Below are 120304 nucleotides of genomic sequence, written 5' to 3'. Positions count from 1 at the left end.
GATTTATGGATTTTGATTTTATTGTTTGAAAGTAATTTAATTAGTATCAAGTTGTATTTTGATGACTAAACTTTATAATTTCAGATTTTATAAGTATCATAATTTTCAGATTTTATAACCTAGGGTTTTTAATTATTGAAAATCATGATTTTAGGGTTTTTATGAACAATTGATTTAGGGCTTTTATAGTAATGATGTTTTGAAATTTTGGTGATTATAACTAATGATTAGATTAACTTAATTCCAGATTATTTTGAACATGTAAATTCGTGTTTTAGTTTTTAGATTTTCGTTCGTTAATATTAATCCCGTTTTAATCCCGATCAGATTCTGAACTCATCCGATTTTGATGAAAAAATAGTGTTTTCCATGTGGAAACAACGTTTTAAGAAAGACTCACTACCTTTGGTAATGAGCACCACCCTCTCGTGGCCAAATTCAGCCTCTAAATATGATTTTCGGGCAGTTTTTGATTTTAACGAAGTTTTTTTTTTACTTTAAATATTATCCTTGAGTTTGATTAATAAAATTAATTATGTTTAAAGTTAATTAAACATAAATATATGTTTTTATTGAAGTTTTAAGTTTTGGAAATAGTTTCTAAGTACTACTTTTAATGTTTTATAAAGAGGGTTTAATCACCCATTAAAAAGGAAGATTTTTATGGGTTTTTATATAATTTTCAGATTTTTATTAGACTTTGAACTTGCTGTAATTTCATGTATAAGAGTGTATTTTAAGGTTTTTATGAAGAAAATTTAAAGAACTACATATAAGCCTTTAATTTTAACTAAAGGGAAGGTTTTAAAGTGTTGTTTGATTTGGATTTTGAAGGTTTTAAAGTAAGTTAGTATTGCTGTAAATTTGATTGATTGGGTATTGATTGAGATGTTATTATTTGGCTTAGGAGAGGAGTTTATTGAAGGTGATTTCTAGTTAGTAAAGTGGCATACCAATTCATTTGCTCAAGGTACGTACAAGTTACGAAACCTTTCTTTTAGGTGCATGTTTAAGGACGACGGATCGAGAACTTAGTATCATGTATAGGGATGACTGAGTTAAATTGTTTGGTTATACATTGTGAATTTCGTATAACGTGCACTATTTTATATTGCAAGTATTATTTGTGCTCTAATTATGCAAGGTGCGCTTAATTAGAGGCAAAGGTATATTATTGGTGTAATGACTAATTTATTACTCATTCATGATTATGCAAGCAGGATGAGTAAAGGAAGAATTTAAGTCTTCTAAGACGAGGTTAAGGTTTTGGGGTGCCTTATGCACTCAAGGTGTTTATACACCGAGATAGTAAAGGAATAAATAATAAATGTTGCTTGCCACTAATAAATCAAGAATTGAAATTGAAAAGTTATTTTACTTGATTGAATTGATATTGGATTGATTGTATTGTTATGCATATGAGTCATCACCAAGTCTAAACCTGTAAATCCCGTAAAGTGCAAGATGGATGAGCAATAAAACTCTGGATTGGTGCACTTCTGGAGTAATGACAATCAGGGGTTGGGGTACATGGGGTATTAGCCGTGTACTTTTCTCGAGGCCGTCTGATCTACGAGTCTCTTATTTCAAATATTTTTCAAAACTAGGAGTTAGGTGAGATCTCATACTAACTACGGTCACGGAGTCGCGCCCGTGGTCGTTGGATGTTTATTGATGTTTCCGAAAGGAGACATGGGGTTTTTCTTTTATTGATGTTCCAAATGGAGCATGGGTTGGACAACCTTGTCTATTGCGTAATCCAATGAATAAAAATAATGATTTACCTATTATTAATTAATGGAGTCTTAGTAATATAAATAGTTGAGTCTATAATTTAATGATGCATGATGATTGATTATTAGTAGCATGTTATGGATTTCTTAATTTAATTTGCAGCTTGTATGTACTCAGCTTTGCTGATTGCGTACTTTGTGTGTCTTTCTTTGGTCATGGCCTTCACCTTTCAATGACCCTGTGACGATCCAATTTTTACACTTGTAATATTGGGGAGCAGAATTACCACAGGTTCTTACACATGCAGCATTCATCAGGGTTGTGGGATCTTGAGTAGAGAGTTGATTGTTTGCATTTTATTTCTTTTGCAAGTTTGAATTTATTTTAATTCGATTTTATTTGACACTAATTCTTTTGGGTTTGAATTTATTCGAACACTGGAATTAATCACTTACTACTTTTATTGGGTTTTGAATAAGGGCCTTAATGGTTCCAAGTTGTATGACTTAATTTGGTTTCATTCGTTGGTTTTGAAACTTATTTATAACTGATTTAGTTTTTCCGCTGCTATTTTCTGATAAAGCCTTAACGTTTGAACACGTGGCGGTAGCACGCCAGTAATTCTCTTGAATGTTGTTCAGGGTCCTCACAAGTTTAAAGAGAGAATTATTGGGGTGTTACACCGGTAAATTGGTCATTTAAAGACTAGTTGGATGGTTCCACCCACCCAATTGGACTCTTGGGTGGTATTAGGGACCATTGTAAAAATTTCGGAAATTTTTATTCCCGTGCGAAAAAAAGTCAAAAAATTCCAAAATTGAAGGCTAATATCCATGCTTTTTGAGAAATTTCGAAGGTATTTGTGCCCGGTGTCGAAAAGAAATAAGATTTTAGGGGATATATCTCGGGGTCCTATAATGATGTTTGGAACCATATATGATCATTATATGTTGTCATAATTGTTCATGGTAGACTTGAGTTAATGAAATCGGTGCAAGTTGTAAACCGATAAATTGGTTGTTTAAAGGCAAATTGGATGGTTCCACCCTCCCAATTGGACTCACGGAGAGTATTAGGGACCGTGGGAAACATTTCGTCTATTTTTATTTCTTGGTGAAAAAAGTCAAAAAAATTCCAAAATTGAAGGATAATATCCATGCTTTTTGTGAAATTTTGGAGGTTTCGGGGCCCGGTGTCGAAAAGGCTTGAGATTTTAGGGGATACATTGATATGTCCATTTTATATTGTGTTTTACCTCCGTCCCTTGGTCGTTATTAGTAGTATTTTTGGCTCTTTCGGGCCACTTTTATTACTAATTTGTGTTTTCTAGTGTTTTCGTAGTTTTAGTTGTATTTTACAGGAAATTGCACTCTTGGAGCATTTTCCCGGGCTTTATGGATCAACTATGGAAGCTAGAAAGACATGACCACTTTTGGAGCCCAGGATCGGTGAGAGCCGGTGGTTAAGGGCTCGGTAATCGGGATCCCGAGGCATTTGGACCGAGTGATCAAGACCCTAAGTGGACTCCGGATTGGGCCGAAGAAATAAGCCCAATCAAAGTTCCAAGCCTCGAGGTGAAGCAAGGGCCCGATCGGGCAAGCTTAGCTCGATCGGGCAAGGCGCGGCAAGGCCAGGTGCTGTGCGTGCATAAGCGCGCCCGATTGTGCGAGCATCTAGCACGATCGGGCGATGCTGCTGGCAAGGAACGCGAAGAAAAAGGCGCGCCCGATCGGGCAGCCCTTCGCCATTTTTTTCGAGTTCAGATGGGTCGGTTAATAAACGGGTTTGAGTCGGTATTTCGGGTCGGGTCAACTTTTGACAGCTCTAAGTTTACTACTCTCTCTATCTCCGTTTACTTGCAACATTTTGACTGGACACGCTTGCCGATGCACATGTTTGATCGTTTATATCTTTTATTATATATTTATATTAGTTATAAAAAGTTTATATTAAGAAACTATACATTAAAATAGACCCAACAACATCTTATATGATTAACATTGACTTTCATATACTAGTTAAAAAAGATGGTCAAAGGGAGATGTGTGAAGTGCAAAAAGTCAAACTGTTGCGAGTAATTTGGGACGGAGGGAGTAACAAATAATTCTCTGTTAGGTTTGGATATGCATACTTATAATTTTAATTATATAACATTGAGTTAGAAAGTTAGTAGGTCCGCATCACATGAAAAAGGGAAACACATTAGAAGAGGAAAGGGTAATATATAGTGTTACCCTTGCTATTTGTTTGGTATTACTAAAGAAACGTAAACGATTAAAACCAATCCATTTCCTTTTACTTGGCATAAAAAGGGAAATTTTTTTAAATTAAAATATTTGTGGGCGACATTATCACAATTCACGAGCTGCTTTATTGCTTTAACTTATGCAAAATTCTTTTCTCTTTTTTCTTACTCCAACTTAATTACTCTTATCCAACAGCCAAAATCATAAAAAAAAAAAAAAAAAAAAAAAAAAAACAGATTACTAGATCACTTTTTTCTTTCATTGATCATAAAACACAACTACACCAGATTGAAATCAATAGACCATCAAAAATCAAAATAATCAACATCAAATCAGATCATCATAAAGGTATATCAATCTTCATCATCGATCATCATGAAAATTCATTTTTTTTTTAACTTTTTGGTGGGTGAGATGTGAGAATGATGAGTTGTTGTTGAGTGATTTTATTTGACCCAAATTTGACGAGTCTTGAATAATGAAGCAAGATCTGTGTGTGTTATTTGAATCCGTTTCCCTGCTACCTTAAAAAATTCATATTAAACGCCCCCAAAGTGTGATCTTAATCCGTCCAAAGTAACAATCCAATTTAAGTAGCAAGAAAGATTTACTGTGAGAATTGTAAATAGGAATGCAAGAACAATTATTGTGAACATTGCTGGTCTCCATATCATCATTAGAAATATTCAATTATAGAGAAGTAATCAATCTAAATCGGTCCAGTCTTAGTTCAGTACAAGTTTGAACTTGAACCCGTGAATGACTCTGTTTGATCTTTGTGGTTTGATTGATTCAATAGACAAGTTACATTTCTTGTTTCCTAATATATCTTACCATGATCTTAATGTCCATGATTTGATTACTTAAGCACATAGTTTTCAAAATTTAGTTCTAGGTGGTTGAGAAAATTTGAGGGAGTTGCCAAAAGATTTATGCAAACTAGTTGACTAGGCACTTATTTTACATGTCTAGCTAGTTGCGTTAGTATATGAGCTAAACAAAGTCTTATAAGTGCATGAGTATTTGTTGTAAAAAAAAATAAAAAAAAAATGTGTATGTGTATTACGGAGTAGTGTATAGCAGTATATTCTGTTCTGGTTGGCTCAATGTGTATTAGTCTCTAAAATCAAGTTTGAACCCAATTTTCAAGGTTTTCCTTCTGCAAAATAATCTCTGTTGAACTTGGCCATTGGTCAAATTTTTTTTTTTTTTTTTAATTGGTATTATATTAAATTATTGGTCAAATATGTACATTTACGCTAGTATACGTCACAAATTTTACTACCTCTGGTTCAAATTACTCGCAACTTTGGGGTATTATTTGTGAGATATAAAATATTTCAAAGTTGCGAGTAATTTGGACCGGAAATAGTATTTAATTTTTGAAAACGCAAGGTAGCACAAAATTAAATTGGATGACCTAATTTATTTAAGAATCAATTTTAATTTTTAAAAAAGTTAAATAAAAATTGGATGACCTAATTCTCAGTTCTTGACCCAATAACTCAAGCCCAAACCCATTAACAAAATGAACTGTTGGGATTGAATGGTCCAAGTCCAACTACCGCCACCAATAGAATATGCGCAAGAATATTCTCTATTGGTAATGTCAATTTCTTCTTGGCAATTTATTTGGTTCTAATGAAATACATCCTTACATGTTCTTTCACATTTGTCACAATAATTTATTACTCCTTGTCTTCTTCCCTTCCTATATGTTTGTTCCATTTGACTAATTTTTATTGCATATTTTTTTACCACAAATATCTTTAGTTATACATAGATATAAATCATGAAAATTTAATATTTTAATTTTCAAAACTAATTTTAGATGATAATCAAAATCACATATGGTTAAATGTTCTCTTCAAATAATTTCAAGTGGGAAAAATATAAAAGAACACGTAAAGAGTAGTAATTTATTTAAAGTAGCGAAGATAAAATAAATTAATACCATTGTATATTTATAATATAAATCCATAATAAATAAAATTTATAGAAAATTTTGAAAAACAAAAAAAACCAAAAAGATTAATACACTTATTCACGTTTATGTCCGAACTCAAAACAAAAAAGAGGATCGAAAAACTTGTTAAACTTCCAAAATATCACCATACTTTGTGATTTAATTTATTGGTGAAAAAAAATGTATGCTCTAATCTCCAAGAGCATTGGTGCAATTAGATTGCAACAAACAACTTAGAAAGAGCAAAAAAAGAACATTATAATATGACTTCTCATACCTTAATATGTGCAAGAATATGGCCGCTTTACTCATTTATATTTTTAGAGCATTCGGATGGAAGTCGTTTGCACATCATGTGTATTCAACATGATCGAGTAATACTAATTATATTTGAAAAAAAAAAAAATAACTTGAAAAAAAAAATAAAATAAAAATCAAACAATAACAACTACTCTCTAGTCTATACCAGACTATTAAGTTGTTATCGACAACATCACTATCCCTTGTGACTTTCTATACACTACAAAAAAGCACGAAAACAACCCTGAATAAAAACCCATTAATAGTAAGCTTAACTATATAAGAAAGGGTTAAGCCTAGTTAAATGTAGAAGAGAGAAGTTTAAGAAGAAATGGTGTAAGAGATTGAGAAAAAGGTGAAGAGAATTTATAGAAGATTCAAAGTGAGGCCTAAATTCATCTAGCAAAGGGTTTTGGGCAGCGGGCAGCGGGCAGCGGGCAGCGGGCAGAGTAAATCTTGGGATAATGGTAACTTGATATTACGGGCAGCATTGCCAGCATAGCATTTGATGGGCAAAATAATTAAATGTAGGAAATGGCAAGTTGCATGTATTATTTATATTTACTTAAATGGCAAGTTGTATTGCCTAATTTGCGTTTTTTTTTTTTTTTTTGACAAAATAATTTGCGTTGATATTATCTATTGATAAACTTGTCATACATGCACAGCCGCTTAGGTCAACACTGGATCTATATTGGAGTCACTCTGGGCTTTAGAGCACGGGCAAGTTAATCATACGTGGATGCTTACTCACTCTTTCGCTAGTTCGCCATTGGATAAATGAAAGATGGTTGTAGCTTGTGTCTGGCCGTGTCTTGTGTCAAGCCCATAGATTTTAGAGCTAGTTGACATGGCTCATGAGCAATGTGTTTTGCCAAAAATTTTCAAAAGCTCAGTTCGTGCAAGGCCCAGGCTCATGTATGAATATGCGGGGTTTGATTGACCAAATCGTATTTCATTTATTTTAGTGTGCTTTTGTTGAATAATTTTGAGAACTTAAACAAATTACATGTTAATTAGTTAATTTACTTAGGCAATGGTGTTGTAATTAATTAAATAAGATTATTAAAGCAATAACCTTGGTTAAAAGGATATCAGTATGATAGTGAGGAAATAGCAGCACTCGGTATAGAGATTTAAGGCCGCCATTGTTTTGCCCGGTCTGCCGCCCGATCTGGGTGATTTTGGCCCGATCGGGCGCGAGAGCCTTCGAAAATTGTCAACCATGTTGGCCCGATCGGGCGTGAGAGCCTTCAAAAATTGTCAACCATGTTGGCCCGGTCGGGCGGTGGTCAACTCGATCCGACGTGTACCTTTTTTCGTCAGTTTTGATATGGTTTGGCGTTGATATTGCTTTACTATATATATGTTGATAAACATATGATGTGACATATCAAGAAGAAAAGTCAGGTTTTATCTTTTCTTTCTTGAAACCATTTAGCAAGTTTAATTATCATCATCACTAATCATATACACTTATCTACATTATATTGTAATCATCCTACTTGTGATTGCAATTGTTCTTCATTGTATCTCCTAAGTAAATTTCTGTGATACCCGGTTGTAGTATAGGGTCGGAATTATACTTTTGGGAAAGTGATCCCGTCCACGCTTCGAAGATTTTACCGGTTTTATTTTGTTTGCTTTCTTTGTGACCCTTGTTTAAAGGTAAAATCCCCAACAATCCAGAAGTATAATCTCTACAAAGATGACAAATGTGAAGGGTATGATGACGAATTTCCAGAATTGAACAAGTTCGAGGGTGTAGATCTTGATATGGAGATGAAAACGAAGATGGTGATGTTTCTTGTGGGACTACAAGAAAAAAGGTTTGATGGAAGGTTTTTTTTTCTAGTCAGTTATATGATCAAAGTCACTCCATTCAAGTAAAAGGTTTCTTATTTATGATTAATACATATTTATATGTCCGATTATTTATCTCTATGGTTAATTCTTGACATGTTTAATTAATCTAAGTTTATTGATTGTGTCTTGATTATTATTAGAGATATGTTGTCTTGTAATTATGCCCATTAAAGATGATTGGTAAGATCAAGATGGTTGGTTAAAACCATGTAATTTAACATTGAAATTCATGATGATGACAGATAATGATACTATCTTATGAGATGCAAGTGTAATACCTCTAACTGACTTCATCCAACGAGCTTACAGTCCAAGTAAGAACAGAAACGAATTTCCACCATTCTCCTTCCACTCTTAAGAAGATGAGACAAAGGCACTCATAGAAATATTTTGTATAAGTTTTATAGTTGCATTGAGAGAAGCAAAAAAGCATATGATGATCTTGTCAATAACTTCTGCTGCTAATATGCAGAATTGAGAAGAGAAAGATGAACATAAAAGATAGTAATGAAGTTGATGATTGTTCTTTATGATCCTCAAACGAAAGATGAACCTTCGTTTGGGTATATTCTCTTCTGAATCATATGGCTATACACCTCCCATATCAAATCATCGTTGTCAGGTGATTTTTGTATAACATGAAGTAAAGTATTGAATGTTACAAGACTCAAAGAGAACCCATTCTCGTCCAAGTAACAACAAACTCAAAAAACCATATTCAAAGAGCTAATCATCATAGCTTTTCTCAAAAATTGAAATAAAATCATCAAAATCATAGTTAAAGAGCAAATCATCATATCTTTTTAGAAAATTTGAAATAAAGTAAGCATCCTCTAGCACAGGCTTCAAATAATTCAATTCTTTTTCAAGAACTGACACTCTGTTCTTCAAAGTCTGAGTGCTAGATGATTCCCCTTCTCCCAACTCCTCCATTACTGATTTAACATTGTCAAGTCTTTTCAACAACATTCCCGCCCGATGATTGAGAGCCGGGCATTGGCTGACCCCTTCAATTCCTTTGAATTTTCTGTTAAACTTTTCACCAAATCGAATTCTTTCTGAAGCATGAATACTCTATTGTTGAGAGATTCAATTGCAGCTGATTGACTATACGACTTGTAAGTGTTGCGTCTGTAGGCCAGCGATTCGTCAAACGTATCAAATACCAAATGCTCGTCCTAAAATCGACCACTTGGCCATTCTGCACATCATATCAAAGTCAATAAGTTTTGTCACTTTTTTTTTTCAATGCAAAATGAAGATAGATACGGAGTATATTAAAGACTCAATGGCCTGACACAAACGTTATACTAAGGATATTAAGCAGCTAAGAAAAATAATGATGATGAAGACAATTATCGTGAGATCAAGGTTATGGTGAAAGTGATAATGATGTTTACATTATGGCATCTAAGTTGGTCGTAGCATGTCACTAAACATTAAATATCAAAGCTTTAACCCTAACATGGTACTAACCTGATATTTTATTCACCAAATACCCCTGAGTTTTTTTTATTCACCAAATACCCATCAAATGCCCCTGAGTTTTTTTTTTTATTCATCAAATACCCATCAAATGCCCCTGAGTTTTTTTTATTCACCAAACATTAAAAAACTTAAGGATTTTCATCAAATGCCCCTGAGTTTTTTTTTATTCACCAAAATACCCATCAAAACTTTCAAATTCACCAAATACACTTAAGTTTTACAAAAATGTCATGACATGCCCTTAATGACTAACGACAGTTAATTTCGTTTGTCATTAAGGTTAATTATGCCACGTGGCGGCATTGTATTGGTTATTTAAAATTATTTTTATTAATTATTTAACAAAAAACTTTTAAAAAAATTTATATAAAACAAAAAAACCACCTCCAGCCACCTTCCACCCAGCCCACCCTCTGCCGCCGGTGCCTGGGCTCTTCTCCCCACCGCGCCCAACGACAACCAATAAGATGATGCCACGTGGCATACTTAACTCTAATGACTAACGGAGTTAACGTCCGTTAGTCATTTGGGCATGTGGTGACATTTTTATTAAATTCAGAGTTATATGGTGAATTTGAAAGTTTTGATGGGTATTTGGTGAATAAAAAAAAAAAACTCAGGGGCATTTGGTGAAATTTCCGTAGAAAGAATAGGAATCAACCTAAACATGATACTAGAAAGCAATAAATAACATCATAACATGATACTAGATATTAAGATAATATAAACATGTTTTTTTTAGAATGATAAAGAAATGATTATATTACATATTGTGTTGCCTCGTATCTCTTTCTAATAACAAAATACAAGCGTTAATAACTTGATATGATATGCTACAAGAGGTGCCTCAAATCCTGGGTATACCTTGTGCTTAGCTCGGCGTTTTTTAGCAATGCAATGCGATGATCATATGCAAGAAAATAAATGCTCATTTTATTAAAAAAAGAGAAAGAAAAATCCTACAAAATAAAATCTAACGAAAATAAAAGGTGCCTATGCTAGACTTATTGGGGAAATGGTGAATAAAGGAAATAGAAAAAGAGGTCACATATAATAGTGTTCTTTTTTTTTTTTTTTGCTCTTTCTAAGTTCGAAAAAAAAAGGCAAGGCAATTTGCGGGGTGCTAAATTGCTAAAGAAATACATCCTTGTATGTTCTTTCACATTTGTCAAAAAAATTAATACTACTTTCCTTCTTTAATGTTTGTTCCATTTGACCAATTTTTAATACATATTTTTTTTTACCACAAATATCTTTAATTGTACTTCCTCCGTCCCTTATTTACATTTCTGCTTTTCTTTTTAGGTATTTCAAAATTACATTCCTACTTTCCTTTTTTAGTAAGTAAATTTTTACCAAATATCCCAAATTATCCCTATTTTTCTGTTTTGTAATTAACGCTTTCTCTATTTTTTCACTCTTATTAATGTCTTTAAAAAATTAAGAATTCATGTGCATCACTTTAGATGAATATGATCGGTCCTTTTATTTTTCACCAAAAAATGTTATTGGTTTTTTTTTTCAAAGGATTGATGACACGTGCATCATTAAATATTATTCAATCTTTGTTTTATTCAAATACATCAATTAATGTCTTGTAATTCCCATTGTACTTTATTTTATTGTTCTTTATTTTATTCCAACTTCCTTAATTCCCGTGTAATTTTAGAAATATGAATGTAAAAAAGGGGACGAAGGGGGTACATAGATAAAAATTATAAAAATATAATATTTTAATTTTCAAACTAACTTGATGATTATCAAATCACATATGGTCAAATGTTCTCTCTTCAAGTAATTTCAAGTGGGAAAAACGTGAAAGAACAGATCGTAAAGAGTAGTAATTTGTTTAAAAGAGTGAAGATAAAATAATTATATACCATTATATATTTATAATATAAATTCATAATACTACCTCCGTTTCTTATTATGTACAACAAAGAAATATTTGATATCTCACAAATAATACCCCCTTTGTTACACATTATAAGAAATGGAGGTAGTAAATAAAATTAATAGAAATTTTTTGAAAAAAAAAAAATTAATACACTTATTCATGTTTATGTCCGAACTAAAAACAAAAAAAAGGATCGAAAAACTTGTAAAAATTCCAAAATGTCACCACACTTGGTGATTTTTTGGTGAAAAAAATGTATGCTCTAATCTCTAAGAGCATTAACAACTTAGAAAGAGCAAAAAAAGAACACTATTATATGTACTTCTCATACCTTAATATGTGCATTGTGCAAGAATATGGCCGCTATACTCATCTATATTTTTAGAGCATTCGGATGGAAGTCATTCGCACATCTTGTGTATTCAACATGAATAATACTAATTATATTTTCAAATATTTGCAACACTTCATTATATCATCATAATCCTCTTCTATAAACTCTATTTGCACTTGCTTTTAATCGTTTCACTCTCATTAATTTCACTTGCACTATCTTTTATAGAATCACATAAACTATCAAAAGTAATCCCCAGTAACTTTTTTTGCTCATTAGTATATTCATTTAATTTCTATATACAATTCATAATCTTCCTAACACAAATACAAGTGTTGCAAGTATTTAAGAGCGAAAAATATTCTTCAACTCTATATACTTTCTTGTTATAAATCATATGAGTTCCAAGGCCTCATGGTTATCTATATATATTAATCAAAACACAATTTAGTCATTTCATATTATTAGTAAATTTGGCTTACAAGTTAAAAACAACATTTATTTTTACATGAGAGAGTATATACAATTTGTTGCATCCATCCAAATTTAGTTGTCACATCACTAATTCAACTTGTGCCGTAAAGGCGTAAACCAATCCATTCCAAACATATGGGTTGGAGTCTAATTTCTTTCCATGTTTTCCAAGTCAGACAAAGCTACATAATTGTTCCATTATCTCCTGCTAATACTGACCAATTGTTGCATTTTCCCTACCAGCTATACCACCAACCAAATTACAATAAATCTATATGTTTAAAGTTTTTTTTTTTTTCTAAATAACTCAATAAGCACAAAATATAGAGATTTTCCTAGTTCATATGAAAAGCCAAATTAACCAAAAGTGCAAAACCTTAAGCTCCTAACAGAGAAAAAAAAGGCCTTACACCAGTCACAAAAATGACTACCCAGTCAGAAAAATGGGAAACCAGACCACACTGTACGCTGTGAACAGCACATATAACTATATAAGTAATATAACTACTCTGAAAGTCTGAAGTGTACTTCAAAAAATGCCTAGCTCCAGCAACATGCATAAGCTAACCAGCATCGTTCGGATGTTACCTGCGAAGGGAATTTAAAACCTTTGTAAGCACAATGAACATGTTTAACTAGTGACAGTATTGAAGAAAAAAAAAGGGGGTATAAAATTTACTGGTTTTGCAATTACCTGTGATGGGAAACTCATCACACAAGTGTACTATTTTAGGGTGATATTCTCTGTATTCTTATGTATAGGATTAAGATAAAAGACAGATTAGTCTTAGCAATTCAAAAACAAAATAAAGCACCGAATGTGTACATACTTTCTGCTAGAGAGTAGTTCTAAGCTTTGGCAGTTCGCTCAACATCCTGCCATATCTGTTTTTTTCTTCTTCAAGCTCCTTTTTAAGCAGTGAAACCTGCATATATGATTTAAGTAAATATTGTAACAATAGTGGTTTTATCAAAAATAATTTGCAAGTACAGATAATGTTCATGTTCACTAAAGTTGTGGTAAACCCATGCACATGGGAGACGATACTTATACCTTCTGAATAAGCTCTTTCTCTCTATTCGCAAAATCTAAGCATCTGAAGTGTAAACCAACCAAATCAGAAGATAAATTAGGGAATGAAAACAGATTTAAGACTTCTAAAAGTGTGAAGAAGACAGGAAGAAACTCCTATTCCTCTGAGTTCTGTAAACTGCACCATCATGCATACCTCCATGGTTTTATGATTATTTTGATTTCTAAACAACTTACTTTAACCGAAGTTCCTTATGCTCCTGTATCATCAACACAGCTTCCTGTTTTCTCTGCTCATTTGCTCCAAAAGTGCAAAGCTGCAATTCCTGCAAGAAAGGTGAGTTGGTCAGAAACATGGATAACCATACTATCAAAGTTAGCTACCCTCCATTCCCTTGTATCCTTTTCTTCCCATTTGTTTAAAGGTGCCATATCAAACAGAGGATGACCACCCCTACTGACAAGATTAATCGCTGTAAACAATCAAACACGGAAAAACACAAGGAAACATGAGATGAGAGTGCTTAGTGAGATTTCCAAAGAAAAAGGGTATCCAGCATGCTATATAATACAATTATTTACAGGTTCAGTTAAGAAACTTAAGATGATCACATAACTGAAAGATAAAAGCACAAAGCCTTGAATTCTAGCCAGAGCAACTAATTAAATGAGTTTTGGCCATTATCTGACATAACCTGGACATTGGTGAAGTTCTCCATGTTAGTAGCCTCAGGTGTTAAGCTAATCTGTGTACTTGTAAGAGCAGACGAGATGGGATTTTTGGTCCCTGTAGAATCTGCTTGGCATGAACATGGGGAAAATGATATACGTAGTACTAAACATGTTGGCATTAAAAACAAATCTGATCCATCTGTCAAAAAGTATTTACCTTGGTGTTGGCCTTTTCTTTGAGATACAGATCCAACGAGTACACCAAGACCAGGATCATCATCATTGGCTGAATCTGACATTGTACTATTATCCAATACTACAGGTTCGAACCTAGCACTTCTAGGAAGATCATATGGCGTTTGCAGTGATGACACAGGGGGTTTCTTACTGTGATTGACATGATATCCTATAAGTCCACAGTGATTATCCCTACAAATTATTCAAGAACATGCATCAATTAGCAACAATTTGTCAACAGCTTATAACAAAAATTCAAGGGCAATTTCTGAAGCAAGATCAAAGAAACCCACACTAAAAGCCTGGAGACAAAAGTCTATGGGAAAATGCACAAGTGCAAATAGTAAAACGAAAAGGAAACATAAGATATTATGCAATGCCACCAATTTCATTAGCACATAAACCAGGGATAAACAACTAACTACCCACCAGTATTCCCATGCCATGTTCTTCAAGCGTGTTTCAAGCCTTTGGAAGATGGAAGTCCTCTCAAAATCTTGTTTGTTATGAATAGGCTCAGCAAAGTTTGCTTCCAAGACCCCTACAGATCATTTTAACAATCAAAATCCCATGCATTGAACATTACGTATTACCATTACACTAAGTATGTGCTCCAAAGAAAGTACCAACAACGCCTCTTCCTCTATTCTTGCTATAAGGGGCAACTTCCCAAAATGGCTGCAAAGAAGAAATACAAATTAGATATGCTATCATCAATTGACCAAAAAAAAAAAATGCTACAAGTAATTTTTAAGACACACACAGAAAAAATAAAAATAAAAAATAAAAGGAAACACTTCTCTTCAACCTCTGAAGTTGCTTTTTTCTTTTTTGGAGGATATAATGGTGCAGTTTTAGATACATGTGATTCTTCATATTAAAACTTCCTTGGCAGTAGGGAACACAATTCAATTTCGAGACAGGAAAACATTTCATTCACAGTAATTATAAAGGTAAGTTCTTCAGAACTAAAAGTTCAGGAAGGATATGAATGCTTCACAAGGAAAATGGAGTCCATTAACATGCCATTGGGATAATTGTCCAGCATGAGCCATTAATTTAAAGAGCTAAAGAGTTTCCGACCAATACTTTGTCAATTGTAATAATATAGTCTATTGACAGAGGAATGCTTAAGCTATATTCTAGGGATCAAGAGCATTCTACAGAAAGGGACCCCTGACCTTACTTGCCACATCTTGGAACAGGATTGCAAACGCTCTTGCACATGGTATTGGTGCATACAAAAAAAAAAAATAAAAAAAATAAAAAAAAAAAAACACCTCTTAAAGGCGGTTTACAACTTACCAGTATAAGGCGGTTCTTATGGTAGACATTGAAACCATGGATATTGACATCATGAACTTCCTTCAGAAAGCCTATTGTTGTTAAAATATCACCCTGTGAATTTCAGTCAGAATCATATTTAATTGTATTATAATCATGTGGACATAAGGTTTGCAACTGATAATGATGACAGTGTTGGAAACTCAGAAAACAAAAAACATTCCAACAGGAGGGACTTAAATACATATGTTTCTTTATACTACTTCAGGCATCAACCCATGATGTGATATGCTGCACATGCAGGGTCACTGACGATGTCAGGAAGAAAGACAAGAGCAATTTATTTCTACATGTTCATCAACGCCAACATTACCCCAATGTCTAAGATATTACAGAAAATCATCAACTAACACCAACCAAAAAAGCCACCAAATAATGCAGGAAGTTCAAATACAAGAAGTAACAAAAATCAATATGATAGAAGATGATTTACTCTAATATCAACTAGCAGTGAGAGAGCATGCTTACATACCAAGAATAATATAAACAGAAAAGCAAATGAGTTTACCTCCTTAGTATGAGGTCTGTACACAATGAATTCTGGGAATTTTAGATCGCGTGCTATACTATGATGCTCAACCACTTTTCCACGCAATATCATACTAAAATTTTGGGGGAGCTGCAAATACAATATGGACATGTATACCTGCAAAGAAGACTTTAAGTTGTAAGCATAATTTTTTCTGACTCATAAAATCCATATTATATTCAGACTGACCCGGAGAGAATAATGATATTGGTTGGCAATGTGCTCTTCTGTTGGCAACGTTTTTGCATTTTTCCGAGCATTGTTTGAACCTTTCAGGCGGATATCCTATGATGTTAACAGTCAATTCATAATCCACAAAAAAAAAATGCCCCCTCCACTTAAAATTGTTTGCTGGTACTGCTTTTCTTTCCTTAACTTTTGATGCAAATTACGTATAATTTAGCCTTAGGCCATACCAATGCAATATAAAACCAAATCTTTGATCTTAGGCATTAATCATAAATGACATGTGTTTGGAAATGGAGTGAGCAGAATTTAGTCCTAATCAAAAGAAGGGAATAAAGAGTCAACCTCAGGGTCACTATCGAAATCCAATTCCAGCTTCCCGTCATCAGCAAACCACAAATTATAGATGATAACTTTGGTACCATGAGATCCAATGTCATCAAACTGCCATCAATTCAATAACAAATGAAGCATATAAGAGAGGTAGAGAACTAGATTGTTTGAGCAAGTAATAACATTCAACAATAGAAACAGCGACCCTAAAAACAGAGAAAAGATAGAAAAAGCATGTCAATCTCTTCCATCCCCTGTAATGTGATTAACCAAAAATTGTGCATAAGCTTGCAGAAAAAAGCATTCTTGGTCCTCAAACATAAAATCCATTGTTATAGTGGCTATCACGTTGTGGGTAAATATTATGCTGCTGGTGAGACATGGTTTCCATTTGACGTGGAGAAGACATACACAGTTCATTCATGATTCATTTAGGCCCATATAGATGTCATCCATGAAAATTGATTTGTTAGCAAAGTTAGCCATTGAGTTTCATCCAACTATTAAGGGATTGAGTACAAGATTGAAGACCAATTATAAAATTACAAGGACAATAACAAACTCCATTTAACATAGATAAATTCCCCCAACCATATTATGAATTAACCATATTAGTATACCCCATCCAAAATGTTACCATCAGTAACTCCCCTTCGAAGTTCATGAGGTGTCTCCCACATAGAACACCATTATGGTGTATATCACTGTCACTTTTGTGTAGCTCATTTGAAGCACTGTTACATAATGGTGTTAGCTTATTGCATGTACTTTCTCATACCAATGACCAATCAACCCCTATATATAGGACTTACCTTCAAAATACTACAAAGTATATCAAATGGAATAGAAAATTAACATATTGCCTCAATCCTTCCAACTGAGATATCCTAGCACAAATACAAGTCTTTTACTTTCCTATCTTGTAATATTTTAATGAGCCAGCAAAGAGCTTAAACAAACATTACAAGTGGCACATCTGGCCAAAATATTAGATTTGCACCTAGCATTAAGTATAGATGAACAAACACTGCCTGATAAACACAGCCTGTAGGATATACATAATTTTAACTTAAAGAAGGCCAACAACATAAATTTATTTCAGTTTCTTTTAAAAAGCTCCCAGTGAAAGGGTTCATCTTGATTTCATCTAATTGAAATCACGCAATTAATGAAAAGTTAAGTTTTCATGGTTTGTTTCTCTTCCCTTAGATTATCTTCCCTCCTTTCCCTTGAACATCTTTTTAGGAAACCAAACAAGCTACAAAAACAAAGAAGGCATCACAGAATCTGTATGAGCATACTTGCTTCAGAAGCTCTGCTTCAGTTGAATATGGAGACCACTGCAAAATGATAGAGATATTTGATTGAAAATTCTCTGTACCATCACGATACAGAGGTTTCCAGGCTGCAGTTGACAAAGTGTACTCATAATCAATCTGCAGATATGACATGCCCAGTAGCACGATTAGAGTAGCTATTAAAAAGAGCATAGCAATGTACAACATAACATATACTCAATGTCAATAAATTAAGAACTATAATTACACCATAATTCAGATATCTAGACGAGCTAGAATAACATGTAGTGAAATAAGTTCAGATGGTGGTTTGGACAAAGGTATCTTCATCAAGAGGATTCAGTAAAATCACGACAGTCAGCAAGTATATCCAAGAAAACATATATTTACCATAGGTACTACTATTCTGCCCATCCTTGTGTGAGACAATAATGTGTAGGAAAGCAGACCAACACTTTGGGTTAATATCCTGAATGCAAAACAAATACCAAGGATAAGCAGTCTTTAAATAAACATTTGCACCCATAATGAATATCATAATTTAGTAAATCCAGGGATGGGGCAATAGATTCAGAGTTCAGAGTATTGGACACAAGTCACACAACGCAGAAAACAGAAGACAGAATCCAAAAGTAAAGCACATATATAACCAATAGAGAAGGATCGAAAACAAAAGTTATTAGGAATGATAAACAATATGCATGCTTATTTTCAAACAGCACTATGTAAAACCAAAGTTTAAACAACACATTTGATAAAAATTTAGAGTACGTGGCCTTTTTCTTCAAACTCAAAGGTTCATCAATGGTAATTTTGTGGTGCTACATCAAAGCGGCTGAAGCAGATGTCTCTCTCTATTCTTACTTAAAGTGAAGTAGCAAGCCAGGTCAAAGCATGCATCTGATCCCCCTAAATCCAACCTTAAGTGGGAACCCTCATTTACTAAGTTATACTTGGATTAAAAAAGACAATTGCATTAGTAAGGTACAAACAAGTATTAATTGAAATAAAACTTACGTAGTATATAGAACATATAAGAGTAGCTGAGAGGCACAGAATATCCACGTCAGACATAAGAAAGACCTATCAGCTATTAGTCTTTGTTAACACATGTTGACATATATACTTGCTCAATGAATCACATCAAGATTGTTACACAATAGTAAAAACAGTGTATAGTTTAAAGATGATTTGCAAAGCAATCCTTAGCTATAAAGATTTAATATTCAATGATAACAGACCCACTGCCCACTTTTCGACTGAAGACTATAGCATCTGCTCCAAGTCTCATGGTGCTGGTCTTGAACCCATTTCCATCTGAAGGCCATATAACTAATTCAGTAAGCAGGAAGAGATTGAAATATTATAGAGCTTGATAATTAAAATTGAGTTTAGCATACATTGCCCAATGGTATTCTTGGACATCTTTTCTGAGAATCCAAAACTCATACATCGCCGAATTGCTTTTGGGTCCATACCACTTCCATCGTCTACAAGTATCAACCTCAGAGGCATGAAATTTCTCTTTTAGTAAACACTATTTAGTATGAAGCTTGAGAGGGTGAGGGGGGGGGGGGGGGGGGAGGAAGGTGGGACTAACCAACTTACCTTGGATGAGCAACGCTGGACTCCCATCTTTTGGATCAGAGATTTTATCTACCATTACAAAAGTGGCTCCATTTTGGATCTATTTGATTGAGCATAAACCATGATATATCTCATGTCAAATATTTGAGCAAACAAACAATATGAGAATATAAAATTAGAGTTCCATAGCTGAGTTATATTCACACTATAAATGATTTCACAGAAAGGACAAACAAATGTCAAAAGCAGCTAAGATCTACCACCATATATACAGGCAAAGTGAGACTTCATATAAATGTTTGCCCAAATAGCTACAGTGTTCCTTTAATAATAGTGCTTCACATAAATTCCTAAGCACTTCAGTGTTCAAAAACTTCCAAATAGCTCACAAATGGGAACAAAATGCTAATATATCAGCAGTAAAATGGTCAGTTGCATCACCTCATCAATTGCATTGTCCAGAAGCTCCGCCACAGCTGCATGAAAAAGTCCATAGCAGTAAGAGATAACAAAACAAATACTAACACTGTTTATGGACAATATACAACCTTTAAGACAAGGGGAAAAAAAAAAAAAAAAAAAGCATTTGACAAAGTAGGTAAAATTTTAAGCAGACATCACCTCCAAAAGCCCACTTGTGAGATGTGGCATTAGAGTGAAGGAACTTGGGGTGAACATGCATATGTGTCTTAGTGTCTGCCAAAAAAATTGAAGAAAAGAAAAGTTATACAATGCAAAGCAAAACTCATTAGACCTGAATGTAGATACTGGTGAAAGCATAAAACAAGTGACAAGTATATAAATGATATTGCCGATATCTACTGCTGTGGCATACACCCAACATCTCCAATCAGAGATATCTTAAGATATACAGTTCAATTAACAAAATTCTTAAAGCCTTCAACTGTTCAAGTATATAACTACAGATGACTAACTTGGAACCAAAGATGCTGAGGACTGTGAGGAGACTTTGTCATAGCTTCCAGCTTTCCAGAATTGTCGACAGAGTGGTGCAGGACGCTGGACTGCTTCTAATACATGTGTTTCCTGAGCCGGAGACTGCATTTGCTCCGGTAAGCAGGTGTTCCTTTGATCAGTAGTTATAGCATTACAGCTATTGTATTCAGATTTAAGAGCTGCTGTGTGCTGGAATTCCATCCCTGGAGGGGCTAAACTGGATATGAGGGCATATGCTTCCTGATGAACTAAAGAACCAAATAACTCCTGACTAGATTCGACACGGTTGTTCTCATAATCTACCCACATTGTTGTTTCTGCACATGATAACAGGTTTTCTGAAGTTAAATTCATTTCTAGGATAGAAGCCACACAACAATTGTAACAATCACTTATAATAAGATTAGAGAGATACTAATCATCAAAACTAGAAACCATCAAAAACCTGCTATAAGCATAAAAATAAGCTTTAGAAGCATTGTTCCACTTTCAGCATGAATACCTCCTCGAAAAAAATCTTGTATGAGCCGATCTCATATTCTCATGATATGAGGGTGACTTGTTACTTTTTTGGGGTTAGTTTTATTTTTATAAAACTAACTTCTCACAATAAATTAGTGTGACACGATCTCACTTAAGAATTGCTCGATTTTTCTAAATTTATTGCATCATAAGGAGTATTCTAGAACATAACCCAGAAGAAGCTGAAAGCTTAATCAACATATTTGTATGTGGCTTCTTGCATAGATTACTTACAACAATTTTCTAAGGCAAACTCAAAATTTATTTAAGTAAATTTCGTTAAATTCTTGATAATAGAATCAATTTGTGGGAAAACATTTGGGATAGTTCACTATCCATTTTTCCACTCATCCAAGTATAAACATACACCAAGCACACGAACTTGAGAATGTTTGAGGGTGTAATTTTATTTTTTAGTGTTTTAGAGCCATAATGGCGGGTGGTGAGAATCGATCCCAAAATCTCTTGGAAACGGGGGGAGCTCTAACCACTTGAGCAATCCCTCACTCTCCGAGGGTGTAATTTTATACTCGAGTGTAAAATGGACAACATGCCATCTTTCCTAAACTTAAAAGTACAATACATACAAATATACAATTAACTTCAGATCAACTGAGCATTTTACTGAGGATTAAAAGTGAGAAACACTAATTTTTTTTATCTTAACAAACAAATATCTACGATTCTTCGAAATAAAAATCTGTAGCAAAAATTAAACTCATGGGTTTCTAGTATTTACAATACACCACAAAAATGAAAAATTATAATCGGATGTCTCAATATATTTCTATAGCGTTTTTCTGGGTAAAATAGAATCAAAATTACAAAACCCAGAAATAATAATAGGGGAAATTGTATGACTGATTTTCCACCAAAATCACCCAATATTGTAGAAAAGTGTGAATAACAAAAAAAAAATGTGGGTTGGTATTAAAGTTGCAAAATCGTTACTTGTTACAAAAATAATGTGCTGCTTTATTTTGGTTATAAACACAGCTAGTTTTGACAACCACTTGGGTACGTAATGAAACCCGATTGCATTTAAATTATTTGTAATCGGGTTTCTTAAAACCCCGATTCTGGGGTTTAAATTATTTGGTGTAACCTGGGAATATGTGCATATATCAGCCAAGTTAATTTAATCATTACACCATGTTTGTCACATATTTTCCTTCCATTTTTAAGATTATCATTTAAGTATCAGTTTATCACATATTTTCCTTCCATTTTTAAGATTATCATTTAAGTATCAGTTTATTACAGTATTACAGTATCAATTTAAGTAGTCCAAATTCTAAAATCAAAATCATAGAAAAATGCTAAAATAAATGTGAAAAGAAATAGATGATTATTTTTAATAAAAAAAAAAATGATTATTTGGGATAGTGAAAAGGGTGGAAGAATACCTGAAAAATGTAAGCTTTTTGGTTGCAAAAGTGCATGTACAGGAGATTTGTGGTGGATCCAACGAACCTCAAAGTTTCAACTTTTAGGGATGACCAATATATGGGAGCAATATAAAAATGGACTACTTTTAACTTAAGGGTATACGTATCACACATATATTTGAAGTTTTTAACATCTTTATCTCCAAGTAAAAAAAAAAAAAATATTGAAATAAAGCATACCAAGCTGAAGTGCGTATAATAACTTAACGTTCTATAGAAATTTTAGGTCGGGTGATACTAAAGTATCGACTAACATCTTAATGATTTTGAAATAAATTTTTATTTTTGGTATTACGCTCCTTACAAATTATCACCTTCGTAGTATATGTGTGTTGTGTACACTAATGAGGCACAAAAAATTGCACTTGAAACTAATTACGTAGTACTATGTATCAATTAAAAAGTATTTAATAAGCGAAATTATTATATGTAAAATAAACTGAAATTGTAAATAGAGAGGACTCAATAATTATTACGAAAAAAATAAAACACGTTGGAATTTATCAGCAAGTTACGAAAAATTGATAAGTTAACGTGTATATAACCAAAAAAAAAATCACGTTGGAATTTATCAGCAAGTTACGTTGGAATAAATCACCCTTGCCCTTGTGGCTCTAAAAAAAAAAAATAATAAAAAAAATATTATTACAAAGTACTTTAAAATTTAAAGTGTTAAATAGTATAAATACGGAGAATGGTAACTTGGCAAGGATATTGTTGGATTATATCAATTTAATAACATTCCAAGATAGTTTCATTAAATCATTAATTGAAACAGGGCCATTTATATACATATTCAAAGTAGCACTTTAAATATGTAGTTTCAAAAAATCAAAAGACATTTGCCAAAAGCTGGCCACTTGAGCATTTAAGCTCAAAGCAGCTATTCCAAATTATGTGCCTTGTTTGATACTATAATGCTATATCCTAATATACTTCACACTAGCTTAATGCTCTACTATTGCATTACAATTTACTATTCCTCTAGCTCCCATTTATCCTGAGAGAAAGCTACCACAAAAACAGTCCTAGGGCCAGGTTTCACAGCTTGTAGCTCCAGCATCACCCATGCACTAATTCAGCTTTCTATTGATAGTGATATCAGTTTCACAGCTCGTAGCAGCACCTGCCGAAAATTTTGGTCAGAGCGTAGTGCCCTTCCTTCAATGCGCATGCTCTTGAAAGAGCAAGGCCTCCCAGCAGCATCTCTTCACACATTACTTAGCACACAAAACAGTAAAAAAATGACCCATCCTGTTATTGCATCAGACTTGATCATGCTTTACACCTGTAGATTATGATCACCTTGGTAGTTCAGAAAAGGTCTTAAGGCTTGAAGTGCCACACAGTGCCAGAATAAAATACGAGTAATTGAAGATGGCAAATAGGGTAATACTATAGTAGCCTAACCGAATATAGATGGCTTAAGGCTATAGCAGATAGGCCAACAAAGTAAAATGCAAATTTTGCCACTTCTAAACGAATTGGTGGAGAGAGTTCATTGTTCATCTTAAACTCGCTAACTCTAACAATCAAATTTCTTCCCCTCTCTATTTACTGCTGATTAAAATGTTGTGCAAAGCATATGATGTCAAGTATTAAATCACCATCCAAGTCATATGATATCTAGTTTAGGCCTTTACCATTTTACCTGCCAAGCCACACTCTGAGTCATAATTTAATTCACTGAAAATGGAGTAAACAAATTTTCCAAGAACCTTCAAAGATGGTTGAGAGTTGAGACTATTTATGACAATAGACACAAACCATTAGGGGAAATGACAATGGTTACTTACATCCAATTCAGGTTTGACAGCCTCGAGCGATTGAAGTACAATTAGCATCCTCTCATATTCATGCTGTGCCAGTTTAAGCTCCTTACTGAGCAGCAATACCTGCATGAATCATGTAATGCACTCTAAGAGCTAGAAAATGAACTTGAAAACACCAATACACTTGTGAGAACAGAATCAAAATTTAATTCTTTTCATCTTCTAGAATTTAATAGTTATGAAGTACAAATGATAAAATTTTAAGCCTTTCCATCTTCTACTTGAATTAATATTTTCATAGTACTAGTGACAATGCATAAATAGGCAACTTAGAAAAGAAAGAAGATTCACAAATAGAGCCAGCTTTCTTGCAATGTTTTCCGCATTTCTAGGGAAAGAAAGACTGATTTTAGTCTAGTTTACTCCGTACCTTGTTATTGAGCTCTTCCTCAGCCTTCTCGTATTCTAAGCATCTGAAAAATACAACTAAATTATAAAACCAATGCGAAAAGAACCTCAAACAAGAAATGGTGAAATGATTATTTTTGAAAATCTTACTTTGCAAGAAGGCTCTTATTTTCCTGCATCATTGCCAACGCCCCTTTTTCATTCCTCAGGTTGGCAGCCAGAGGCTGTAAGAGAGGCATGACTTAGTATTGTAACTATGTGGTTACCCATATTTGAATTTATAATCTCTCAGCTACAGAGCCAAAAATCGGCTTTGCTATGTGCCAGACCACCAGTGTTTCTATTTACACCTATGTTTGAATTCTTAATGAAGAAAATAAAATATTAAAAAATAAAAAAACAGAAACAAACAACCTGAACTTCCATAGAGCAATTAGCGTTGTTTATGTCAGATTGAGTTCTGACATGCACTCTCCCTTTTTCTGGAGCAAACAAAACATCTTCTTGTGTCCTCTTAATACCTGCAAAGACAACGGCAATAGGCATACACAGAATTGGCTGCAGAAGGGAAAATCTGAAAGAACTGCTATATATTACCACGCTGTTGGATGCTTTGATCACTTTGAAATAAAGATGCAGCAAGCAAATTAACCACAGGATCAGCCTGATGAATTGGTGCTTGACCAAAATTCAAACCTCTATTTGTTTCAAGAGGTTCATGTCTAGCATTACTTGGGCATGGATCAGATAAGTTTAGTGAACATACAGGTGCTCGAATTGGTTTTTTAATTTGATAGCCAATAAGTCCACAGTGAAAATCCCTACAATTCATTCCAAAATGTCCATTAAATAAAAGTAGTTCATTAGAACAATGAAATCTGATACCACAAGTACTACTCTGGTCTCTATTTTACATCATGAAAAATTACAAACTAGACAATTTTTCTTCATTTGGTTTGAGATGAGATAGACCTCAAAAGTCATAAATAAGAAGATTGTCTAACAACTGGACCATCATCAACACAAAGAAACCCCCCACCCCAGAAAACCCAGACCCACTTAACAACATATGAGACTATGAGAGTAAGATACAAATAGGATTAGACTTCAGATATGGTACTACAATACATACCAAAGAAAGCATAATAAAATAAATCTACACATGTATACCTACCAATATTCCCACGCCATGTCCTTCAATCGAGCTTCGAGCTTTAGAAAGAGGGAAGTCCTCTCAAAATCTTGCTTGTTATGAGTAGGCTCTATAAAATTTGCTTCCAAGACCCCTGAAACATTTAATAATATATATACCTTCATGCATACACTTCAAAACTCACATATTTCTGCAGAAGAATAATGTGAAGCAAATAACTCACCTACAACACCTCTTCCTCTACTCCTATCGTAGCTTACAACTTGCCAATATGGCTGCAAAGGAAAACTTTAAATTCAAAGTTTTTTCAGCCATATATTTTGCATTTTTCAGAAAAAAAAAATATAACATATATTGTATTCTCCCAGTTTAATTTTTACTGGCTGACTGCACTATGAAACCTGACTCCTGTGTGCGTGTGAGTATTGTGTACGTGCACTAGTACAATCACTCATGCCTACACTTGTGTGATCCCACAGTGAATGAGTGAAACTCGCTCCCTTAATGGAGATTAATGGTGTTTACCAATATAAGACGGTTTTTATGGTAAATACAGAAGCCATGGATGTTGACATGAGGAGCTTCCTTGATAAACCCTATTGTTGCTAATACTTCAGCCTGCAAAGTTGGTTCAGAAATACATATATAGCAATAGAATAAGAATATGTAGATGTATAACAGAACCATGTGCCACTGATATCAACACAAATTATTCCATAGTAGAAAATGTAGCTATTTGACTAATATTAATTAACAAAAGAGTGATATGTGCAAAACTAAGAGAATGTCCATGAGAGAAGCCAAAGAATCTTCATGCATGCTAAATCAGCTACAACGCTAACTCCCAAAATTAGATACCGAAAATTATGCCCTTTATTCATAGATCTTAAGTCGAATGAATTAAACAGACAGTCACACCGCATGGGAAATTTCTGAATTCAGAAATTAAGAAAATGAGCATCACTAGACTCATTTTCGAGTAAAATAAGAACCAATCAGAGTAAAAAATCACGGCAGAGGAAGTTCAAAATATAGAGAACAAGGCTTTCTATAGGAATTTTTTTTTTGTTCTTATGTCTAATGTGCACTTAGATGAGCGTGGTTTCATCCATTTCATATTTTGGAATCTCTATGTTTTCCACAATTCCATCTTTAGGCATGTCGAAAGTAATCCCTTAAACATTTTGGTGAAAATTGAATTTGTGCTTAGTTTGAAGGTTTCGTCAGTGGAATCACAAGGCATTGAATAATATTTCAAACAACCTTGTTCTTCGTGAGGATGACTTGTTCTTCATGCACAATTACATTCTTTACTCTATTGCTTAACATTTTTAATACAAACTTCAAACCAGGCAGCCCATATCCTCCAATTAAAACTAAATATAAAAAAAAATCTGTGGATCGGAGTGCAACCATGTGCACAAAATTGGAATAAAGAACCAGAATAAGTTAATACACATGAAGATACCTCCTTAGAGCCCCCAGTGTGAGGCCTGTACAAGATGAACTCTGGATATTTGAGATCACTTGCTACACTGTGATGCTCCACAGCTTTTCCACGCAATAGAATAGTGAAACTCTGTGGAATCCTCAAGTATAAGATGGACAAGTATACCTGACAAGGGTAAGAATTGTAAGTCTGATATCTTGCATGATTCGAGGAGGAAAGGACCATGTCAGACAAAGACTTACTCGGAGGGAATAATGGTATCGGATGCCAATATGCTCTTCAATTGTTGAATTTTTCATTTTTATATTCTTACAATCATCAGAACCTTGCAGGCAAATATCCTGCAACCAATGGTTACAAGTAACGAGGAAAACAAATGAAATCCATTATACCTCAGAAAATTGAGGGGAGAGGTTGAGAAGGTAAGTATTAACCTGAGGATCACTGTCAAATTCAAACTCCAGAGTCTCGTCATCAGTAAACCATAAATTGAAAACAACAACTTTAGTTCCATGAGATCCAATGTCATCAAACTGCCGTAAAATCCAATTACAAATGAAGCTTATTTATTAGTACTCAAAAAGCACATATTACTCAAAAAATACTATCACAGTGGAAACCCAAACTTATGTAAGATGTTCTAATATCGTGTAGTTAACCAATAAGTGTCTATAAGCTTGCAGAGGCCAGTAGCCTTTGCAAGTCCATTAGATACTGGTAGCTAATATAAGAATGCTTCACTGTGTGCAGTCACACTGGTCAAAGCCAAAATCAAGAAGTAGGTGGATCAAAATGGCTTGAGATTGACTTTCATCAAGATAAGATGCACAGGACAAGCGAGGTCAAGCACAACAACCTTATAAAGAGGTGAGAAAATAACCTGCTTCATAAGGTCCGCCTCATTGCAATATGGTGACCACTGCAAGATGATGGACTTACTTGACTGAAATTGCTCTCCGTGGTAGTGAGGTAGAGGTATGAAGGTGTCAGTTGACTCATCGTACTCGTAATCAACCTAGAACAGCAACTCATAGTCAAGGCCAGGACAGTAACTGACTAATAGTATATAGAAGACGATTATGGGGAAAAGAATGTGCGCTGAACTTGGAGCTTTAGACCAGAGATCATCAAGTAAGGCTAAATGATGGCCTTTTCCAGCTCACAAACTGACTCTCATTGATCACTTCTGTTTCAAAAGGATTACAGTAACTGATAATAATCACCAAACCCAATTTGACATCTGTCTCAAATGCATACAAAAAATAGGTATGTAGAATTCCATTCCTAATGTAATTCCTCAGGGTTAACAAATAAAATTGCAGCACCAGGCCACATACTAATTCTAGAGCTATAACATGATATAAAGTTATACTTAGACTAAGACAAGACTTTGTTTTGATAATCTTGTATATTTTGATAAAAAGAACTTGGCTTCAAGAGAATTACTATAAATTGTAATATAAATTACTTTCTTATGTAGAGCAGAATTATTAAAAATGTACTTTAAGGTATTTCAACGAAGAAATAAATGTTATTTGCCCCAAGAATGTTTACATCTTTAATCCATTTAGTGAAAGAAATGACTGAAAAAAGTCAAGTTTTGCAAGTAAGTGAATTAACTATTTGTTGAAATGTACATACAAAATTAAGTAAAAAAAAAAATCAACTGAGCATAATAGGGCAATAAGTACAATCAAGAACAGGGTGCCAGTACTCACCATAGGTACTACTATCCTATCTAGGCTGTTCTGAGACAAGTATGTATAGGAAAGGAGACCAATGCTTTGAGTCATTGTCCTGATTATGAAAGAAACACCCATCTCAATCAGCATAAGTCAAAATACCGTTAGTACTTAGAAATTCAAGCAGCCCAACATAAAACCACAGTAAGTCATTGGAAGTTTCAAGTAAGGAGTTAAGGCCAAACAGAAAATTAATTATCTGCATGGTTCTGGTGTACCACTGAAATATATTATGAGCCAATGCAATGACACAGGTCACTATTTTGAGTTATCCAAGCATATAATATGAATTGGGAAGATATAAACAAATCAATTTTAGACATAATTGACTACAACTCAATGTAACACTCTAAGGCAAACACACCCGTTATTTACATGGCGACTGAAGACAATAACATCAGCTCCAAGTCTCATCGTGCTAGTCTTGAATCCATTTCCATCTAAAAAGCTATGAGTTAAATAAACCATTTTAAGAGAAAAAAGTGAGATTCTAATAAATATTGAATTGAACATACATCTTCCAATTGCAGATTTAGATTTCTTGTCTGAAAATCCAAAACTCATACAGCGCCGAATTGCCTCTGGACTCATTCCACCTCCATTGTCTGCCAAATGATATCAAAGTTAGCAACACATAGTTCCCCTTGAGAATGATTAAAATTATCCGAAAAAGAAACATATCTACAATACTAATTGAATCAATATACCTTGAAAGAGCAAAGATGGACTCCCATCTCTTGGATTTGAAGTTTTATCAATAATGACATAAGAGGCTCCATTTTGTATCTTTAAAATGAGCAAACACGAAATGAAAATACTCAAGTAAAAAATATGATATTTCCCCAACAGCAATTCAAAGACAGAGAGAATAAAAAATTATTCGTAACCTCCAATAGCTTATAAGATGATTAACTACACAGAATGTACTATTGAACATTCTTCAGCCTTAAAAAGGTGTGCATAAAGGAAAATTCATCTTTTCAACCAGGACAAAGGGTACAGTTTAAGCATCTGAAGAGATTACCTCATCAATTGCATTGTCGAGAAGTTCGGCAATAGCTGCATAAACAGTTAGCTAATGAGTAAGATATACTTAGATTATACAAAGATGGCAAGCACTCCAACAGCCAAAAAATCCCACAATATAGTACAAATTGCAAGTCCACAAGCTGAAGATACCTCCAAAAGCCCACTTATGAGAAGTGGCATTTGAATGAAGGAACTTGGGATGAACATGCAAATAGTTATTGCTGTCTGCAAAATAAAGCATGGACATGTTAGAGACCTTTAAAGATAAGACATCAAACCTCATTGAGTGGAGAATTTGGTATGTCGTTAATAGCTTCTCCAATGAGTGACATTACTAATAAACACAATTTTATTCTAACATTATAAGCTAATAATGACTAACTTTGGACCCGAGACTTGGAAACAAACTCATCGTCATAGTTTCCAGCTTTCCAGAACTGTCGGCAGAGGGATGCTGGACATAAAGGTGGTTCAGAGAAACTGGTATTATCAACTAGAGGTTGGGCATCCAACTCTGGATGGACCAGATAAGGCATGTGAGATTCTTCAAGTTGAATTAAAGGTTTATTGCCTTCTGATTCGGATTTCACATAAATCATACCACCTTCTCCCATTTTTTCACCGGTATATGTCAATGGACAATCTAAAGCTCACTGAACATCAAAAACACAGGCTACAAAATTAGCATGTTTACTCAGTATCTAAAAAATACAGACGATAAAAAAAAAAGCAACTAACATAGAACAGTCCCCCCTCCTCCCCCATAACATCTCAAAATTCAACTTTGGCTCCATCAACTTTATTAGAAAGTTAGAATTGCCCGCTCCACTTAGTACAAAGACCTTTCATTGTTCATGCGGTGGCATCTAAAGGCACTTAACAATATTCCAATAAAGTTCCAATAAATATAGATGATCTTTATAATATTGAGCTCCTACACATTGTTACTATTATTCAATGTTGAATATTGTTTAGGAGCTCCTAAACATTGTTAATAATATTCAATGTTCCACTTATTATTATAGATTATCAAAACAATACTTAGGAGCTCAATGTTGAATATTGTTTAGGAGCTCCTAAACATTGTTAATAATATTGACCTTTCATTGTTGAATATTGTTTAGGAGCTCCTAATCATCTATAATAATATTCCAATAAATCATCTATATATCTATGTTTAGGAGCTCAATATTACTAACAGAGATGATGCATGGTAATAAATCATCTATAATAATATTCCACAATGTACTCCACATCACATAGGTCTCATGTTTTCATAGATAGTATCACATCTTGGTTCAGTTTCCACAACATATTCACTCGGGACGAATGATAAATTAAGGGACACCACTATTACAAAGGATTATTAACATATATTCATAAAATTCTTTCAAATGCTAAATTATCACAAGTTGGGTCAGCAAGATGCAACTATTCTCTTATTAGAGTAACAATAATACTAATAGCTTACTCTTTCTGTCCCTTAAAAATTGCCTCATGTGAAATGTTACTTTTTAAATTAATGGGACGTCCTATGACAACAAAGGCAATCTTAGAGGGTAGGGAATACTATACAAAAAACCCCAAAAAAAAAAAAAAAAAAAAAAAAAAAAAAAAAAAAAAACCAACAAAAACAAAAAGCAACAACCATGCAAACTATAGATTGTAATCTTGTACAATTTAGATTTAAGATTTTCAGAGTTTCACCTGCAAACAAATTTGAGCCAATGTCTAAAAACCTGCACATTACAAAACCCAACAAATTGATCAAAAAATTAGCAAACCAATCAAAAAACCAAACCCCAACTAATGGTAAAATTAACAGCCAAACCATCAACAACTTAATCATCAACAATGCAACCAAACCATCAACAAACCAATATCATCATCAACTTAATCATCAACAATGAAACTAACTACAGTGAGTTGCACTACCTGAATTTGTATGTTTGATGAAAGAAAAGTAGAGAGAGAAATGAATCCTCTTTATAAATTACAACACAAAAAAAAAAAAAAAAACCCTTTTGATCCAAATTGCAAAATTAAGGCTTTAGAAAATTGTGGGGCCCTTAGCTCCATAACAATGGAGGAGCAACAGTAAATTACCCAATTACCCTTCTCCTTTGTCACGTGATACATGTCTATATATGGAAAAAGGGTCACGTGATACCCAAGATAATCCGGTTTTTCTGTTTTCATGAAAAGGAAAATTGAAGAAGCTCGATCTTGTGGAGTTTTTGGGTTTTATTAATGAATATTAGGTGTAGCCGAGTAGGACATGAATGAAGAATATATAACAAAGTGGTTTGGTCGTGTTTGATTATATCATACGAAGTATGGTTTATTACACCAACTTTATTACAGTATTAATGGTTAACAATTAATATTGGTGGTTGTTTAATAAGTAGAGGTGATCAATGGGCAGGTCGGGTTGGATTTGGGCTAGGGTAAAAAAAAACTGGTTCATTTCTCGAGCCAGGTCATGCCAAGCTTCGGGCCAGAAAACATGTGCTCAAACCCGCCCAAACTAGTCGGGTTATACGAGCTTTTCGGGCAAATTTCGAGTCAACTAGTCGGGTTATACGAGCTTTTCGGGCAAATTTCGAGTCAGGCCAAAAAATCATCTAAAAATGCAAAAAATCCATTTCCCAAACCCATCCAAACTTTTTTTAAAATCAGGCCGGACCATTTCGGGCTGGAAAATTCTACCCATAATCAGGCCGGGCTCAGTGTGATCAGCTCTACTACAAAGTATTAAACCGCAATTTCTAAATATAAGTTTGAGAAAAGTGAAGAGAGGAAAGAATTTGAAATTCTGAAATTTTTCAGCATACTTTTCAGCTATACGCCTATACATGACTTTAACAATTTCACTAAATGATACTCGTATTATGCAAGAGGAAATCCTAGCAAAAATGGTAAATTTTTATTAACATAATGATACAATAATGATACATTGTAATGTACAACGCTACACTCCTACACTTTTCTAAATTTCACTTGCAAAAACAATACAATGAGAATCAAAGGCCTCAACTCTGCAAGCTTGCTATCTCCTGCATTATCCCTAAGCTAACTAGCCTCACTGGCCATGATACTCATTTAGCAGCTAATACCAGTGCAGGGCAGTGCCTGCCTGCTTGACATCTCCAACAGCAACTCTGATGAAACATTTCACAGGGACACTTAACTCTACTCAATTAGCCGTATTATTTCCTTTATCTTGGTTTCATTGTAGAATAAAATTGTCAACCAGCCACAGAATGGTCTGTCATCGATTGCATCAGACAGGTACCTGCTTTTTCAGCCATGACTATGAGCATCAAACAGTTCACAAAAGTTTTCTAAGTTCTAAAATGCAAGAATTAAACGAAAGGCAATGGAAAATTGACATAAAATAAGAAACGTTGACTGCTTTAACAATCCATAAATTAACAAAGACAATTGGGTCGGCAGATTACTAGTGTGCACAGTAAAAAGCCGTGATTGCCTTTTAGAAGCTCAGTTAACATACCTCTGATACTAAATTCTTTTTAATGATAAGCAAAATAACCAAAAACATTGATTCTATTTTGTTCTGAAAAAATAAAATTCTAATCTATTTTCCTTTTGCAGTTAAAAATGGTCTGCAGTATTTCTAGATCCTACAAGATACTGTAGTAACTACATCTCTTCTTTTTCTTATTTGACATTAGCAAAAGCACAAACTAGTTATAACACTGACTTGCAAGGGAAGAATAACATATTTGCAACAATAAGTGCCTATCCACTTCCACAAATGTCACCTTGATAGCCAATACCAATTAAATTGTTGGCCAGCTGTTGAATTTCATGTTCAAGGGCTACAGATATAGTAACTACATCTACAACAAGATGATCTGACAGCAATTGCTTACATTGTTTTCAGGCTTGACAACCTCGAGTGACCGAAGCTCAGTTAACATTCTCTGATACTCTTGCTGTGCCTCCTCGAGCTCCATTCTAAGCCGTGATGCCTGCATGGGTCATTTAAAGCAGTGTAAGCAAGTACTACACAGTTCATGAAATACATAATAAACTGGTGAGCTACATAGTTGGATTCCAATTGCATGAGATGTATTGAAATTTGTGAGCTCCTCAGCTTTAAGAGAAACCCAAAAGAAAAGTACATGGTACATTGGTACATAGGAAAAATTGAGCTACTTAATGTACCTTGCACTTAAGTTCTTCCTCAGACTTCTCATATTCTAAGCATCTGAAACATACATAAAGACCATAAGAATAAAATAAGCAAATAATAACAAAATTAAGATAAAGTCGAGTATCAGCTTAGCCAGCTTTGATAATATTACAAAACTACAGCTGTCGATTTTTCAAATCTGTCAATGAGAAATCAATGTCTACTTTTATTTAGTTTATTTGGTAAGGTCAATTCTATTGGACCAGGACCACTTGCAAGTTAACTAGCTAGCTACACTATTATACTTGTGTCATGCTTTATAATTCCATAGGTAAATTACCTCTCTCGAAGTTTCCTGTGCTCCTGCCTCAACACCTCAGCCTCCTGTTGACCCAACGGCGCTGCAGCATGAATGACAGGCTGCCAAAGAAGAGTAACCATATTACATTTACCAAAACACTGTTCACAGAAATTAGGTACAACTAAATTGAGATATCAAATCCGCATAGGGTTATTACACATTGGCAGAGCTAAGGGATAGTTTAACCCGTATAGGGTAATGTCATGTTGACATATACTGGATCTAGAATCAACTCGTGTATCTAGTGTATGATATTACTTACATATCATCCTTTTGACTTCTCTTGCAATGTATATCACTGTCTCTTCTTCAAATTGAATTTTCCAAACATATTTATCTCCATTCTTTTTTAACTCCTTTGAAGCAAGGATTATCAACTACATTTGTACTCTTTTATTTCTAACTTCAATGTTCAATTGCATTACATGGTTATATTTCATTTTTCACATTAGTATCAGAGTATAAAATATGGATAAGTGGACACACAAAGTCCTCTCCCTAATCCACCAGAATCACTCAATGTTTATTATTAAAAAGACAGAATTAGTCGCAAAGCTAACTGCAAATCACCAAGTCTTGCAAATGCCAAAATATCATTCACAGTACATACGTTAGAAAGTTAACATCCGCATTAAATCATAATTCATAAACTCCAACCTGAATTTCCATAGAACGCCCAGCACTATGAGCAGGTTCCACTCTGCTTTGCCGTCTGCCCCTTCCAAGAGAAGACAAAAGATCATCTTGTGTCCTCTTAGTTCCTGCAAATAAGATCGCAGTAGGCATCAGCATAACTCCCGACAAAAATATCTGAAACCATTGAAAAAAATGAAAAACTTACCACACTGCTGGATGCCGCTTCGAGCAGCTAACAAATCTCCAGCAGGTAAACTGAACACAGGATGAGCCTGACCAACAGGTGAACGACTCACTTTTGAGCTTTTATCCACACTAATAGGCTTAAGTCTAGCATCACTTGGACTAACATAGAGGGAATTAGCTGAGGGTACAGGTGCTGGGGCTTTCTTTTTAACCTGATACCCAATAAGTCCACAGTGATGATCCCTACAATATATTCAAGGATGTGCATTGATTAGTAAGTAGTTTATTGAACTTGTATATGGTGAAAATTGGAGTGCATGTGTATTTTAAAGTTTCAGTGTGTCACATAACCAAGGCACGTTTTCTCTCAATCAGCTTAGGATGGAAAAAATCGATAAAAACAAAGCTAAACATACAAATGATCAATTAAGAATAAGAAATGCAAAGTATGTAATCTAACGACATCATGGACTTGTAATTACGAGATAGTAAACAGATGAAAGGAAAGTACAAAATAGAATCAGAGTTTGGCCATTTGTTCTACACTGAACAGAAAACATCGCAAACCTACCAATACTCCCAAGTCATTTCCTTCAAACGAGTTTCAAGCTTTTGGAAGAGCGAAGTCCTTTCAAAATCCTGTTTATTATGAGTGGGCTCGACAAAGTTTGCTTCCAATACCCCTGAAACAATTCGATAATTATAGTATGAAGTATGCACATAATCCAAACGCACGATTTTCAGAGACGTATTGATATGTGATGAAGAGAAATTACCTACAACCCCTCTTCCTCTACTGTCTAAATAGCTAACAACATGCCAGAATGGCTGCCAAAAAAAAAAAAAAAAAAGATAAGGGATAATCAACATGAAAAGACTTGCATTATAATCTAAAACAACACAAACATACTTCGCTTTTAGTAAAGCTCAACCTGAATATGAAGTATTTGATTAGCTTATACATCCAGAATAAAATTATTGACAGGGATGGAAAATATACAAGTATATATTTATGTGACACACTAATTATTCTGTCTAAGTGATAGAAGCATTAATCTCACTCATGGCACCAAAAATTTTCAAAAAGTTTACCCATGGACAGATGGACCCATGGTCTTCCAAAAGACCAGAACAACTATATTTTTACCAATCTTCTTTTTCCTCTATCACAGTATAAAAATTTGAAATGAGCTAAACGTACATTATTGTTAAAATGTAAATATTGTTGTGTAGCTGCTCATTACTAAGATTCTAAGAATCACAAGTACACTCAGAAATAAAATACTCAAACACACAAGTTACTAGCTTGATCACTTGACACTTCGTTTTTCATAAAGATAGAAAGGTTTGACACGCTTATATGCATGTGCATGCACGTGCTCACGTGCACAATTGGTCACATACAGAGCTTGGTATCATAAGGACAGGTTTATGCAATTTACCAGTATAAGACGGTTCTTATGGTACACATTGAAGCCATGGATATTTACATCAGGAGCTTCCTTCAGAAAGCCTATTGTTGTCAATACTTCCTGAAAGAGTCAAGCAGAAAATTTTAATCATAAAAGAAGCAATATTAAAGTACATATCAAATAAGAATAATAGGATACTGATACTACTCACTAACTTTATAGGGTGACCATATTCTAGGGTTTAATCGCATCAGGTCATGGTCAGTTTTGGGTGGGTTACCACTTAACAGGGCCTGATCAGTTTTTGACAGCTCTAGTTGGGAGTTAGAAGCTCTGCTATTGAGCTCCAATTCCTCCAAGTCTGACAGAGTGAATGACAAGGTACCAGATAGGATTTGTAAACAAAACATATACTCCCTCCGCCCATACCGAGGTGTTCCATATTTTACTTACTATTGTTAGTAAGTTTTGTCACTCCACTTAACAAAAAGTTGGCCTGGCCTTTCCTTAATAGGCTTAATCCACATGTCATTTCCTTATGCAAACTTAGATATGGGACAAAGGGTAAAAGAAGCAACACAGAATGTTTATACAAAACCTTCATACAATTTACTATGTCATCAGTTATGAAGAATAAGCATGGACTAAGACACAATATTCAATTGTCATCATCGCATAAAATTATACAACAAATCATGTGGGATGTGGCAAATTATAGAATCAAGTGTGTGGTTTACCACTGTTACCAACCTTACCGCGTTATCAAAGACTATCAATTCATATCTTTTACATCAGAGTAGGCTGAATGGCCAACATTAACATTTTAGTTAGCTAACACTCAATTAAATACTACCTCCGTTACAGGTCATGTGCAACGATTTGACATAAAGCAGAGAGGGAAAATGTCTAATCGTTGCACATAACCTGTAATGGAGGTAGTAGTTGATACATTAATGTTTTTTTCTTTCTTTGGCCATTCATCATCCTTTACTTTGTTAAATAATTGAAAAAGAAACTTTAAATTGTGACGAATATTACCAAATTCATGAGTTAGTTAACAGATACATTAGGTCTTTTATAGCATAACAGCACATGATGTTCAGAGATTAATGGGTATCCTTCCTCAATAGTCAAATCTCCTAACATTTTCAAAGGTGTTAGTTTCTCATAAATTTACAGACTATTGTTAGTAACCAACTAATAAGGTTTGTTTAAGGATGGAATAGAAGCTCCATAAAAGCATTTCAGATTTCAGCAGAACTGGAGGACACTATGGCAAAATATGATCAATATGATTATTGCATCTATGAGGAGTAGAGATGACTTCCACTTCACGTACATTTCATTCTCTTCAGTAAAATCATTTGCAAGGAAATTTTTTATAGAAAAATAGGTGGGCAATCCATGCCATCCAAAAACTACCAAATGAACATGATAACAAAAAATAATGGAAAATGAAAGCATGATAAGTAACCTCTTTGGTGCCCCCAGTTGAAGGTCTGTACATAATGAATTCAGGATATTTGAGACCATGTGCTATACTGTGATGTTCCACAACTTTCCCACGCAATATGATACAGAAATTTTGAGGAATCCGCAAGTATAAAATGGACAAGTATACCTGCAGGTAATACCAAGGTTTGTTAGTCTGATACCTAAATATGGTTCGAAAATAATGAAACTATGTCAAAACCAAGACTTACGCGAAGGGAGAAGCGATATTGATTCCCAATGTGCTCTTCACTTATTAACATTTTTGAATTAATTTTCTTAGTATTCTCAGAATTTCTCAAGCGGATATCCTGTGACCAGTAAAGAATTGATTAGATGATACAGTTGAAATTAATTCTACACGTTAAAGTATGTGGAGTCAACCTCAGGATTGCTTTCAAAATCGAACTCCAATGTCCCATCATCAGTAAACCACAAGTTAAAGATGATAACTTTAGTTCCATGAGGTCCAATATCATCGAACTGCCATCGAAAATAAAGCAAAAATGTAACTCATAAGAACTTGCTACAAAAAAAGTGTATTTGAGAAACAGTATAGAAAGCCACACGTACACATGCATATATTTTATTCATATTCAATAATTAACTAGCTGTACATGAGATTGCAGATTGTGAACCGTTTAAGTAAGTCATGATGGTGAGATTTAACCAGCTCAGGTTGGACTTAACTTAATCAATTAAAATTGTCCATTGTGGGTCCTTATCAACGTAAAAAAGTAATTCTAAAAAGGAGAATACGGAGGAAGCGAATCCAATATGCAAGGCAGGATAAGATGGTCCAATAACAATGTCCATCAAGGAGACCAGATAATCAAAACTGTTAGTAATCCAAAGATAGGACAAGGCAACCAAAGAGATGGTAGATCCAACATGACTCGGCTCAACTTGTTCTCACTACAGACATGGGCCTCAATTTAATGTGTCACTTCAATGTTTTTGTATGTAGTAGTAAACTCTGTCTAGGATATGTCATACTTGCTTCATTGCAAAAACATGGTGATATTCTTTTTTGAGTTTTTTTCTTTTCATGCACAGCCTCTCTAGAGTCTCTAAGTTTAAGATTGCCTCATCGCTCCCATCTTAACCTCCTTAAACCCCCTCATCAAAGATGAATCACACCAGGTGATTAGCTTTTGTAAGATTGCACTAAAACGCTTTATTGACTCTCAGATAGAAATTTATTACTCAAGCATATTAAACTTTACATGCAATTGGATACATACTGATGGTGAACTATATGCTTTTCAAAATTACAGTAGTATATCTTTTAATTTGTAAAGGATTGCTGGTCAGGAAAGTCCTTATTTTAACCAAAAGAGGTCATGGTCTATAATCAATAAAATATAAAGGACAGATGGCCCACATTTTATTCCAATTTTAATAAAGCCATTAAGTCGTCCAGAGAAAAAGCATCAAGAGGCTGATAGCTAATATCAGTGGCTCTCGCAACAAAAATGGAAAACCAGTATAGGAAGAATAAGAATCAATGATATTAGCAGGTAATAACATGGAGAGCTCATTGAGCTCGGAAAAGACAGTTATAAATACTACCTCTGTTAAGTATTAATTGCAACTTTGGAAAATTTTATATCTCACAAATAATACCCCAAATTTGCAACTAATACTTAACGGAGGTAGTATTATTTTTTTTCCTGAGAACTACACAGGACTGAGGACATGGTATGAAAGCAATGATAGATATGGCACCAAGTAGAATCCTATCAATAACTGAACCCTTAATATAGATATACAGCACAATTTACTACAAGGTCATGACACAAAATACATAAGCAAAAAAAACATGATCAATTTAGCTCCAGGAGACCAATATTATCTATGAATAAGTTCACTGGCACGTCTACTAAAGAAAGCTATCAAGAAGCAATTAATTAAAAAAGAAAATAACTTGATTTAAAAATAAATAATTAAAATAAAAATAAAACAGACAACTGCAAATCTGTAATGACCAGTTTAAGTTGCGATCTATTGCACGTATTTGTGAGATACACCTATCAAGCCTTTAACACGCAGTGGTCTCAGCTACAGTGATGACTGCTAAAAGTAGAGTGTATTGATTCTGGAATCTAAGTCAGTATTCTCAAACTCAAGAACTATATAGAGATTATTAACATCATCAATAGAGTGTCTCGAGTCTTTTAATTCTAACCCTTGATTTGACAAGACTTATAAATAGTCATCTGAGACTGTATAAGACTATAAACTAACCTGCTTCATAAGCTTGGCTTCAGTTTGATATGGCGACCACTGTAAAATGATGGATAAATTAGACTTAAAATACTCTTCACCATGGCGACACAGAGGGTTGAAGGTGTCAGTTGACATGTTGTACTCATAATCAACCTATCAAAGCAAACAGTTCAATTATTTAGTACCCATAACTGACAGTCAAAGAAAGTTTATTTTATGAAAAAGGATCAGATTATCAGAATGCCCAGCTAAGATAATAACCTAACCTTGCACAAATACTGAACAAAACACTATCCATAATTTATATTTGTACAGTAGCTACTAAATAAAAGCGCAGAAATTTTAACTTAAAACAGAAACAGTTGACATAGAAAGGGCTTGTGATATTGATGCAACCCACAGTACTATATAGTATTTTGACAAAAATTAAAAATGATATGAATAGAAACTTGTAGGATGATTGACAGCCAATGACATAATTTCATTACTTACCATAGGTACAACTATCCTGTCTAGGCCCGTTCGTGACAAATACGTGTAGGACAAGAGACCAATGCTTTGAGTCAATGTCCTGGTCATGAGAAAAAAACACAAAGAATAAGCATAAGCCCCAAAAGAGGATTGTGACACCTGAGGTGAGAATTCCTACAATTAACAATAGCAGTAACCTATAAGCCCACCATCCGAAAGTTTTTTTTTTTTTGCTAGACCCACGATCTTTACACATGTGCCCTTATAAGCATGTTGTACTACAAATATTCAATTACTGAATAAACAAATTACATAAAAAACATACTTCCTCCGTTATTTTTTTTATCACAATTGTTAAAGATCTCGCACTTGCCAATGCATAAATCTTAACACTAATATCTTTAATTATACTTGGGTAAAAATTTTAAAAAGTTGATATTTTAAAAATTTATTTCAAGACGAATCTAACAAAATCCCATATGACTACGCTTTCTTCAACTATTAATCACAAAAGACGATCAAAGGGGTGTGTGTGAATAGTGTAAAATTCCAAAAATTGTTTTTAAATTAGAACGGAGGAAGTACAATTTTACTAGTTTGAAGAAGAGATTAAATTTTTAAAATTTTTCTTATTCAAAAAAAAAAACTAATTTTTACAGTTTATCAGAAGTCCACACTCTCCACCCCACCCACACACTCAACAAAAACAACAAAAAAGGCAGCCTTAGTCCCAAAATGATTTGAGGTCTGCCAATGACATGAATCATCATAAGGAACTGTCTGTCCAGGAGAAAGAGCAAAGCAAGATAGCCGATTGCAGAAAAGTAGGAAAAATAAATAAATAGATAAATAAATAAAGAGGTTATCAGAAGTTTAGAAACCCCAAAGAGAAACAAACAGACAAACAATTAATTACCAACATATAAAAACTGACTTCCAAAATTGTGCACAACCACCACCAACACCCCCCCCCCCCTCTTCTTCCCCAGAAGCCCCCTTCACCACCCTGTGTACAGACGTAATCCCCTCTATCAGCCCACCATGGGTTTTATCCTCGTACAAGTTCACCAATCCCAATATTTAGTTAAATAATACCACACAAACTCCCCAAAGCAGGAAATCAGTTACTACCTCCATTATTTTTTAGTTACAACAAAGGGGTATTATTTGTGAGAAATAAAAAATCCTTTGTTGCAACTCAAAATTAACGGAGGAAGTAGAAAGTTTTTTGTTAAAAAACGAAAATATTTGCACTCATATGGAAAAACTGAATTGTTTGACATGTCTAATCACGAGCTAGTGAACCAGGCAAGGACTGAGATACCAATTCATCAAATATTTTGAGAGAAATACACAATATAAATAAGTGACTACATTTCATTGGTAACCCTACCGATTGTTAAAATGTCGACTGAAGACTATAACGTCGGCTCCAAGTCTCATGGTGCTGGTCTTAAATCCATTCCCATCTGAAAGGTGAAGAGTCAGCTATATTATCAATGAAAAACAAAGAAATGAAAAAACTTGGAATTGTAGGTTTGAACTTACATCGTCCAATGGCTGATTTAGATTTCTTGTCTGAAAATCCAAAACTCATACAGCGCCTCATTGCCTCAGGGTCCATTCCACCTCCATCATCTGCCAGAAAGTATCAAGGATATAAAATAAACTAATAAAGAAAGTAAAGCTCCCATGAGAAGCACAAAACAACTAACAAACAAGAGGATTCCTAACAGAGCATGAAGAAGGGGGAAGCCTCTTGATTATATATGAAGATCAACATACCTTGAGTAAGCAAGGCTGGAGTTCCATCCCTTGGATTTGCAATTTTATCTACAATTACATAAGAGGCTCCATTTTGTATCTATTAAATTGAACAAACACAGAAAGGAAAAAAAAAAACATATGTATAAGTGGAAATGCAAAATCCTTTATATGAAATGTTTCTACCATGAGTATGAGAGTTGCATGTTATATATAGACAAATGGCACAAAAAATTTAAAAAGTTTCAGCATATTTTCATATGTAAATTCCGGGACAGTATTAAAATATGCAAAACAACTTAATACAATTAACAAACAGACAATTTTGTAAGTGTTGCTATCCTCTGTAGTGATATACTAGTCATCAAGTACAGGGAAGGCAAGGTTCTAAAGAATTTGATGTTTTTTCTGCTACTATGAATAGTGAACTAACATTTATACTTTGGACTTCTGAACATAAACAAGTCTACAAGAACTGCCGCAAAGCGAAAACCAGATATGTTACTACTTAACAATCGAAAGAGTATAAAGTTGTAGTTCATTTTATAATTCTTTGAAGGTTCAAACTATATGAAGGTTCAATATGCCTTGAAAAGAATTTTTTAGAATAGGACAATGTTCAAAGTCTCAATCAGCAGTTCAACCGAAAAACGATGCATAGTATTTGGCAAACATTACCTCATCAATTGCATTATCAAGAAGTTCTGCAATAGCTGCACAAATAGCCAACAAACGAAATATCTGATTAAGAAAAATAAAGCAACAAACAAGAGACTCCAATAGACAAATACAATGAAAACTTTATTAAATATAGCAATTTCATAAGCAGAAAACCTCCAAAAGCCCACTTATGAGAAGTCGCATTTGAGTGAAGAAACTTGGGATGAACATGCAAATAATTTTTGCTGTCTGCAAGCAAAAGACAGGTATATCAGAGACCATGACGGGAGATTCAGTCAATATGTTAATTAATTAATATTAATTTAGGTGATCAAAATAACACTATTATTTAATATAAAACAATCGATAGCTAACTTTGAGCTTTAGATCTCGAATCAGGCACATCTTCGTAGTTTCCAGCTTTCCAGAATTGTCGACAAAGTGGTGCCGGACATATAGATGGTACTGATGAAGTAGTATCTTCAACAGATGTTTGAATTATTTCACTGGTGCTACTTTGGACAGTGCTTAAAGCATTTATTATCTCATTGTCTTCAGGTTCACAAATTTCAGGTAGATCATCCCACCCTGGTGGGCCCAAATAAGATGAGTGAATGTCTCCATTTTGGATCAAAAATCCATTGAGTTCTGGTTCTGGTTTCACGTGATTAATTTCAAATTCTCCCATATATAATCAATGTATTAGCCAACAGGATGCCTTGTGCTAATTATGGATCAAGGAGACCGGACCTATATCAAGTACACAAGATATTATCGTCAATCACAATAAGTGTGGCAAGATAAAAGGTTCACAGTCCCACAAAGACTCCAGTACTGAGAAAAAGGAAAGTGCAGTTGATCCTTGCCACAGCTAGTCAGAAATAAGACTCGACTAAAAACTATCATTGTGGTTTATGCAAGAATTATAAGAAGATTACTCTGCATAGAGATTAGAGAGAAAGCCTAAAATTGGAAAGAAGAAAGCAAGGTCCCAAATTTCACATATCAGCAAACAGCATACAATGAATCGATTCATGCTTTAGCATACTGTCCCGAAAAAAGAACTTTCGTCTTAGCCGGATCAACCGGAACAGAGAGTACCATACTCTGAAGCATCATAAACCATGAGACCAAAAGTCAGAATACTTTCAAAAGATCAAGGTCAATGTCAAATTCAGGCTTCCCCAGAAAACTAATGCCAAACATAAATCATAATTATACAACATAGAATCAACAACATGAGACTTGAAGAAATACTGAAAACATGACAATGAGTTCATACCCATGAAACATAAATAACTCCCAACTTTGAATCCACCATCTTACGGTCTTACCTCTGCAACAAACCCTCTAAAATAACACTAAGGAATCAGGAATGAATTTACGAAAGGGAAACAAGGTGAATGGAAACCAAAACCCGCAAATTAACATTAACATAGTTATTTGTTTTAGAATAAGAAAGGAAATCCTCCCACTCCCTTCAACCACCAGCCTATCCTTCAATCTCCCTCTTGCTGCCGTCACCACCACCAGCACCCCTTCCTCTTATGCTCTCTCTTTTCAAAAACAAACAAACAAAAATACTCTTTAGATCCGGTTGCTAGGTGGTTTGTTGTGATGATTAAGGTTAATTTTAGGGTGCTTAGGGTAGTTTACGGGAATAAAAAGGTTTGGTTGTCGAGGTGGATTAAGTGAATTTTCAAGGTAGTGGGGTTAATATAGTGATGGTGGTGGTGGTAAATTTGGCTCTAAGACAATGGTGATTGGGTTTAGGGTGGTGGTGTTAGTAATAGAGTAGGTGGCTTGAGGAAACAGAACTAGAAAAACCTTTAGGGAGATGGGGAATAAAGGTAGATAGTGGAGCAATGAGGAAGGTAAAGTGAATGATTAGATTTATTTTTATAAAGAAAGAAATACAAAAGTTAGGAAAATCTTCTCTAAGAGCATCCCCATCAATGAGCATTTTTTTGCTCATGAGCAAAAATGGTAGAAGATGTTCCCTATCAATGAGCATATTGAAAAATGCTCATGAGCAAAATGAAAATTGCTCATAGGATGAGCATTTTTTAAGATGAATAGTAATCATGTGGGATCCACAATACAAGTAAAAAAAAAAAGAATTAAAAATAATATAGTAGAGAGAAATATAAGAGGGTATTAGTAAAAGCAAGAGAGAAGATGTACTAGAGAAAGAATGGGGAAGAAATTTTTTTTTATCATTGGTGGGATAAAAATATGATCACAAAAATGCTCATGGGTTGAAAGAGAGAGAAAGTGGGTACAGAGAGAATGAGGAAACCAATTTTTGCTCATTGTTGGGAATGCTCTAATAACCATGTACTTACCAAAATAGAGAGGAAAAAGAGTAATTAAATTTTGTTAATAAAAAACTAAGGAAAAGGACCATTGTAATTCCTTTACCCTTTTCTAAATAAACCAAACCAAACACCCCATAAGAAAAAAGAACATATAAGAATGTGACTACAAACATAATACACCTAAACAAAAATTATTTGAAAAAGGTTCATGAAGTGTTTGATGCATTTGTTTACACTCAGGCATAATTTCAAGTCTAACTCTATAAAGGATCAATCAACCAAGAATTAAACGAGAAAGAAAGTAAATTAATTCAAATAAAGACCACACCACCCCTTAAGTAATCTACTTAAACAAAGCTTAAAGAATTTAATCACCGGCTTTAAAAAAATGACCATTATTAAAAGAATTTTGATTAATTTGGTATGAAAATTACATGTTGTAACCGTGTGGTTTTCTTCCACTATGTATAAACATAATTCTCCTCGTAAGGTTAGGCCAAGTCCCCAATTCTTATCCTAAAATAGTTAGTATCCAAACAAACTTAGGAGACCAAGTCCACACAAGTTTCGAACAAACTAATTTAAATTGTTTCATTTACTAATCCAAATCAAATCCTAACTGATATCCTTAAATTTAGCCTTAAGCAAACTAACTAATCAACTATTAATCAAAGTACACACAGCCAACTTAATAGAAATGAACCCTAATGCTTGAACAAAGAAAATCTCCGTGTAAGAAAAATCTAAAAAAAGAACTAGAAAACTAAACAAGATCCATTCTTAAATCTTCTTAAAATTACGCAACATACTACTTTGATCGAGCTACCAACAAATTGCCAATCACAAATTTCAAGTGAATTAAATTAAAATATAAACTTAGATATCCTTGTATAAGCATAAAATACTCTCGAAGTTCTCACGTAATTCTAGATTAGTGTTAAAATAAGCTTTTGTATAAAAAAAATCAAGATAATGCATATCATCTCTTTGTGCCACCAGTCTCACCACAACTTGGTAAGTGACATGGAATTGTGTCACACCATGTCATGAGCACAACTATTTTACATTGTATAGTTTCTCATAGAAAGATGTAAGTATCAACACATAAACTCAAGGCGTAGCATGTACTAACAAAGAGTTTCGGACACCACTCCGTGAATCCGTGATAGAGCTTCCGACTCTGTTATAAAAGAGGAAAGCTTTCTTATGCATATTAAAAGTTTGATGACTTATTATCTATCAATCGATCAAACGCCTTAATCCCATATGTGGGTTCGCCTACATGAACCAAAAATATTATTTACAAAAACCTTCCTCATCCATCCCTTACAATCAAATACCTCATTCGCAAGTTAATCTACATGCTTCGTATCCTTCCTAACTCATTCAAACTAGGAATGGCAACGGATCGGATTCGGGTCAGATGTGGCTAAATCCGAATCCAATCCGTTTAGTAAACGGACCCTGTACTCGGATCCGAGTCTGAATCCGATCCGACTCGTAATTTTTGGATCCGAATCCGGTCCGTTTATACGGACCTCCGAAATGATCCGAATATATTTTTTATTTTTATTTTTTGTAATGTCATATACCTATAATTGCTTGTATTGTTATACCAATTAAAGTATAAACATAACATATTTAGATTATAAACTAAGTTACATAACAAAATTTTGCTACAAAACAAGCAAATAATTGTCCCAAATTATAAAGCATATGCTTATACTCTCGGATTCGGACTCGGTTCGGACTCCGTCGGACTTTGCGTAGGGTCCAAGTCCGATCCACCTCCTATTCGGGTTCGGATCTATTTTATCGGATTCGGACTAATTTTAAACTGATTCGAATTGGAATTTTTCCTTCGGATTCGAATCGAACTCGGATTAAATTGTCATCCCTAATTCGAACTAATTCATTTTTGGTCTTCCTCTACCTCGTTTAACATTTCCATGATCTCACTTTTCCACTCTTAGTACCGCTACGCCCTGGATCTCCGTCTTACATGCCCGAACCAACGCAAGCACTTTTCCAGTTTCCCCGTAGCTTGCATACAATGCATGAGGAATAACATCATTTCTTATTCTATCACTTGGAGAGTTCCCGCACATCAATCTTAACATGCATATTTTCATAACCTTCATCTCTTTAATGTGGTCACTCTTAGAAGCCTGACATTCAATACCATAGAGCAACATTGGTCATATGGCAGTCCTATAGAAATAGAATTTCCCCTTCAAATATACAGGAATGCTTTAATCACGTAACACTCCCATGATTGCTCTCTATTTGATTCACTCGACTAAATCCTGTGGGCCATGTCTTGTTCAATCTCTAAACATAATACATTATCGCTTGTCCCCCTCTATGTACCAAAGTGGCATACGATATATTTAATCTTACTCCAACTTAGCTTAAACCCTTTAAATTCAACTTTTGCCTCCATTGCTCTAATTTGGCATTAACCCCATCTTTAGTTTCATCCAGCAAAACGTTATCTGAGAACAACATACACCAAAAAGGTTTAACGTAGACCCTTAATGCAATCCTATTGAAATAGGAAAATCGTTTATCAACCCTCCACATATCCTCACATTTGTTGACACATCTCAAGACATATCCTTAACCAGGTCCACGTACCTTTGTGGAACACCTTTCTTCAACATTGCCCACCAAAGTACCACTCTTGGCACCTTGTCATATGCTTTCTCTAAATCAATAAAAACCATATAGAGATCCTTCTTCGTCACCCTATAAAACTCCACTATTTGTCCTATCAAATGGATTGTTTCCTTAATATATCTCCCTCACATAAAACCAAATTGGTTATCCGAAATGCTTGTGCACGCCCTTAACCTATGTCTAATCACCCTTTCCCACAAACGTCATAATGTAGCTCATAAGCTTGATCCTTGATAGTTAGAACTTAGAACAATCAAACTTAAGCGTCTCCTTTGTTTTTATACACAAGGACAAATGTGCTCTTCCTCCAATCTTACGGGATCCTTGTAGCCCTCCATATCTTGTTAAAGAGGTTTGCTAATCGATCATACCTAAACACCTCCACATCTCTACCGATATACCATGAGGGTCGTCAATTGCCTTTTTAGGGTTCATCTTCTTTAGTGCAATCTCCAACTTTACTCTCCTAATCCTCCGCACATACTCCACATTGATTTCTTCATCACTTATAAAGGCATCTCCTTAAGCCCAACCCTTACTAGCCTTACTAGTGTATCTACCAATCTCCACCTAGTATGCCCAAACAAATGCAATTAATTTTCTCTTACTACATTATTATCCTGAATGTCTACAACTCCAATTTTCCTCCTAACATATTCATTTCTAATTGAATTCTCTAAGGATTTAAGGCGTTCCCATACATGCATTTCTCCTTCTCTCATCTTATTATGATCCTTTTAAATGCCTATAACAATGTTGGCCTAAGTTTCCTTCCCCTTAGTTTCCTAAAAAACATGTCAACCTAATAACTAATGATACTCAACAACTTTATAAGTAAATAGTAGAAGAGATCAAAATTTGGGCTTATCGGGTCTTAGTATCAAATATCAAGCCCAAAACCACAACAAAAAAAGTGTAGGCCACATTCAAGTTTTTTTACTAAAAATGTGTTTCTAGGCTTGCTAAACCTGCACTTTTTTCGGGCTTTAATAGTTGATAAACTCTAGTAGAGATTATGTAGCTTAAAATATTGATGTATTAGGCTACAATAGCTACAATACATTACAATATACATTGTGACAAACTTCAATACATTGTAGCTTGTCTTTGGAGATAGAGATGCATTTATGCCTTTCAAAGAAGATTATTTAACTTTTTGGCTTCACCTCTAAACTTTCAATATTTATCAACTCAAAATCACAAGTTTTGTGTTTGATTCATGCTTATTCCTTTCCATTAAATAGTTTTAACATTAACCACTATCCTTGTGGATACCACTACAAAGAAACTCAAGGATCACAAGGTTTTTTCCTCCAAAAATATATGCTAACTTTTTAAATTAAACTTTTGTACGATAAACGCTTTTGATAATCTAATAAAAAAAATTAAACGAAATTAAGTATAAATATAAGATTAGTTTTTAATTATCTTAAGTACAAAGGTAATAAATAATTTAGAAAACCATAATATGTTTACACAATTACCCAAATTCAATAGATGTTATAGATCAAAAAGAGTTAAACTTCCTCCATATCATAACATTGCAATATTTTGACTTTTGAGCTAACTTTGACCAACTTTTAGTAATAAAATAAAATAAAATAAAATAAAATAAAAGGTTTAATTAGGTAAAATATTGTTATGTAACTTTTTATTAGGTAATAATTCTCCAATATGTTCTTTCTATTTAGATTTTTTTTTTTTTGAGCTAAAATAATTCAAAGTGGAGGAACAAAAAGGATTGGATGGAGCATTATTTTTTTTCTTATTTTAATAATTTTGAAATCTTAATAGTCAAAGTTTGCATCGACAAACGTGAAAATTAAATTATTGCAATTTTTATAATCATAATAAAATATACAAGAAATATGTTTCCCAATAGGCCAAAAAAAACTTAAATTAAAAACAAAGAACTCAAGAAAATAGATTCAAAAGTAAACTCACCTTCAAAATCAAACATACTTGAGCAAATTAACATAATAGTTCTAGTAATTTACCTGCAACTCCAAGCAAATTTGCCCAATAACACAAGAAGCTCCAAGATTCAACCAACTAATTCAAAACCTCAGCAATAAAATCAAATTCAGCACCTTCAAACCCAAAAAACCAGATCTGCTCCTTCAAATCAGCAACAAAAGCTCAACAATTTCTCCTGTTCTTGCCCAATTCAAAAAAAACAGCAATCAACCCACTTGCAAATTCAATATAGATGTAGGCTTAAAAAAAAAAAAAAAAAATATTTTTGATAAAACCAAAAAAACCCCAATAATTTTCCAAAACCCTAGGAGAGAGAAAAAGTTAAATTTATACCTAAAATCCCACAAGTCACGTGACATACGAATTTGAAGGAAACAACGCACGTGATACAAGATAATGACAGGCTGTAAACATATATCAAATCAATACAGCTGTCTTTCCTAAAATTACTCAAAATCAAAAACAAGAAGAAAGAAGATTGATTGATTACCTCATAATTGAGGTATTAATTACGTAACTGCCCAATTTTGTTAGCTTCCGATCTGCAACTCACCCTTCATCTGAATAATAATTCCCGCGCTTCTTTTTATTTTTTGAAATTTGTTTCGCGCTCAAGAACTCACTGCACCCCCAGAAACTCGAATGGACAGCGGCGGAGACGGAGACGGAGGCGAATATAGAACCGTCCCTGAGCTAGGGCAGGAGGGTCGGCCACCCCGGACCTAGAGGAGAGAGAAAATGTCGATCTTGGATTTTGGGGTTTTGATTAGTGTTTCAGGGAAGATAGGGCAGCAGAAATTTGGTGGTTTTTGGAATCTTGATATGTTAAGCAATTGATTTTGGGGGTATTGGGAAGGTTGGTTAGTCACTACTACTTACTCATGGGAGAATGACAATGACAATATGACATGGTTGTGGTAAGTAGTGTTGGGACTTGGGACTTGGGACTTGGGAAGGGTGTTGTGAAATATTTCACAAATTTAAGCTCCAAACTTGAATTTTGATTTTGATTCTCCCTCCATATTTCGCCTATGGTACTTGGTTTGATTTTGGTGAATGAAGATTGAATTAAAAAAAAAACAAAATAATCCCTCTTTTTTAAATATAATAAGAAAAATTAATTATATGTTGTAAAAGTTTTCGAAATGAAACAAGTATTTAAAAACACTCAAAACAAGAATAATAGCAAGTATTTAAAAAACGAAAAAAGTACAAGTTAATTTTGTTTTCATTTAATAAGGGTATTTAGGTAAATGTGCAATGATGACTTATTCAACTTACCAATTGTATATGTTCAGTGTGGGTAATGAAGTTTGACAACACTTTAGTTATTATAAACATCAATTAATCCCAAAATTCTTAAAAGTTAATGACGTTTGACGACACTTTAGTTACAAGTAGATATTAACAAACCCCTTCTCAAAAATCCTAAAAGTTAATGTCATGAAAGAAGCGAATAATTTGTGGTTATGCGAGGGATAAAAAGTTAAACAATGGAATAAAGAAAAAAAGGCAACGACGATGTTAACGGTGAATTGGGAATGAATCTGGGAAGAGAGAGAAAATGGTTCGAGTTGGAACTTGAAAGGTATTGCGGGCTCATATCACTAACGGTATAGGTGGAGATGAATCTTCAACATTTATTCAGTTTCAATAGAGAACATGGTCACCCCTACCCTTTAGATTTAACTATACCCTTAATTTCACCCTTTATATATAAGGTTTTTATTCAATTTGGCGATAGTGGTGGTGTCATTGGTGGAGTCGAAGAAGATAGTGGGTGGAAAATGGATGGAGGGAGAGAGATGGAGGTAAGGGACGTGAATACGTGAAGACGTCGAAAAGGGTGACCAAACAGTTGCATGAGTATATAGGGGTACGGTAAAGTTAAGGAGGTTTTCACAGAGGTTCATGTTCATAAGAGGTGCTTTTTTTTTCTTTTTTAACAATAGCAAAGGAAAAACCAAACTAACTATTCTACGAGTAATTAGTGAGGGTCATACAATATTCTCTAGTAATATCATGTACCCTTTGTACTTGTTCTCCTTGAACTTTAATGATTGCACAATTCTGAAAAGTCACCCCCACTATCTTAACCTCCTTTAGTGTGAGGTGGTGGTTTTATGGCCGTCGTTGATGAATAGAGGAAGAAAGCTTTGAGATGAGAGGATATGGAAGATAAAAGTGAGTTAACATAGTTTGGAAATAATACCATTAGGTTGTTCCATTTTATTTTGAATCAACATTTGATGTAGATAACAATTGAGTTGGCATTACCAGTAAATAGCCACTTGATTGACAAACTTGGTTGATCTAATAAATACCATACTTAAAGCTCAAGGGTTATTAAAAAAAAAAAATGGAAAGAGATTTTTAGGTTATGTTTATTGTTTAGTTCATTAGTCTTGTTTTTTTGCTTATTAAATCTGAACTTTTTTTCTAATCTAACCTGATTGTCTTATTTGACCAAACTTTGGCCTTATACATATGTTGATCTATAAGAAAAAAATACATCAAATGGGTCTTATTTGACATGTTTTTTTTTTTTTTAATATTGTATGTAATTTGCATAGTTTTTTCATTACGAAGTTAAAAAATGTATCTATTCAAAAAAAAAAAAGTTAAAAAATGTATGTAATAAAGTTTGTTTCAAACTTGTTTTTTCAATTCTGACTTAATAATTATCATGTGATCTATTTGTATTCATTCCAATTACATATGAAATAAGTGATAATATAAAAATCTCAAAATAAGATGAATTAAACACAACCTTACTTACTGATGAAAATAGAGATATACAATCTTCGTTTTTTTAATTAGATGCTAAGCATTGTGAATGGATGGGTAAGGCGAGGAAGTAAATAGAAATACAATATATAGAATTTGTGAATATTGTTATAGATGGGGTAATTGTTTGGTATATGGGAGTTTAGAGTAGGAATGAGACTTTTAATCTTAAAATGGGATTATTTACTCTAATATTACAAGGGGACAAGTATTAGGACTGCCTGTATTTTTTCCCCGAAATAAAGTGATTTGATCTAATCACTAGTAGAATAAACGTAATTGGAAGCCCCAAATGGCAAGCGGTTTGATAAATTCGCTTGCCATTTACCTGATTTTAAAATAAAAACCTGAAATAAACAAATGGCAAGCGGTTTTGGGTGAACCGCTTGGCAAAATGTAAATGACAAGCGGTTTAAACCGTGAACCGCTTGCCATTTGTTAAAGAAACCCTAAAAAAAAAAGCCCAGCTATATATTCTCTCTCCTCCCCTTACCCCTTAAGTTTCACGCTCTCTCTCCTCCACTTACCTCTAACGGCACTCTCTCTTTCCTCCCCTTACTCTCGGCACTCTCTCTCTCCTCCCCTCCTCCCTCACGGCTTTACCTCTCAATCTCCCTTACCTCAATTTTTCTCACGCTCACTCTCCTCCCCCCCACTCCATTCTTTCTCTTTGAAGTCGTCCGGTGGTGGTGCACGACGGACCACGACGACCCTTGAAGTCCGGTGGTGATGCGTGTGGGTTTTCGAGTTTTTTAGGTCAAATTCGACCATAAAAACTCTAGATGAGTTTTCATGGTCGAATTTGATCCTTAAAACCCAAATTTCAAGCCAATTTTCAAGGTTTTGGTGGAATTCATGGTATGTTCCCTTTTTTAGTTTTTTTTGTTTTTTTTAAAGTTTTTTTTTTTAATTTTATGGTGATTTGGTGGTTGAATTGGTTTTTTTTTTAGACCGCCGATTTGGTGTTGGTGGGGGTCGTGATGGGGGTCGTGGTGGGCGAAGTAGGCTGGGATTTGGTGGATGGTGGTCGTGCTGGTGCGTGGTGCGAGTGGATGGTGATGGTGGTGGTACGCGTGGATAGTGGTGTTGTTGCTTGTGGACGGTGGTGGTGCTGGTGGTGGAACAAGCTTTTTTTTTAAAAAAAAAAAATGTATGTAATAAAGTTTGTTTTAAACTTGTTTTTTCAATTCTGACTTAATAATTATCATGTGATCTATTTGTATTCATTCCAATTATATATGAAATAAGTGATAATATAAAAATCTCAAAATAAGATGAATTAAACACAACCTTACTTAGTGATGAAAATAGAGATATACAATCTTCGTTTTTTTAATTAGATGCTAAGCATTGTGAATGGATGGGTAAGGCGAGGAAGTAAATAGAAATACAATATATAGAATTTGTGAATATTGTTATAGGGGGGTAATTGTTTGGTATATGGGAGTTTAGAGTAGGAATGAGACTTTTAATCTTAAAATGGGATTATTTACTCTAATATTACAAAGGGGCAAGTATTAGGACTGCCTGTATTTTTTACCTGAAATAAAGTGATTTGATCTGATTAATACGATTTTCTCTCTACATGCTCGTAGCTTGGTTCCTTGTTCAACGAAACTTGTGGGCAAGCTTCTTCTAAGAAGGATTTGATGTGTATCCAAGGGGTGTCCCAAGAAGGGTTTGATGTCTACAGGTTTTTACCTTTTACTTAAAAAGGTTTTTCTTGTTTAGGGTCTTAGGTGCTTCTTTTTATTACTTTGGTGTTATTTTATTTTTGTTATTAGTCGCCAGTCTATTAGGATAGATTTGTTAGTTTAATTCGGTTAGTAGAAGTTTGATTAACTTAAAAGATTACTCCGTATGTTACAGGTTAGGATTAGTTTCCTAGTTAGATTATAACTTGCTCTACATATTTTTAAGCTAATTATTTAGCTTATAAATACATTGTTAAGAATTAATTAAAAAAAGCATTTTTGATAGTTTGTTAATTGATGAGCGTAAGAGCAACCTCGGTTTAGTTATTGAACAAAGCACAAAATCGAGCCTTTTGTGAACTCATATACGAGCCCTTTGAGAACTACTCACCAAATTTCATCCTCCATTAATCTTTTTGTGATTATTTAAATATTTTATAAATGAAATTTTATTTTATTTATAATATATTTGTATTTTTTCCGGAATTTAATTTCAAAGGTTTGAAATTATTAATTTGGGTTGAAAATTATTTTAGTACAAATTATTATATGTACCTTCATTATCTAATTTATATCTATACAAACAAAGCCTAGTCCATTTTAATCCCTAATTGGCCTATTATATTCATGAGGCCCACCCTTCCTACTTACCCTACAATATTCTCTCCTATAAATACCCCATACACCCCCAAAATTTTCCCCACACAAAAAGGTTAGTAACTTGCACTGAAAGTAAACTCGGTAGCAATGGATGAGGCGGAAATAACAAGTATATCTTTCGCAACTCTCGCCAACATAGAAAGTTGTCGCTCATGTTCATGTCACAATCTTATAATTTAGAACTTTTGTCGATCGCATGTTGGTGTGACAAATAATTATGTGCGGGTTGGGCTAGGCATGCTAAGTGGGTCATGTAATTTGGTGGTTTTTGGGCGTGCAAAGCGAGACATGCAATTTGGGCAGGTTGGGTGGGTTAGTGTGTTGTGTGGATTATATCACCGAGCTGAGTTTTGCGGGTTAAGCCATATTAAAAAGGTCGAAGTGGGTTAGGCCAGGAAAAATGGACCACCGACACACCCACGCCTAAACCCATGATGTGTTGCGTCAAAGACGAGTCAAAATGGGGATATATATAACTTAATTGACCCACTAGTCGTGCGGGACAGGGTGGGCTGTGTCCAACCCGACCCATTGACCATTTCTAAAAGGCCCTAAACCTGCCTGAACATGATGTCTTGGTTATTGGATAAATAATACGTGTTGCTCCAACAGATGTGCCATTAAAGGAACAACGAGATAATCTATTCTATTCTATTCTCGTTGTATGGATAAAGGTCGCAACTGCTCTCTTATATTGAGGGGTCGTTTGGTTCGCACGGTGGAATCGGAATGGAATGGAGAAAGGGTATCAAAGAGAATGGAATGAATCCCTTTCCATTTAGCATATTATTTGTTTTTATAAAAAACACAAGGGAATCACCTCCACCACAACACCACCACATCCACCATAACAAAACTATTTTTCTTCATTTCCCAGCCACCCTACACCCCAACCACCATCTCCCCGGAACTCCCCTCTCCCCATAGCGAGGTAGTTGGGTGGTGGTTGTGTCACTACGTGAAAAAACGAAATAGGCACCGGTTCAAAACCCCTCAATGCCACCGGTTTTGAACCGGTGCCAATGTGGGGGGTGCCAATTAGTGCATGAAAAAGGCACCGGTTCAAACCGGTGCCAAAAATAATATGATATCCTCCTTTTGGCACCGGTTAACCGGTGCCAATGTCCAAAAAAAATAAATATTTTTTTTTTGGTCTTTTTTCTCTTAAAAATTAGCAGAAAAATCATACAACACCAACTATAATCGAAATTCATAATCAATAATTAATTACACACCAAATGCTAAAGTATAATTGAAATTCATATATAATCACCAAAATGTTATATATAAACATTTCTGCCAACAATAATAATATCTCCAATAATAATACATTAATACATAATAAAATTAAATTAATAATCTGTAATTTTACATTTGCCAACAAAAAAAAAACAAAAAAAAAACAAATGGATTAACGAATATTGTTTAGCAGTTGCTGAATAGTATAAGCAATATCGGCCTTCAATTTTGCTCCTCCGACCCCGAATTCGACGAAGATACTCACGAACTGGAAAAAAAAAAGCCAGAAACTCAGAATTATAAAAAAAAATTGAAAAAAAAAACAAAATCCTCGAAAAAAAATTAAAAAAAAAAACCGACAAAACTCAAAATTAAAAAAAAATTGAAAAAAAAAACACATGCATGTACGAATTAAACCCAGAAAAACTGATTAATTAAACCCCAAAATTAAAACGCATAAAAAATGAAAAAAAATCGAATTAAATACAAAACCGATAAAATTCGGATAATTATACCCCGAAAAATCGAGAAAAACTCGAATTAAAATCCAATAATCGATTAAGTAAACCCAGAAAAATCGATTTAAATCCAAAATCAAACCCAAAATTAAATCCAACAAAATCGATTAAAATTGAATCAAACCCATAAATTAAACCCTAACCTTAAATAATTATACCCATAAATTGTTGTTGATGTCGGTGGGCTTCGCGGCGGTGGTCAAACTTTGTGGTGGTGGTGGCGGTTTTGCGGCAGTGATGATGTGGTAGTGGTGGGCTTTGAGGCGGTGGTCGAATTTCCTTTATAAAGAAAGAGAGAGGAGATCGAAGAAGAGATGAGAGGAGGGAGGAGATCGAAGAGGAGGGAGAGGAAATGAGAGGAGAGAGAAGAGAGGAGGGAGATCAGATTAGAGGAAATGAAATGGAGGCGGAGAGAGAGAAGCTAAGTTAGGGTTTTATGTACAAAAGTTAGGGTATTATTATGTTCTAGAAGCAGAGATGAAAGAAGACTGTTTTTTTTTTTTAACCTTTTGGCACCGGTTCGGTTTGAACCGGTGCCAATACTCTACTCTTAACACCCCGCCCATTTTCACCCTTTTTTTTACCACCGGTTCTTAAGAACCGGTGCCTATATCTCGGTGCCAATTACCATTTTTCTACTAGTGTGTTGTAGAAGGTTGCTAGCTGGGGTGGGTTTGGTGGCTAGGGAAAGGGAATGGAAAAGTCTTGGGGGGGGATGGGGAATCATTTTAGAGCAAAAATGGGTAAAGTCAATAATGAAAGAGGGTAAAGGGAGATTTATAGTGACAAACAAATAACAACAAAGGGAATGGAGCCTGTTCATTCCCTTTCCCTTTGATTATTACCCCAACCAAACAGCCCCTGATATTGGATCTTGTACGAGTATTGCATCCAAGAAGATGGTATATATGCCTAACTTGGATCAATGGGACATCTTAGACCATATAAAGTTGAATTAGGTTAGTAATGAATCAATGATGGTAGTTTGATAGTTAAAAATAAGTTATGGTTTCCCTTAATGATTTTATAGTTAAAAACATTAAACATTAATGAATCTTTAATGTTTTGTTTTATTCTATAATCTCCACCATCATATGTTTTTTTGATCTATATGATTAATTGCATTATAAGAGAAGCTGCACAAATTGTTTGTGGGATTAAAACCGTGAATTACAAAGTTATCCACCTATTTCGTCCCTTGCATTGTATATCAGGTGTGATTGTTCGAAAGGTAATCACACTATCTCAATATTTCAGAGTCGTTTGATAGTAATTTGGTTGTGTTGTTTATTATGTGAAATCACACAATTTTAATTTGTTTAAAGTTAATTAATTATATCATTTATTTTGTTTAATCATATCATCCCTTGTTGTTTAATTATACTACAATCATGTTTGTAATTTATGTATTTGATGGTTTGTGACTTTGTGGAGTTGAATGAATATTGATATATATGATTTTCATGTACAATTTAGTTTATATGGCTTTATTCAATGTAAACTTTTGCTCTCAGGTAGTCTACTAGCATAATTGTGTCAGAGACATTGTGTTTGAATATAGAGTATCATATTTGATGTGTTAGATTAGAGTTGTTAATATTATTTTTGGGTTGAGAATTAATTAATTTTGGAAACTAGTTTTATTGCCCTAAGAGTTGAGATATTTATGAATCGAATTGTTATGTTATTATGAACCTGTATGTGCCATTATTGAGATATTATAAATTAATTTGCGAATAATTTTTTGATTGATGTATGAGATCAAAAAGGTTGAACATTATATATGGTTCTTGGTTTGAGTCTCGATGTTAATTACCTTAGTCCTTAAGCATGTTGTTAAAGAGATAATGAGCATGAGTTAAGAATGAGGTACAGTCTTTATTTATATTTTTCTATGGTCCCCTATAGAGGGATTTGGCTCGTATGTGGTATGATTCAAGGTGTTTTCTGGTTATTGAGAGTATTCAGGTTTTTATACTTGTTGGTTTGTTATACGAATTACCCATGCATGTCCAAGGCTAGGTATTAAACAAGAGCATGACACACTTATTGGTTATGAGTTAATTGAGTAAAGGTTCGTATTATTTTTCGAGGTTTGCGATAAAGATTATTTTCAGAGTACAATGTGTAATGTAGTTTTGAACTACATTGTTTAATTGGGTTAGTAATGTTAATTATTATATTATTCTCTGTATCTTGATAAGTGGTGATTACTCAGTTTTTTTGCTGACATGTGTGTTGTTTTGTTGTGCTACTCGTGTTTGTAGCCATGTATTTTTCTTTTGGTGGCCCTGTGACGATCTATTTTGGAATTTGTCCTTAATGGTTAGCAGACAAGATTGTAACAGGTTGATCACGTGATGATCGTAGTTAAGGGAGTTCAAGTGTTTCAATTACTATGCTATAACGAGACTGTAAAGTTGTATAAATAGCTCACCTAGCTTATTGTGTTGTATTATTGAGATTTTTGTAAGCATTAGCACTTGAATTTAGGTGTATGCTTCCGTAATTTTATTTAGAAGTTGTTTGTTCTTCCTTTAATTCTTATTTATTATTTGTTAGTAAATCGGGGGTGTAACATTATATATTAGGGCTATATACTTGTATTTATTTATTTTTGTTTTACTCATCGTTATTTCATGTTGTATGGCAATGAACAATTCCTCTAGCCTCTACTATCACAATCCTCACCATATGCATCAAAGCCATCTACCACTTTTAACTACTTTTACTCACCTATATTTTACTCCATTTACACATTTTTCTCTCATGTACAAATCATTTTTGTGTACTACATGTCTGCATTTGTGAGTAAAGCAACGAAAACAAAACTAGTATTTAAATGATTCTTTGGGAAGCTTGTAAACCACCATATTTAGTTGACATCGCATATGGTAAAATCTTATGGCTATTTTAAAGTAGGAAATTTTGTCAAAAACCTCCTTTTAAAAGCATGTTTTTGTCAAAAACCTCCTTTTAAAAGCATGTTTTTGTCAAAAACCTCCTTATAATTTTTTTTTTTGTGAAATCATACCTTAATAATTTTTTTTTTTTACAAAATCATACCTTTAGACAGAAAACGGGGTTTGACCCCGTTTTCACACGTTGACCACCCACGTGTTCAACGGAAAACCACCCAAACCCACCAGTCCACCACCACAGTCCACCACCACCTCCTGCCAGCGTCTAGGGTTCCTTGTCCCCCCGCCGGCGACGCTATCCCAGCCCCAGAACCCCGTCGACGACCCTCACTCTCCTTCCTCTTCCCACCGCAACCAGAACCCTCATAACACGGTGGCTATCTCCGCGCAACCACATCACCGCCACCTGCTCCACCGCACCACCTATCTCCGCGCAAGCACAACAACATCAATCCCCAGAAGCCTCCATCTCCACCGCTGCAACACCGCACCAATTGCAACCCCAATTCGCACCAATTAAGCCCCAAAATCCCTAGCAGCCTTCATCTCCACCGTCTAGGGTATTGTCGCTGCGAAGGGAGTGGTTGGGCAGGTGGGGGTAGGCGAGTTGCGAGGGTCTGGTTGGCTTGAATTGGTGGCGATTGGAGGTGGTGCGTGCGGTAGTCGGTTCTGCGGCTGTTGTTGGTGTCGATTGGTGGGGTTGGTGTTTGCGTGGGTGTTGTGGGGGTGGGCGTGGTGGCTAGTCTTTGGTGGTGGGTTAATTTGGGGAAAATTTTGGTTGTGGCTGGTCTTTGGTGGTGGTTTTCCGTTAAACATGTTGGTGGTCAACGCTTGAAATAAGGTATGATTTTGTAAAAAAAAAGTTGATTAAGGTATGATTTGACAAAAAAAATTTATAAGGAGGTTTTTGACAAAATTTCCTTTAAAGTAATAAGATAATAAAGATGAAATTGAGTATGACAAACTATATTATTAATATTAACACTTGATACAAATTTAGTTAAAAAGATAGATACAAAACATATAATGGAATTATTATTATGATTGAATTGCAAAATTTGATTAGCATAAAACCATTGAAGGTTTTGAAACACAAGAACAAATTTTATAAAGTTTATAGGAGCTAAGTAGTAGGCAATGCTCAATTTGTTGTATGTCAGCACCCATTTCGTTAACTAAGGGTTTGGATAAAAAAGCATTTGTCAATTTAGAAGATGACAAAGGCTGGATTTCTATAAACCTATCCCACATCGAAACAGAGAAATCCAAGGCTTATCTAGTTTAGTATAAATAGTTACTGAATCACTCTGAGTCATTTACGCAGCCACGCAGTGAGCACAGAGCGAACTATTCTTTCGCCTTTTACTAAAGAATACCGTGTGCTCGCTGCATTGAGTGGCATACGTTTATTTTTGGAGGGTGTTCTCGTTAATGAGAGCCCCATCAATTCTAGATTAATTCTTCATAATAAGTCAAACATTCTCTTTGGAAATTTTACTTTAAGTTGTATCTTTGTATAAATTTTAATCTATTGTTGAGATCTGAATTGAGTTTCGTTTGTGTTGGTTGGTCAGTGTTTAACCTCTCTACTCTCAGTCTCTCTCTATTGGGAGGGCAAGATCATTATTTATGATTTTATGGCAAGTTATTTAAACGTGATGGTGCTTATTAGGTTGGTATTCATAATAGGGTTTGAATGTGGATTATGATTAGAAGGGGGGACGTAGGTAGTCACATCATGATTTGTAAACTAGGACTAAAAAATATGAAAAGGCAAGACTAGTTAGGTAGTTAAATACTTAAATCTAGGTTTTTCAATGTAGATTCTAATAACAAGTGGTGTTTCGATTAGCTTGGTAGTCATAACAAGATTTTTAAATGTGGATTATAAAGATAACAAGTGAGGCTAATTACGTTGAAACAAAGGTTATAAATTTTGATTATAAAGATGATATATGAGGCTAATTAGGTAGGTAATTAGGTGGTCACACCAAAAACTTTAAACACACGATTATAAAAATGATAAGTGGCACTAATTAGATAGGTAGGTAGATACAACAATGTGTTTAAAATCTGGAAAAGCTAAACTTGCCTTAATTATTGATGAGTAAATTCATAGCTGGGAAGGTCCTGAGTAGAAAAATATTGTATGCACTTAGCAGCAAAAGCGAAAAACAGTACATGTAGAAAGCACATAGTCAGTGAAGTACTTGTAGAAAGCACATAGTGTTTATCCCACATCGACCAGAAAACACAGACTCCCAAAGAACAAGTACTATAAGTTTGAAACGGATTTTCTTTTGAAAGTATCTTTGCGCTTGGGGCAATGACGCAGCTAGTGAGGTAATAACCGAGGCGCGTCAATTGCTGGTTGAAAACTATTTCCAAACCCCCTCTTCGGCCAGGGCTTGACCTTGGCCGTCGAGAATTTCTGGAAGGGCTCCCTCTCTGAGGGTAAAGTCCTACAATTCTTAGTTTTAAATATTAGTGAACTTATATTAAAGTGGACTTAAAATGACATGTTTATTTAATTAATTAATAAATTATTTTATGCTTAAATTATGCTAAGTCTTTATTTATAGCTGAAAAATGTAAAAATTAAAATTAATGAAATTTATTTTACTATCTATAACAGAGGAAATATCTGTTGTTACTTTTCTGATGTGGGTTTTGGGAATGCGTTGGCTATTAATTGTTACTCCATATTCAAAAAATTCTGTGCTCTATTTCTACATCACAATAATAGGTAACCTGTTTGATTATTTTTAAAATTTTATATGAATTGGGCACTTGTAACAAATCTGATTTCAGATTTCCATTTGTTATGTCTTATTTGTAAAGCCTAACTAAATTTCTGTGCAATATTGAAGGACAATATGTCAATATGTATTAATGCACACAACCTGTTTGATGAAATGCACAGGTGAAAGTTATTAGAGGAGTTTGAGTTGATTGAATTTTTTCAAAGTTTTTAGCTTTTGAGAATCATCATGGATTTTGGGCACTGCTGTTTAGATGGCAATGCTGATGCTGTTGAGTTCTGTCCCCATGAAGGGTTCCAGAACATTTTAGCTGCTTGTACTTACAACTTACAAGAGGGTGATCAGCCAACTCGATCAGGGAGCATTTCGTTGTTCGATGTTAATGGTAGCAGCCGTAGTCTTAACCGAATTGGCGGTGTTGAAACTGCTGGTATCTTTGATATTAAGTGGAATCCGGTAGGGGTTGGCGCGAGTCCTTTGCTTGCTCAAGCTGATTCTGATGGGTGCTTGAGGGTTCATGACCTTGAGTGCTCTTCAGAAGGACCAAGTTTTGAAGGTTTGATAATTTCTATTCCCTTACTGTTATTGTTAAATGCTGGTCTTTGAATGTTGAAGTTTAATGTAGCTTACCTATCTAGGAACTCATGATCTTTAGGTTGTAGTCAGATTGACTTAGTGAATTTATTGTTAGCTCAAACAGTAATAGTTTAAATTCCTGCTGTATGTTGAACTTCTGATGCGTCACATATATGCTATGTAGTGTAGTGTTGCTGGCTATGTGGTTGTTACTTTGCTGGGGCTGCTTTGAAAGTTTACTTTGAACATTGACATTTACAGACCTGAATTATCTTTTCATATCCATGTTGAGTTGACAGATTGACATAAATTATGCAAAACGTTCCATGATCTTTTGCAAAGTTTTCGAGCAAGATTGCTATTGTCGTTTGCCTAGGTGGTTGTTTTTCCACATTATTCTCGGCCAATTGTTCAGGTAGAGTTATTTCATAACATTGAAGGTTCTAAAGATCACATTTTGCTAATGCAGGGGCCTTACTTAAAGAGCGCTGTGGCATTCAGATCAGCTCCTCAATGTGCCTCTGCTTGGATTGGAATTCCTCGGCCACATCACTAGCAGTTGGGCTTTCTGATGGGTCTATCTCTGTTTCATCTCTTGCAGAATCACAACTCACTGAAGATCAACAATGGAAAGCTCATGACTTTGAGGTTTGGGCAGCTACCTTCGACACCCACCACCCAGATATCGTATATACTGGTTCAGATGACTGCAAATTCCTTGGATGGGATTTAAGAGGTGATCTTTCAATGCCAGCATTTCAGAACTCAAAGGTTCACAAAATGGGCATTTGTTGTATCGTTAAGAACCCTAATGATCCATATTCTTTGCTTACTGGTTGTTATGATGAACATTTGAGGGTATGGGATGTCAGGTCAACCTCAAAGCCTGTGAATGAAACTTCTATTTGTCTAGGGGGTGGAGTTTGGAGGATTAAGTATCATCCTTTTGTCAAGGACCTTGTTTTAGCAGCTTGTATGCATAATGGATTTGCCATTGTCAAAACAACCAATGAGAGTCCTGAGGTGATCGAGACGTATAACAAGCATGGTTCGCTTGCTTATGGAGCAGATTGGCAGAGACGCAAATCAGATCAGGAAGGGAAGAGAGAGGATAATGTGGTGGCTACTTGCTCATTTTATGACAAGCTGCTTCGGGTTTGGATCCCTGAGACGACAGACATTCTTTTCTGAGGCTATGGTTCTGAAATTTCTGACTGTATCAAAGATCGAATAATTTAAGTTCTCAAGTTCATCTTAGACTAGGTATGGTTGTTGGGACTAATTATTCTTAGAATGATTTTCTTTATTTTACATCAATGCTTTGTGCCATGATACTTTCTCGTGGTCTTGGAAAGCCTCCCGTTTTATCTGTCATTCACCCTCAAGAATACATATTGGTGGGGATATATTATTGGAAGTTAGTGTTAATTAGGGTTTAATATTCCAAAATTTTCAATCCAAGCCTACTTTTTTTTTAATGTTTAATGCCAAGTAAATCAAAGAAAATTGTATCTGATTGATTGCAATGTGAAGTTGCTCAAATTGATGTTTAGATTGAAATGCTCAAAGTTTGATGTAGGAGAGGTTGAAAATTGTACCCAAACTTCAGAAGCAGACAGTTTGAGCAACAGGGACCCTTTGAAGGAGAAAGATAATGTTTTTGAGGCTATAACTAAAGGTTAGTTCATATTTCAACAGTCACTACTTTTTATGTACTCAAGACAATTTTGGGTGGGGCTGATAGCACTAAGTTTGTCTTTGCTCCTACTTGTATTTTCTGCTGTTAGAGTGTACATTTTGGATTCTTCATTCAAAATCTTGTTACTCCATGCCATTCCTCCTAGATATAACACTTGCAAACTTACAAATTAGATCCGAAACAAAAAGAATTCAAACGAAACTTCTCGTATCAAGCATTCGAGCCCCTAAATCAACAATCATAGTTGATACCCTCTTCCTGCTCCAGCCAAAATTGCACTTGCATTTAATCATCTCTGTCTATTTTGCTGGACTGTTTGTCTAGGCTGTTATCAAATTCAGTGCACCTGTTCTTTTGCATGCTTGCAGTATGCAGTATGACTGTTGGTCTCTAAGGCTTTGTTCTTTTCGCCTAAAAATAAAAACTTCACATAAGGGTTAATAAGTTCAGAAAAGATTAGATAAGGACTACTAAGTTCATTTCACAAGTAAAATTCAGGACAGACGGAGAAACGGAATAATGGAATAATCTATTATTAATTACAGTTAAAATCTGACTGGTCTGTTTTACTAACAGGGTGTGCTGTTTGTTTTCTCTTAGTTCTGGTAATAATTCTCTAACTTGGTATTCAACAATATAGATGAAATATATAAGTGAAGGGGACCAAGGACGTTGACGTTGAAGAATTGAGAGTGATGAATCATGAAATTGTGGTCCTCAAAATTTTCACTGTACTGTGAGTTACATTTAGTTCTAACTGCGTAAGCCCTTTGGAATTAATTCCCCCGTACATTGTCTTCTTGGGTGAGTGAGTCTGGCCTTTAAGCAACGGCGTTTTGCAATTACAATTGTAGTTGGCATCGAATTTATCAACATCATACTCGTCACTACACCTTTCTTAGTGGATGTTACCTAACTTAGTTGGAAAGGTCACTAAGGGCCAAGGGCATAGTGAAAACATTTTTTTCTGCAGTCATAATTGCACGGGTATTCACGGAGGTTGCATTTCACAAGTGTTATATCACGTGTTGTGATTGTCGCAATTAAAATTGTAATTCAAGTGTTTTCGAGTACTATTTAGTTTCGGTAGTATCAACAATTATAACATTTTTTAAATATGAAGTAATGGACTGCAAGGCCACACAAGGTAACATATACATCTCTAATGGGCGCTGCAGTTCGATCTTGAAACACATGTTATTGAATGACATTTTGTGCTAAGATAAGTTAGATATTAATTTTTCATTTGTTTTTACCAAATGACCTTTATTTCAATGTAAAAAAACGAACTATGTAATTTATGCCAATTTAGATGTCCTTTGTATCTCAATTAAACTACCCAACAAAGAGGGAACTGTATATTTTTTGGAAAATTCATGAGTCAACATCACTTTCTTTATATTCCCTCCTTTTCATTTTAACATAAAGGTTACTAACACAGTAGGATAACTATTTCTATTGGATGCAGTTGATCTTGCTGAGAGCCTGTGACTCTTGTGAGCAAAGCAGATGATATTATAATAATAATAGATGAATAAAGGGGGAAAAAAACAAGAAAATTCCATCAAATATACCAATTCTTAGTTTGAAACTTTGAACTGTGAAGGGAAAGCATTGACCCATACACATGAAAAGTATAACTACAATGCTCACAGATTTATATTTACGAACAGTTAAGTTGTTAACAAGCGATTTTATTGTTCATGTGTCTTGATATTGGACAATTGGGTATGAATCTATCCCCGCCCAAACTACGAAAGCCATTGATAATATCTCAAACATTTAGAACGATTGTAAGATGGTGACCTATTTTGGGGGGGGGGGGGGTGTATTAAATGTTTTTAGTACATAAGAGTAGTAGTAAGAATCCTTAAAAAGATAATGACTTTGTTCAATTATAGGAGAAAACAATCAATATGCAAATACATACAAACTTCATTTTCAGTGCTCAAGAGCTGTGACTCACAGTAGTTGCTTCCTTGCTGTCTATTTCTATTTCATTTGTTTTTCTATCTTTCTCTTATCCCTAAATTATATACTGGGCTTTAGAACTGCCACTGGGCTTCATAACTGCCACTGTGATGTGCATTTTATCAAGAAAAACATATCACCCACTCTCTAAAATTTGCTCCCCTTATTTATTTTATAAATAAATTTTTTGTATTTTCTCCATTTCTAATAATCAATTCTCTGTCATTTTATGTCTCCATCTTACTCTATCTGCCACATGTTCATTTTCCCTCTTTTATCTCACCAATCATCACACCCAAAATATGCTCAGCTAATCAATTCCATGCAAAAGCCTAACATAAACTGTCTACAAATTTCACATAGTTGCTACTTTCTAAGCTCTTTTTGATACTAATTATGTCATTATTTCACAAAAAAATAAACCTTTTTTAAGCATATTTTTTGATTTTAGAAAATGGGTTTGAGGAGAATTCCATGGGGAGGTCTTTTACTGTGTTGGGTATTCAGCATTTTGTGGTTTAAAGCTGTATGTGATGTACCAGAGTATACTGTAAAGTTCTTGCAGGGCCCCCCTCAGTTCTCTCGTCTGAACTCAGCTGCATTTTCTTTTGAAGCTTTACTAGCAAACACAACACAAACTTGCTCCAACTGTAGCTTCAATTGCAAGGTCTGCTTATTTGTAATTCTATAGTACATTGTCAAAAACATTATTTCAAGTAATATTCCAGAGTTTAAGTTTGATAGGTTACTGTAATTCTGTGAGACCTTACTCTCCATTAGAAATACCTGTTTAACAGGTCGGTACGGATCAAGCTTTGGGAATTATTATCTCTCATAGACTTCTCTATAATGTTGCATGCGTAAGATTTGAAATATATAATTATGAACATTGAACTTTTCAATCAATTGTGTAGAAAAGTTACATGACTTTACAAACTTCATGTAGAAAAGTTTCTGTTGTTGCATATTCTGTTACCATGAATATAGGAGAACCAAAATAGATGTTAATTTTTTTACAGTCTTGGGGAGTGGTACTTGATCCTGTCGCCATCTATGTCATATTCCCTATGAGAATCTACACCAATAAAAAGGGGGAGAATTAAAAGAAAACAGATGAGACCGTAGAATTTAATAAAATTTTCTTTTATTTTTAGACCAATTGACGTGCATTAATTATAGAGTTTCTGGTTTAGATAGAAAAGAGTGCTAATTAAATCGATATTCTTGGAAATTTTTTGCAGTTAAATGATGCTTTTTCCTCAGATTGTGGGGGAAGGAATGTTTCTTTTGTGGGCTTGCAGGATGGAAATCATAGCTTGCAGGTCTGTGCCAATGCAGCCCGAGTTGGCTGTGCTAGTTATAACTGGACTATTGGTAAGTAATAAAAAAGTTCTCTCTTCCCTCCTTGCTTGGAACCTTGAGTTAATGGATTAGCATGTAATTTTGCCATGACGAAAAGTAATATCTACCTATCCTTGCTATTTTGTAAGATGATGTTGATGAACAAAATTGAAGTTTGTTTATTGATAAAATGTGCTAGGACTTAGGGTTAATTTTATTGCATATACAGATATACTCTTGGAAGTATAAAGTGCTTGCATGATTGAAATAGGGGTTCATTTAGGATCATGATAATTCCGAAAAATTTGAGTCCCAAGCTGAATTCCTATATCTGATTTCTATTTTTTGGCATTTTGTGATTTTGTAGACACAATCCACCCTACAGCATACATTTCAGCTTCGACATCTTTCACAAGCGCTCCCAATTTCACTGCATATATTTCCTTCAGTGAACCATGTAATGGAGGAGGTGGCTTTAGGTGCTTATCTGTCAATGCCTGCGACGTGAGTAGTTGGTCAGCTTATATATAGTTGTAACAATGCATCAAAAACTTGTGTCTTCAGTCTTCACTATGCCTCACCTTATGAATATTGTAACATGTAGTAGCCTACAAAGTTTTAATTAAGCATTTCACTGATATGATATCTTCTGTCACAGCTTCTTGTGTATGGTTCTGGACAAGTTATACCAAATACACTTCAAACTATCCAGCCAAACCTCAAATATTCAGTAGTTGTCAGTTTACCTAATAAAGTTCAATATGGAAGGTCAATACTTGTTATGGATAAAGGATTCTGCACTGATATGGCAGGAAATCGTTTCATCCGACCAATAAATTCAAGTCTTATTGTACATTTTGGTGAGTATGTAAATCAAGAGCTTCTTCTTTCTTTTTTTTTTTTCCTCGTGATATTCCCAATTTAGTTCCAGAAATTCATGAAATGTCCTGTTGTTTTATATGTATGTTTGCTTGTTAATGCAGATAGAAGAAGTGTCTCTGTTAGCCTAAGAACCCATGTTCCTGAAAAGCTAATTCAGCTTGGCGGTGACACTAGAACTGTGCAGGCAACTAACAGTTTCAAGAATCTCAAGGTCTATCTTTATTTTACAGAGCCTGTCTTAAATACCTCAACAGAAATTTTGAGTTCAATCAAGACAACAGAGGGGACACTTCGCCCAATAAATGGAAGTAGCCTTGCCAATAGAAGATTTGGATATATGGTTAGTGGGAAATGGAATTCAGTAAAATTATATCTCTGCATAGTTTCTTGCATTTGATGTTTCTTAGACTTGGATACTCTTATTAGTCAGACTCCAGTTTGTGTTAATAATTTTTCAATATATTTGGTGCTAAATGGGGTGTCAAGTGCCCATACCCGTGTTGCACTGTCAAGGATCTGACATTGATACTTAAGCTGAAATGAAGAGTTTAACATAGCTTGCATTTGTATCTAAGGCTGTCTTTTTTTTTTTTTTTTTTCTTTTTTCCCCCCCTCATATTCCTATACCTGAGGCTCTCTTTTCTTCTGTTACTTCTGTTTGCAGATTGAAAATATACCAAACATTACCATTGTCACAGTAAGCCTTAACTCAAGTCGTGTCCTCAGTAGACAGGGTTCTCCTGTTTCTTCAGTGGCTCCTGCTACATTTTTATATGGTAATCTGAATATTTTTTTTTATGAAATTGATATCCTCTATTCTACTTATTACTCCATGCATCCCATACTTAAATTCTCACTTCTAAGAGGAATGAAAAGTAAGAGAACCGTTTAATTTTGACTCTATTGGGACATCCCAAGATGGAAAGCATGAAGTTATATATTTTCATTTTTTTTCGACACTTGAGATAATTTGGTGACAATTATTTTGTATTGACTAAGAACATTTCATGTCTGTTATTTTCACTGAAAGAATGTTGTGTATCATTTCTAGACACAAAGAGGCCAGCAGTGAGGTTGAGCACAACATCTAAAATGAAAACAAAAGATAGTAGTATTACAGTGTCAATTAAGTTCCTGAAGCCAGTGTTCAATTTCAATTCTAGCCACATTTCTGTTTCCGGAGGTCACCTAGAGAGGCAAGTATATCAATTATCTTAGAAAATATTTGTATCTGGATTTCCGGCAACTTCATCTAAATTATTTCCAATCCACAGCTTCGAAGAACTGACACGGAATGTGTACGTTGCATTTTTACAAGCCTATGAGGGCATCATGTCTATCAGCATTCCTGAAAATATGACTGCAGATGTTGCAGGGAATCCAAATTTGGCTTCTAATGTTTTACTAGTGAGGCACTGTAAGGATATTTACTTAACTTTCTATTGTTGGTATTAGTCTGGCTTTATTTTCTTTATTTTTTTGGTATGGTTTTCTTATTCATTTTTTCCATGATAACTCTAATGTCTCTAAAGATTATGATGGTTATGTCAAATATCTTTTGCAGATTCTTTGCCTATGATATCAACCGTCTTTTGCATAATCGTTACAGCACTGTTCGTGGCAACATGTTTGGTGGCTGGTCTACTGACTATATCCACAGCAAGCCTACAGTCTGCTGGGGCATTTCCAAGATCATCATCCTCACTGACTTCTGACCCTACTAAGAATCTCTTTGTACGAAAAAACTGACCTCTTTGCAAGTTTTTATACTGCTATGAGAACATATTTACAAACTTGATAATTAAATTGTTTTCCCTCTGTAGTCTAATACTTTGTAGCATTTATGGCTACCAGTCTTAAGATCCCAAAGAAACTAAACCTGGATGATAGAATTTTTGTGCTGCCAATACTAAAAATAGTACCTCTTTCTATGATGCAGAGAATAGCTTGTTACATTCAAGTATTTGCTTTTTCAAGGTGGCTAGCGGTCACTCTGCCTGTGGAGTATTATGAATTCACTCGAGGCATACAGTGGAGTGTTCCCTACCTTTGTCTTCCATGGGATAGCGACCATTCTCAGCCCATGTTTTTCACTCCAAATACCTCCGTCAGTACACATTTATTTAAAAATGGACTTAGCAGCATTACCCAAACAGTTCAATCTGAGAAAGGCAGCCTTAATAAAGCTGGAGTAATTTACGGTGCTCCACTAACTGCAATGGAGTACAGGTCATTCTTTGAGGTTCGTAAAAGTATTTTGTTTCCTCTAACCTGGTTCTTTCCTCGTTCTCCTTTTTTTCCTGAACACGTAGTCTTTCTATGCTTCCAGAGCCAAAATATTATCCCAGAAGCAGAATACATAACACGCTCTGACAGTTTATCCAGGTAACCCTTTATGTTTTAAGGGTAATAAGCTCCACAAAAAATTGAAACTCCATATGCTTTAAGGATATCAGAGAATTTTCCTGCCTTGTACTGTCTTTGCTTTAAGGGTAATAACTTTCTATTTTTGATGTTTATGGTTTAGATGGAAGGATTTTGAGAGAACTATGTTCTGGTTAGCTGTAATCGGTGGCAGCTTGATTCTACTTCATTTTTTCCTTCTCTTAGTACTAAAACTCAGGAGAAATTATTCAAGAATGAAGACTTATGGTGCTCTTGTTTTACCGCGATTTGAGATATTCCTTACCATTCTAGCTGTACCTTGCATCTGTTATGCTTCAGCTGCCTTAATCAAAGGTGAGTCCTTAACTTTCTTTGTTCTCTTGAACTTGCTGTTTCAATTTGATTTAAAACCTTTTAATACTCTTGTTACATTCATGATTACAGGGAAAACAACTTCAGGGACCATAATTGGTGTTCTGCTGCTAATTCTCATGTCATCTTTCCAATTAGCCTTGTTTGTCTTCCTCTCGTATGGGATCACATTGGGTTGGTTACTTCAGTACAAGGAAGTCCATCAAGTAGGCCGAAAATATCATTGGTATCAAGAACTTGTACGAGTTACTCTAGGTCCAGGTAAAAGGGGCCAATGGACGTGGAAAACTCCTGAAAATTCCATATACTTGGTCAAGTATGGTCCTTTATTTGAAGATCTTCGAGGTCCACCAAAGTACATGCTCTCAATGATCACTGGTGGAAGTCACATGCCTGTGGACCGAATTATTGCCTCTGAAGACGAGACTGAAGATGCTGAGGCACCCTTCATTCAAAAAGTGTTTGGCATCCTGAGAATTTACTACACCTTCCTTGAATCCATAAGGCGGTTCCTGCTAGGAATTTTAGCTGGTTTATACTCAGAAAAATCATCCTCTAAGGCTCCTACTACTATCTTGCTATGCATTACATCTTTCCAGCTTTTCTTCCTAGTCCTTAAGAAGCCTTACATCAAGAAAAAGGTGCAACTAGTTGAAATCATATCTATTGCTTGTGAATTGGGCATGTTTGCAGCTTGCTTGGCTCTAGTGGACCGGGATTTCTCTACCGAAGCTGAGAGAGGAATAGGCATATTCATGCTTTCTCTCTTTTTATTCGGCTTCCTTTCTTTAATGATAAACGAGTGGTATGCTTTATATAAGCAAATACGAAAGCTTGACACTTCATCAAAGAGATCGTTCCTAGTGGGCTTAAGAACTGCTTTCGTTGGGTTCTTTCTGCTCTTTCTTCCTGAGAAACTGATAGAAAACATTGACAAGTGGCTGCCAGAGGACAAAGCAGAGCGACATAACGGAGAAATCAGTAGGCTGAATTCAACAGGAGCTGGAAGTAACAGGAGCTCAAGGAGTAGGAGCTCGAGCACAACTGATAAGCCTTGGTTGAAACAACTGAGAGAAATGGCTAAGGCCAGTTTCAAAGACGGGAATTGGAATAATAGAAATGATCCTTCAAGCAGCAATTCCAAATGGAGTGGGTTTTGGGGTGGGAAGAGCGGAAGTTCATCATCAAAGACTCCATCGGCTGATCTTAAGTCTAGGCCAAAGAGTTTGTACAAAGATTTGGAAGCCATTTTTGCATCTAAGTAAGATTTTTCTGTATATTTTTTTTTTAAATATACTGTCATTGTTACCCTAAAGTGGATGTTTATGAATGTTGGGCAACACAGTTAGTATGTAGAGGGTTTATAAAGTTTGTCAAGCATGAAGCATGGAACTGAAATAATTTTTTTGATAATTGTATCCCTTTGACACTCTTTACTAATGTTGATGTTTTTGAGAAATGAGAGGTGAAAAATTTACACCAATTGTGAATATTTTTCTACCATATATTTTCGTAGGCAATTTGATTTGTAAGTATGTAATATGTTGTATATGTGGATTTGATTTGATTCTGAAAAAAAAAAAAAAAAAAAAAAATTCCTAATCAAATTCTCTGAACAAACACATTTGGACTTGGCTCGGCCATTCGGAGAGCTACAACTACTTTGATATAGTATACATCCTCAACTCTTGGCACAATGGCACCCAATCAGCATAAAGAAAAGTCTCATTTCTTGAAATCGGGGATTAATATGACAGTGGAAACAATCCCACTGGCTCTAGTTTATACTTTATAGTGGTGGAAAGGTATACAATCCCACATCGAAAAATGAGAAGAGAAACAAGAAGAACATGAGTATAAAAATAAAGGGCATAACTTCGATACCTTCATACCTTTCTCGGCCTTTTGGCTAAGATCAAGTGTAGTATCTGTTCTTATCAGTTTAATATCTGATACGTGGGCCAATGGCCCACAACGATATTAAATTTATTTTTTAAGGGGGAAGTCCCATCACAGTAGCTTGCTACTGGGGTCTTCGCGCGTCGCCCATGCGTTGCACTACTGCACGGGCCTGGCGCACCCCACCAATTTCTAGTTTCAATTGTATTATATTTTTTATATCTGAAATTATATTTTTTATATCTGAAATTATTATATAAGATTAATAATGGTGATTAATACTCCGTGTTAAATGGTTAATGTACTCCATATTAATAACCTTTAAGGTTAGGTCTATTTCAATGTTAAATCATCCTAAACTATTTTGTCCAAACAAGTCGAAATCTAAATCGAATTTTTTGGGTCAGATCACATTGAGTTGATCGGGTTAGTTTTTGACATGTTTAGATGCACCAATTGTACTAGATAATTCAAAATCCTCACTTTAGTCCTAAGTCTCCTAACCCTATGTTAATTCATAAACTATAGCCAACCTAGTGTTACGATTAATTCAAATCGGAAGCCGTAATTTAATTAATTACCATACAAAGTTACAACCGTAAAACAGAAGTATTTTGAAGTAAAAACGAAAATAAAGGAATCACTTTAACAACCCCTCTTCTCCGTGAAAAAGGTTGCTTTTGCCGCTTACTACTATAACTAAAGAAAACACGCGGTAGGATAGTAGAACCAAATCAGCAACACTTGTTAAACGTTGGCACTTCTTTTTCTCTCTCCTATTTTCCATAAATTTATTGAGATTCCTATAAAAATAAAAATGGGGTCAATACTCAGTTTAATCAACAACAATAACAGCAGCAGCAAAGCTGACACTGATATGGCGTTGAATAAGGTCAAACAGCTTGTTGCTTCCACCCCTGTCATCATCTTCAGGTTTTCTTTTTCTCTTTGCTCATTTTTTTTTGCAATTGGTTTGATTGATTTTTATGCGATCAATTTTTTGGTCAACTTCTTGTCAAAATTCAATTTTAAGAATTTTCAATTTTTATTTAATTAATTGCAATTTTACTTATTGTTATGAGATCCCTTTATCGGCAAATTACTGGGTTCATAGTCTAGATGATGTTACTAATTATCGGTTAGAGCGAGTTCTTCGCTAGACTTACCTTCGAGAGATTGTTATATACACGCGGGTGTACTGTACACCGATGAATATTTATACTCATTTTGATAATTGTTTTTCATTTAGTCATCAAATATAGAGAAAAACTAGCATTACGTTTGTTGGGTGTATGGTGCACCCAGTGTATATAACAAATTTTACTTGCCTTCCATTTCTTATTTTCTTAATACATAAAGTCAATTTGTTGCGTAGAAGCAGATGAAGTAATAACTTAAACTTATTGTGAGACATTAAAAGTTACGCCGGACCAAAGTAAATAAATAAAAGTCTCCTTTGTAAGTTGTTGCAACTTATTTGATCATGTCATAAGAGGTTATAATGTGTTTTTTTGGGCACAAGTAGCCTTACACGCTCAATTGAAAGCATGATGTATATTTTCATTTGTTGATTCCTAGTTAAATGTTACCATTAGAAGTTTCATTTTGCTTTGTTAGAAACCCAGCAACAATCTTCTTATAAGTAAAGTCTTCTTGTTAAGTTGGTAATTTGAGGTGTTTCATGATACATAATTGGATGAATTGATAATAGAAAGTGGCCTTACTGTTGGATTATTTTTGTTCATTTCAAAGATGAGATTATCATTTATCCTGTCAAACAAACTTTGGAGTAAAAAGTTATCATGAAGTATCTTATAGAAGAACATATTCCTTGATACAAGACGTGGGTACCAGCTAACCATTTGATTTATTTTCAATAAGGACTTAGCTAATGTCTTCACATATACACTAATACAAAAAAGGGTAGCTTTATTTTAAGGTGTTGTGACTTTGTGTTTACAGATTCGTTCTTTCTTTATTATCAAATATCAATCAAAAGGAATCTATCTTCTCTTGCATTTCTTATCCTTCTGTGCATAACTTTGCCTAAACCACATTTGACACTTTGGGTTTTTTTCCGACCCACTTATTATGTTTTTGTGTCTAGGCAAGTTGGTGGATGGTTTTAGTGTTTATAGTGTGACGTAAGAGGGGTTAAATGGTACATAAGGCTTGCCAAAAACAATAATGATATGTAGAAAGAAGAAAAAAACACCTCGAAACAGAGTAGAATTTGTTATATACACCCGGGCGTACCGTACACCCAACTAACCAAAGGTTAGTTTTTGCTCTTCATTTGATGATAAAATGAAAAACAATCATCAAAATGAGAACAAATATTCATGAGTGTACGGTACACCCAGGTGTATATAACAACCTCTCGAAACAGAGTGGGTGAAGGAAAAAAAAACGAGGTATTTTATGACTTAGTTTCAAGTTATCTTGGTGTGCAATTCTATTACACTAAACTGATAATGATAGAAGCTTAGTTAATCAAATAATTGTATTTGCTCTTCTGGATTTTCAGTAAAACAACCTGTGGATTCTGCAATAGGGTCAAGGAGCTGCTCAAACAGCTCGGTGCATCTTTCCAGGTCATGGAATTGGACCAGGAATGTGAGTACTTATACTGATCAAAACTAATAATATTGATGGTTGCATATGCTGTTTCATTCTACTGTTAAACACGATGTTGAACCTTGACGAAGAATGTTAATCATGAGAAGTAGTGATTTAGTTGCATTAGATGTAATGAGGATGTAAAAATGACTATTTCGGGGCTTAATCTAAGCTTATTTTTTCCCAACAACTTAACTTTTCAACCGGAAAACCTTGATCCAAACTCGGGTGAACTTATAGGCCCTTGTCTTAAAACTTTTTAATAAATGATGGGTATAAAATTAAATGCTGAAGCTAATTGAAGATAGAGCTCCTTCTCTGTCACAAGGAGTTGACAAGCTTGCTTCTTGTTGTTCAATGCATTCTGTAATGATAATGATCCAATGAACGAAATGGTTTGTTGTTGCTTTGCAGCGGATGGTAGTGCTATTCAAGCAGCACTTCAGGAGTGGACTGGACAGAGAACTGTACCAAATGTCTTCATTGGAGGACAGCATATCGGTGGCTGTGATGGTATTCACCTATTTCCCTTCAATTGATTTTTTCCATTCTAGTTCTTGTCCAATTTCAGTCTCTTAATTCATTGAATTCCTTCCATTGTAGCTGTGATGGATAAACACTCAAAAAGTCAGCTTGTGCCCTTGCTTGTCAATGCTAAGGCAATTGCGGCCGAGCAAACTGCTTAAGCATTATGTACGGTACAAGAGCCAAGGAAGAATCAGAAAACGAATGAGTATTTTTAATGTAATCTATGCAAGGGTGTGGTAAAACAGTCTGAATTTTCTGTTTAAATGTTCTCCAGTGACATCAGAGTTGTTAGGCTTGTAACTTGTACAAGTATGAACATGTCTCATCAGAGTTCAATATTCAGAATAAATGGTTTGATTAGGTATGACATACGAAGTACGGAGTATATTATATCGATGCCTTGGCTTTGTTTTTCTACCGAGCTTTTAAAGCTGGTTCAAGCTTAGAATCAATATAACTACCCAGCTCTATTTGCTCAAAGTGCTTCAGAGTAAATAGGGCCATAGGGGTAATTATGAGCCATGCCTTTGAGCTTGCTTGGAGCTTTCAGGCTCGGCCTCTATTTGTAATTACCTCAACTTAACCAAACTCGAGTATATTAAACCTGAGAAATAAGTAGGAATTAATATGTTGCAAAGTATTTTTGCCCACACATCTGAAGATGATATTTTTGTCAAATGATCTTGTAATCGTGCAAATTCATCAATAAAATAACTTCAGATGTATAAAACGGTTCACTCGAAACTTCTTATTAACTAAGGAGTTACAAAAATGAGAATCTCTGTAAATACAGAACTGTACACTTGATCAACATTGGTATCATGGTATGAGTTTCCTACTGATAAACTATCGGAAGAGTCCAAGCAACAAGCAATTCATCAGAGGACTTGCAAAAAGGAAACAAAAAAGGCAAGTGATTTTCCGGGTAACTTTAGGTATGGGGAGATGCAGATCATACTCGAAAGCAAAAACACAACACAACTCTATATAGATAATCTACAACATGCTTCCTCAATCAAGGAGATTTGGGCGCCTGGTGGAGAATTAAGCCACAATTGCAGTAGCTTCTTTCACTTTCTGCAATACAAAAACAATTTTTTTAACAAAATGATATATTCAGCCAAAAGGAAAAAAAAGATGAACTAGAAACAAAAGGTTCCAGAATCACTACATAACAACTATCCGCAAATCCTTACATTTGACACATCTATCCATGACTGCAATGTCTTTAGGGCTTTCCCAGATTGTTGCGTTTCTCGAGCAAGGGCTACTCCATCACCCAGGTTACTAACTTGTCCACAAACCAAAAGAGCAGCAGCAGCATTCAAGACCTGATTTTGTGACGGAAGAAACAATTCAACATTAAGAAGAGAGGAGAACAAATATGCTTGTACTTGGGATAGAAAGACAACGCAGAGAGACAAAACAACAACATGCTCCTAGCTAGGCAGTATTTTTGCAGCACTTATTCAGAAATGAATTGTTTCTTTTGAAAACCTGAAAAAGATAAAAATGAACTACTATGTTTCCAATCACTAAGTCCAGGATTCATCAAAATTCTGCCCTATCTTAGTGTGGAAGCAGACAGGGCCTCTAAAGTCAATCAAACATAAGAGTAAAAAATTTAGCGAGAGATAAAAGGCTAGAACTCACAAATGCATCTGCTATAGATCCCGTCTCTCCTCCTAAAACACGCTTCAATACCTCTGCATTGTACTCTGGTCCTCCTCCTCGCAAATCTTTTACAGTACAACGAGGAATGCCAAATTCCACTGCCATTTTACATATGGCACATTTATGAGATGTGTTTTAAAATCCCAAGCCAACTTGAATCAAAATGTAGATGAGAATAATGAGAAAAATATTTCAGCAGAGTTCTTACATGGATCAAAAGAGAACTTCTCTATTCTATCGGGAGTCACATCAAGAATCACTCCCGAGCCTGCAATTTCCACTCATCAAAATTAGTTGAATTTACAAAATTTACATAGACACAAATCAACAATAACCCTTGTACAAAGATTTCTATAAAGAGGAATTCATAAACATTACCCATAGGGCTCATTTCATCTAGTCCTTCTGAATGTACAACCAATGCCCTCTTCATGCCAAATCGTTGAAGAGCCTTGGCCATTTTGCCTACCTAAAAGGCAGAAGAAACAATGATGAATAATCCTATTAACAAAGCAAAACAAATTTGATTTTTCAAAAAGGAAGTAAACTTACAATATCTTCAGAATAAACACCAACGACGGCAAAAGGTACTCGGGCTGGATTTAACATCGGACCTAGGATATTGAACACTGTTTTAACTTTTAGCTTCTTCCTAATAGGTCTAACAACCTTCATGGCAGGATGGTAAGTTGGAGACATCATAAAACCAATTCCAGCTTCAGCTAAACATCTTCTTATTCCCTAATATCAAAGTAAAGATGAAAATTAACAGCTTAGATTAACCTTAAATAACACAAGGAATAACATAAATCAAAATTTTGCCACACAACCCGGTAATAGATATAGTTGAGTCAGTAATTCAAGCTACCAAAATGCAGGTCAGACAGTTTTAATCACATAGATTGCATCCTAACATCCACTCAGTGACAGAGGCCAGCAGCATTAAAGAAAAAAACTGAAGGTAGGAAAAATTTACAGCCAACCATGTGGCTTTTATAGTCCAATGATAATACTTAAAAAGTATCAGCAAACCAAAACTAACACCAACCTAAAAGCTCATAAATGATTTCATGACGGCATTTATGAAGGTCCAATAAAGAGTAAACACATAGCAAAAAGATAAATCTTCAACCCACAACTTAGTATATAAATATATCAAGAACAAACCTCAGGTTCCAAGTCAATGGCAACCCCCAATTCCTCCAAAACATCTGCACTCCCACAAGCTGAAGAGCTTGATCTGTTCCCTTGCTGCAACAAAATCCCATAAAACACAACCATCACTTTCAAAACAAGCATATCCATACACATATTTGCCACTTCACACTCAATTAATACCAATATTTTACCATTTGAGCTTAACCCCTCCTTTCAAAACACACCAAAATTTAACATAAATGTTGATTAGAGAGGCAAGAAATGAGATTACAACCTTGGCTACTTTCGCACCACAAGCGGCGGCCAATACAGAGGAACCGGTGGAGATATTCACGGTGTTGGCACCATCACCACCGGTACCAACGATATCAACTACATTCCCCAAATCCTCCACACTCTTACAGTGTTTCATCATTGCATTTGCCAATCCAACTATCTGCAATTTCACATAAAGTAGTCCCAGATCAAAAACAGGTATACATACTTTCATCAATCTCAAAATTCAGCAACATCAACATTTATTATTGAAGTCAACAGTCCAATTGAAAATCTGGAATTTCAACCAAATTGTTGAAATTTCCAAAACCTATAACTTTAAGTTGTCATTTTACTGTCTGTTAATACATTCCCAAAATAGCCAATTTCATATAATCAAAATCTAGGTCTTTGTGAACAGACCCCCTTCCTATAGTTGGAAAAATGATATACACAACCGTTAATTACACTAATTTACACGTGATTTTATCATGCATTCATAATCTAATATACCAAATGAGGAAAAATATCTAATGCTTGTAATTAATCTTATTATTACCTAATCTTAAAATTAACACCCATCAATTAATTACTGTAATAAATTTAATATTACAAATGATAAAGTGAAAAGGGTTGTGCTTACTTCTTCAAAGGTTTCGCCTTTAGCTCTCAACAATACAAGAAAAGCGCTAATTAGAGATTCATTTGGATCATTAAGCAAGAAATTTAACGACGATTCAGCCTCTAAATCCGTCAAATCAGTCCGATTAATCAAACCCTCAATTACCTGCAAAATTCATTAATTCATCGTCAAATTAATTATTTTTTCTTAGTAAATAAGTCATTAATTTCGAAATGCAGAACAATAGCAATGGAGAAACTGATCAAACCTCACTGAAGGAAGAAAAAGATTGGGATTTTTGGTTGATCGATTGAACAGCAAAAAGGGGTCGACTGAATGAAGCAGACGGCGTCGTTTCGCCAAATTTGGGACATAGAAATCGAGGTTTTGATGAAAATGTTGCTGATTTTGCAGACAAATTTGAGGAGAGAGAAATTGGAATTGGAGAAGTTTGACAGAGAAATAACGCCATTTGTGATGTCTTCGTCTTCTTCTGTAAACGTATTTTGGGTATGAAATTTTGATTGATAGAGAAAGAGAAAGAAAATGAAAATTATTTATATGGAAGATTGCGAAAATATGAACCCAATTATTTTGGCAATATTTTAAAGGTTTTCTTTTATAAAAAATAAGAAATTGGACAAGAATAGTTCATATTTGTCTTATGAGTGGTGCACAAATAACTATCATAAAATAATTAATTTTGTGATGTCGACTTTTTATAATTATAAGATAATAAACACCAATTAGGTTTTAAGAAAATATTAAATTTTGATAATGATTTTTTAATTACTTCTTTGGCTTGACTTTATTATTTGGAACGTTTTCAAAAAAAAAAAAAACTTTAATATTTGGAAATTTATTTGAGAGTATTCAAATTCTTTACTCCATACCATTATTATAATGATTATTATTTTTCTTTCAAAGAAAAAATGATTATTATTTTTCTCTCAAAGAAAAATTGATTATTATTTTTATATAAGAAAAATGATATATTTCAAAACATAATTCTATGATTTACAAAGTAAGAGGAAAAAAATAAATTTAGAGGATAGTCTCCTTAACTCATTTTACCTAATTAATTTAGTCAAAAATTGGTTAACAAATTCAATAAATTTTGTGAAAAAGTCTCTATATATAATCAAGTTTTAGAAAAATAAAGTCAAATAAGTTTATCTTAAATTCCAATTAACATAAGTTAAGCTAATTTAAAAAGTATATGTAATTATAGTCTAAATTGGTGAACTTAAACCTTGAAAAACCGTTTCAAGACTTTTGACAAAAAAGAAGAAATGAAAGATAAACATTAGATAAATTTTGATAGAACGCACTAATCTACTAACAACTAGTATTCTATCCAATAAATCTAAACTATTGGATAGTATTAATAACTACAGTAGTATTCTATCCAATGACTCAAATTATTTGAACTTAATTAATAACTGGTATACTATTCAGTTATCCATACAAACTATTGAAAAGTATTAATAACCATTATTTTATCCACTAATCAAAACTATTGGAGTATTGGATAGTATCAATAACTAGTGTTCTATCTAATAATCAAAACAATAGTTTTTACAATAAAATAGATGATGCATTTAGCTTATGTTTCTATTTTCATTCAATTTAGATTTGGTGCATCACTTCAAATTAATTAAGCCAAAATCGAGAAAGAAATCTATGCATATTCTTTCTAAATATGCATTGATTCTAAATATGAATATTTTATATTTTTATTTACCAAAATATTCTAGATTCTATGCATTCTATGAGTTTTGGTGTTGAATTACTTTTCTTACATGTTATTATGTTAACTATAGATTTTGCCAAATTATCAAAGTAAGGAGTTTTTCATTGGCCTAGTAGAGCCTCAACACTTTTGAGTGCATGTGTAAATTAACCCCACCATTAGTTTTTGTATGATTGTATCAAATTAGCCCCGCAACCTTTATTAATTAATTTATTTATTTATAATTGTGCAATCAAAACCTATGCATTAAATTTAAGCAAATTTTTTTAAAAAATATATAAATATCATAATTATAAGAATCTACACCAAAAACTTTGAAATCATCATTACATTTTCATACAGTTGATACAAAACATACGTAGTAAAAGTTATCCGCACTGAAATATGACAACATTTATCCGGATTAAACAACATTAAAAATTTAAAATCATCATACTTAATTAATCTCGCTTAATTACACCAATTTAATTGAAATAGTAAGAAATATGGAGTATAATGTGGGCATAGCACTATATGAATGTTTGTTACGAATTTGTTTAAATAATGAATGATGTTATGATGTACTGCATGTACTATATAGTTTATAGATGTTTAGTGCACAATACTAGTATTAAATAATTTGGGTTTCATTTGCTACAATTAAACGTAAGTGGGTAAATTGCACATGTATGTTTTTCTTACAATGAGGCCCTTTCGTTTCTGTTAAGTGGGCCTACGATCACTAAGGTGGGTCCAGCTTTAGATTTTATTTTAGCCCAAAGTTTATTTATTTATTTATTTTTTAGGAAAATCATGCGAGGTTACGATCACGTGGGACACATTTTTATGGAAAATCCCACCAAACTTAATTACTCGTATCAATCATCATTATTGAATTCAATGTTTTTTTTTGGCACTTCATAAGATTCATTGACTAATTTAATTGCTAAATTTTTTAGGCATAGTTGATTAACTTATACGTGTGCTAGTTGTTAAGCATGTGTATTAGCATTATATCCGTATAGTTGTTAAGCATGTGTATTGACAATTTGTCATGTTTACCTAACTAATAGATGCTCATCAAATATTCGAATGATCTACATCTACTACTAAATGCGGATAACATTATAGAAAATTGAGATATTAATCACGACTAACTACTGTTGAGTAATTTAGAGTATGTAGGCAATATTCATGTTTGCTTTGCTTAATTAATAAAGGTGAAGGTGTTAGTTAAAAGGGACCTTACATGTGAGGGGGAGTGTTGAATAATAAACCTCTCAAGTGTCACCACATGTAAGTGTCCCACATTGGTTGAAGAAGAGAGAGTTAAACACTTTATAAGGCTAAGGGGCTACTCCTCCTATTGCTTTATGGTTTTGGGATGAAGCTCCTTGGACTTGAGAAGTAGACTCTCTCTCTTGGTTTGTGGGTGCGGCCTAGACCTGCGTTTGCCAAGTAAGAACAGGAACTTTTTTTCTTTAATTCACTTGTTTGCAATTGTTTTTCAAGAATTATCATTCATCATTATAAACCATTTCCATAATTTTTTTTACCTCACAAATAATGATCATTTGCTAATCTTTTGTTATGAAATTTTTACTTGAAAATTGTACAACTATGCAAATAATTCAATAAAGAAGTAGTATTTTACTTCAATGTTAATAGTGACCCAGTAACATGCCAAGGCAAACATGGAGCAAAATCATTAAGTAAACCACAACCACTCCATTACAACTCCAAAGCACAAGAAATGGAGAGTAATAAGAAAGGAAAACTTTGGTTTTCTTAATAATGACCCACACAATTCAGTACATATAAATACAATATAAGAGTCTTCTTTCCATATAAGAGTCTTTGCATTAAATTGCGGTTTGCGGTGCGGTTTGGTTTGAAATTTTTTTGAAACCGCACCAAACCGCAAAACCGCGGTTTGGTCAAATTTGAAAACCGCACCGTAATTTCCAAACCGCAAACCGCACCAAACTGCAAAATTGCGGTTTGGTGCAGTCTAGACCGTACTCTGCACAACCCTAAATAAATTATACAAGAAGTTTTACAAATCATCACAAAGATAAAGAAAAATACTTTGTAGAAGTTGCATGAAAATGTAACTACATTCTACCAAAAAGACAACCATTTGCAATGTTCTCAGTAGCTTGTACGTATGTAAATGGGGATTGCACATGAGCACGTTCATCGGTTCATGTGCACTGCTAGAATCTGGCAACTTCAATTTGCAATTGTTTTTAACCTTTATTCCATAAATCCATTGAAATTAGAATACCTGCATAAATTTGTGTAATTTATTGCTGCATTAGTTAAAATATACTCCCTACTTTCAGTTTTCACTTTTTTTTTTTTAAGAGAAAAATAACATTAGAAAACCCTCATTCGTGAGGAAAATTCAAAAAACCCGTACATACTTTGTACTTATAAAAACACGTATATACTTGATAAAATGTAAGCAATAGTCTAAAGGGAGTTAAATTTGAAACACATACCGAACAATTTCCCTTTTTTATAATGAATAAAGTGGAGGAAATTAAAGATTGCAATAAACTCACATATTGTTACTATGGCATTCCATGGCAAGGCTTTCAAAGTAATGGCTTTTGATATCATTGATTCAACTGCAAAATAATACGGTACTGTATTAGAAGTTGGTTATTGTCAAAATTGAAACTACAATTGTCAACTATATATTAAATTTAAATTACTCAAATTGTATGTAAAACTAGATATAACCTGATGTACGTTTTACTTTACGTTTAAAACGTACAATTAACTAATAACAGTAATAACTACGTATTTTATAGAAATTTGATTTGTACAATTTAAATTTGTTAAACTCACCTGATGTAATAGAGTCACAACTTGATGTTGAATTCCGAGTACCACAAAAGCACAACTCTCTAATTTCACTACCATTATCACCACTATATCCACACGTGCCACGAGTAGCTTCACACGTTTTACAAAACGCATCGTGTCCTTGAACCGAATACTTCACACGTATGCCATAAGACCACTCGTGTGGCCCATCAATTCTTAAAGGTGCCAAGCTATAAGCACTACTATACCCTTGGCAATCTAATTTAGTAAGATTTATACCTTGATTTGGCCCAAGATCACCATAGGCCACTGCACAACATTCTGGTGGGCCCAGGCCCAATGTTTTTGGGCCGAAAGATCCCCAAGCTGGACACCTATAATAGTCTTCACAGCCCAAACCCGAAACATTTCTACAAGCCAAGTGCTTAGATGGAAGTCCTTGAAAGAGTAGAGATTTAGCCGAGCAACCGATCAACAAAAAGGCATTATCCGGTGCCGGAGCCAAGAACGGGGCTCGCCACGACTCGACCACGAACCCGTTTCCTTTGGACCCAAGCACAATCAAGTTGCACGTCGACAAGTGAGGATCATGCAACGTAAGGGCTTGGAAGGTGTAATCAATGTCTAAAACTCGGTATGACCCTGAAGCTACATGTAACATGAGGACATCATTGATGCAATATAGGAGATCGCGGTAGCCAGGGTGACCACACCCGTATTTGAGCCCAAATGGGTAGTCGATCGATATGTTACCACAATAGGATCTACAAGTGTTACTATGGTTATAACTAGAACACAAAGGAAATGAAGGGATTGTTAATAATAGTGCAAAGAGTAAGGACAATATATGATGCATTGTTATTGGTTAGTATGTATGAGAGAGTTATTGGGTGGGAAATGCTAATTACATGAAGATGATATGGAGAAGTGAGGCTAGAGAATTTATGGATACTTTGCTTGTGGTAGTAAGCAAACAAGCAAAAATGGCTTTATTCTATGTGTCATAGCAACTAGCTAGTATGCTAAGGAATTTAGGTCTTTTTTTTTTTTTTTTTTTTTTTTTAATTTTTTTTTTAATTTTTTTTTAACGGAAGGAATTTAGGTCTTTAATTTAAACTCGATTATCACTTCTTTTTGAGTGGGATAATAAATGTTAAATATAAACAATTTTAATTATGTTATTACTGTCCATCTTCAGTCTTGAAGAAAAGCTCATTCAAAGGCAAATTAAAGTATTGTATTCTTAGTACTCCCTTCGTATTCTTTTAAGTAAAATATTTTGACTTTTTACATTATTCACTTAATTCATTTCGACTAATATTAGTGATTTATACATAAGAAAAAATATAGTTTTAAGCATATTTGTCGAAATCGTTATGATGAATAGATTATTAATAATATACAATTACTAGTATTTATTTAATTATAGAATTTTTATACTTATAATTTTTACTAATTATCAATAGTGTGTGTCAAATTCGACAATGTCAATTATTCTAGGGTTGGGGGACTACATAACTTGTTCTCCTTTTTATCGGCAAAAAAATACCCTTAGCGACAATTTGGTAGAAATTTTTATTCTGGTAACAATTTGGTAAAAAAAAAAAAAACAATTTGTACACTGAACAATTATCAACAATTTTTTTTTTTTTTTTTTTTTTTTTTCCAATATGGTTAATTGACCCCTTTTCATCACGAGGTCGAATTGTTTATGTTGTGAAACTCTTAATAGATATTAGGGATTTCAATCTTACCCAGTCGGTAAATCATGTTTGTTATGAGTGTTTTTTTTTTTTTGACGGGTTGTTAGGAGAGATTGGATACTAATGGATAAGAATATTTACATATACTTTGTATACATGTACTTGATCTAGGCATGTAGCAAGGCTCAAAAGTCAATCTAATGTTTGGCTTGATTCTCTTCAAGAGGTAGGCAAGCCGGACAGCAGAGCCTCTTTAATCCCTAACCCAACCTTGATCGGCCCGATTGTCCCCTCGACGGCTCCACTTGTAAATCTTAGGCACCCGGAAGGCCTTGCTAGTTGCTAGTTGCTAGTTGCTAACCGTAATATGTGCCTACACCAAAAGGAAGTGCACATTAATCACTTACCAATAAACCATCATACCAAATTAGCAAGAATTTAAATCAATCATTAAAAACAAATAAAAAAAAACATTCGCACCATCCTCAGGTTTTTCCCCCATCATCTCACTCCTTCAAAGGTCAAATCTATCGATTTGCATCCCCAGTTTATCTTTCTGTCTCAATATTTCAGGTAATACAATCAAACCCACTTTCTGAATTCAATTATTTTGCTTAATTATACTTAAATTAGACTGTACAAGTAGATATACTATAAGAAATCACCAATTCCCAGATTAGTTGAAATCAGGGTATAGCTTTAATTTCTGAATTATGTATTGAATTTTGTTGAGTTTCACTTGAAGATTCAATGGAGAGGGGGCTAATTAGTGAGGAAGTCACCTCTCCAGAACAATTGGGTGGTGGGTTTCAGAAATCTGATGGTGGGGAAATTGGGGATGTGTTATCTCCAGTTTCTTCACAGTATTCTTCGTGTGGAGAATCTGAGTTTGATCGATATTGTAGTGCGAATTCGGTTATGGGTACTCCTAGTGTGTGTAGTTCAATGGGGTTTTACCATGATTCTTTGGATTCTGATTTTGGGTCATTCAAGAGTTTGGAGGGTTTTAGTTTGGGTGGGGAGAGGGTTCCTAGAAAGTTTGAGGGGATTACGCGGTCATTATTATCTAGGGAGTCGGGTTTAGGTGATAGTTTGAGTGATAATTTTCACGAGTCGAAAGGGGAGGGGGAAGGTTTGAGCCCTGTGGTGGGTGGGGTTGAGGGGAAGATGGTGGCTTTGGATAAAGGGGGGACTTCTTCGACGAGTTGTGGAAATATGCGAGTGTTGGGGGGTGAAGCCGAGCTGAAAGGGTCTAAGGTGTTTGATGGGGAGGTAGGCAAGAAAGAAAATTTAGCTGTACTTCTAAAAAGTGTGGAGCATGCGCTATTGCAAGGAGTTGTTGCTGCAAGAAGTGCTGCTGAGAACTTGTTGGATGATAATCATGCAGATGAGATGGAGGATGAGAGATGCAGAGAACAGGATGAGTCGTCTTCTAGGTATGATCACTCTGAGGGTGAGGATTCTATGTTTAACTATGGTTCGGATGAAGGATCTCAGCATAATGCATATTATGTGAGAAATGTAGTGGATCGTAGTGATGTTGATGTCGGATGTGGGAATTCGGTGCTTATGAACTCGTCTGTGGCTTTTGGATCTAATGATTGGGATGACTTTGAGTTAGATGGATTGGAAAATACAACACAACTTTCTGATAGTTTTTGGTTGCGGCAGCAATCAAGTGAAAAAGAAACTACTTCTGAAGATTTGGCTTTGATGAGGTCAATATCTAATGAAAAATTTCATTGGCATGAGGAAGAAAGGAATTCAAGGGATGTTTCTACGGACCGCAATGATGTCCTGGAAGTTGATAGATCATCAGAGTGTTCTCTTAGTTCAACCACGAATACTCATTCCTCAAAAATTATGGAAGCAGGGGCTACAGAGGGCTCCGGGGACATTTCAAGGTGCAAACAGATTACCAGTAATGATGAACTGGATGAGTATCTTGATAATTGTTCTGTGTACAATGTATTTCAAAAGCCATGTGCTACGTTGCATGCTGTGGCAGATACTGAATCCATGAGAGATGAGAAAGAAAGGAAGATCGTGGATATTACTCGTGATACAAAAAGTGGCCATGATGACCACCCAATTCCACAGAAATTCTTGGTTCCTCTGCCTGATGATGGTGCAGGTGAAGCTTATGTTCATGGAGAGTATAGGTTGGATGTCCTTCAAGGTGCTCAAGTGGAATCTTCTGAGGGATGTGTGTCAAAATCAGCCTTGACGTGGCTTGAGAGTGAAGAGGGGAGGACACATGGTGACTTAAATCTAGGTGGAGGTCAGACCACAAGCAGCAAGGTATGTCAATTTTGGAAGAGATACAGCTTCTTTTAGCTTAGTTTGCTTTGGCTTGACATAGTTGTCTATTTGGTTAATGCTGAGTATGTCAGTTACTATCATTGCATTGCTGTCAGTGGTTTAATAGAATTAGCTCTTTGGTAATATCTTATGGTGCATTACTTTCATGAGCTAAGGTATAGACTTCACCAAGTCAGAATGTTTCAGGAAATTTTTTATAAAACCTGACTGTACTTTTAGGTTTTAGCTGATTTATTTCTTAGAAAATACACAAAGATTTCCGACACTACCGTAGTAAAACATGACGTGTTGCTATTTTGTTAACATATATGTTAGGTTTGCATGGGAATTCCTGCTAGCACAACATTTGCAACACATCATTGTTATCCAATCATCTTTTAGTTATCATCACTGCCCTAGGAATGTTGACGCAAGTCAGCAATTTTTTCCAATTGGTGCATATGCTAACTACCAACCTCAAGTTGCAAAACTACTAACAAACAGAACAGTCCTACTGTTACAAAGTTTGAAATTCAATTGCTGGTTCATATGTTTACTATGATCGGCTCTGCTTAATTTTAGTAATTGATATAATTCAAGTTAATGAATGACGTATGGGACGAATGGACGATATGACTGGGGTAATATTTCTGATGGAGGTAAATAAGCCATGAAGTCATAGAAACATTTCAAGTTAATGAATAGCTCATGGCTAGTTTTTCTGTCCTTTCTCCCTCTCTCCTTTTTGTTTGTTTGTTTGGGATGGGGATTCGTTGGTCTCAGAGGTAATCTGATTCTAAGCTCATTAATTTCTCTCTTATATATTCATTCATCTAATGATTGGTGTGTTTAATCCAATGATCTAAACTTAAGTAACATTTATCTTTGTCATATAATCTTTACATAAAAAGAGCATTTCTGCCTCGCCTCTAGTGGACTGCTGAAATTTAGACTTCAATTGATATTGTTTTGTAGGGAAAGGATTTGGAGATGAATGCATTTTATGATGATTTTGTACATGAAATGGAAGAGATTTTGTTAGAAACACGTGAATCTCCTGTGGGGAGGTTGAAGCAGGGGAATATTGAGTTCCAATCTGAGCACTTGTCAACTTTAAGAGACGGTGAATCCATTGCTCATACTTCTGGTTTTGATGATGGCAACCCTGTTATTCGTCATCCACTTAGGATTGATGGGATTGAGGTAGTGGGTGCCAAGCAGATAAAGGGAGATATTCCACTTAGTGAAAGATTGGTTGGGGTGAAGGAATACACTGTATACATAATACAGGTTTGGAGTGGCAAGGATCAATGGAAGGTTGAGCGTCGATATCGCGACTTTTATGCACTCTATGTTCAATTAAAAACATTATTTGCTGCTCGAAAATGGAATCTTCCACCTGTGTGGTTTTCTGTTGACAAAGAATCCAGAAAATTCTTTGGTAACACATCTCCAAATGTCGTTGCAGAGAGAAGTACTCTTATCCAAGAATGTTTATGCTCCATTCTCCAATCCAGGTATTGTTCCAGTCCTCCAAGTGCTCTGATTTGGTTTCTCTCTCCGCCAGAAGATCTTATGAGTTCCTCTCGGTCAAATGATGTGACGCGACAATCTAATGTGAGAACATATACTGAAAGAGTTCCTAGTTTAGGGAAGACCATATCACTGATAGTTAATATTCAATCCCACAAGTCCGTAAAAGAGCTTCTGGATACACAGCATTATACATGTGCTGGGTGCCATACACATTTTGGTGATGGTAAGAATCGCATGCTAGGAATTGTGCAGACCTTTGGTTGGGGTAAACCACGACTTTGTGAATATACTGGCCAGCTATTTTGTTCTTCATGTCATACAAACGAAACTGCAGTTCTGCCAGCCAGAGTTTTACATAACTGGGATTTTACTCCATACCCAGTTTCTCAGATGGCCAAGTCATTCCTGGATTCAATTGTTGACAAGGTTAGTTGAGAATCTTAATAAATTTCAACAGTATCAATCTTGCCTGGAGCTTCATTAAATACTCTGGGTAATGGGTATTTCTTACAACTAATTTTATTTGTCCAAATTTCGATCTATAAAATTATGGATTAAGAATGGGCTCTAGCATTTTGTGTTATTGATAGCTGTATCAAGCTTATAGTCTCTTTACTAGTGGTGCTTTATGTTGCCTATTCTACTGTCTGTATTTGTTGTTGCCATTGCTTGGGTATCTGCTTCCAGGTTGTGGTTGACAGTTATTCAACTTATGTATATTAATATTGGGATTTGGGCTTGATGACTTGTTTCTTCATTTGGCAGCCAATGCTGTGTGTGAGTGCAGCAAACCCTTTACTCTTTTCTCGTGTCCCTGCACTGCTCCATGTTGTGGGTATTAGGAGGAAAATTGGGGCAATGCTTCCATACATTCGTTGCTCTTTTCGTAGATCTATCTATAGAAGACTTGGATACCGGAAATATCTTCTTGAAAGTAATGACTTTTTTGCACTAAGGGATCTTGATGATCTCTCAAAAGGAGCATTTGCAGGTATAACCACCTTCTCCCCCTTCCCCACCAAAAAAAAAAAAAAAAAAAAAAAAAAAAAAAAAAAACCAAGAAATAGGTACTATTGCAACATGTATAATGTTATACTGTGATATTTGAATTGTTATTTGCATTTATCATAATACGTGGATTGCATGAGGCCATGGGGATTCCAAGCAACATCATTGTTCTGCATCCTTCTATGTGAATTTTTTGTTTAGGTCTCACCCTTTTCTGGATTCTCGTTATTTGGAGTTTTTGAATGATTACTCTGCATCTGACTGATAAGATGAATGTAAGGCATAAGTGTGAGGATTGGTATTATTTTTCAAAGAAAGTAATTGAAAATAAAGATTGGTTTGGTCGAAAGCTTTAGCAAAGTCATATTAATCATCTTTAAGTGTGTATTTCACTTAGGATTTTAGGAAACTTGAATTTCTCTCTTTGGAAGTTGGAATGTACTTTTGGGAGTTTTGGGAAAATGTGAAATTTCTGGCTTTGTAATATTTATGTTTTCTCTAATCACGACTTGGGTATAATAATAGCACCTGCCTGATTAAGAAACAAGAATTTGAGATTTTGATTTCAGGTCTTTGCTGATATATTAAGCTCCCAAGACTCTCCCATCTCACATGAGTCAAATTCTGTGTGTCTTGTGCATGTTATTACTCATGCCTGTTTTTTTTTTATTGGTTAATGCTCTTTTGAGTTTTTATCATCATTTTACGTTGTATAATTTTGGGCTTGATCATACATTGTGACTTGCAAGGCTCTGATTAAGCTGCACATTCCGAAGATAAATACATAGTACTACTAAGCTTGTGTTATTTCCAACTTATAGGCCACAGCTGTGCGATAAATACGTAGTACTACTAAGTTTGTAATATTTCCAACTTATGGGCCAGAGCTGTATGGCGCACGCACGTGCATGGTGTGGTGTGTGTGTGTGTGGTTTCCTTTTTTTTTTGTTAAAAAAACTGGATAGTACGAGATGACACTTGCTTACATGGCTAGATGCAGTTATCAGTAAATAACTGAAGTCTGAAGAGTTGACCTGCTGGATGATTCTGATTTTAAAAATTCAATTTCTTCTATCCCCCTTCTTTTTGTATAGTTTAATTTTTGCTGCGAGTGACCTGTGATAGAAAGTCTACTATCCTCCCTGCATAACTAAGATGAGCTGATATTTGACTTTGCACTTATGTAGCACTTCCGGCGATTCTAGAAGCTGTGTCGAAGAAAATCCAGGAGCACATCACAGAGTTATGCCTTGAGTGCTGCGACCTTGGTGTTTCTTGTGGTGCTCGACAAACTTGTGATAACCCATCCTCTCTTATCTTTCCTTTTCAGGTATAAATGTTTGTTGCATTTTTATATCTCAAGCACTCAATAACTTATCTCCACACCTGAAATCTCGCTTTTTTCAAGAATAAAGGGGAAATAAAAGTCGAGGGAAAACTAAGAGAGGAACTTATCAGCTGATATCTTGTGATATTTTAACTTTCAAGTATACTTCAATCTTTCTACCCCCCACAAAAAAAAAAAAAAAAAAAAAAGGTATACTTCAATCTGAATATTGGTTTTTGACATCAGTAAATGGCTTAGGAACACTTATTTAGGACTTGAATGAAAAGTATGCTGAGATCTAGCAATGCAAAAATGTAAGAGTGCCGCTATCTATAGACTTGTGTCTTTGACTTGTCTAACTGATATCACAAAAGTGAAATGACTGTTTACTATTATTATTCTTATTGAGTGTATACCTTATTCTTTTATTTCTTACTGTTTCTAGTCATTCCGTAAATTATATTTCAGGAAGAGGAAATTCAGAGATGCGAGTCTTGTAAATCAGTCTTTCATAAGCATTGCCTCAACAAACTCCAGGAGTGCCCATGTGGAGCAGTCCTGAAACCGCTTGCAAACGCTGGCAGTGCTTCAGGATTTTCGTCATTGTTGGTGAAGAAATCTGATCCAAAATCCGGACTCCTTTCACGTATGTTCTCAATTTCAAGACAAGAAAAGGGACTCAAGGATAATGATAATGTGATCTTGATGGGATCGTTTCCGAGCACCTCACTTTGATCCCTTGTAAGTTGTAACTATAACATATTACCATCTTTGTATGTATCTATTAATCTATTATTCACTAATCTGTAATGTAAAGCTGAAGATGACATCATAAAATTTTGGCCATTCTTTTGTATAGAAATTGTAGTATTAATACTGATATTGTCTCATTCCTTAGTGTGATTTATAGAAGCATGGTTGCTGTAAAGTGAATAATTTATTCTTTTTATTTTGGCTGTGTTGAATAGTCAGTTTTGGATCCTCTATAACCTTTGGTACTTGAGTATTGAAGATTGGATCCTCTTTTCAAAAATATACTACCTCTGTTTTTTATTATTTATAACTTTAGAATATACTACCTCCGTTATATATTATGTGCAACGATTAGACATTTTTCCTCTCTACTTTATGTCAAATCGTTGCAAATAATATGTAACGGATGTAGAATATATATATATATATATATTCTTCGCTTTTTCATAAGAATTTAATTGATAGCAGACCGAGGATTACCCAACTATCTAAACTTAAACTAAACCATGAGTAATTATCCTATATTTTCACCAATTTGATCCATGAAAACGCCTAAGAGTCTTGTAATTTGAAAGTTCTTAGAACTCTATTCGGACAAAAATAAAATAATGAGTCACTTAAACATCTTTGAAGAGTAACTAAGCTTTTCACTATTTGTATAAAGTGTGAAGTACTCGTAGTTGTATCAACATTGGGAAAGAAAAATGAATAACGAAGAGGAAAGAGCGTAACCACCTTTGACATGATGTCAACAACTTTTACACTGCACTACTTTAGTGTTGCACAATCAAATGATAATGCTCCACTCAACTGGTGAAAGGGAAGCACATTAGACTAATGCCTTGGAGAATCAAATTTAAATGCAATATGATACTACGGAGCACTACTAGTTAGGCGTTGTTCTCTTCATCTGAAATAAGGTGTTATGATTATAATTTTTCGAAAGATAAGTCATATTTGATTTTTTTTTTTTTTAATTTTTTTTTTTTTTTGGTCTATTCTAATATAATTGTCTGATTTGATTAAACATAACCTAACTTAATACTCATACAATATTATTGAACCCAATTTCAAAGTCACATTTATAAAATCAAAATTATTGAAAGGGTATTGCTTCTTTATGTTTAAGAGCATATTCAATCCTTAGTATTTGATATCTCATAATAGAACGGACAATGTTTTGAGGTGGAAGGAGTAATTACTAATATGAAGTTATGAACAAGTAAAATAACAAAATATATGTAGTAAAGAACTTACAACCTTTGTTCATACCTCATTGCTATTCACAACTCTTGATGACACTAGAACCTAGAGTATTACTCAAAAATCAAATTGTTATGTTTTGTCGCAATGCATATTTACAACATTTTCTTTTTATTAAATTATCTTTACTAGTCGATTATCATATACTCCGTATATATTAATGATTATAACTATGAATCAAAATTAAAAATTAAAGTCGTGCAACTATTTTAAAACCACAAAAGTCCTTAGTGCGCCCGTTCGTTCCATAAATGATCTGTATCACATTCTAAAACCCTTCAAACATGTCATGATTCCTTCCCAAATATAACCATAAACCTTCATGTACATTGTGCAGTGCACACACAAAAAAAAAAGCTGTCGGTGATAACTATTTCACAGTATAGTAACATGATATCTTAAGCTTCTTTTTTTCTTTTCTCCTCCATCAACACAACTTTATAAAGCTCAAAACTCTCCAATCATCTTTGACATATCTTTATTTCCACCACTATATTAATACATGTAAAGCAGAAATTACAGACAATCATATGGCCCATTTACCATCACTTTGGTTAACTCTCCAATCACTAATCACTAAAGTTTACTCTTACCATTATTTCTAATATTCTACTTATACTATATGTTCAATAAATAAACACTCCCATATCAATAAATTACCACATGTTACAATTTATATGATACCGAGTTTTTTTTAATCATATTATTCAAATAGGTTCGGAATAAAAACATTCATGTGACTTTAGTTGTAAACCAACTATGATAGTAATAGTTCAATTAAACGTTTTAAGTATCTTTTCTTACATAATTATTAGTCGATATAATTAAAATTAAAATTACCTTTAAAAAGTAAAGATGTAACAAAATTTTATATTAGGAGTAATTTTATGTAGGAAATTTGGTTGGGCTTTACTCCTTTTAGCATGCCAAATATGCCTTTTCACCCACCACCCACCTGATCCTGATCATCCTGATGTTTTGACGATATCTTCATGGCTTTCAGTTATACAAAATTTGAAATGATGAGAATCTTATTTTGTTATTTTTAGTTGGAGACATGATTATTTGAATGCCTAACCTTCAACTTACTTACCCCCTTTAACCTTTCTATTTACAGGATTTAACAGTTATAGAATCTGATTCCACTTTATTTGATCCACTTTTATTAAAAATAATTCCTGGCTTCCAAGTTCCAATAATCCCATATTCCCATGCCTAAAGCTTCAACCATTTATAAAAATATACTACCTCCGTTGCATATTATTTGCAACGATTTGACATAAAATAGAGAGGAAAAATATCTAATCGTTGCAAATAATATGTAATGGAGGTAGTATTTACAAAATTAGACGCGCCAAATATAAAAAAAATAATTAAAAAATAAAAAAATTATACTCCGTAATTTTTTTTTTCCAAAGCAGTTGACAATTTGACATAACATATTATAAATGATGAATAAGGATTTTGAACATGTAACATATTGTACATAGTCATTTACTCTCGCAAATTCGAACATGCAAAAATATAATAAGGTACTTATAAGTAATGTGACCAATTTGAGAATATAAGTATATATACTTGTAAAATCATCATTTCTGTATATGCAATTTTTATACAAAACCTATAATATGGTAACTACAATTGTTACATCCACTATATGATTTTTACTTGATTTCAAACTACCACATTTCTAAAAACAAAACTTGCCAACATTTTATCTAGTATATGTATATTTCCTGATCTGTATACTTAGCTCTGAATTTCTACCTCTCTTAAACAATCGAAACGAACGAAAATTAATCCTGTTCTTTAACATCTGTTCAAAATCATGAAATCTTTTTCGGTTTAGGCTGTAATTTCTTGTCTTGATCACCTAGAGCATTGGTAAGACGTAGGAAAATGTTTTGACAAGAGACTATGCTTGAGCTTTGCTATCAAGAAGAAGATTCCATAACATGGGAAATGCATTATTGCCACTGAAGAATACCTGCATTGCACAATTTGAGCTAATTAGATTCTTATAATGCCATCCAAATTGCGGCTTTAATTTCTCTCTAATGTGCCTTTTACTAATTCTGCTTGCGGACATTCTAAAATAGTATGCGCGACTTTTCTCATGAGGTCATGAGACAAACGACTATAACATTATTGAAAAGATGATGGGGTAAAAGAACAAGAAATTCTTACCATAATGGGGCGAATGAGGACGACAAGTCCAAAAATGGATATGGCCACCTGATTGTATGATTTGAGTGAAAACAAACCCGTTAGAGGATGAGACACAAAGGGAGGAAACTCGAAAATTATTGCTTCATGAAGAAGCATAATACAACAAAGAAGCATGGCTTACCAAATAGATATACAAGCATGAAGGACCCATTGAAAAATGACAAAGAATGATGTCCAAAGGATGAAATATGCAATTCGAAACCAAGGAAACCTCTGAGATTAAAAAATAACACGAATTAGTGATCGAATATGTTGCTCGTTTTCATTAGAGAATGATGATTAAAGGATCAACTTACCAAGCAATTCAACGCGGTATCACCAAGCAGGAAAACAAGGTTGATTGTGTGCATATTAATAATGAACTGCCCATCATAAGATTAGGAAAATAATGTCACATTATTATCATATAATTTGACAAATTGAATTTAATCTATGCAAAGTTTTTAAGATTAGTAGCTCACAAAATTGAGATCATAATTTTTGGTTGCTAGGAATGGAACAATTATGAACCAAAATACACAATCCGTTAGTACCACTGCTCCTGCATTCATCTGTATTACATAAAACATACCATAAATATTTGTTACTTCATTTATACAAATAAAATCATGCAACATAACATAAACTCCCCTGCATCAGAAACAGAGCAATATACAATAAGTTCTTATTATCTTATACTTTGATCATTCATTTTACCTGAAATATAACCTGAAAGACATAGCCCCAGAAACCGGCAGTAGCGCGAGGCCGGTGAAGAACTTGTTGGGTGCTAAAACTGGCTTTAATTGCATTCGGAGTTCCACCATTCATAGGGACTAAATACACACCTCTTTCTGCATCAATTCCTTCACTATGAACTCTATCACCACTAATTTTTTGGTGGTAATCATAGCAGCCATACATGGATAACACTGATCCTAACTACAATCAACAACAAAATTAAAGCTAATTAGCAAAATTTTCCAATTTAAATTAATCAAATGAGAAATTAGAGTGTGATTTTAGATAATAAAACCTACCGCAAAATATATGGTAACAAGTGTAAAAGTCCACCTATCAAAAGAACCCATTATCATCATTAGCATCATCATCATCATGTAATTACAATCCACTTAAAATTACAAATTCAAAATCATAATTTGATTAAAAAAACCCACTAATCATATGCTCAAAGTTGCATGTATTCCTTTATACACCCCAATATACATTCATGCTTTAATTATAGCAATTTAATTAAAAAAAAAAACCCACAGGAACACTCGGTTGCATAATAGAACTCATCGAGTTGAGGTAACTTGGAATTAAAACCCGGGATAGAAAACTTACTGAGTGTAATAGTAGAAAATGGAGCCACCATCAACAATGGCATTGACAATGAGGAGAATTAAGAGCACAAAGAAAGCACAAACTCTGAAAGCTAAAAGCCAACCAGGGTGCATTCCTTTAAGACAAGGCATCCAAACTTCATCTGCATATAAAATTCCTGGCTTTTCTTTTGAATCATCTTCATCCAAATTTGGTTTAGAAGATTTTCTTGGGCCTTCATGTTTTGATATTAGAAATGAGGCAAAAATCATGGAGATTAATACCAAGATTACACATAGCAAAACCCTCCAATTTAGCCAGTATTTTGAAGTTGATGTATCACCTGTAATCACTGGTTCCCAAGTTGCTCTTAGTGTTCCTGACAAAAAACCCATTTTTCTACTACTAATTTATGTCTTCTACTTGAATTTTATCCAATTTTTTTGTGATTTTATAGGGGGGTTTTGGTACTCTTAATGATTTTTTTATTTTTTTTGAAGAAATCAAATTGGTGGGTGTTGAAATAACCAAGGAAATTTTGGGTTTTTTGATAGCTTACAAGTGAAAGAAATGATTTTTATAGTGTGTTTTTCATTGATTATGGAGAAATTGGCAAAACCCAGAAAAGATTCAGAACAAAAATTGATAAAAATTAGAAAAATTGAAACAAAATCCAAGAACAGAGGAGACTACAAAAGCAGGGGATTGAAAATGGGGGGTCTTTCAATGCCATGAATTTGGAAAGAAGATATTATTAGAGACAAACATTCAACACTTCCCACACTTAACCATGAATGAAGAAAACAAAGCTCTTGAAAACCCAAAAAAAAAAAATCACAAAAAAAATTAACCCCACTAAATCTAGAGAAAAAGCTCAAACTGGGAAATCTAGAACAATGATGAAACTTGACTAGAAAGTTGGTGTTTTTTTGGGGTGTTAAGCAATTTTATGGGTTATATATGACTAATAAACCAAAACCCACATTGGTTTAATTGTGAAAATTGAGCAAAGATTCCAAACTTTTAAGTGGGAAATAATTTTTAAATTTTTTTTTTGTAATTTTTTGGTGCAAAAAGTTTAAGGATTTACAAAATGGGAGGTTTTTTTTTTAGGGAAATAATATTGTTTTTGTGTAATATGAAGAAGAAAGAATTAGTATTAGAGAAGAAAAAGGTCTAAATTGTAAGCAAAGGAAAAGCTAGATACTTGCATGGGATGGAAAGCAAGGCAAAGGTTGTCATGTGTAATGTGTGGAATGGAGATGCTTTGCTTCTTCTTCTTCTTTTGTTTTTGGTTAAAATACAAAATTGAAGACAAGATTTTAAGAAGGGGAAATATAAAGGAGGGAATATTGTATAGGAAGATGATGTGCTAAGTGCTAGTAATATGCTTAATGAACAAGCCTTTTCCTTTCTATTGTTTGCTACGAGTATATTACTTGAAAAAGGTCGACAATAAATTAATCCGAAGTAAGCATATTATTGTTATATTTAGAGACAATAGGCATTTTATTGTTGACTAAAAAAAATATTGTAATTTTAAAAATACGAATATTATTACTTGGATTTTATAGTAGTAATATGAAGGTAAGATGTATTATACAGTACTTAATATGTTTTATGTATGTAGTTAGTTTAACATTAGATAAATGAGATAATGATTTAACCATTTAGTAAGAAGATTGTAACACATTGTGATTATCCTACACTTAAATCTTGAGTTAGTATTTTCATATTTTGTTTAAATTTAAACAAACTATTCTACTCGTAGCTCACAAGATGTTGCCTTGTTGGAGGGAGGTGCCAATTCATATGCTTGGACCACAAGCTTCTTCCTTTTAAATAAAAATAATTTTTTTTAATATAATTGTAAAAATGAAAAATTAAACACATTAACAATCTATTGTCGCAATCTCCATAAGTTCATGCAGATTAAATAAAGTACTCCTCAACATATGAACGTCTTGTCACCTTTTTCTTTCTTAAGATGACCAGCCTTAGAAAACTGAGCAAAATTTTGGGTGGGGAGACAAATATTCTGTTTTCAATTTGGATTTTGTGCTACTAATAACCCTTTTAAGATGCTTCTTTTTTATCAAAAATATTAAATAATTTACTCTATACTAACATTATACTTGTGTTTGTACAAAGTAGGAAAAATAAAGTATTAAAAATCTTTATCTATATATTGCTCGTAAAAAGTTAAAATTAAAAATAAAAAGCGTTATTTATACTTGCGATTACGGGTTTGAAAAAAAATATATGTATATATATACTTACAATCCAAAAAATTGTAATCCGTATATATCATTAATCAAAATTTTACGGCTACTCTATAATAAATGAAATAAGCTCATATCACCCAAAAAAAAAGGCAAAATTCATAAAATTGAGCAAAATTCATGACATTATAGTGGTCAAAGGTTATGCTGAGATAGCTTTAAATGTATCTGATCAATCAAATATAATAAGTAGTTAAATAATTGTGGAAAAATGTGTAATGAGTACAACTTTTACAGCATAAATATCATGCATGCATGACATTTTATTGGGATTCTGGATAATACTATACATGCATGAGATTCTTTGTATGTTTTGGATCCAAAGGTGAGGATTGGCCTGTCATCTACAAAAGGTCACAGCTTTCATTTATTTACTTTTGTGTTTTTTTTTTTTTGTCCATACTATATGCGTTAATCGTTATATTGGCATGTGAATATGTGATTGATGAAGTAGGGTTACTAGGGTAGTTTTGTGAGGAGACAAAGTGTAAGAGAAATACGGTACAAAAAAGGTCAAAAGCATAGCTGCCATTTACTGCATACAACTCTTGCCTTGTGTAAGTACTACGAGTAGTATAACCTATAGTCCTATCACATATTATTATAAACATCTTTTTCATTTTATTTTGAAAGTTTGTTTCTTTGTGCCTTAGCTAGGTGGTTTGAAACATGGAGGGAGTGAGGGACCTTCTATGGGGCCGGGTCATCCGTAAATTATTGTAATTAATTAGTTGATGAACTAAAATAACCTATAATTACTTATAAAATATTGGGACACAGTGATTAGTTTTAAGAAAGAGGTTAAATATTTAAATTCCGACTCCTTTAATGTTTTCGGCCAAGATTCGCCACTGGCTTGAAAGGATTTATTGCAAATACGCCAAATACATAGATTGCATAAACTTGTAAGGAGATAAGGGGAAACCTTTGTGTAAAATTATCATATCAGTTCTTAACTAATATTATAATAATTGTAAGTTCAAAAAATACGAGTATTTATTATGATTAGTAAGCTTAATATATTAGATGATAAACGAATTTTTGTTTGCAATTACATAAATAATGTAAAAACTAAATTTAACCAGCTAGATAAAGAAAACGTGAGGAGAAAGGCATGCAACTCATAGATGTTCATACTAGATAGTGAGTAATTCCCATGCAAGAAATACGTACGTAATGTGGCACCATATAAAGTCTTTGATTATTGACTTGAAGAAGACCTCATTTATTATTTTTATATTTATATAGAGTTTGTCACTTTCTTAACACGGTTAAGTTTATTGGTTGTCTTCTCTTAGACGCCATAACTAGGCCCCATAACATAACATAACCTAGTTGTATTATATTACAAGCTACTACTAAAAATAGAATATATGAATGTAAATAAGAATGAAAATGAACCATATAAATTAGCCATTTTATGGCCTTACTTAATTAGATTCTTAGTTAGGGTGGTAACAGAGATATACAACCATGATCTCAACGAATATTGCAGATTTTGTATTTGCATGGTAGGTCCACTTTTTTCTTTTCTTTTTGGTAACTTTGTTGTTACTATTACGTGTATATAGAATAATTAATAATATGAGTTGATATTGTGAAACACTTCCAATATTGTAATTTGTAAAAGTTAAAATAAGAAGTGATTTAAATAAACGAACTTTATTTTACATCTTTAAAAATTTTGAGACACTATTGTAAAATTGTGAGACACTATTATATTAATCAATATGAGTTGGGCTTTATTTTTTTTAAGAAAAAAAAGTACTTGATTTAAGAGTCTATAACTAATACTAAAGCAGCAATCGCTGATGATGTCATCTTTTTACAAAGTTGTACATGTGGCGCTATTTCATGAAAAGATTTCCCGCTCAAATGCTATTTATTTTTGTTTTTTTAAACAAAATGCTAATTAATTTTAAACAGAGAGTAGGAGTATTATTTAGGTAATTAATTAAAAACAAATACTTTGGTGATTTTTGTTGATATTAGGTTGTTGGAGTCTTTATAAGAGTTGTTAGCATAGTTGAGGTCAATTAAGTTGAACTTATGAACATTTTAAACTCTAATTTTTTTTTTTGTACAAAAATCCAATAGATAAATTAGTGGTAAATCCGTGCATCGCACAGATGCTAACCTAGTAAAGTGAATATTTCCTCCGTGTTTTTTTAAGTGTTACACTTCTCATTTCCGGCTGTGTTTTTTTAAGTGTTACACTTCTTTTTTTTGGCAAAAAGTTACATTAAAATATTGTATCTCTCTCCTCTCATGGTCCCTACCCAAACCTACTACTACTTTTTTATTGTATCTTTTCTCTCGCATTTATTACTTTTCAATAAAGAATTAACCCCACTATCTTTCTTTTACAATTTTTTTTTTTTATTTTTTTTTTTGGTGAAAACAATTTTTTAATACTCCAACTACCCCACTTACCTCTTATTTTATTTAAGTCAATTAAATTGCCTAAAACTATGTGTCGGTCAAACTGTAACATTTAAAAATCACAGAGGGAGTATAAGGAAATCCCCCCTATACTTTTAAGCAATTATAGTTGGTAGGACTCGAATTTATGACCTTAAAGTCACAAGGTAAATTGTTCACCAACTTAATACTCCGTATTATGTACATATGAAAGGGTAATTTAAATGGAGTACTTTTGAATATAATACATTGTCTGTAACTCATTAAACAATTGTATTTTTGGTTATAATACTGTCAAAAGATGGGGGTAAGCAAAAAATTCTCAATAAAAGTAACAACTAAAAAATGTAAGTAGTATGTCGTAGAGATTTTCAAAAAAGCTTAAGGATTTTTCTCAAAATCAAACTTTTATATACATACATTGTACAAATACAAAGATTTACGTATAAAGCTAAGCTAGAGAACGTCATAAAAGCTCTCGTAAGCCAAAAAAAAAAAAAGTTGGCTCAATTTGCCTTCCTAGTTCTCTACATTTTTTTTGCTGTTACGTTCCTTAATTATAGACACATTTAAAGGGGTTGAAATTAACTTAATTCTCATGAATGATTCATTATCATATAATCATCAAATGTACCAACTTTTTTTTAAAATCTTTTTCTAATTGAGATCAACTACTTCGTCAGCTTAAACTAAATTTATTAAATAGTTATATTGAAGCATTAGTTTATAATAAATTGTAAATAGACGACATATAGTATAGTATGACGAGTACCCATGAGTACTAAGGATGAAATCCTGTCTAAGGGTCTGTTCACATTTACTAAATTGAGCTGAACTGAATTGAACTGAATATTTTATAAGAGAAGGAAATAAGGAGCTGAACTGAATTGATTGGAGCTTAATTGAACTGAACAGAAATTAAGTTGGAGTGAACAGTATAGACCCTAAATCGTTATTCATCAATGCTCTTATAACTCTATAATTCCACCCTATGAGTAGTATATAACAAAGAAAAAAAAATAAAATAAAATTTGATTATACAACTGTTTGTTGCCTTTTTTTCTCTCTCCCTCTCTCTGTTGCAGCATAGCATGCTTCTAATAAACGCTAAAGTCGTGTGAGTATAAGAATGAAGGATGTCGTATAAAATAGAAGAATATTTGGGTTGTTACGATAATGTAGCAAGTAATGCGTGAAATAACCAACATGAAAACCAACATCCCAACTACTACTTTTATAAGCAATCCTTCATTTAGACTCTATTAATCATTAATATTATCCAAATTATTCATTTTCTATGAACATTATTTGTCCACGCTTGTCAAGCTTGTACGTCTCAATTTTCTAATTTAAACCCTAGCTAGTGTAACTGTGCATATTACTTCTTCGTGACTGATCGTTACTCCGTATTAGTCGATTTAATTACTATTCTCGTATGATTGGAGCAAGGTTAAATTATTATAAGTCCGGGGTTTAAGTAACATAGAATAATAACCATTTATTGCAACTTGCGCAGGTTAGTACTTGATGGCTTACTATCATTGTCTGTGATTACGAAGTAGAATTTTTTGAATATGGAGGTTTTAGTGACATCTACTAACTATTACTAAAATAAAATATTGCTGACACCATCAACCTTTAAATTAACCCACGTGTCATCCTCACGTTAAAAACTTTCCCTCCAATTCTATGTGATGTCATCAATCACTAATGATTTTTATTACGAGTATTTTTTTTTTAATCTACACTTATAAGTGTATATAGAATTTAATAAATCAAGTTTCTCTGCTAAATTATACTCGTAGTTGCACATGCCTAAGTTTTTTGATATTTGATCGTGGTTTTATGTTTTATTTTTTATTTTTATTTTTTTTATAACTTTCCTTCAAAGTAAAGTATTTTTTAAATCTAATTATAATTTTGATGTACAATGTATAGTAATGCAACTGAACATAAATTTAAAAAAAAAAAAAAAAAAAATTAATCGTAACCTAGTAATTATAATAAAATTGTGCCTATTACAACTTACGTATATTAATACTTAATACTCCGTATGAATTATCATGATCCATTTTGCTTAGAACCTAGCGATTTTAAATTACTCGCATCACTGTCATTTGATAGGCTAAGAAGCTAGCTACACAGGTTCAGGCCCAATGATTAGTATTGGGCCCAAATCAAGAACCTTTGGTTTACACACATAAGAGAAAAGACTCCTATAAAACAATAACAATAACAAAATGAAACAATGTACAAATAGAGAAATTAATGCAATATGATGATAGAAAAATGAATCATAAAATTATACCGTCGTAAACATATCTAGCCATTGGTATCCTAATCGAGCAACGTTCAAAACGATTCGTTTAACTCGCCTACACAAAGGAGCTGAGATCCCTAGTATGTCACCAAGAGAAATGAAAGTATCACGAGGTTTTTTTTTTTTTTTTTTTTTTTTTACGAATTGAATAGCATGCAAATAAAATGAAGAAGGGTAAAGGATTTTATGCATGTTAAAAAAAGACATGGAGTTGGAATGAAGTGAAGTTAGAATTGAAGAAAATGGGATGATATTAAGGTAACAAAATAAAACTAACATTGAACATGCATGCTAAGTGACAAGTTTGTACTCCTAATTTTATGTCGTTAAATTATTTAGACTGGTATAAATTGTGTTAGGAGTATTTTCCTAGACGCTAAAGGTGGAAAATTTTAGCACGAGCTTAATTTTTGAGACGCAACCAAAAAATTATTTTAAAGTAGAATAAAGAGATAACAAAACTTATTATTATTTTTATTTTTATTATATTCGCGAATATTACTATTACTCATAAATGATTACATTTTGCAAACCTTTTTTAATTTATATTACAGGGCATTCAGTATTAATATGGAGTACTATATACTATAGGGCAGAGATATGATCCGTTAACTTTTGTGACTTGTAAACAGTCATATCTAAATAGCACTTCTATGTAATTACAATTTACAAGGAAAGTTTTAAAGAGATGACAATATTACTAATATAAACTGTAAAACTTCCTTTGATACAACATATACACGACATTATGACTATAATTGTGCATTCAAAGGTCGGATCTTCTGCTTCATCGTTCGAGCACTTGTGAGGACATACTCTTCGCTTCTCATTTTGATGACAAGGGCTAACGCAACAAGCTAAACATAATCACTTCATAGTGCTTCAATTATATGAAGTATATGTAGTGAGGAACACTTCAGCTAACATCCATATATATATGATAGTCTTTACTTTTGAAGCTCTCAGTTCAGAAAGGATCACTATCGTCACCAAGTGTGGAGAGCGAAAATGGAGCAATAGCTACATTGAATGTCCTTGATCCTACTTTGTCGATATGAATCATTTCAAAATCACCCTCCTGCAAAGTAGATAAATAAAATTGTATTACATTTCCTTATGAAATACATGTGTATAACTAATGACTTTGAGTCGAATTGCAATAACAGGAATCTCACCATTCTTCCGTTAGATGTACTTAAAGGGCATGCAGAAGAGTATTCAAAGCCAGTATTTGGAAGAATTACTGGTTGCTCACCAATGACGCCTATACCCCTGGAAGACAACGAAAGTCATTGTAAGAACAAAGAAGTTCAAGAATGGACCAGAATAGATGGGAAGTTCTCAAATGTGAAAGGAGACAACTCACCAGACATTCTCAATTTTCTCATTTGCATCAGTTATTATCCAATGTCGCCTCAATAATTGCACAGGACGATCTGAATTGTTAGTTATTCTAATCCTATATGCAAAAAAGTATTGCCCTTTAGAAGGTTGACTACGTCCCTCGATGTAGACACTCCTAACTTGGACACGAATCCCCTGGAATACAACAAAGTAGGCATTAAACTAAGTGATCCATTTGCAAACGAACTTACAGATGAGGAATATCACATAACAATATCAGAAACTGAGCATCTCCATTCCAGAATAGCAAAGATCAGAAAAACAGACGAGAAAAATAACCAAAAATAATAATTATCGGAATACACCTACTTTCCGGACATAAAACAATTCAGTAATTTTCTTTTGTCAACCCTTTTCCTCAAACTTCAATTTCCAACACATATCTAAGGATTTTTTTAAAACACAGACCTCGCAAGTAGAGCTATCTTCTTACAGACACTCTGAAGTGTAGAAAACTAAGATTTAGCACCCCCAAAGTATTGTCAGTCATCTCACTGACACATTTCACTCATTTTCATCAATCCAAGTCACCTTAAGAAATGCTAATCTTGATTAACATAAACTTACTATCTTAAGTAACACTTGAAGTTACCTCTTAAAAAATGACAGGATTGCTTGGATCAAGGCTTCTTGTTGACAGACAGGAAAATGAAAAATTGAAACTTAGTAGGACATAAACCACCTCTGGTTGAGGTGGAATGGATAGAAGATATTTGGTGTTGTAGTGAGATGTTTTCTGTAGGACTGAGGTATTTGGTATTCCTACACCTGATATTCAGGGGAGAACCATAAAATTTCCCAACAGTCTACCACACCAACAATAAAAAAAAAATACAAATAAGGCAGGGAGTAGGCATCAAATCCGAGAAAATAAAAATAACTGAATGAGCCACCAGCTGAGATCACAACGTAGAGGGTGTAAAAGAAGATTATGCACTTTTCTAGCTCTGTATCATGTTACAGACATTAAAGTTAAAAGTTCCCAAAACTTAAAAGAAAGACCGGCAAAACAGAAACTGCAAGAACTATCAAAAGTAAGCACTATACTATCATTTGCTCAACTTACAACAGAGGTACAAGCACAACCACACAAGTGAATAACACCAAGACAGAGTACATATAGATAAAAGCCTAGATACTTACCAAAGTAGTAGCATCGCTGGAGCACTTCAAAAGAGAATGTGGAGAGAGCTCCTTTAGTTCATCCTTATACCTTGCAGCATCCTGTGGACAGTAAAACAATATTTCATGTTACTAGTCAATTTAAAAGTAGAAACAAAACAAGGGTACAGAATCATCAGCTCCCAAGCATTAAATTACAATCATTCAGGAGATGTCAATGTAACCAGGAGTATAGCAAATGCCAATTGCAACAGACTCCTAAAACAATACATTTGAAAAAAAAAAAAAAAAAGGTTAGAATGTCAGATCATGTACATCAATATACTCCAATCGGGAACAAAAGGCACACTTGAGGAACTGGACAATTACATATAGTTAGGGCTGAGGATAGAACATATAGTTAGGACTTAGGATAGAAGAAAATGGAGAGAAAGGGGAGCAAATCCCTTTGTTTGGATAAATAGTTGAAGGAAGGAAAGGAAGGGGGAAGGGAGGGAGAGATTTGGAGGGAATTGGAGCTCCATCGCCTCCTTCCCTTTCCTTCCCCTCCCCTTCCTCCTTTTTCCCTCCCCTTCCTTTCTCTTACCAATGTTTTGTCCGAATCAGCATAAACCATATTCTATTCGCCATTTTAAAAACCTTATACCTAGCAGTTTTAGTTTGGGCATGCGCATCAACTTGCTCAATCAAGAACAAACTTGTTGGTCCTAAAAATCTACTGTAAGTCAAGTTTGGTGAAGTGCTAATATAAAGAGTGAAAGTCGCTTTAAAAGTTTGTAAAATTCTCCCTTCAGGATGTGGCAAAGAACCAATATTTTTCAATGTGTTTGGATAAAGAAAGGGGAAGGAAAAGAAGGGGAGGGAAAGGAAAGGGAGAGGAGAGGAGGGAAGATGATGAGTTTTCCTTCCAAATCTCTCCATTGTTAGAGAGATCAATTTCTTACAATTTAATCCCTCCATTTGTTATCCAAATGAAGGATACTTCATCCCTCCATTTCTCCTCCCTTCCTTTACCTCCATTTTCTATAATCCAAACAAAGTGTTAAGGTCCTCCTCCATCTACCCTCTTAGTAAGGAGCTAGAGGCCCTAGTCTTTCTTACCTAGAAACCCTACCCTACTTATTTATATATCCTCCCTTGGCTTTGAGACTCTCTTAGAAGAGTCAATAGTAAAAGGGGGGGGGGGGGGGGGGGGGGGGAGAGACCTTCTATTCCTTGTTCTCATGGGTTCTTCACTTTTCGGTACCACTAGAATCCTTAGTTCATCAAATTAGATACCAATTTCAAATCATTGCCTATTTCTTGACATTTCGTTTCGCAGTGAGAATTATAAAGACAATTTCAGTGACAGAAGCATACTTGTCCAGTTTCCCAAGTCAGTTAAAAACTATATTTCTGTCATACTCTTGTGACACGTCTATATGTGTACCTAGGATACTACAATGTATGGAAAACTCACACATGCATCAAGTTTCAATGCCAATAAGAGAGTACTTTGTGCACTATTGCATCAGAATTCTTTGTAAACATTTCCATTGAATTGATCATTTCAAGTTAATAACTCTGGATATGCACTCTATAACCTGCACCTAGGAACAATTTTCCAAGAAATTCACATCCTGGCCATGAACATCTGAAGAATGGAATGGAAAGGAAAGAAGGGGAGAGGGGGGGGGGGGGGGGGAGGGAAAAAAAGAATATGAAAGAAAGAGGAGCACCTGGAACCGCTCCTCCGCAATAGCATCTTTCAAAAGTCTCCTCAACCGCAAAACTGGCTCTTCATCTTCGAATAATCTCAATGAATCACGTATTCTCGCGGCCTCTTTATAATCCTGAAAGTACAGAAGATAACTGCTCTTAGAGTCTAAGTAATGAAGTAAAAATAATAATGAGCCAACTCCTGCGAAAGCTGTCCACTCATATTGTATAATTAGAATGTTAAAGAGTGGAATGCATGATTTATTTCACCTCACCCTCTGCCTTAAGCCATTTTCTGAATACACTTTCAAACTCATAAATGTATTTATTAGACAAAATAGTGTTGCATCATTCAGACTCAATTCCATACATGTACAAGTCAAACAAAACTCAAAACTGCACGCATAAATGAAGTCTGGCAATGGCTTTCTACCAAAGTGATACAACAACCTATACATCTAAAACAAACTTCATTATGCAAACTAGTGATCCAAACATATGAACACTTAGAAGTCATAATATTCAACCAAATCAGGTATCTATCTACAAATCACTATTTTGACATGTTTTACTAAAGCTTGAAGTTGTTTAATGAGAACAATCAATCGATACAAATTGGAACAACAGTGCCACATACCAGACAAATGAACAGACATAGCAAATATATAATCATTTAATTCCCCCATTTTCACTTCCACTAATTCATTGCCTCACATCACTTCAACCATAAAAAAATTCAAAAGCCAAAATCCTTTGTACTCAAATTTTATAGAAATCCATATATTCCGTACAAAGTATCGTTTTTTGATATACATAAGTGATCGAAACTCGAAATTACACCATATAGAAAAGAGAAAAAAAAAAAAAAAAAAAAAACATTTCCATCCACTACATCATTAGTAACATTGATAACCCAAATGGCATATAGCATCACACAACAATAATAAGGAGCATAAGTTTGTCACTTGTTTCCCCAATTCACATCTATAAAACCTAACAAAGTTCCACCAATCACCTTAATTATTTCACAACTCAAAAAAAAAAAAAAGGCAATATTTCCCTAAATTCAAAATTAAAGCCAAATTCAAATAACTACAAAAACCCAACTCCAGTAACTCATAATCAATCAATAAAATAATAAAAAACATTCAATAAATATCAATCAAAAAGTAAATTAATTCAATATTTTACCTCAGACTTGGCCGCAACCTCCATTTGTTGCTTAAGCATGGCATAAGTTTGAGTCCGAGAAAGAAGACCGGGCTGACCCTGATCCTCAACCGGGCCAGGAATCGGGCTTGAACTCGGGCTACTCTCTCCACCAGCATTTCTCTGCGAAGAACAAGCCACTATCCTACAATATCCTCCATTTCTACCTCCAATGGTCGAACAACCCCAACTTTTTCGGGTACCCATTTCATAATCCGATACCCCATTTAAGTTGGTACTCTTTGAATTACATGATTTTCTTGCTGATATCCCAAAATCAGTGAACACTTTCAAACCCAAAGATTGCATTTTTATTATTGCTGATCTCTCATAAATTATTAAATTATGCTTAATTTTTAATAATTATTATTCTGGCTTTTTTAGGATAGAGAACTTTTTGGGTGATCAAATAGAGGACAAAAAACAGGTAAGAGATTAAGAAATAAAGATAGTGAATTTTTGCAATTTTTTGCAACAGAAAGGCCAGAAACTGCCGCTTGAATAAATGAGTTTATATAGCAGGATAGGGTATTTATCAGTTTTGGAGAATGAAGTTGACTAAATTATCCTTGATAGAAAGAAATTTTTGCATCAATTACCCAACAAAGCTTAAAGCCTTTATAGATTAGCAAATTTTCAATTAATTCTAATTTACCAGTCTATTATTTTGATCTTATAATCTTGCTTGAATGTTACTTGTAATTGGTCGATATGTTAACAATAATACGTAGTATCTAAAATATAGGACCAAATATAAAAAGGTGCACTGCTGATAAGTTTAATGGTAATATTTTAGGGGTGGAATAAGCTAAAGGCGACATAAATTGTCTTTAGGTTAATTTTGTAACATTAACCATATGCATCTAATGTCTTGTTCTCACATATATGAACATGTGTGATGGTCTTCATTTAGGTTAGATTAGTCTATAGGGTTATTGATCTGCTAATTCATTAATAATAAATCAAACACAACTCACACATCCCACATAACAAACTGTGAGCTCTAGCCTCTAGAGAAGAAATTTATTAAGTGGTTGTTCGATTGGATGTAGCGAGTAGAAACATCCATAAAGTCTCAATGCCATATAATTATAATTCCTAGAATCACCAAACAAATGTTTGGTTGGATGTAGGAATTTCTATTTCTCATAAAGTCATACCTAAGAGGGACTAGATAAGTTAATTCTTTCATGCATTTTGTGAGAAATAAAACTTTATAGGAAGTCCCACTCCTTACATTATTGTCAACCAAACAAGTACACAAATATCCTTTTTCTCGCAAAATAAATTATTTATGAATTTGTTTGTCAATCGAACAACACCTAGTGTTCACAAACTGATTATGAATTAATAGGGTGGGACAAAATGTTCAATTCCACCACAAATAATTTAATTATAAAGGGGTATTTTAGACATCGTATGAGGGTTTGGACTATTTTTGGTATATTATTATTTTGTGGTCCTTTGGATATGAGCCAAAGCCACATAGAAAGTGGATTGCAGTGAGATATATGGGTGGTATGGAAGAGAAGATTCCATGTGTTCATCTTCCATATACATTATTATTTTGTTTTAGAGGCATTTAAGGCTTGAAAAGGGCTCTTTACTTGTAATTCGTTTAAAAGCCTTGGAAATGAGTGATTCTTCAATCTTCATTGATGTATCAACATCTTATACTATAATGTGGTGTGACAACTTAATTGAGAGAATTTTGTGATTAGTAGCTTTATTAGGTGCATCTTTGTCAATCTTAGCTTGCATCAATTTTAAGCCATGTTGATGATGTTGAATTTGATAGACCGATTCTTTTATTTTTTATGAATTTGACAAAGTATGGAGAATAAGGATATGATTACAAAATTAACTGTGGTAGATGATGGTTATCGTAATATTTAATGTTATGGTAGATGCTAGTTGTGTTGGCAAAATTGTCATTTTGTAGTGTTTCATTATAATAGTTTTAAACACCAAAAAAATACTCCGTAAAAGTTACAAATAATGTATCTATACAATGAATTAGTGATATAGATTATAGTGTACGGAGTATAATAGTAGATTTTTTTTTTTTTTTTTTTTTTTTTTTTTACGGGAAGAAATGTTGTTTTTATTTCCTTCTTTTTACCAAGATTATTAAACTTACCAGTTATATATCCAGAATTCCAGAGTACAAATCAAATTATACAAAGTTGTGTTATGTAAACTCCTTCAAAGTTCCAATCATCAAAAACCTCAAAATTTTCAAAAACCAAGCAATCAAAATAATTTCACATATTTTTATAAACAAAATATTTTGCATGTTTTAAACTTCATAATTACTGCGTAAATGATTCTGAATTTGTGACCGACCTATGTACCACAAAATTCTACAATATTATTATTGTATCTTTAACAAATGTATATTCACCTCTATCAAATTTTAAATAGTTTAATTGATTCAAAATAAAATTTCAATTCTAACAATTTTGATGACCTCCTTTTCTTGTTGTTTATATGAGTAGTTGTTAAATACAATAATCGTGATGAAACTTATTTTTTCCTCATAAGTCATATAATAACCATATAGTTACAAGGTCATCTTAGCCTAAAATAAAAGAGAGCATTTCTAACCATGAGATACTTCAACCGCATTAAGGCCAATTGGAGGAGGGAATTCCCCTAACTTTATCCCTATTTTTCCAAATTAGTTAGCCCGATAACTTACATTGGTTTACCTGTAAAAGACTCTAATCCACGAGGATCCTTTATCTAACCAAGAAAAAAAAAAACAAAAAACCATACTGTTGGTCGTTTTTACCTTTATTAATTGATTATTTTAAGGCCCAGCAAAAATGTCTCAGGGAACAAAAAAGGCCATAAAAAATCAGGGTGTGAATCAAGTCCAAGTTTCCCTTGGAGCTACGGGACCATTGGGCCAATGACAGGCCTACATCATCAACCAACATGTCAACTATTGACATAATCTGATAATCAACAATAATAAGCCTCAAATTAATCATTTTGTAATTTGGCATTTAAACTTGGGGTTGGGTTTGGCATAATGGCATTAAATATACATCATAATAAATTACTTTGCTTTTTTTTTTTTTTTTTTTTTTTTTTTTTAATATTATTATATACCTAGACTTGATAAAATTGTTTGATTTAGCATCGAATCAATTATAAGATCACCTATAAGCTAGAACTAGATAAAACTAATATTAATCTTGCTAATTTGACATAAATGCTTCACAATGTGATTGACAATAGACTTAAAATGAATTCGACTTACTCAATTCAAACGAAATATGTAACCAATCATAACCCAAATGCTGATTAAAGTGACTTGACCTAACCTAAGTAGAACTTGTTTGATATACTTATTATATTGTTTTATACGACCTCTGTTTTATATTATAATTGTATAATACATATATTGTGATTAATCTAACCACATGTTACTCATCAACTTTTGATTTATACAAATTATGTATTAGTAAGAGAATGTTGTCATAAAACTATATAAGTAGGTAATATAAAAGTGAAATTGTTAAAATTATTTTGAAACAAAATAAGTACATGTATAATAGCCATGGAGAGTGTGGTTGACTGATTGCATTTGATAAACAAGTATCAATATCTAAAGCTAGTATCAACGTATAAAGCTTCAAACCTATCCAACTTAATAGAGTTAAATTCATGTTATCCATACTCGTGGGCCTGGTTGAAAAAATCTGACCATATAATATAATTCGTATTATTGTAAAATTAGAAAATAGTTTTGTTATCAAGATGTTACATTTGAATTGTTAAATAATTCTTCCCTTAATTTTAAGAGTCTCAATTTATGCCACTTAACTATGCTGTCTTGCACGCAGTTTTTTCAAAACAAATATAATGACTAGTTGATTGTTAAAACAAATTAGTTTGTTGAAATAAGATTTAACAATATATTAATTGGATAAATTAACACATGTTATCTTTGTAATAAACCAGGATGTCATAAACTTGTTCATTACAATAAATATTATTATAACTATAAATACATCTCCCGTGGACAATACGACCGTCATACCTTCACTATTCTTGATGATTTGTTCTCCCAATCCCCCTGGAAAAACAAACACATATGAGATGTTATCAACCTGAGTTCTAATAAGCGACTAACTTTAGTGTAATCCACTAATCTATAACCCTTATAAAAGCCCCAACCACCCTTACTGTTTCACATTTACTGTTCCTTATGAACAGGAAATTGACGTTTCTGCCCTCCCTTGCCCTTAGCACCCTTCCTTGATTGACCAAATTTCCAGGGGTGGTTTGGTCTTTTTGCTTTGACATTCCAAGTGTTCTGAATGAGCTGACGCGTGGCATTCATCCTCTTGGTCTTTTCGTGTTGCCCATTTCTCTCTCTTGCTTTTGCTCCTCTCATCATCACTTCTCCTAAGCATCCTCAAATTTCCCCCTTTCTCTCCTCCATTGAAGCGCACTTTGAGTTCTCCATTAAAGCGCACTCTGAGTTCTCTGATCCATTGAAGCCTACTTTGAGTTTTTTGCCGGTGAATTGGATTTTCAACTTTTAAGTCCGGCGTTTTCTGGAGGTTTTATTGTTTTATCCTTTGTTTTTTTTTCGCCTGATTTCGAAATTCTAGGGTTAGGGTTAGGGTTAGGGTTTTTGGTTGGTTTTCAAGATACTCAAATCTTGATTTGCTTTAATCAAAATTCTTCATCTTTTTTGATGAAGTTGAGTTACTGGGTTCATTTCTTCTGCTGTAAATCGATTGAATTGTAGTTTGAAGCAATGTTTACACCCCATAAGAAGGTTTTTACGGATTGGTCTTTGTCGCCGAGGAGAGAGAATCAGAAAACTCCAGTGCCGAATACTAATTCTAGCGCACGAATTTCTGAAAATGGAGGTGCGATTGCTGTTAGGGATGGAGACGATCTCGAAGATTTGGATGGAAGAACTGCTAAGCTTGAAAATGAGGTGGGTTTATTTGTTAATTATATCTGTTTTATCTTAATTACTTAATTTACCTGTTTTTTTTTTTTTTTTTTTTTTTTTTTTGCATGAATTATGATTTTTTTTTGCTCACCTGGGTTTGCTCTGTTTTTACTTTATTTTTGTGGGTCTTACTGTATTTTTTTCAATTCAATGAATTTTAGTATTTTGTGCTCTGATTTGAGTAGATTTGTAGTTTTGCTTAACGATATAAGTACTCCGTATTGTCTGAAGTATAATATTAATGAATGTTGGGTCTACTTGAGTAAGGTTGAGAATTAGTTGTTTTTTGCCGTATTTTAATTGGAATTCCCCACTTAAAAAAAGAAGAAGCTTGAAGCTGTGTATGTATTGTAGTCAGTGAAGTGTTGGGTGTAGCGGATGTGAGGTGCATTGGGTTAATTGCTTCTTCCGTTGTACCAAAATGGCGATCGACCTTGAATTATTACCATTTTTAGCTTTTATCTTCTTCATTTCGTTCTTTGTAAGGTATGTGGCTTTGTTTTAAAATTTAACAATTTTTTTCCCGCTTCTTGTTGTTAATTGTAAATAGATAATAGTGTTTTTTTGTTTTGGCAGCTGTTAATTTCATGGAGTGGTTTGAAGGAGCTTCTTTGGTCGCAGCTGTGGATCTGGTTATTGCTATGTGTGAGGTGTGGTTAGTTATTGTTTCGCATTTTTTTGCGAATTTTAGTTTAATTATTGTTGAGTTTGATGAGTAATGTGATTTGGTTGATTTAATTAATTAATTAGTTCATTGCTATGTTGTTTTAGTTTAGTTAGTTAATTAGTTCATTAGCCTAATTAAGTATGTTATGTTTTAGCTTTAGCTAATAAAATTGTGAACAAAAATTAATTTCCTGTAGATTTCTATTATAAATTAATTAGAGATTAACTTAGCCTCATTAAGTATGTTAATAAAAATTTGGCTTTGGAGGTTACAGTGGGAAAGGAAATTTGCTTTGGAGACTACACTGTTTAGATACAGTATTTATACTTTGTATTAATTAATGGTTTTGTATTAATTCGTTATTTTGTGTGATTTTTGTTTTTCGGTGCTTGTTGTTTTTGTGAAATGTGGTTGTTTATTGTTTTAGTTGGGTGATTTGATGGATTTTTTTTACTTTTTGAATGTGGGTTGGTTTAGCTTGAGCTTTTATAAGGGGAATGAGGTGGTAGTACTTTTGGGATTTTGAGCTTTTATCTGCAATCATACTTACTGGACTTTGTGTTGTTAATGCTGGGAAAATGTGTTGATGTTAATTAGGTTTTCAATCAATGCCTTAGAATTTGGACTGGAAATTTACAATCAAATTGAGATCTTTGAAGTATTAGTCATCGGTTTTGATTTTTATTTTATTTTTTTTGGTTTCGCTTCACTGGTTCTGATTATGAAAAGAATGTCATTGGGTAAAATAAACTCAAGCCAGTTAAATAATGTGTGAAAGGGTTGAGTGGTAAAATTACCAATAGGTCTGGCTGACAACTAACTCTCTATTTTCAAGTTGCTCAGAAAAACAATGATGTGCAATTGCCAACATATATTGAGAGGTGAGTTCTTAAATAAAAAGTAATCTTTATGTGGTTTTCCCCTGTTTAGCTGTTTGATTTTGACTGTTCACTTTTGAAGTGCATATCAGATAAATTTTTGTTATCATTGTTAAATTTTTTTTTTTTTTTTTGAAAGAAAAGATAGCCATGTATTAAAGATTAACCGAGGTCCAATTCCGCCAAAGTGATAATACTTTGAGGGAACGGACCTAAACGAAGAAGCTCAGAGTTAGTGCCGGTATCTCACCTTGCAACGAGGTGAGCAACCGTATTACAAGATCTTTTAATGTGAGCAAAATTACATCCAACAAACAGCAAGCTATCTTTTCTAATATCTTCATAGACCAAGTGAATAGGAGACATCCCACCAGCAGCAGACTTCACAGCTTGAATGGCATTCAGAGCATCACTTTCTACCTCAATTCGATCATACCCAAACCTTCTAGCCACCTGCAGCGCATACCTTATTGCTATAGCTTCAGCCACCTCTGAGGAAGTATAATGTGATACCCTGGCAGCAGCAGCTAGGATTTGGCCCTCCTCATTGCGAATGACAACACCAAGCCCCACCTTGCTTCCCCCTAGCACATGTGCATCTGAGTTTACCTTGACCCATCCGTGACTAGGTTTTTGCCACAGTAATGCAGCACTCAAAGAAATCTGCCCACCAGAATGAGGGCTAGGCAGAACCTTTTTAGCATATATATTGTAATCAGACACCAATCGCACATAGCCAGCAGCCAACATTACAGCATTTGGGTTCTCACCTTGGAAGAGCTTTAGGTTCCTCCCTCTCCACGCAGCCCACATAAGAGCAGCCATAGTGCTCACGACCCCTGCATTGTTAAATAATTGGTGGAGTGTTAATACCTGATTTAAAAGTATTGATTCTTTATCAAATCTTGCGATCATGGCGTATGGGTATGGATATGGGTGAGATTTTCTGTATTTTTTGCAATTAAATTGATTATTTTGTTTTTATTTTTGTTTAATTAATTGGAATTTGGTATAATTTGATTTCATAATTATTGTTGTTATATTGTCATTAATATCTTAAATTTTTGGAAAATAGCAGCTAAATTCTTGATTATCTCTTTATATGAATTGTTTATAGCTCCATTGAATCTAGATTTTGTTGGATTATAGCCCTCATTGATGTGGTATTGTTGATTTAAAAAAGCAGGATCACACAAGGGAGCCCATACTTGATCTTCAAAATGTGAAATATCAGCTTGTGGCTCTTTACTTTCTTAGGGCTTAATTGTTTGTATTTAACATGCAGAGGTAGCTTTAATTATTTTGGAACTTAATGTATTTGTTTTTGGTTAATGTTGGTTATGTTAAATATAATAAGTGTAACTTGCTATTACACTATTACAACAGAGTTCCACTCATTTTCTGATTAAGAATAAGTTTTTTCGTATAAATATATTAAGTGTAACTTGCTATTACACTATTACAACAGAATTCCACTCATTTTCTGATTAAGAATAAATTTTTTTCTTGTAAAATACTTCGTATTGGGTTATTTATTTATTTATTTATTTATTTAACCTTGATTTTCCACTTGACTCCCATCCATCTTCATTAAATCTTAATTAAACTCATTCATATGTCCATTTTTCTAGCAAGTAAAATGAAAAAACTATTATGATAGCTGGTGGCTAATGACTTAATTGGAGGTAAAATGACCGGTACCTCCAATTTGGGTATATTGATCATTTTTTTAAAAAAGAACATCATTAGTGTTTACTGTTTAGTGTATGCTTTATTTTATGGAAAAACAAAGCAAATAGAAAATCAACAATGAAATATGCAAAATCATAAGAGACGAGACAGTAAGGAAAGTACTTAAGTACTTAATATGGGGAATGAAAAAAAAAAAAAAACAAATTGAAAAAGAGTATTTGTTGTAAAACCTTAGAAGACGGGGTGAAGTTAAAGGAGAAGGTAAGCAATGAAACAAGATAGCGATGAGGTAAGGTGGGGTTAGAAGACACCAATAATAATGAGAGTTTATAGTAGAATTATGCTGGATTTATACATATGTGCTTTTTAGAAGAGAGACAGAGGAAGATAGAGGGGAAGAAAGTACAAACTCTAATAATAAGATTGAAATGGATAAATATTCTTATAAATGTGAAACCCAATGAAGAAAGTACATATGCAAGTAGCACTTAACTATAAACTCTCCAAATTGTTAACAAATAAAAAGAGAATAGAGGATGGAATATAAACCACTTAAAAAGAGATTCCTAAATGAAATAGATTACTAGAGAAAATAAATAGGATACAAGTAAGTAAGTAAGATGAATGGAAGATTTTTACTCTATTGATATTACAGCACTTAGACCTCTTTCGTAAAATAACACAAGAACAAGCTATTTATGTTGTAATAACATAAAGACCTTTAAGAT

The 120304-nt window shown here is 34.0% G+C and overlaps 11 protein-coding genes and 3 non-coding genes across 18 annotated transcripts; 7 read left to right on the top strand and 7 right to left on the bottom strand.

Annotated features, from left to right (window-relative positions):
- Positions 1–13141: 13141 nt before the first annotated feature.
- On the bottom strand, positions 13142–20747 carry LOC145577579 (protein MICRORCHIDIA 6-like). Its single transcript, XM_081635074.1, has 19 exons — positions 20460–20747; positions 20146–20220; positions 19966–20000; positions 19546–19624; positions 19338–19427; positions 19179–19254; positions 18328–18406; positions 17941–18075; positions 16652–16750; positions 16310–16405; positions 16100–16237; positions 15553–15645; positions 14874–14925; positions 14677–14788; positions 14228–14439; positions 14034–14134; positions 13576–13655; positions 13360–13402; positions 13142–13231 (listed from the first exon to the last, which is right to left on the bottom strand). Exons 1-19 carry the CDS (start codon positions 20680–20682, stop codon positions 13142–13144), a joined length of 1908 nt encoding a protein of 635 aa, XP_081491200.1. The 5' UTR covers positions 20683–20747.
- A 2479-nt stretch (positions 20748–23226) lies between these two features.
- On the bottom strand, positions 23227–32238 carry LOC145589665 (protein MICRORCHIDIA 6-like). Of its 2 annotated transcripts, XM_081646334.1 has the most exons (22): positions 31941–32238; positions 31713–31744; positions 30388–30658; positions 30156–30230; positions 30001–30035; positions 29684–29762; positions 29492–29581; positions 29341–29416; positions 28953–29031; positions 28115–28249; positions 27669–27767; positions 27477–27575; positions 27253–27399; positions 26310–26402; positions 26008–26059; positions 25806–25917; positions 25229–25452; positions 25046–25152; positions 24782–24855; positions 24654–24696; positions 24248–24346; positions 23227–23739 (listed from the first exon to the last, which is right to left on the bottom strand). In XM_081646334.1, the coding sequence occupies exons 3-22, from the start codon at positions 30617–30619 to the stop codon at positions 23734–23736; spliced, it is 1956 nt and encodes a 651-aa protein (XP_081502460.1). In that variant the 5' UTR covers positions 30620–30658; positions 31713–31744; positions 31941–32238; the 3' UTR covers positions 23227–23733. The 2 variants fall into 2 exon arrangements, with proteins under 2 accessions (XP_081502460.1, XP_081502469.1); XM_081646343.1 differs by lacking the exon at positions 31941–32238 and having other exon boundaries at positions 31713–31927.
- A 671-nt stretch (positions 32239–32909) lies between these two features.
- Positions 32910–51253, bottom strand: LOC145603217 (protein MICRORCHIDIA 6-like). Of its 3 annotated transcripts, XM_081659297.1 has the most exons (23): positions 50839–51253; positions 50682–50752; positions 50369–50523; positions 43750–44124; positions 43549–43623; positions 43393–43427; positions 42736–42814; positions 42499–42588; positions 42344–42419; positions 40972–41050; positions 40498–40632; positions 38635–38733; positions 38463–38561; positions 38234–38380; positions 36790–36879; positions 36124–36175; positions 35919–36030; positions 35367–35590; positions 35183–35286; positions 34505–34584; positions 34197–34239; positions 33902–34000; positions 32910–33300 (listed from the first exon to the last, which is right to left on the bottom strand). In XM_081659297.1, exons 4-23 carry the CDS (start codon positions 44060–44062, stop codon positions 33289–33291), a joined length of 2043 nt encoding a protein of 680 aa, XP_081515423.1. In that variant the 5' UTR covers positions 44063–44124; positions 50369–50523; positions 50682–50752; positions 50839–51253; the 3' UTR covers positions 32910–33288. The 3 variants fall into 3 exon arrangements, with proteins under 3 accessions (XP_081515423.1, XP_081515422.1, XP_081515421.1); XM_081659296.1 differs by lacking the exon at positions 50682–50752; XM_081659295.1 differs by lacking the exons at positions 50682–50752; positions 50839–51253 and having other exon boundaries at positions 50369–50645.
- A 10236-nt stretch (positions 51254–61489) lies between these two features.
- LOC145606951 (U5 spliceosomal RNA) lies at positions 61490–61607 on the top strand. Its single transcript, XR_014105466.1, has one exon. It is a non-coding gene; the product is annotated as a U5 spliceosomal RNA (small nuclear RNA).
- Positions 61608–61820: 213 nt separating this feature from the next.
- Positions 61821–65018, top strand: LOC145589648 (uncharacterized). Of its 2 annotated transcripts, none has more exons than XM_081646325.1 (3): positions 61821–61839; positions 63091–63485; positions 63975–65018. In XM_081646325.1, the coding sequence occupies exons 2-3, from the start codon at positions 63158–63160 to the stop codon at positions 64694–64696; spliced, it is 1050 nt and encodes a 349-aa protein (XP_081502451.1). In that variant the 5' UTR covers positions 61821–61839; positions 63091–63157; the 3' UTR covers positions 64697–65018. The 2 variants fall into 2 exon arrangements, with proteins under 2 accessions (XP_081502451.1, XP_081502443.1); XM_081646317.1 differs by lacking the exon at positions 61821–61839 and adding an exon at positions 62458–62621.
- On the top strand, positions 62476–62629 carry LOC145606884 (U4 spliceosomal RNA). The gene has a single exon (XR_014105455.1). It is a non-coding gene; the product is annotated as a U4 spliceosomal RNA (small nuclear RNA).
- Positions 65019–67235: 2217 nt separating the features above from the next.
- LOC145603169 (uncharacterized) lies at positions 67236–74150 on the top strand. The gene is made up of 13 exons (XM_081659292.1): positions 67236–67842; positions 68417–68549; positions 68884–69020; positions 69175–69376; positions 69500–69738; positions 70063–70174; positions 70450–70594; positions 70673–70815; positions 70963–71132; positions 71338–71640; positions 71728–71783; positions 71926–72137; positions 72228–74150. Exons 1-13 carry the CDS (start codon positions 67630–67632, stop codon positions 73418–73420), a joined length of 3258 nt encoding a protein of 1085 aa, XP_081515418.1. The 5' UTR covers positions 67236–67629; the 3' UTR covers positions 73421–74150.
- LOC145608063 (U2 spliceosomal RNA) lies at positions 74044–74240 on the top strand. The gene has a single exon (XR_014105713.1). It is a non-coding gene; the product is annotated as a U2 spliceosomal RNA (small nuclear RNA).
- Positions 74241–74798: 558 nt separating this feature from the next.
- On the top strand, positions 74799–77570 carry LOC145603201 (glutaredoxin-like). Its single transcript, XM_081659294.1, has 4 exons — positions 74799–74987; positions 76582–76670; positions 77088–77186; positions 77277–77570. The coding sequence occupies exons 1-4, from the start codon at positions 74872–74874 to the stop codon at positions 77357–77359; spliced, it is 387 nt and encodes a 128-aa protein (XP_081515420.1). The 5' UTR covers positions 74799–74871; the 3' UTR covers positions 77360–77570.
- Positions 77571–77921: 351 nt separating this feature from the next.
- On the bottom strand, positions 77922–81549 carry LOC145603185 (anthranilate phosphoribosyltransferase, chloroplastic-like). Its single transcript, XM_081659293.1, has 10 exons — positions 81179–81549; positions 80932–81075; positions 80308–80469; positions 80043–80126; positions 79428–79616; positions 79254–79344; positions 79084–79143; positions 78855–78973; positions 78398–78532; positions 77922–78278 (listed from the first exon to the last, which is right to left on the bottom strand). The coding sequence occupies exons 1-10, from the start codon at positions 81380–81382 to the stop codon at positions 78246–78248; spliced, it is 1221 nt and encodes a 406-aa protein (XP_081515419.1). The 5' UTR covers positions 81383–81549; the 3' UTR covers positions 77922–78245.
- Positions 81550–84301: 2752 nt separating this feature from the next.
- LOC145603158 (uncharacterized) lies at positions 84302–86428 on the bottom strand. The gene is made up of 3 exons (XM_081659287.1): positions 85499–86428; positions 85210–85275; positions 84302–84929 (listed from the first exon to the last, which is right to left on the bottom strand). Exons 1-3 carry the CDS (start codon positions 86331–86333, stop codon positions 84892–84894), a joined length of 939 nt encoding a protein of 312 aa, XP_081515413.1. The 5' UTR covers positions 86334–86428; the 3' UTR covers positions 84302–84891.
- A 1166-nt stretch (positions 86429–87594) lies between these two features.
- Positions 87595–94301, top strand: LOC145603146 (uncharacterized). Its single transcript, XM_081659278.1, has 5 exons — positions 87595–89481; positions 90457–91443; positions 91783–92008; positions 93213–93355; positions 93821–94301. The coding sequence occupies exons 1-5, from the start codon at positions 87931–87933 to the stop codon at positions 94085–94087; spliced, it is 3174 nt and encodes a 1057-aa protein (XP_081515404.1). The 5' UTR covers positions 87595–87930; the 3' UTR covers positions 94088–94301.
- Positions 94302–96949: 2648 nt separating this feature from the next.
- On the bottom strand, positions 96950–100243 carry LOC145589642 (uncharacterized). The gene is made up of 8 exons (XM_081646306.1): positions 98924–100243; positions 98617–98650; positions 98294–98518; positions 98059–98148; positions 97894–97959; positions 97719–97810; positions 97556–97603; positions 96950–97355 (listed from the first exon to the last, which is right to left on the bottom strand). Exons 1-8 carry the CDS (start codon positions 99295–99297, stop codon positions 97238–97240), a joined length of 1047 nt encoding a protein of 348 aa, XP_081502432.1. The 5' UTR covers positions 99298–100243; the 3' UTR covers positions 96950–97237.
- Positions 100244–106533: 6290 nt separating this feature from the next.
- Positions 106534–111920, bottom strand: LOC145603135 (uncharacterized). The gene is made up of 6 exons (XM_081659270.1): positions 111341–111920; positions 110170–110283; positions 108473–108553; positions 107292–107464; positions 107101–107197; positions 106534–107003 (listed from the first exon to the last, which is right to left on the bottom strand). Exons 1-6 carry the CDS (start codon positions 111665–111667, stop codon positions 106893–106895), a joined length of 903 nt encoding a protein of 300 aa, XP_081515396.1. The 5' UTR covers positions 111668–111920; the 3' UTR covers positions 106534–106892.
- Between the last annotated feature and the right edge of the window lie 8384 nt (positions 111921–120304).

The sequence above is a fragment of the Chenopodium album genome, chromosome 2 (genome assembly GCF_948465745.1).
Source record: "Chenopodium album chromosome 2, dcCheAlbu1.1, whole genome shotgun sequence".
Lineage (NCBI taxonomy): Eukaryota > Viridiplantae > Streptophyta > Magnoliopsida > Caryophyllales > Amaranthaceae > Chenopodium > Chenopodium album.
The sequence above is the reverse complement of the archived record's forward strand: the minus strand, read 5'-3'. Positions and strand labels throughout refer to the sequence as shown.

Coding starts and splice junctions, on each gene's coding strand:
- LOC145577579 (XM_081635074.1), bottom strand. CDS start 20,682: ATGGAATTCCAGCACACAGCAGCTCTTAAATCTGAATACAATAGCTGT. Junction 15,646..16,099: donor ACAGACCTCATACTAAGGAG/GTAAACTCATTT, acceptor TGAAATTCACAG/GGTGATATTTTAACAACAAT. Junction 14,926..15,552: donor ATAAGAACCGCCTTATACTG/GTAAGTTGTAAA, acceptor TCTTCTTTGCAG/CCATTTTGGGAAGTTGCCCC.
- LOC145589665 (XM_081646334.1), bottom strand. CDS start 30,619: ATGGGAGAAGGTGGTATGATTTATGTGAAATCCGAATCAGAAGGCAAT. Junction 29,032..29,340: donor AGTCGCCATGTAAATAACGG/GTGTGTTTGCCT, acceptor TTTCATAATCAG/GACAATGACTCAAAGCATTG. Junction 25,153..25,228: donor TCAAAGCATCCAACAGCGTG/GTAATATATAGC, acceptor TTGTCTTTGCAG/GTATTAAGAGGACACAAGAA.
- LOC145603217 (XM_081659297.1), bottom strand. CDS start 44,062: ATGGGAGAATTTGAAATTAATCACGTGAAACCAGAACCAGAACTCAAT. Junction 42,589..42,735: donor TCCAGCCTTGCTTACTCAAG/GTATGTTGATCT, acceptor ACTTTCTGGCAG/ATGATGGAGGTGGAATGGAC. Junction 34,240..34,504: donor CACAGGAAACTTCGAGAGAG/GTAATTTACCTA, acceptor TGTATGTTTCAG/ATGCTTAGAATATGAGAAGT.
- LOC145589648 (XM_081646325.1), top strand. CDS start 63,158: ATGGATTTTGGGCACTGCTGTTTAGATGGCAATGCTGATGCTGTTGAG. Junction 63,486..63,974: donor AGAAGGACCAAGTTTTGAAG/GTTTGATAATTT, acceptor TTGCTAATGCAG/GGGCCTTACTTAAAGAGCGC.
- LOC145603169 (XM_081659292.1), top strand. CDS start 67,630: ATGGGTTTGAGGAGAATTCCATGGGGAGGTCTTTTACTGTGTTGGGTA. Junction 68,550..68,883: donor TAGTTATAACTGGACTATTG/GTAAGTAATAAA, acceptor GTGATTTTGTAG/ACACAATCCACCCTACAGCA. Junction 69,021..69,174: donor TATCTGTCAATGCCTGCGAC/GTGAGTAGTTGG, acceptor CTTCTGTCACAG/CTTCTTGTGTATGGTTCTGG.
- LOC145603201 (XM_081659294.1), top strand. CDS start 74,872: ATGGGGTCAATACTCAGTTTAATCAACAACAATAACAGCAGCAGCAAA. Junction 76,671..77,087: donor CATGGAATTGGACCAGGAAT/GTGAGTACTTAT, acceptor GTTGCTTTGCAG/CGGATGGTAGTGCTATTCAA. Junction 77,187..77,276: donor GCATATCGGTGGCTGTGATG/GTATTCACCTAT, acceptor CTTCCATTGTAG/CTGTGATGGATAAACACTCA.
- LOC145603185 (XM_081659293.1), bottom strand. CDS start 81,382: ATGGCGTTATTTCTCTGTCAAACTTCTCCAATTCCAATTTCTCTCTCC. Junction 78,533..78,854: donor GATCTATAGCAGATGCATTT/GTGAGTTCTAGC, acceptor TCACAAAATCAG/GTCTTGAATGCTGCTGCTGC. Junction 78,279..78,397: donor CATGGATAGATGTGTCAAAT/GTAAGGATTTGC, acceptor TTTGTATTGCAG/AAAGTGAAAGAAGCTACTGC.
- LOC145603158 (XM_081659287.1), bottom strand. CDS start 86,333: ATGCATCATATATTGTCCTTACTCTTTGCACTATTATTAACAATCCCT. Junction 85,276..85,498: donor TTGTGACTCTATTACATCAG/GTGAGTTTAACA, acceptor ATTATTTTGCAG/TTGAATCAATGATATCAAAA. Junction 84,930..85,209: donor GAATGCCATAGTAACAATAT/GTGAGTTTATTG, acceptor AAATTTATGCAG/GTATTCTAATTTCAATGGAT.
- LOC145603146 (XM_081659278.1), top strand. CDS start 87,931: ATGGAGAGGGGGCTAATTAGTGAGGAAGTCACCTCTCCAGAACAATTG. Junction 92,009..93,212: donor CTCAAAAGGAGCATTTGCAG/GTATAACCACCT, acceptor GCACTTATGTAG/CACTTCCGGCGATTCTAGAA. Junction 93,356..93,820: donor CTCTTATCTTTCCTTTTCAG/GTATAAATGTTT, acceptor ATTATATTTCAG/GAAGAGGAAATTCAGAGATG.
- LOC145589642 (XM_081646306.1), bottom strand. CDS start 99,297: ATGGGTTTTTTGTCAGGAACACTAAGAGCAACTTGGGAACCAGTGATT. Junction 97,811..97,893: donor ATACCGCGTTGAATTGCTTG/GTAAGTTGATCC, acceptor TTTTAATCTCAG/AGGTTTCCTTGGTTTCGAAT. Junction 97,356..97,555: donor TCCTCATTCGCCCCATTATG/GTAAGAATTTCT, acceptor TGTGCAATGCAG/GTATTCTTCAGTGGCAATAA.
- LOC145603135 (XM_081659270.1), bottom strand. CDS start 111,667: ATGCAATCTTTGGGTTTGAAAGTGTTCACTGATTTTGGGATATCAGCA. Junction 110,284..111,340: donor AGGTTGCGGCCAAGTCTGAG/GTAAAATATTGA, acceptor CTGTACTTTCAG/GATTATAAAGAGGCCGCGAG. Junction 107,465..108,472: donor CCAGCGATGCTACTACTTTG/GTAAGTATCTAG, acceptor GTTGTATTCCAG/GGGATTCGTGTCCAAGTTAG.